The 124776-nt window shown below is 53.6% G+C and overlaps 7 protein-coding genes, 2 long non-coding RNA genes and 1 pseudogene across 9 annotated transcripts in view; 6 read left to right on the top strand and 4 right to left on the bottom strand.

Annotated features, from left to right (window-relative positions):
• The window catches only part of LOC112867228 (keratin, type II cuticular Hb5-like), a 12045-nt gene extending 11228 nt beyond the window's left edge, over positions 1–817 (bottom strand). Inside the window, exon 1 of the mRNA XM_025930136.2 lies at positions 301–817. Coding sequence (XP_025785921.1) covers positions 301–723 — 423 coding nt within the window. The 5' untranslated portion in view covers positions 724–817. The remainder of the gene's footprint in view (positions 1–300) is intronic.
• Positions 818–13689: 12872 nt separating this feature from the next.
• Positions 13690–20353, top strand: LOC112867465 (keratin, type II microfibrillar, component 7C). Its single transcript, XM_086713320.1, has 9 exons — positions 13690–14157; positions 15445–15653; positions 16718–16778; positions 16909–17004; positions 17590–17754; positions 18021–18146; positions 18400–18620; positions 19303–19334; positions 19836–20353. The coding sequence occupies exons 1-9, from the start codon at positions 13774–13776 to the stop codon at positions 20021–20023; spliced, it is 1482 nt and encodes a 493-aa protein (XP_086569446.1). The 5' UTR covers positions 13690–13773; the 3' UTR covers positions 20024–20353.
• Positions 20354–27130: 6777 nt separating this feature from the next.
• LOC147579156 (keratin, type II cuticular Hb6) lies at positions 27131–33992 on the bottom strand. The gene is made up of 9 exons (XM_086713322.1): positions 33556–33992; positions 32603–32811; positions 31751–31811; positions 30901–30996; positions 30520–30684; positions 30128–30253; positions 29654–29874; positions 28011–28042; positions 27131–27876 (listed from the first exon to the last, which is right to left on the bottom strand). The coding sequence occupies exons 1-9, from the start codon at positions 33922–33924 to the stop codon at positions 27716–27718; spliced, it is 1440 nt and encodes a 479-aa protein (XP_086569448.1). The 5' UTR covers positions 33925–33992; the 3' UTR covers positions 27131–27715.
• Positions 33993–43142: 9150 nt separating this feature from the next.
• On the top strand, positions 43143–48671 carry LOC112867225 (keratin, type II cuticular Hb1). Its single transcript, XM_086713318.1, has 9 exons — positions 43143–43575; positions 44320–44528; positions 45320–45380; positions 46135–46230; positions 46447–46611; positions 46878–47003; positions 47257–47477; positions 47742–47773; positions 48070–48671. Exons 1-9 carry the CDS (start codon positions 43207–43209, stop codon positions 48312–48314), a joined length of 1524 nt encoding a protein of 507 aa, XP_086569444.1. The 5' UTR covers positions 43143–43206; the 3' UTR covers positions 48315–48671.
• Positions 48672–53636: 4965 nt separating this feature from the next.
• Positions 53637–58827, bottom strand: LOC147579157 (keratin, type II microfibrillar, component 7C-like). Its single transcript, XM_086713324.1, has 6 exons — positions 58703–58827; positions 58172–58267; positions 57426–57551; positions 55642–55862; positions 54648–54679; positions 53637–54130 (listed from the first exon to the last, which is right to left on the bottom strand). Exons 1-6 carry the CDS (start codon positions 58703–58705, stop codon positions 53967–53969), a joined length of 642 nt encoding a protein of 213 aa, XP_086569450.1. The 5' UTR covers positions 58706–58827; the 3' UTR covers positions 53637–53966.
• Positions 58828–58868: 41 nt separating this feature from the next.
• On the top strand, positions 58869–66281 carry LOC147579158 (uncharacterized). The gene is made up of 3 exons (XR_015253619.1): positions 58869–59208; positions 62545–62718; positions 65393–66281. It is a non-coding gene; the product is annotated as an uncharacterized LOC147579158 (long non-coding RNA).
• A 4609-nt stretch (positions 66282–70890) lies between these two features.
• LOC147579159 (keratin, type II cuticular Hb1-like) lies at positions 70891–78633 on the top strand. Its single transcript, XM_086713317.1, has 9 exons — positions 70891–71579; positions 74014–74222; positions 74856–74916; positions 75883–75978; positions 76195–76359; positions 76625–76750; positions 77004–77224; positions 77375–77406; positions 77910–78633. Exons 1-9 carry the CDS (start codon positions 71019–71021, stop codon positions 78083–78085), a joined length of 1647 nt encoding a protein of 548 aa, XP_086569443.1. The 5' UTR covers positions 70891–71018; the 3' UTR covers positions 78086–78633.
• On the bottom strand, positions 77586–94066 carry KRT7 (keratin 7). The gene is made up of 9 exons (XM_086713323.1): positions 93737–94066; positions 92053–92264; positions 89885–89945; positions 88575–88670; positions 86694–86858; positions 85597–85722; positions 83521–83741; positions 80657–80691; positions 77586–80258 (listed from the first exon to the last, which is right to left on the bottom strand). Exons 1-9 carry the CDS (start codon positions 94064–94066, stop codon positions 80092–80094), a joined length of 1413 nt encoding a protein of 470 aa, XP_086569449.1. The 3' UTR covers positions 77586–80091.
• On the top strand, positions 94061–96968 carry LOC147579160 (uncharacterized). Its single transcript, XR_015253621.1, has 2 exons — positions 94061–94180; positions 96067–96968. It is a non-coding gene; the product is annotated as an uncharacterized LOC147579160 (long non-coding RNA).
• Positions 96969–100195: 3227 nt separating this feature from the next.
• LOC147579161 (thiol S-methyltransferase TMT1A pseudogene) lies at positions 100196–102174 on the top strand (annotated as a pseudogene).
• Positions 102175–124776: the final 22602 nt, after the last annotated feature.

The raw sequence follows: 124776 nt of genomic DNA on the forward strand, positions 1-124776 counted from the left end.
CCCTCACGGGGTGATGGCTGAGATCCCGAAGATGGGGCCACAGACACACACGCAGCTCTTGCTGGGCAGGGAAGCCGCCTCAATAAACTTCCCGTTCTGTCTGGTTTCACATTCATCGTTGCGTTTGACTCTCCTGGTAGCATTTGAAAACCAAGAGCCTGATTCAGTCATGCTCCCAAGGCCACGTGCTGACGGGTTGCAGGCCTGGGACTCAGAAAACGTGAAGACGGCTGGTCGTTGGGTTCCAAGCCCCTCGCCCCTTCCTGTGCCACAGCCCCAGGGAGCAGCCCACAGACCCACCTTGTCAATGAAGGCAGCAAACTTGTTGTTCAGGCACTTGATCTGCTCCTTCTCCTGGTGCTTGACGCACTGCGCATTCGGGTCAAGCTCCAGGTTGAGGGGCGTGAGGAGGCTCTCGTTGACCGACACGCTGGTGATGCAGGGCGGGCTGGGTCCACAAAGTCCCCCTACGCGGTAGCCAAAGCTGCCCCCGCTGCGCAGGGGCCATCCACAGCTCACCGCCATCCGCGGGGACCCCACTGCGCACAGGCTCCGGCTGCCAAAGCCCCCGAGGCGCCTGTAGCCGAGCCCCCCAGGACTGCCCCCGCGGTAGGCCATGGCACTGGAGCAGCTGTGGGCCGACGGCTTGGGCAGGATGGCAGAGCAGGAGCTGAAGTTCCTGACCCCATAGCCGGAGCGGATGCGGTGGGGACGGCTGGCCATGCCTCCGCGGTGCAGGGCAGTGCAGGGAAAATGGAGAGGCCCGAAGCTCACAGGTCTCACGCTGGAGACCTGTCCGTGCCCCTGCCTTTTTATCAGGCAGACGACGGGCCTCCCAACAACATAAAAGGCAGGAGAAAGTTATTAAAGCTATTTATGAGCGTGGGAATCTCCCGCTAGGCAGACCGAGAAGGAAAGCTGAAACTTGTCTCCTTTAATGAGCATCTCAGGGAGACCCTGCATCACAATAAACCTGTCCCCTGCCTTTGCAACCCCACAGGCCTAGACATATCTATTTGGCCCCTAATTCCCCTCCCACCCTGTGAGTCCACCTGGGATCATTATCCCACAGGGGCAAGTGGAGGCTTGGGCCAGCACATTCCTGAGACTCGAAGGGTCCCATGTCCCATAAGGTCCCACGGGCCCATCCTTGCAGGCAGATCACGTGTTTTCCCCCCTAAGGCTGCAAGGATGCCTGGCTCATCTTTCCAGGGTGAGCACAAGTAGAGTGAACCCTTCAAGCCTTCCCTGCGCCTGCTTTTCCTACATTCTGTCTGACAGTAGAGTGACTGGGGTCGGTACAGCCTCCTTGATTCAGAAAGCACGTCTTCTCTATTTTGATAGCCCTCGTGGTAACTGACACATAGTAGGTCCCTGGGAAGCACGGCTTGAACTGAATAGACTGGACCCAGGAAGGAATGGCCAGTATCTGGACAGCTTCCTCATCTGGTCCACAAATAGTGATTGAGCCTCCTGCACGCCAGGCCCGGGGGCTGTCCTGGAGGAGGCGCCTCCATTCACAGGCCAGTGCTGAGGCCCCACCAGAGCGAGGCCCTAATTCAGATGCCGAGGGAAATAAAGCTCGGTGGACAGAGCTCGCTCTTGAAGAACCTGGGTCTCATGGGGACCCCAGACAGAGGCAGGAAAGATCCATGGCAAGAGGGGGAAAGACAAGTGATCGTGTAAAGGGAATGCTGAGGACTGAGGAGGGCCACACATGGCAGGTGGAATGTCGCAAGGAGGCGAGACCCGAGGCAGGTCCTAGAAGATGGCGACATGTGGCAGAGAGAATAGAAGCAGAGGTGCCAGGGACAGCCACCACCGCGGGCCTGGTGACGAGACAAATACCCAGTTCCTCAGGTCCTTTGCAAAACGGAGCCGTCAGCCAAGACTGCTCACCCCCAGCCTCCCACCCCGATCGTACAGGATGCTTTCCCTGTGACACCCCAGAACAGCAGGATGGAAATGGGACCCAAAGGGGAAAACCCCCGCCTGCAGCCCCGACTATCACGATACCCAAACCCCCAGCAACCCGGTCCTTGGAGTAAAGCTCTCATTACAGAGAATCTCTGTGCACAAGGACCAGAACGAGGAGTCATCTTCCAGAACTCCCTCTTGGGGGAGCAGGCTTGGGGCGGGGACATAAGAAAAGAGCCAAACAGAGCCAGAAAGAATGGGAAGGGTCTTTCCGCGCGCGCTCTCTCTCTCTCTCTCTCTCACACACACACACACACACACACACACCTCACACCAGGAAGACACAGAGGACAGAATCGCACTTGAGGTAAGGAGTATAAGGGTGAATCCAGAGGGAGCACCGGTCTGAGATGAGGACCTGTTTCTGAATCTGGAGGACAGAGCTCCAAGGGGGAACCAAGTCTGGGGTGAGCCGGGGGAGACACCCCACAAACTGCGCCCCTGCAGAAACAACTTGCTCTAGCCTTTTGCTCTTGTGGCCCCCGAAGCACGGCTCCCACGCTAACCCTAACAGGTGGGAAGGGGAGCGGAGTGTGCCAGAAGCTGAGAGAGCTCCTCCGTGGGGGGACGGGAGGACCGAGGAAAGCAAAGCAGAAACCTGATGGTCTGGAGGGGCCTGTCTCACACTGGGCCCTCTTTGTTTCTTTTTTTCATTCAGCAAGGACTTATTGAGCACCTACTATGTGCCAGGCACCTTTCTATGAGCCGGGGATACCTCAGTGAATAAAATACACAAAGATGTACGTTTTCGTGGGTTCCCATTCCAGGCGGAGAGATCGACAATAAACTTAGCAAGTGAATGGATTGTATATGTGATGGTGGTAAGTGTCCTAAGAAGAAACAGAACAGGAAAGGGGGACTCTACAGAAGTGAGAGGAAGATGGGGTCCAATTTTAACAGGCTGCCCTGCTCCCCATTGAGCACAGAGTTTGAGAAGCTGAGGGGACGAGCCAGTGCCAAGACCAGAGGTGGGAACAGGCCTGGTGTGAGCAAGGAGGCCAGTGTGCTTTGAGCAGAGAGAGCGAGAGGGAGGCCTGGGTGTGGCAGGTTCGGGGGATACAGGGAGGGAGCTGGGGACCAGTGGGCCGTGTGGGTTCGGGCCTGCTCCTCACTCAGCCACGCGGCTTACCTGTGGGTGCCTGAGCTGCTTCCGGTCCCAGCACTGCGCGGGGAAAAATAAAAGCAAACTCACTTTGGTGTCTTTGGAATTGAAATTATGTGGCCCGCCTTCAAAGCGGGCCCCTCCAGAGTGTGCGGGAAGGCGTGGCAGAAAGCTTCCCACCAGTCAGGACCAGCAGCATCTCTGGTGACCCAACTACAAATGTCTGGCCTAATCTTGCTAATCTTGTGGCCAGGGTCACAGGGCACAAAGATAAGCACCTGGGACCTCCTTCTCCACAAGGGCCTACGTTCTGAAGCAGGCAGAACTCCCAGGATTAGTAAATGTGTTCCTGTATTCCTGTATCGTAAAGGAAGCTCACTGTGTTAAAAAAAAAAAAAAAATGCGTAATGGCTCCAGCGATGGGGGGGGGGGGGCGGGGGGGGGCGGGGGGGCGTGCACTGAGTGGGTGGGGAGGCAGTGCACTCTGATAGGGAAGAGTACTTTGTCACTGGGATGCCTGGGTGGCTCCATCGGTTAACACCGTCCGACTTTGGCTCAGGTCATGATCTCGCGGTTCGTGAGTTCAAGCCCCATGTCAGGCTCTGTGCTGAGAGCTGGGAGCCTGGAGCCTGCTTTGGATTCTGTGTCTCCCTCTCTCTCTCTGCCCCGCCCCTGCTCACGCTCTGTCTCTCTCTCTCTCTCTCTCTCTCTCAAAAATAAACAAACCTAAAAAAGAATTTTTTTTAATAAAAAAATAAAAACAAAAGAACTGCTCCTGCTGGGTGATAACAAAAGCTAACTGATTTTTAGTCCATTTTATTGTTGTTTTTAAATTCTCTACCAAAAAAAAAAAAAAAAAAAAAACGCACCCCTATGGCCTCCAGCCAGGGTGGACCGGTCTCACGGCACCCCCACTCCATCCCATATATCACTGAATGTCTCAAATGCGGTAAGAGTTTATTCCTTGTTCACGGAACACTGCTGAGGGTGTAGATTTGTGGGTAGGGTGGCTTCCCCCAACATAGTTATTCAGGGACCAAGGTTCTCATAAACGTTTGTGATTCCCCACCTCGCCCAGCACATGTAGAGCGAGCCTGTGGGTGTAGGATGCTGGGTGAATCGCCAGAGGAAAACTGGGGATCTTCTATTATGGGCCCTGAAGGTACTACATTCATGGTCTTTCCATTTTGTCTCCAGCTTAAGGACGCTTGGATTTCTTGCTGATATCACCAACATTATGAGAGTGCCCCCCCCCAAAAAAAAAATCCAGAAGGGAGGATCTCAACTTGAATCTTCTGCTATGTTCGCTCCTAAAGGAGAGTTGGTGATTCCTGGCCGGATTCTTCAGCTGGAATGCCAGCAGGGTTGGGAGTGTGGGAAGCCCCTGAAAACCGAGAACGTGGCCGTGGATTGAGCCCTGTTCACAGCCCGCCCAGGCTGCCCTGCCTGGCATCCGTCTCCAGCAACAAGCCTTTCCCTAGCATCTGAATGTGTCTGAATGTGTCTGGCAAGCGGATATTCTGTGGTTTGGGGGGTAGGGGAGCAGGGTGGCCCCTGAATACCCATCTACCCCCTCGTCTGCGAGTCCTTGGTCTTAGCACATCCACTGATCCATTCATTCAGCAGTTGCTTATCAAGTGTCTGGCGGTGATGTGTTGGGCTCGATGCTGGTGACCTCAAGCCGGGCAAAAGCCAGTCCTTGCCCAGTCCAGTGGCCCACAGCCTACCGGTCACAGTGGGAAGTCAAGCATCTATAGTACAGTGTGGTAACAGACATGGGCAAAGATACTGAGCTCCTTTTAAAGGAAACACCCCTGAACCAAGCCTTGAGTTGCCCAAAGCCAGGGGACAGTGTGTGCGAAAGTATGGAAGGACATTCAGCTGGCTGAGTGTGGCAGGAGGGCAGGGCGTCCCCTGCGGAGTGATGAGGGGGGTGGCAGGAGGGAGCTCAGGCAGGACCCAGGAGTTGACGCTCACCCTGCCAGCGGCAGAGGATTTCAACTCTCGGTGGCAGGCGGGTTGGGCTGGACAGTGAGGAACGGGTAGGTGGGTGGGAGGAAGGTGACTGCATGTACAATGGGATCAACTAAGAAGGAGGGTGAAGAGCTGCTTGTGGGGACATGATAAGAGGCAGAAAATCCAGCTAGCAAGCTATCATGTGAACAAAATGAGAAATAACACGGCCTGAAAGAAGACCGCGTTGGAGGGAGTGCAGAGGACATGGAAAGGACCACAAGGTATCAGAAGAGCGTGGCAGTTTATTGGATGTGGGAGAAGCAAAAAAAAAAAAAAAAAAAAAGACAGAATGGCAAAGAGCAAGTGACCTGCCCATCCCTCAGCCGCAGCACCCCCGTCAGCCCTGCAGAAAGACGCCCCGATCACAGCCCTGCCTGAGCGTGTGGAGAAAATCAGATGAGACGGCCGCACAGTGCACTTAGCACAGCGGTCAGTCAGTGGTCACTTGTGCTGTCCTTTCCCCCTTGGGGACCCAAGCCAGTGTGTACTAGAAAATAGCACAGACAGGGGCATCTGGGTGGCTCAGTCAGTGAAGAGTCCGACTTAGGCTCAGGTTGTGACCTCATGGTTTGTGGGTTCGAGCCCCGCGTCTGGCTCTGTGCTGACAGCCCGGAGCCTGGAGCCTGCTTCGGATTCTGTGTCTCCCTCTCTCTCTGCCCCTACCCTACTCATGCTCTGTCTCTCTCTCTCTCTCAAAAATGAATAAACATTAAAAAAATTTTTTTTTAAAGAAAATAGCACAGACAGTGGGATGTACCAGCATGAGGACAAACTAACCTGCACGTCACACTAGCTCCCGTGTGCAGGTCACATTACACGTGGGTGTGAAACGTCACACTCAGTGAAACACTACCCCAAGGAGCAGGGTCTCTGTTCAGCTGGCGGCTGTGAAAATGAAGCAGGACCTATCAAGGACACAGTGGCAGCCTCACAGCCAGGAGGCAGCCTTCCGGTTCCGTCTCCGCCTTGAGCTGGCGGTGGGGCCTGAGGACAGCCCCTTCCCCTCTCTCTGGGCCGTTTCCCAGTAAAAGGAGGGGCTGAGCCATGGCCCTATAACCCCAAACCGCTGAGTCAGCTTCACATCACGTCCGATGCACTTTACTGCAGCAGGAAAGTCAGTAACAGACTTTAGGAATATTTCCATACACACAGAAGTTTGGGGTCAAACTTCCAGTATTTGAAATTTTACTAAGAGTAACATCTCTTTCCCTCGCAATTCCAGATCAGCAGAAGGTCCTTGCCCGTGGGTCAGATCCCTGCTTCTAAGACGCTTCCAAGCTAAGTGCGAGAAGAGGACAGACAGCCCGGTGCAGAGCAAGAGTGTGGGACAGGACGAGAAGGACAGGGACGCAGTTACATCCCGGGCAGGTGGGAGATAGGAGCTGACGTCTGGGACGTGGGTCATCAGGAAAACATGTGCATCACCAAGGAAGATGGTGGGGGACCTGGGGAGAAGAGCTTTAAGTCTCCTACACCTGATGGGGGAGGGAGACACACACAGGCTCTTCTGATTTCCAGGGTGAAGCGGCCGCTAAGAAGCTACGAGGCACATGTCCAGTAAATTAAGATATTCGGAGCCTTATTCTGAGAGGGATGGAGATCCAGCGGATTTCTCCTGTGGTCCCAGAACGGCAGCCGAGTCCCAACGCTGCGCACAAAAGGGCATTAGTCCCCCACGTTCTAAGAAGCTACACACGGACCCGGCCACCACCCCTCACGGTCACCAGCTTACCCGGTGGAGAGTGGAGACGGAAGGGTCGGGCCTTGTCAGCGCCCAGTAGCATGGAAGGCAAGGTGTGGCCACAGGTCACAAGGCAGCACAGCGTCGGGGGACCTCACTGAAAGCCACCCTTGAGCAACAGGCATGTAGGGCCACCACCCACATGGCGGCCATGGAGCCTCCCACCCCCACCAGCTGTCACCGAGGCAGAGCCCTGTGTGACAGTACCTCCTGCGACACAACACATGTTTGGAAATCTCAAAAAAGAAGGAAGCCATGAAAAGACTGTGCCCCATGAACCGAGCCATTAGAGCCATAAGAGGCTGGCCGGGTGTGGGGGAGGGGCAGGTGGTTTAGGGGCGGGGAAAGAGAGGAGGTTGGAGCAGAGCTTAAAACTGAAATTGTGGGGGCGCCTGGGTGGCTCAGTCGGTTAAGCGTCCGACTTCAGCACAGGTCACGATCTCGCCGTCCGTGAGTTCGAGCCCCGCATCGGGCTCTGGGCTGATGGCTCAGAGCCTGGAGCCTGCTTCCAATTCTGTGTCTCCCTCTCTCTCTGCCCCTCCCCCGTTCATGCTCTGTCTCTCTCAGTCTCAAAAATAAATAAACGTTAAAAAAAATTTAAAAAAAACTGAAATTGTGCCATGACTTTAAAATGTCTTAAATTCTGGAATAAGATGAGTCTCATCATAGGAAGCGGTTGCAGACTATGAAATCTAGCCAAGACGTCTGTTCTGGGAACCGTAGCTGTGTACTAAACCACCCCGAAACTCAGCAGCTTTAACAACCAACATTTGTTGGGGTGCCTGGGTGGCTTGGTCGGTTAAGCATCCGAACTTTGCCTCAGGTCATGATCTCACAGTTCGTGAGTTCAAGCCTTGCATCGGGCTCTGTGCCGACAAGCTTGGAGCCTGGAGCCTGCTTTGGATTCTGTGTCTCCTTCTCTCTGTCTCTCCCCATTTCACACACACACACTCTCTCTCTCTCAAAATTTAAAAAAGTTTGTTTTACTCACGCATCTGCAGCCTGGGCAGTGCTCGGCAGGGACAGCTCACTTTTCTGTCCCAGGGAGCTCCCGCACCCTCAGGCAGCACCTACAGACGCACAGTGTCCAGGGCAGCGGCCAGCCCTGCCCTCTGCTGCTCAGACCACACAAGAGGGAGAGCGACCGGCCACAGCCCCCTCGCTGCTTCTAGGGGGCCAGTGCTGGCCAAGACACTCCCAGGGGTGTCAGGGCTCCGGGGGCCCGAGACCCAGCCCTGTGAGGAGTGTTGAGGAAGAGGAGGCTGGTTTGGAGTGGGGGGAAGAGCGGAGGGCACACATGAGGCAGCTGAACCGGCAGGCCCTGAGTGAGGGCAGGGCTGATGTCATGGGGTGCCCAAAGAGGACAATCAGTGGGCTGAAGTGACAGGGGGTTCAGCTTCGGGCCCTACTTAAAACCCACTCCCAGGGCTTTCCAACCTGCTCCATGGGACAGGGAAGCAGCTACCTGGCTTGGGGCGGGGGGGGGGGGGGGGGGGGGAGGGAGGGCACAGTGGGGCATCGCCCCCTGCAGGGTTCCCCTAGTCCAACAGCTCAGAAGCCTTGCCAAGAAGGAGGACTTTCAGGAGACAAACAGGAAGAAAACTTGGCCCAGAAACACTTATAATTAGCCCTTTCCTGTCTTCTCCCTGGAGCCCATCCAGCTGCATCACACCTGCATGACGTGCAGTCCATTTCACAAACCAAAACCCTGAGCTCTGAGGCTCAGAGAAGCCCACGGGGCTGTGTGAGTCACCCACCCCACTGCTGCAGAAGCGCCTTAGAAGAGACGCGTCTGGACTGCCAGGACTGCCACACTGTTCCACTAGAGGGCGCCCTACCCTGGCAGCAGAAGTCACCCAAAGCCCCTTTCCTCCGGGAAGCCTTCCCAGGTTAATGAGCACAAAGTGTGGGGCTTCCCCGGCTCTTCTTCCCTGCCTGGATTTTTCACGCTTCCAGCAGCTTCCCTGCAAGTACTCAGCACGCCATGGTGCACCCTCCCTGGAGGCCCGCAGCCACCACCCCCGTGTGTTAACTTCCTAACAGATCTGTGTGCCAGGCTTCCCTCCCCCAGTTTATCCTATGCCTTGACAGTCTTAACTCGCTCAAAATCTGCTTCCAAGACACACGTGCCCGGGCACCAAAGGCCGAGCAGAAAGCATCTGACGGTTCCTCAGCCCAGTCCCCAGGCTGGCACAGCAAAGTCATCTCCTAGGCCCTCCCCCACTTTCTTTATCTTATCTTCAGTTGCGCTTTTGGACCTCTTGGGCAGAGGGGTAAGGCTGTGGCATGCTCCTGCTCTCGGCACGGCGTCCTTGCCGGCCCACAGAAGCCCCTCTCGGTTTTGTTCACCTCTTCCCTTCGTTCTGTACCCACCCCACCCCCTCCGTCCCTCTCCACATCACAGGCAATGCGTGTGATGCCCTCACATACATGCTCACGACTGGAAAGGAAGCAGCAGCACATTCCGAGTGTGTCTGTTTGATCTACCGGAGCAGAATGGTTTTGACGTGTTCTAACTCAACCCTGTGTGGTCTGTAAGTACGTCCACTTCTAACTGCCTTAATCTGCCTTTACCCGCTGTCCCCTGTCACTGTCCAGTCTATCATCCAGCTTGGCCCAGCTTCCTTCTGCTGCACACAAGGCCACTGCTCCTCTCGTCTTATTATTTCTATAGTTTATCAGTTGATTTTGTTTGGTTTTCTTTTTTTTTTAATTTTTTTAATGTTTATTTATTTTTGAGAGACAGAGAGACAGAACGCAAGCAGGGGAGGGGCAGAGAGAGAGGGAGACACAGAATCCGAAGCAGGCTCCGAGCTGTCAGCACAGAGCCCGACGCGGGGCTCGAACCCACAAACCGTGAGATCATGACCTGAGCCGAAGTCAGACGCTTAACCCACTGAGCCACCCAGGCGCCCCTTGTTTTCCCTGTAGCTGTGCAAACAACGCCAATTCTCCTCTCATGCTGACACATATTTACTTTCTTGGCCAGGAACTCCAGTACGTTAAGGACGGCCTTGAGAGTAGGCATTCTTGCCCTGCCCCCAGTCTTACCGGAGTGTGCCTGAAGTTCATCCTTCAGCGTGACACCCTCCAAGCTCTCCCCGTATTCATCCGCTGCCCTGACCTTTCCCATAGCCTCCTTGGTTGCGCCAGCTCACGGAGAGCTCCTCCCTGGGCCGCTGAGACAAGACACACTCTGTCAATCGACCATCCTTCGTGCACTGACCCGAAAAACTACTCTAAGTACTGTCCACGTAACTTGTGCCTGCTTACAAACCTACCTGACCAAGCAGTCAGCTCCTTAGGACAGGGATGTATATTAAACTCCTCTTTCTACCCTCAGGTACGTAGTATGTGTTTAATAAACACCTGTGGAGCACATAAGGGTGCCACGCTTCGTCAGCTCCAGCTCACGGGCCGGTGTGTTGTGAGTTCAAGGCCAGAAGACAAAACTGGAGGCAGCGAGGATGGAGAACCAAGGCACAGGAGATCCCCCACGCCGGGTAGGAGGCGGGTGCACGCTCAGCCCCAGTGTCCCGTGTGCCGTCACACGCACCACTTCGTTGCGACTTCCCAAGGCCCGGGAGGTCCATATTCCTAAAGAAATTGGCGGCTACGTGCATGAAGATATACCTTACACGTGTTCATCACAGTGTTGTTTATCAAAACTCCATTAAGGGGAGGGGCGCCTGGGTGGCTCAGTCGGTTGAGCGCCCGACTTTGGCTCAGGTCATGATCTCACAGTCTGTGGGTTCGAGCCCTGCATCAGGCTCACTGCTGCCAGCACGGAGCCTGCTTCAGATCCTCTGTCCCCCTCGCTCTCTGCCCCTCCCCTGCTCATGTTCCCCCACTCTCTCTCTCTCAAAAATAAATAAAACATTTTTTTTTAAATCCATTAAGAAGATACAAAAATGAAAAGGCCCGCTGATATGAAGGCAACAAGAAATGCCAACAGAACCAGTGGGCCAGACAGGCAGGTGACCACCAGAAAACCCCAGTTATAAATAAGGACAAGCGGTTCTTACAATCCCAGGGAGGGAGGGAGGCCGGAATCAAAGGTCCAGAAGGACAGGGCAAGCAGTCACTCCCGGCAGCAGGGACCAGTCAGCCCCCAGGCCGACCCAGGCCAGCTGTGTGGGGAGCAGGCTCAGGGCACAGGCCTGGGTGACCCAACCAGCCTGGGGCTCGACCAGAGCCTTTATAGCCCACGGTTAGGGCCTGGAACCCAGGTGGACGGAAGCAACCTGCTGGGCTGCTGTCCCTTTGTCAGCTTCCTGTCTAAGTCTGTTTTCAAGGGCTCACCCAGTTCGCAATTCTCTTTGTTCTCAGCCATTTACAAATAGGTGCTCTGATTAAAGCTTTCTGATGTGGCCGTGACTGCCTTGTAAAGCTGTTGGGCTGTTTTCTGCTTACCAAGAATGGTACTTCACAGCCGGTATAGACTATGCCTTGCAAGGGCCTGCTTAACCAAGACCAGTCACCTTGTTAGTATGGGGTGAAGGTGCGGGTGGCGCCTCCCACCTCCAGGCACCCATTTAGTCCCTCCCAGCCGGGCATGGATCTCTGTTCATATTTTACCAGTAAGGAAACTGGGGAACCATTACTTGCCCGGGGTCACAAAGCTAGTCAGCGGTAGAGCCGGGCTTCAAACCATGCCTTTCTATCTCCAGAGTCCACACTGCCATCATCTCCAGTTAGGACAGGGGTCTGGGCTCACTCATGGCTCCCCCAGCCCAAGGAAGTGGGTGTGTCTACACAGAGACCCTCAGTGAAGCGTGCAACTCGACACCAGCCCAGTGGGTTGTAACAGATGGCATGGGTCAGAGCGCAGAGGTGCAATCACCAGCACGGCAACAGAGAGTGCTTCCTGCGAGATTCAGCGCCTTGCATCCCTCAGCGTTTTACCAAGAATTAAATCCCATGTAATCCTTGGGCATTTGAGACAAGAGGAGCGAAAGAGCTGGTCCTTCCTCGGATGTCTGGCAGATGTGTAACCCAGCCAACACTCAGCATGAAAGTACCCACCGGCCACGCCTCCCACAGAAGCGCTCCAAAATCCCACCACCGGCCACTCAGCTCCTCCCCAGGCCTTGCCTTCCTGGGTGTCTCTCACCCCAGAAGCCCCTACCCCAGAGCCCATACCCGCAGAGCTCCCACTCCACACGCAAGAGTCTACGAAAATTTTTCCATAGGGCCCAAGAGGAGGGGCTGGAAGTAGGATACATTAAGATGTTACCCTGCCCCTGACAGATTTCCTTCCATAGCACCATCACCTGCCTTCCCAGAAAAGACAGGCCTTCCTTTACCCTGGGACATAAGTGACCCACCTGCCCTGAGAGGACTAAGGAGGGCAATAGGTGAGGCCCTTTTGCATAGAGGGCTATTTTTAGCCCAGCCTGGGTCAGCATGTGCTTGTGGCTGGTCGGTAAACAGGTCCATCAAAGGAGCCATGCTCAAGTACAAAGGCAGTCAAGAATCTTGCTCTTGGAAGGGTTTATGAGCTCAGATCCACAGGTTTGAGGAACCTCCTGGCTTGGTCCCACTGTCCACCCACCAAAGCCATCAGTGGTCCTAGCCCAAAGCGTTGAGGGGGAAAATCATGAGAAATTGGCCATTGGGACAGCCACATGAGCCCCTCACTTCCTCTCATGGCGTGAGTCCTCGGAGGAGAGGAAGTGATGCCATTTCAGGACGCTGGTGACCTCCTTCCCCCCATCTCCAGCACCTTTCATCCTTCTTGGTGGGGGCTTACCCTCCAGTATTCATCATTCAGCTTCCCTGCTGACAACCTAAAGCGTCCCCAGAGCCCCGTATCAGATCCCAACTCAGTCTAAGCATCTCAGGACCTTCTCTCCACCTTTGGCTTCTCCTCCTCCCCCACTGGCCAACTGTTGCCACCCCTGTGCGCATGCCGCCCTCTCCCACCTCCAAATACCTCAGGCCTCTGCTGGATTCCCAGGACCTAGCAGGTGCACAGTTGGCACACATAAGAATTTTCTGAATGAATGAGAGAGTGCATGATTACACAGCCTAGCCTCCAAATCCGAGCCAGACTCCTTTCTCATCTCCTCCCAACCCTGCCCTCACCGCACCCCAGTCCTGCTTCAACCCACCTCCGGGTGGTCTTCCCTGATCAATCTCTATAGCTCTGGGTAATTCTACACTCCTACTCTTGCCCCCTAATCCCCCAGCAACAAGACCCAGAACTCCGAAGAACAGCCCCGGTTCTCTCGTGAACTCTCTGACTCAGTTTCTCCCATGTCCCAGCTGGTGTCCGGTGGCCCATCTTCCTGGGAATACCCAAAGTGCAGAGACCACGCTCCCTCCCAAACCTGTACCCCCACTGCCCTCCCTGACTAGGCTCTGGGTAGGAACAGGTCGGGAGAGACTGATATTGACAGTGGATAAAGGGACACGCTTTGGAGAGACAGAAGAACGCAAAGGAGCCTCCTAGAACAAGAAGTTGTTTGGGACACAGCCCATCCACCCTGAGGCCAGGTCATAGGTCCGAGGCCCATAGCCCAGCGATGACCCTTCCAGAAACAAGAGCAGGCTCCACCCCAGGTCCCTGCACCCATTCCCCATAGTCAGAGCGTCGAGTCCAACTGATGCTTCCAGGACCCCTTCCCTTTCTCTGCTTCCAGTAGCAATGGGAGGGGGAGAGGCCATGAGGAAGCTTGTTAATAGCTTTGAAGATGAAACAGGCCTGTGGCTGTGGATTGTTGACACAGCTACACTGAAGAGGCAAGCCTGGTTGGCTCTGAAGAGGCCGGGGTGATGCCAAGCCAATAAAACGCAGCTATTGTCTCTTTGCTGCCCCTTTTAATGCCAGCTGCCCCTGGCGCATAAAAGGGCCTGCCACAGCCCAGGGAGCACAAGCCTTTGGCTCTGTCCTCTGCCAGCTTCTCCACTGCTCCCACACCTTCCTGTCTCCAACATGACCTGTGGCTTCAGCTCCGTGGGCTGCGGATTCGGTCCCAGGAACTTCAGCTGCATGTCGGCCTGCGGGCCCCGGCCCGGCCGCTGCTGCATCACCGCCGCCCCCTACCGCGGCGTCTCCTGCTACCGCGGCCTCACCGGCGGCTTCGGAAGCCACAGCGTCTGCGGCGGCTTTCGCGCCGGCTCCTGCGGCCGCAGCTTCGGCTACCGCTCCGGCGGCGTGTGCGGGCCCAGCCCGCCCTGCATCACCACCGTGTCGGTCAACGAGAGCCTCCTCACGCCCCTCAACCTGGAGATCGACCCCAATGCGCAGTGCGTGAAGCATGAGGAGAAGGAGCAGATCAAGTGTCTCAACAGCAGGTTCGCTGCCTTCATCGACAAGGTGGGTGTCCTTGATCACACCGTCCCTGAACCCGAACCATGGTCAGGACTCCAGCGGGGCACTGAGGAGGGAGTCCGAGGCAGGCCTTTGCCCAGAGAAATCCCCAGCCAAGTCCAAAAGGGGAAGCAGTCACACCCCTAGGACACAGACAGAAAGACTAGATAAACCAGAGTGGTTTATCCAAGCCTTGGGGCTCAGGATCCAGGGGTGAACAACAATCCCCACTCTGTGGGCCTTATAGGGGGGCAGGCAGTATATGGTCTGGACTCAGTTGAATCCATCAGCAGATGTCAGTGTTCGGCTCAAGTCTGCAGCCATCTTCCCCATGAGGGGACGAGGGAGAACTCTCCAACTAGAAAGCAGTTCTGGGGCTGGGGAGGGCTCTCCGGAGCCAGACTGGAAAGAAGTCACTCTACAGAGATGCTCACCAGGAAGGACCCAAAAAGTCTGGAACTCCTACCAACACGAAACACCAAGGACAGTACCGGAAAGGACTTAGCAGGGTTGTAGCAGTCTCGAGACAAAGGGATCTGAATGAGGAAATGGACCGGCCGGGCCAACCTCATGGCAGGGAGATGGAGGTGAAATTTACCCGAGGCCCAATAGTCTGATTATTCTAGAGAGAGAAGAGCCCTCTGTGGGGCAGAGTTTTGAGTCTTTCCTCTGCCACTGTGAGGTCTCAGGCAGCCAGGTAACATCCCTGGGCCTTCAGTTCTGCACCTGTAAAACGGGAGGGTTGGAGTACAGAGCAGGTCTGCCCTCAAATCCCGGGTGACTATCATTCTAATGGCCTTGTTGTTGTGAGGTTTCAATGATTGGCACATACATTATTTTTCAACTTCTGCAGGCAGCCTTTCTAAAAAGGCCAGCCTGCCCATCTGCACGCCGACACCCACAGCTGCCCTGTGTAGTAGCTGTCCGGCCTGCAGGTGCCCAGGCTCACTAAGCCCTTTAGTGAAGTGAGCATAAGCCTCCCACTCCGCAAAGAGGTTAGCTGCTGGGTCTGAGGACACGTGACTAACAAGCAGCAGCAGAGTCTGGGCTCGGCATAGTTTAGCACATTCCGTGGCAGCCCGTAATGGCCCAGGAAAGACCGAAGCGGGCTCTCAGGAAGGACTTCCAGACGAGCTGATGAAGCCCTGGTGTGGTTTTGACATTACACCGGCCGGGGAGGACTCTGGGTCTGAGAGTTGGGGGCCTGCAGGTCCTGGTGCTGGGATCCCCGCCTCTTGCCCCCCACCCCCATCCTGTAAGAAGAAATTCTCAGGCTCTGCCTCTGGGCGGCAGGTGCGCTTCCTGGAGCAGCAGAACAAGCTTCTGGAGACCAAGTGGCAGTTCTACCAGAACCGCAAGTGCTGCGAGAGCAACCTGGAGCCCCTGTTCGAGGGCTACATCGAGACGCTGAGGCGGGAGGCCGAGTGCGTGGAGGCCGACAGCGGGAGGCTGGCCTCGGAGCTCAACCACGTGCAGGAGGTGCTGGAGGGCTACAAGAAGAAGTGAGTGCTGGAAGGTGCTGGCTCAGGAAAGGGCTTGAAGGAAGCTGCCAGCGCAGGCAGCAGTGTCTGGGTCTGTGGCTGGGACTCTGCCTGAGGATGGGGAAGAATCTGTACTCTCTGTCCTTCCTGGAGGCACATGGGGCCTGCGGGTGGGTCCTGGCCCGCTGGGAGATGGAGTTCACCTGGCCTTCCCATCTGCAGGTCAGGGAAGTGACATTTTCTCCCTTTCTCCATCCCCCAGACACTTCTCTTACGACCCCAGAAAAATTAACACCCCCGGTGCCTTTGAATCTAGCCTTCAAGGTCCCGGACGTTGCTTCTCAAGTTTACTCCTTGACTCAACCAGCATTTTCTGAGTGCCTACCAGGTGCCAGGCAGACACCGAGAAGGGGGCAGGCAATCCAGGGGCAAGGCATGGACACAGTGCCTGTCCTCGTGGGGCCTGCAGTCTGCTGGGAAGCAGGTCTGATCCAGTCACGGCACAGGCCATCTGTCATAAAGTGTGACACAGGATACGGAGGGTGCACACTGGGTGCTATAGGATGCTGGTTTCCAGGGGTGGCTAGTAGCACTCTCAGCCATGAACTTGCCAGACCGCCACACTCCCTGCCTCTGGCTCGGAGCTGGCCTTGCCCACAGAGCAGGAGGAAGTGGCAGGGTTGACTGGTACTGGCTGAGCCCAGGAGGGGGAATGACTGAGAGGGGTTCCCATTATCTATAGCAAAGCCAGGGGCAGAAGAAAGGAAAATGGAGCCCTGGGTGAAAAAAATACTCCCCCACCCTCTGCACACACACTCATGCACGTGTGCACACACCAAGCTTCCAGATCCTGCCCTCCCCCCCCCCATCCCCACCGAAAAGATCAGAGGTGATGTGAGCATGGGCACTTCAGTTCTCCAGTGTATCTCAGCAGGCCTGGACAGGCAGCCTGACTTCTTCTTGGTCCTGCCCCATGTCTTCTGGAGGCGGAGGGACGAGCAGGGAGAGGGTCTAGGAATCAGGCGTGCTTCATGGCCAAGTTGAGAGCTGCTCAGGCAGCGTCCTGTTCTTCCCTCCCACCTCAGGTATGAAGAAGAGGTAGCACTTCGGGCCACAGCGGAGAACGAGTTTGTGGCTCTAAAGAAGGTGAGTGTCAGAAGCCCAGCCCCACCCTGAGTCCCTGGCTGCCCCATCCTCACTGCCCCGCCACGTTGCCGCCAAGCCCTCAGAGCGCCCTGAGGACAGCTGGTCTCACAGCCCCTTGAACCCCACACAGGAGGTGGACTGCGCTTACCTCCGCAAGTCAGACCTGGAGGCCAACTCGGAGGCCCTGATCCAGGAGATCGACTTCCTGAGACGCCTGTACGAGGAGGTGAGGGAGCTCTCAGCCGTGGTGGGCATGCCCAACCCCCTGCCCAGCCCCCCAGAGGCCTGCTGACTTGGAAACCCAGGCTTGAGGCTGGAAGGTTGCAGGGGAGCAAGGAGAGGGAAGAAGGGAGGCAGAGGAATGGAGAAAAAAAGGGGACGGGATTAGTAAGGGGCAAGAGAGGGCAATCCCCAGGCCAGCCCACACAAAGCATCCCACAGCCTCAAGCTGTTTTCTCTGGCAACCAATAGCCTTCTTTTATAGACTTGGCCCAGCAGAATGTGAATGGGGCCTGACACAGGGTCTGGGCCCTGGGAAGCATCCACAGCATTCTGGCAGAGCGGGAAGCAGCCCAGGCTCACAGGGGCCTAAATGTCCCTGAAGCAAGCATTTGAAAAGTGGTTGCATCTTCCTCTAAAAGGAATTTCTTAACTGTACATAAAGTCCTACAATTTCATCAGAGGATTATCCGCTCCGCATAGGAGACTTTGGCTCCAAATAGGTCAAAGAAAGTACAGGCATCAGCATCAGCGAGTGACAAAAGGCACAGATAACTTGCTTCTGCTTCTTCCCCCACTCCTCCCCCCGCAGGAGATCCGTGTTCTCCACGCCCACATCTCAGACACCTCGGTCATCGTCAAGATGGACAACAGCCGGGACCTGAACATGGACTGCATTGTGGCCGAGATCAAGGCTCAGTACGACGACATCGCCAGCCGCAGCCGGGCTGAGGCCGAGTCCTGGTACCGCAGCAAGGTGAGGGGCACAGGACACCTGTCTCTTAGACATGACAGCACGGGGGAAGCCCGGTATACACTTAACAAGGCCTCTTCTGTATGGGGTTTCTGATCCCTAAGGATGGTGACAGAAGGGCAGAGAGCTCTTAGGTTATAGTTGTTGGGCAGGGCTGCCATGTATAGTTGCACAGGCTGAGCACTGTACAACCTCCCAACCATCTGTGGTGTCTGAATGGGTGGGAACCTCCATCCTGAGCCTCAGGAGCACCTCTGCTTTCCCCCCAGTGCGAGGAGATGAAGGCCACGGTGATCCGGCACGGGGAGACCCTGCGCCGCACCAAGGAGGAGATCAACGAGCTGAACCGCATGATCCAGAGGCTGACTGCCGAGGTCGAGAATGCCAAGTGTCAGGTACGGGTCGCCTGGGGCCTCCCCAGGGCCACACAGGCAGTGTGTGCCCCGACTGGCTCTCACCATTCATGATCCAGCCCATTTGCAGGACTCATGTCCCTGGTTGTGGTCCCTCAGGGGGACTCCGTTAATGAAGGGGAGAGGCCTGTTCTTGGGGTGTCCCCAGCTGCGGGAGGGGAGAGACTGGACACATGAGGGAAACGGACCGAGACACCCAGGACCATAACCCACTTTGTTCTCTCCTGGGCCCCAGAACACCAAGCTGGAGACCGCGGTGACCCAGTCTGAGCAGCAGGGCGAGGCGGCCCTGAGCGACGCCCGCTGCAAGCTGGCCGAGCTGGAGGCCGCCCTGCAGAAGGCCAAGCAGGACATGGCCTGCCTGGTCAAGGAGTACCAGGAGGTGATGAACTCCAAGCTGGGCCTGGACATCGAGATCGCCACCTACAGGCGGCTGCTGGAGGGCGAGGAGCAGAGGTGAGGCCCAACCCAGCTGCCCCAGGAATTACACTTGCCTAGATCTGCCCACCTTTGATTCCTCCGTATCCCAGTCTCAGTCCCAAGAACTGACCCCAAGCTAGACTCTGGGGTCTTGGAATCCCAGGTTTCAAAGGACTGGATCTTGGACATAGCATCCAGAGAGAAAAATGAAGGTCAAGTGTCACTGTGAGGTCTAGAGTCCCAGAGAACCCAGGTCCAGAACCAAGATACCCACTCTCTCAGTTTAGAACATCCTCAAATTTTTCCATCCTCAAGTCTTTCAAGATCCACTCACTGCCTGGTTTCTAGGAGGTTACCTTGCCCAAGGGTAGAGTTGCAGGCCAAAGTGTGACACTGGCCTCATGCGACTGCCCAAGAGAACCTTCCCTTTCCTAAAGCTGGACCCATCCAAGTATGCCATGTATGGTTGTACAGGCTATGCACTGCACAAAGGCAGCCATCTGAAGAGCAAATAAGAGCTGAAATCCAGCCCATGCTCTGCTTGCCAAATAGTGTGGCCTGGCATTGCTGAAACTGCCAGAAAGATACTTTTTAAAAGGTATACAAGGGCATAAATATAGACCAAAAATATACCTGAGATGATCCCTTCCAGCCTAGAGGAAATTTGAGGATCTCATCCTGACTTTTCTCTTTCCTTTCTTACCTTTTCTCCACTCAGGCTGTGTGAAGGTGTTGGAGCTGTGAATGTCTGTAAGTATCTTGAGCCCTGAAAAGGAAAATTTCCTGTTGGCAACAAGAATTGTCTGGCTGTGAGCGTATAGAAACACTGCGGGGAGTGTTTCCAATAATTCCCTCAGTAAATGGTAGTAGGTTGGTCATGCAGCAGGAGCGGCTAAGGTTAGCCTGCAGGAAGAACTGGCCAGCATACATGGGGTAGGGGAATAACAGGTCACTGCAGAACGGAACCTGAGATGTCACTCAATACAACCGCCACCTTGTATAGGTGAGGAAGCCGAGGACCAGAAAAAGGAAGGGACTTGCCCAAGGTCGCAAAGCAGAACGAGGAGTCTCAGAACCCAGGGCTTCCAGCCCAGCCAGGGCTCCTGGCTCTCCGACGAAGGTTCCTTCCATGCAGCTGAAGGCCCTTTGTGTCCTTCCCTTGAGGGTTAGGCAGATCAGAGAGGCTGAAGGAAGGTGGCCACATGGGGTGGCCACCAGCAAGACCTCCCGACTGTGCCCTTGTGTCCACAGGCGTCAGCAGCTCCCGGGGCGGGGTCGTCTGCGGGGACCTCTGCGTGTCCGGCTCCCGGCCTGTGACCGGCAGCGCGTGCAACGCCCCCTGCAGCGGGAACCTGGCGGTGAGCACCGGAATGTGCGCGCCCTGCGGCCAGCTCAACACCACCTGTGGAGGGGGTTCCTGCGGGCTGGGGAGGTGTTAGGCGGCCCCGAGAGAGCCAGAGAAGCCCCTCCTGCCTGCCAGATGTGCCCCTGCCTCCACCTCCAGCTGAGAACAGCGGTGCCTCGGTAGCTCTTCCCCTCGTGTTCTGAGAATACACCATGCGGCTCTTTCCCATCAGCCACTCCTCTGCTCGTCTTGTCCTACTGGAGGGGGCTGCTGCCTGGGAATGGACCCTTCCCTTCTGCTGTGTTGGCCTCTGGCCCCTCCCAGGGAGAAGGGCTCTCCTTCCCCGGCAGGAGCACTGCTGGAGGCCTCCCCTGCCTCTCTGGTCTCTTGTCCCCTGTTTTTCCCAATAAACTGGAGGACCTGCTTTCTGTGCTGTGGTATCTTGCTTTCTTGGCCTGAGCCCATGTCCACTGACCGGTGAGCACCCTGGCCCCACGGGCCTGTGAAGACCGGGACAGATCTGAGCTGTCTCAGGGCCTGGACACCTGCAGGGCCCGTCCCCAGACAGTGGCATCCTCCCCTGGCCAGGTAGTTTGGGACTTCTTCTTCTGACTGGTTCTGAAGGGAACCAAAGGAGGTCATGGTGTCGGCTGGAAGGCAGTTGGGGCAGTTGGTTCTAGCCTCCTTCCCCCTCACATACACCCCACTTTCTTGATACACCGCACTTTCTTGGTACACCCTCACTCTCTCCCCTCCCCCCACCACCACCCCCCACCCACACAGCACAGCAGCAACCACCTCAGGTGGCCGCCCTGTGTCAGTTTGGACCCCACCCCACCCCATTCCCACTGCTGCCCATCAAACAAGGGGAGATAAGACCCCTGACACCCACCTCTTGCCCATCCTTCCCGGCCCCCCCCCCCCCCGCCCCACCATACACACACCTCTTCAGCACCTGGGACAGCCTCCTCAAAAGCCCCGTAGCTGGTAAGAGCATACCATCTACTTGTTTCCTCGGCTCCCCTCCACACTACCCTCATCCTCAGATACCTCAGAGCTTCAGTCCTAAGGCTGAGAGGGCTCCTCTGCCCCCCGAATGGCCTGATCTCTCCTGTTCTCCGTTCGGGAAGAGTGGAGGAGTTCTCAGGAGGAAAAGCTTGAGAGGCCTCTAACCTCATTCAGGAAGAGCCAGGCCTGGAATAGCCTTCCACAGACCCCAGCCCTCCCATGCAGTCTACTTCCTTCTCACTGACCCTCTTCATTTGTCCCTTTGCCCCAGCTGTCCCCAGCCCCCATGCTGGCCACTCTTCCTCCAGGCCCTGCTCCTTCCCACCCATCTCCTCAAGCTGTCCTACGAGGACCCGCTACCTTCCCTCACTCCCTCCTGGAATCCCTGGGGCCCTCTCGGTTCCTCACCCAAGCCCCCTAGGTTCCCTGTGGCCCCCTGTCCCTCCCCATTCCTGAGCCCTGAGTCTCGGGCCTTCCACTACCTTCTTCTGCCTGTTCTGACTTGTTTCAGACCCTCAGCTGCTCCCAGGCCGAACCTCTCCCTGGCTCATGTCCCTCACCCAGACAACCTTGCCCTTGAACTTTCAGGTGCCTTGGGGCCCTTCTCTCACCTCTCGGCACACACTGCCTGGGCAATGACATCAGTCTCTGGCCTGCAGTTACCACCACAGTTAATGGCCTCCTTGATTAAAATCCCCCACCTGCACTTCTGAGTCCGGATGACTCCCCCGCCACCCGACCTCACTCCCCAGCTTCAGACCCACTTGCCCCAGTTCCTACAAGACATCTCCACTTGGCAGTTCTGGAGACTCTTCTAAGCCAACACACCTTCATGCTGAACTCACTATTCGCTCTCTGCCCGCCAGAGCCTCCTCTTGTGTCCCCGGTCAAGATCATTAACACACTTGCCCAGACCTATAATCTCCCCATGCCTGCATCCTCACCTTCAAAACCAATCAACCCCCAAGTGCTTTCATTTTCTATCTCCTAAGTACCCCTCTAAACCATCCCTTTCCTCTCTCTCTGTGCCACCACCCACATTCCGGGCCCCCACCATCCTGGCTGGAGTGCCAGTCTTCTCGCCTCCCAGCCCACACCCCACAGCAGCCAGAGGTCTTTATAAAACACAAGTCTGACCTTTCAGCGGGTCCCCATTGCCCTCAGGATGAAGTCCAGACTCCTGAACACAGCACACCCGTCCTATATATCTGGCTTTGACCGATCTCAGCGCCTCTCCCCACTCCCTGTCGCCCCTGCCTTCCTCCCCACCTCTGGCTCAGGACGCCTTGAACACATGTCAAGTGAGGGCTGGCCCAGGGGCTGTGCAAGGGCTTTTCCAGTTCTGACCTTCTTGCGCAGTGACTCTGAACTCTGCTCTGGGATCATAACACTCCCTCCCCAGGGACTTAAGGAGGATACTATAAGGACTGCCAGCCTTGAGATGTCATCCAGGTGCCCCAGAGGATCCCAGGGAGACCCCATGCCTCTGGACAGGATGTGTCTTCCTTCCACCCTGCCAGTTCAAGGCACCAGGCAGGACTGACGCTGCATACTCTCCGTCTATTAGAGCCTCCTTTCCTGGGTCCCTGAGCCCCACCTCCTCCATCACCACTGCCACCTCTCCATCAACGACAGGTGCAGCCACAAAGAGGCCTGGGCCTTGGTACTAGAGCAAAGGAGAAGCATGGTTGTAGGAATATTAACCAGGGAAAGCTGGCTACCTCCTGAAGGAATATTGAAGCCAAGACCTAAAGAAAGAGCCAGAGTTTGTTTATTCAATCAACAAATAACTATAGAGCACCTAATATGTACCAAGGACTGTTACACAAGCCAGGGTTCATGGAAGTGATGGAAATAATCACAGATGCCTGTCCTCCAGGAAGCTTACATCTTACGGCAAGAAAGTAAACATAAGTAAGGGGTTAACCAGGAGGAAGAGATGTGCTCCAGACAAGGGGAAGAGCATGGAAAAATCCAGGAACTCTAATAAGTCCTAAGGCTGGTGGGGAGGAGGGGGACCGCTCTCCAGTGCCATCAGAAAGCTTAAGATGAGCCCTTCCTGTCTATGCTTTTCCTCCACGGCCCACTCCTACCCCCACCCCCAACTCCACCCCAGAAAAGCTTTGCCCGCGATCATTCCTCATTCCTACTTCCTTCCAGGCACTTTTCACATCATCTTGCAGAGGTAGATGGCATGGGCCAATTCCAGGCTTCACAGAGAGCCCTGTGCCTCCTCTCTGGAAAGTCCGCATTGACTGCGAGGAACATGAGCTATCTGGATGTCAGGCCCCTGTGGGCTGACAAGCCTGAGGTGAGGCCAGCTGTGGTAGTGACCATACCCAGAGTCACAGTCCCTCGGCGTCTGCCTGGCCCTGCCCAGCAGCTGGAGTGAGTGCTCATTCAGTTATCACCCCAAAACATGGAGAAACTGAGGTTCCAGAAGCTGAAAAGCCTTGACCATGCACTCTTGGTGACTAAACCAGGACGAGAACCCCCAAAATTCCAGACTTTCCACACCCAGCCTTTTTCTTTTTTTTTTTTTTAATGTTTATTTTTTGAGAGAGAGAGAGAGTGTGTGTGTGTGTGTGTGTGTGTGTGAGCAGGAGAGGGGCAGAGAGAGAGGGAGACACAGAATCTGAAGCAGAATCTGAGTTGTCAGCACAGAGCCCGACACAGGGCTCGAACTCACATACTATGACATCATGACCTGAGCCCAAGTTGGACGCTTAATCAACTGAGCCACCCAGGTGCCTGCAATACCCAGGTTTTTCGACAACCCTACCCTGCCTCCTGCTGTTTACAGGCTCGAAATGCTGTGCCGTTATGATACCACAGTAACAGTAATAACAATAATGATGGCAGCTGTCAAGTATCAATTATGTGCCACACTGCACTCTAAACTTTTATTTGCGTGGTCTCACTGAATCCTTTTGTGGTGGCTGTCTTCAGAAATGTCCCCCAGCTATTCCTCCCCCCTCTGTACGTGCCACTTACTCCCCATCAATCCTCATTGCCCCTCCCCTGGATCTGGGCGGGGCCTCCGACTGCTTTGACCGATAGAATGTGGTGGAAGTGGCACTCTTGGGCTTCTGCACCCAGACCTTACGAGGACTGGCAGCATGTGGAGGAAGACAGAGGCTCCTGGCCATCAGCCCCAGCTGAGCTCTCGGCCAGTGGCCAGCGCCACATATCAACCACATGAGTGAAGCCACTTGGACCTCCCCGAGCCCCAGCCAATAATATGAAGCAGAAGAATCATCCAGGGTTCATCCCAGGGACCATCAGAAATATTGTTGTTTTAAGCCACTAAGTTTGGGGATACTTTGTGAACAGCCATAGATACGTGAAGAAGAAATCCGTACCTGGAAGGAGGGGGTGCTACCACGAGAAAACCTAAGACCTGTAACATTGTCAAACCAGGAGATAGAAACTTCACAGAAAGTCAAAAGCTTGTTTTTCAGAGAACTGTTTCTCCCTAATCAGCTACTGTGTCTTTTCTGCCCCCACTAACAAATACGCTAGCTGTCTCTGCAGAAGCCTAGACTCAAGGTCAACTCATATGGTTCCTGCCCATGAACAGGCAAAGCCCTGCATTCCTTACCAGAGACAACGAACCATCTGGTTTATACCCGCTCTCGGAGCATGCCCACAGTCCCTGCTCCTTGTCCTGAAATAACCTCTTACATTAGGGGCTGAATTTTGCCTCCTTCTGTGCTAAGAGTCCACCCCCAAGTGAACATGGGATGTATGTTACATGCATGTTTGCTCAGGGCGCACGCTCGATCTGTTTTCATGAATAGTCATAAGTTTCCCTGCCTTTCCATTTATATATATATATATATATATATATATATATATATATATATATGTATATATATAACCTCAACTCCTATGATTGTAAAAATTTGTTCTCTCCCCCTTCACTGAGGTCAGTTGGAGGCTTGCCATCATCCTGTCTCTTCATTTGGCTGCCTCTTGAATAAACTTTGTCCTTTCTGCATACTCAGCGTCTCAATGATCAGCTTTGCTGCACGTCGGACAAACAAACCTGGGTTCGGTCATGACTGATTCTGGGACCAGGCATCAGACAGAGTCTGAATGTCCTCCAGGAGACCATTAGAGAAAGCTGGACGGACAATGAAGAAGTTATTACTAGATGCTGTAAAAGGTGACCCATATTATGTAGTGGTGACAAGTTTGGCAGTACTATTTCCTGTGGTGACAAGGAAGGTACAAAGGACATCTATGGAGCTGGGGATCTGGCCAGGGTTTCCAGGTAGAATGACCAAGGTGCCACTGGCTTCTCTTAGCTGCCTACGATAAAACACAAGAGGACAGAGATGGACTGTGGAGGGAAATGTTCGGCTTTTTAACATAACTCAGAAGGACAGTCTTTCCAGTCAGCAAAAGGTTCTCAAAGTAAGAAATGGCTGCAGAACAAAGATCAAATTCAAAGCCCTGCCAGTAAACCACGCCCTCAAGCAAAAGCCAGATGAACACTGTGACTGTTAGATCATTTGCTGAGATCTCAAAAAGATTTAATTCATGGCCTCTTAGACTCACTCTGTGGACCAAAAGTTTTCTAAGCATCTGAAAGGCGCCATCGGAGATATTCTGTCTACTAAGCAACAGGGCTTCCAAGAATCTTCGGTATTGTCCTAAAGCATTGTGACTCTCAGTCTAAGGTTGAGAGGAGCCTATCTCAAAGCGATTTATGGGGATAGCTTCTGTCCAGCAAATTCTGACACACCAAAAACAACATTTTTAAGTTTTTTTTTTAATGTTTATTTATTTTTGAGACAGAGCATGAGCAGAGGAGGGGCAGAGAGAGAGAGGGAGACACAGAATCCAAAGCCAGCTCCAGGCTCCGAGCTGTCAGCACAGAGCCCGACGTGGGGCTTGGACTCACAGACTGCAGGATCATGACCTGAGCAAAAGTCAGACGCTTAACTGACTGAGCCACCCAGGCACCCCAGAAACATTTTTAAAAGAACTACAGCCATTCTCACGAAAAGAAATAGAGATAGTTCAAGATGAAAACAGGCCTCTGGTCCCCAACCTCCTATAGACAGGAAGCAGGCTAAGAAAACATGAGCCACTTGTCATGGAGAAGAAAGAGCGATCCAGAAAACGGAGCCAAGATCCCAAAGGATAGAGCCAAGAACAGAGGAGGACCACTTCCAAAGAGCAAAAGTGGGCACTAATGACACTCTACAACGGAAGGAGGTAGCAGGGCCTGGCTGACCATACTTGGAATTGCTAAGAACCAGTGACTTCTCAGTGTCCCCAATTTTTCCTCCCTCTAAATGGGAGTGCCCACTGTGGCTATCCTACCCCCATCTCACTGTTGCAGGACAGGTGTGTGGTAGACATAAAAACTCTTAATTCACAGGTCTTCAGATAGAGATAAACCATAATGGGGGGGGGGGGTGCTGCAACCAAGGAACCATGTCCCAAGAGCCTTGTGCATACCTGGATCTGATCCAAATAGTGAGATCCTGAACTTCAAGCTGATGTCATGACCTGATGAAACTTTGGGGGATCTTGGGAGGGAAAGAAAGGGAAGCTCGGACTGTGGAAGCAGTTTGCCCTAAGTCACACGTCTGGGAAATGGCAGAGGCAGGACGCTGAATTAGAAACCTAGTCTGACTCCAACCCCAGTGCCCTTTCTCTCCCCCACACTGCTTGTCTCACACTCCTTCCTTCTGTTCTCATCTTCACACCTTTCCTCATGCTCTTTCCTCTCCGGGAATGCCCCTGGGGTGGGGGGTGGGGGGCAAAATCACCCTGGTGGAGAACTCCTACGGCATACGTGGCCATTTCTAGAGACATGTTGGGTTGTCACAATGGATGGGGGTGGGGGTGTGCACCCGGCATCTAGCGGGTAGAGACCAGTGATGCTGCTAAGTACCTTGCAATGTTCAAGACAGCCCCCCAACAAAGAGCGCTCCAGCCCCAAATGTCAATATTGTTGAAGCTGAGAAATCGTGGTCTAGAGAAATCCATGACCACACGTGATTCCCTGCATCGCTGGGTCTTCTTCTGTGTCTCCAAGGCTTGCGTCGCTCCAGATCAGAGGGACGTACCCAGTGCCAGTAGTAACTAAGTGGCTGGAGGGGTCCTGAGGAAATCTCTGGCAGGGAGCTCCTATCACAGGACAGCCCTGGCACTTTGAAAACTCTGAGGCACCGGGTTTGATACGCTACAGTTAGTTTATTGGAAACACAGAGTGAAACGAAGACAAAGGGGCTGGCAGTTACGTCGCTGGGTTTTCAGAAGCTTCTGCAGGCAGCCCTGCAAGGAGATGCTCTTCCCTCCCACAGCCATGGGCCTCACAGAGTTACAGGAAAACCACCGTCAGTGTTCCCCACCTCCCTTCCACAGGATCCAGCGCACTGGCAGATTCCCAGGAAGTGGAGACAGGGAGAGTCTAGGGCCTGCCCTGTCCCGCAAGCTTAGGTGAGGGAGTCGGGCAGGACGAATGAATCCAGCAAACAACACAGAAGGCAGAAGAAAGGATGAATCCTCAAGATGATAAATCCACTACTAGGAAAGGCTACGGAAAGAGGCCAAGGTGCCGCCCCAGGTGCACAGGGCTCAGGGCGCCCGGGGGGTGGCGCGCAGAGGGAGCACCCAGGGAGGATGTGCCGAGGGTGCACACCCGGCGACTGGTTGTTGGGGGCGGGCAGCTGGCGGTCGTGGAGCAGCGGCGGGGCGATCGGGGTCGGGCCGGGCGGAGGGGGACGTGGCTGCGCGCTAGCAGGGGCGCCACGGCCTCTTAGCACTTCTTACAGCCCACACTGCAGGCCCCGCACGAGTTGGTGCCCACCACCACGTTACCGCTGCAGGGGGCGCTGCAGACGCGGCTGGTGACAGCAGGGGCAGCACCTGAGGCGCAGAGATCGCCACAGACGACGCCACCGCGGGAGCTGCTGACACCTGCATGGGAGGGGGAGGAGAACGCATCAGGCACGGCCACGGCCAGGCTGCTTGGGGGTCGCGAACACGCCCCTCCCAGAAGTCTTGGGCCCCCCCCACTGACGGGAGCAGACAGGAAGGGAAGAGCTACTTACAGACATTCACAGCGCCGACGCCCTCGCACAGCCTGTTGGGAAAGGAAAAGAGAGAGGTCGGTGTCATGGGCCAGAGGCGACAGCGAGGTCCGTGCCCTCCTTCTGGGCACTTGTTTTGGGGAAGGGGCTATAAACGCGCCAATCGGGAAGCCGGGGTAGCCCAGCCGCCACGAGGGCTCTGGAGACAGAATGCCCATTGCGCCTGGCTGGCTAGCAACCTCAGATTTGCCCTGCCCTCCAATCCACCTGCCTCCTGATCGGGAGTATCTACTCCTAGATCCCCTGTGAGGGTGGAATCCAGGGACCCGCTTAAGGGCTCCGTGCCTGCCACGTGGTGAGCAGTTCAGACCTGTCGGCTGCTATGATTGCTGTTGGTTCCGATTGACTTGTAAACGCATTCGAGGAAGTGCAGATTTAAATTCCTAAATCTGGTCTGACTGCGGTCACTAGAACGTGGGCCTCAAGAGGGCAGAACATTTTGTCTTGTCTTTTCCCCACTGAAGAATCGACAGTGCCTAACAGTGTTCGGCCAATAAACAACTGTCGCATGAATGAATGGGATTTTAGGGCCCATTTAGAACAGGCTGTCTCCATGAGTTCCTTCATTTGACGGGTGGAGAAAGCGAGGCCCAGGGAGAGGAAATAACCGGTGATAGAGGCAAGGCTATAATTTTGGCCACCTAACTCCACTCAACCCTCATTCCCTTCCCACACAACGCGACTCCTTAAGGAAAGGGAACGGGCGTCCCTCTGGTTGCACCATGGCAAACGGTTGACAAAGTCAGCTTCAGGTGTGGGGAGAATTTTTGCAGTCCACCACCTTCTCACCCCATGCCCAGGGTTCATAGAGGACCCACACCAAAGCTTCTGAGTTCCCCGCCCCCACGAGCCCTATGTGGTGGAGGGCTGGACTTCTCAGTTTCCAAAGCTAACGCTAGGCCTTCCAAACTCAATGAGATACTCTTCGCTGTGGAACTGTCCGCTAATGAAACTTCCCTGACCAACCCAGGGGCAGCATTCTGGGAGTGTTGTATACATAGGAAATGGTCAGCCGCCCTCCAGCCCTGCGACCTCCAACACTAGCAAAAAGCAAAAATGCCCAGAGCAGGACACCGCTGCCTCAAGGGACAGGCCCCTGCTATCTGTCCACCTTCTGCCCCACCTACTGCAATGGACGACCACTTAGGGCGGCCCACTGTGCTTACAATACATAACTGTGAGTTGATAAAATCCCCCACTGAGTCAGTCATTACAGGATAAATACGAACTCCCGAATGGGGCCAAGGCCAGCCTTGACACAAAAGCTAGATGCTGGATTATGTGCAACCAAGGCCAGGAGGGGAAAGACACGTTCAAGAGAGGGTGGCTGAAAGCCCAGACTAGGATTCTCGGGAAAACAATTACTAGGGCCTGACTCCTGGCTCTGAAAGGCAGATTTGCAAAAATACCAATCTCATATGAGCACCTAAGTGGGCATGACTGAATCAAAGGAAGCTAGAAACAAACTGAAAGGACTTTCTCAAATTACCTGTAAAGATGCAGGATGGGGAGATTTGAAAATGGGAGTCCAGTGATGCCAGAGGGCACATGGCACGCTGGGAACCCAGGCAGGGCTGGGAGAGAAAATAGGCTATTGTACCCACCTCTGCTCCTCGCCCTCCAGCAGCCGCCTGTAGGTGGCGATCTCGATGTCCAGGCCCAGCTTGGAGTTCATCACCTCCTGGTACTCCTTGACCAGGCAGGCCATGTCCTGCTTGGCCTTCTGCAGGGCGGCCTCCAGCTCGGCCAGCTTGCAGCGGGCGTCGCTCAGGGCCGCCTCGCCCTGCTGCTCAGACTGGGTCACCGCGGTCTCCAGCTTGGTGTTCTGGGGCCCAGGAGAGAACAAAGTGGGTTATGGTCCTGGGTGTCTCGGTCCGTTTCCCTCATGTGTCCAGTCTCTCCCCTCCCGCAGCTGGGGACACCCCAAGAACAGGCCTCTCCCCTTCATTAACGGAGTCCCCCTGAGGGACCACAACCAGGGACATGAGTCCTGCAAATGGGCTGGATCATGAATGGTGAGAGCCAGTCGGGGCACACACTGCCTGTGTGGCCCTGGGGAGGCCCCAGGCGACCCGTACCTGACACTTGGCATTCTCGACCTCGGCGGTCAGCCTCTGGATCATGCGGTTCAGCTCGTTGATCTCCTCCTTGGTGCGGCGCAGGGTCTCCCCGTGCCGGATCACCGTGGCCTTCATCTCCTCGCACTGGGGGGAAAGCAGAGGTGCTCCTGAGGCTCAGAATGGAGGTTCCCACCCATTCAGACACCACAGATGGTTGGGAGGTTGTACAGTGCTCAGCCTGTGCAACTATACATGGCAGCCCTGCCCAACAACTATAACCTAAGAGCTCTCTGCCCTTCTGTCACCATCCTTAGGGATCAGAAACCCCATACAGAAGAGGCCTTCTTAAGTGTATACCGGGTTTCCCCCGTGCTGTCATGTCTAAGAGACAGGTGTCCTGTGCCCCTCACCTTGCTGCGGTACCAGGACTCGGCCTCAGCCCGGCTGCGGCTGGCGATGTCGTCGTACTGAGCCTTGATCTCGGCCACAATGCAGTCCATGTTCAGGTCCCGGCTGTTGTCCATCTTGACGATGACCGAGGTGTCTGAGATGTGGGCGTGGAGAACGCGGATCTCCTGCAGATGGTGGGGAACGTGTTTACACCCCAGCCTCACCCACCACAATGTGGACCCAGTCATCTCAGCCCTTATCTGGTCTCTACCCCAGCTCCCACTACAGCCTCATGGACTGCAGCCCCCACCCAACCCAAATCCATGGCCAACTCAGTCCCAGGCCCCAGCCCCCTCTTCTAGGCTGGCTGCTTCTTTTCGACCTGGACCACAGCCCCTCACCTCCTCATACAGGCGCCGCAGGAAGTTGATCTCCTCGATCAGGGCTTCCGCGTTGGCCTCCAGATCTGACTTGCGGAGGTAGGCACAGTCCACATCCTGGAAAAATGGGGTGTCTGTGAGCTCAGAGGACCCCGGTGCTCACTACCCCAAACACTCCCCTCTCTTCTCTCCCATTCGTGGAGGCCAAGGGAAAGGACTCCCACTGTTCTCTTCCCATGCCGTCGCCATACTTTCTGACCCGCCTGGGGTGGGCTTTGCAACCTCCTGCCCTTCTGAGAACAAACCCCTTTGTGCCTGAGATGGGCCGCCAGCCTTTCTCTCCTCTTATGGTCCCAGCTCTGCTTCTTACCCTCCCTATCCCAACAAGCCTGCCAGACTGACTCCCTGCTCGCCACCTCGACCCCTCCCTGTCCCCTGGCAGTCCTCCAAGACCACCTGGTCACTCCGGGTTCAGCTCCATCCTCCCCAATACCCGGGGACTGGGCCCCTCCTGTTGGTCAGACTTGCCCCAGTGCTAGACAGGACGCTGTCCCTCAACAGAGAGACTGGAGCTGCCCTGCCTCCATGGGGTCCCCGCCAGAGACCACAAGTTCTAAAGCACAGTGGGACATCCGCCGGTCAGCCCAGCCATCCCTCGCCCCAGGGCAGGGTGCTAATGCACAGTCCAAGGTTCTTGCCCTTCATCGGCGACCTGAATGAGCCTTCCATGACCTGACCCCTGGGATTTCCCAGCCCGATTGGGCCAGGTCGTGTACCCCACGCGGAGGTTGAGACCCTCTGGGTCTCCCCAGGAAGAGTCTGTCATTCCGAGATCCCTGGTGTCTGTGCTTCCGGATCCCACGTCACTCACCTTCTTCAGAGCCACAAATTCATTCTCAGCTGTTGCTCTCAGAGAGACTTCCTCCTCATACCTGAGGCAGAAGAGGGCAGAGAGGGAGGTCAGGGAAGGGCAGGTCTCACCAGAGGCCGTCTCCCTTTCACATCAGTGGAGGGGGCAGTATTAGTGAGCTCCCAAGAGCTGGAACGCAGCAATTCCGCTGTCTCTGTTCTGTCCGGTTAGATCTGGAACGGGTCTAGGATCCTGTCTCGACTTTAAATTGAGGGGTCCAGAGAGCTAAGGTGTGGGACCTCCCAGCCCCGTTCCCACAGCTGCCGTGAGGTCACCTTAGGAGGCACATAAGGACTCAACCCCCGGCCCCATGCTAGGAGAGGACAGTGTCACCTCTGGGGCAAGGCAGCCCCAGCCTCCCCTCATCTGGCTGTCCAACCTGGCTCAGGTGTGGGGGCCTATGACACCCATCCCCCATCGGCACTCAGCACCCCAGGCAGTGGCACACCCGGGGCCCCGGGGCCTGTGAGCCCCGAACCACCAGACGCTCAGGTGCTACGGGTGGGAAAACTGAGAGGTCAGTCAGCAGGAGGCAGCCAGGGAGCCTGCAGAAGCCTCCTCCCCACGGGGCCTGGGGGACAGCCTCGGAGAAGGGAAGGCTGAGTAGGGGACAGAGAGGTCTCCTGGGGGCATCCCGGCCCCACCCTGAGGCAGGCATCTGGGCAAGAGTGGCGCAGCTGAGATGGCCCTGCCGCGCAAGTCCCCGGCCTGCATGGCCCCTCGTCCTTCTGGAAAATTCTTCTCAAGTCTAACCCAACGGGCTCTAAGCCAAGTCCATTTCCTGTGCCCAGCGTCACTCCGGGCCGCACTCACTTCTTCTTGTAGCCCTCCAGCACCTCCTGCACGTGGTTGAGCTCCGAGGCCAGCCTCCCGCTGTCGGCCTCCACGCACTCGGCCTCCCGCCTCAGCGTCTCGATGTAGCCCTCGAACAGGGGCTCCAGGTTGCTCTCGCAGCACTTGCGGTTCTGGTAGAACTGCCACTTGGTCTCCAGAAGCTTGTTCTGCTGCTCCAGGAAGCGCACCTGCATTCAGGGTGTGGGGGAGGGGTCAGACGGCTCTTGGTGTCCCGAAGCCAATTTGGGGTGGGGCTGGGGTGATTGCTTTAGGGGCAAACTCCCAACCCTGGAGCTCAGCAGACATTGGCAGAGATGGGCAGTGGGAGACAAGGTGACTCCTGGATTTCCCTCCTGTGATCTCTGTCTGGATTTTCTCACTCAGGGATGGGAGCAAGGGGCTGGGCAAGGTCAGCGTCTGCTCTCAGGTAAAGTGAGTTCTCCAGACCTGGTGAGTCCAGGTGGCATGTGTATTCTGGAGGCAGGTAGAGGTCTCCGGTTGGCCTCTGGCTCCCCCTGTCTCAGTGCCCAGCCTGAGTGCTGAGCATGGGTGGGCTACAGGAAGGGTGTGATCAAGGACAGCCACCCACTGGCTCACCCTGCGGGCCTCTTCCTATTTCTTGTGTCCATTTTGGTGTCTGTCTGTGTGCATGTTCTGCCCTCTTCCTCTGACAGGCCAGTTCCAAGCCTGTCCTTGTGTCTCCGTGGGGACCTGCCTGTCTGGACAGAGGTTGCATATAATGGCAACACTATCAAATCAGGAGCCTCTGCTCTGTATCCTGATGTCCTCGGTCCTCATGTGGCCTGGGTGTGTGTCCATTTCGTCCATCAGAGCGGGAGCTCACCTGGACCTCCTGTCTCCTGCCCCTGACTGTCTTCAGTGCCTAGCCCAGGACCCGAAGGCTCAGGAAGGGTGTGATCAAGGACACCCACCTTGTCGATGAAGGCAGCGAACCTGCTGTTGAGACACTTGATCTGCTCCTTCTCCTCGTGCTTCACGCACTGCGCATTGGGGTCGATCTCCAGGTTGAGGGGCGTGAGGAGGCTCTCGTTGACCGACACGCTGGTGATGCAGGGCGGGCTGGGGCCGCACACGCCGCCGGAGCGGTAGCCGAAGGTGCGGCCGCAGGAGCCGGCGCGGAAGCCGCCGCAGATGCTGTGGCTTCCGAAGCCGCCGGTGAGGCCGCGGTAGCAGGAGACGCCGCGGTAGGGGGCGGCGGTGATGCAGCAGCGGCCGGGCCGGGGCCCGCAGGCCGACATGCAGCTGAAGGCGCGGCCAGCACAGTAAGATCCACAAGTCATGGTGCTTCTTGGGGCAAGGGAGGCTCTGAGGAGGGAGACGTACTAATGGAGGGTACGGTGACTGAAGTGTTCAGGTCTTGGACATCTTTGGGCCCTTTATATATGCGGGGAGCCTAGTGCGTCCACGAGTTAGGAGCAATTAGATGTCTTTATTGGCTTGGGTTGTTTAGCTGCTTTGGCTCCTCCCTTATGTGCTTAATTGAGGGCCAGATGCGGCCAGATGTTTATGGCCTTTTACCCAAAACTGCACAATGTTTATCTTCAAAAGGCCAACTCACCTCTCTCACACCCTCCCCGTACACTACTTTTACGCATTTGGCGGAACTCTTGGATTCGATGATGGGAAGCAATGAATCAGATTAGAATGGAGGGAGGAGAAAGGCGGGGCTACAGCTCCTGTACCGCCCCATTTCACAAAGCCGCCACCGCTGTCCGTGGTGCTGATTGGACCAGCCTTGGGACACTGGGAGAATGTGAGATCTACAGAAGATGATGTGAAATTTGGGGTGCGCTTGGTGGTGTCCCTCACACCGATAGCCCATATCTGCCTGGCCAAAGCCCCAATACCCCCATGCCAGCCCCCAAAGCCCTCACCCACACCTATCAACATATTCTGTCTCTATGACTCTCTCTGTCCCTCTCTCTCACACACACACACACACACACAACCCACTCACATACTGGCCTTGCCACCCATAATCTCTCTCTCACGCGCGCGCGCGCACACACACACACACATACACATGGACACACGCTCATTTGTTCATGTGTACACTCGCCCATCTCAGTTTGCACACAGACCAGTCCCGAGGCCAAAACATGAGACCGTTCTGTCCAGCCTATGCTAAAGAGGAGGCATTCCCTTCCTCAAAATCTTCCATGGGGCCTAAGGGGACACACAGTGGCTCACTGGCTTCAGGAATGCCCAACTATTTCCAGCAAGGCTCCAAGAAAAGATAAGCATGTCTGGTTTTCATCTCAAACTTCCATTTTCCTCTAGGGCCCAGAAAGCATGGGGTAGACACTACTGTCATGAGCTGTATAGCATTTCACTCAGAATATAATAGAATCAATCTAGACAGAGCCATCAGTAGGGCATCCAGCCCCCTGCCTCCACCTCCCCCCTCCCAGATCTGTGCTGCTTCCTATGCTATACCAACCCTGTAACCCCCTTCCCTTTACAGCAGTTTGTCAGTAATCTTGGCAGATGCCAAAACAGATCCATGTTGGCGTGTGCTGCCTGTAGTGTGGATAGTGTGGGCCTTGAACCCAACAGGGCTGGATGGACATCAAGGCTCTTCCATGAACAGCTCTGTGTGATCTGGGGGCAAGGCACTTCATTCCTCTGCGAAATATATTAAGTCTTTCCTTCCAGCACTGCCTGGGAAAATTACAGAGATGTCCACATGCTCATTAAACTCCAGAACACAGTACATATGTGTTTTATTATAATCATTAAGAAGCAGGAGGCTCTGGGGCAGCATTTTTTTCAGAGTTCACATTGTGGCCCACTAATAGAAGCAAACAGAATTTTAATGAAGTAGATTAGAACAAAATCAAGCAGAGTGGAATAGAAAATAGCAGAGTGCATCATATGTAGTAAAAAAAACATTTTATTTCCTTTTTGTCTCAACTGTATGTGGTGTGTATGTATGTGTGTGCTTCATGACTACATAAAATCATTTCTTAATATGATTGAAAATAAAAAGTTTAAATACATCGCATATCAGTTAAGCACACAGACCCAGATTCCAAACTGCTTAGTTTCAAAGTCCAGCCCTGCCACTTTCTAGCTATGTAACCTCAGGTAATTACTTAACCTCTCTGTACCTCATTTCATGATTTATAAAATGGGGATAATAATATCCACCTCATAAAGCTGTTGTAAGGATTAAAAGAATTAATCCATGTAAAGCGTTTAGAACAGAGCCTGACACTCTAATTATGTAATCATATTTGTAGTTGTTATTGCTGCTAATGCTGCTGCTGTAGATATATCAGCAGGTTTGGTAGAATGTACCTACCCACATTCTTAAACCACCAATGTAAAATCCCCACTAATGGTGTCTATCTTAAAGGACTAGTAAAAGGATTAAATTGTACATGAACAATGCTTAACACAGCACCTGGCACATAGCAAGTGCTCAGTAAATGTTATCTACTATTATTATTCTACTATGATTTCAGTCCAAGGAACAGGGAGGACTTGAGACCTTTGGCCATGGTTACTTCTTTTATCCTGGAAGAGAACCCAAAATCAAACGCCCCTCCTTCAATCCCCACTCTAGACCAACTGCCCCCAGGGAAGTCCCAGGGAGGATCTCTCCTCTTCGGCAAAGGGACAATGTCAGCAATCCTTAGGCAACTATACTACTGGATGAAAAGAGGCTTGGACAGTCCCAGAAGTCTGTTATCTATTAATAATTCATAAATTTGTATTTCTAACTTGGCCTTAACAGACCACCAAAAATCCTCAGCCATAAATCAATGACATACTCACTTATCTTGCTTCTTTCCTGATCCTGAAGCCCCCTGATTGGTTAGTAGCCTGCATGAAGTTGAGGGTGGGGGGTATGCCACCCATCCAGGTACAGTGGAACTCCAAAGAGAGCAAGAGAAGTCAGATTTTCACTGCAGCTGGACAGATGGAAATTGGAGTTGAGGGAAACATCCCAGAAGGAGAGCAGATAGTCGTGATATCCTAAAAAGGTGCTTGCATTATATCTCCCATTTAGGGAAGTTTTATATAAAAGAGAAAAACCCTTTATTCTGGAGTAGCCACGGTGTTTACAGAAACAGGGTGAACAAAAAACCTTCATATCAGGAGATTAGAGGCTCTTCTTTTAGCCTAAGTGGATCTTGTTTCAAGGGATACCTGGAAAAAAAGGGGCAAATCTGGTGGTTTTAACATTAGGAAGTTCTTGTTCAAGCTTCCCTTCAGTACATCCTTCTCCTGTGAAGAATGTTGTAAGGCAGATTCCCCCACATGGATGATGGGTTAGATGAGATAACATCTTGCTGGGGAATTCAGGGTTTCTGTGATGGCTACATCTCTGCCATATGCTGAAGTCTGTCTTAATTTTGGAAAAAGGGAGGAAGGCACTAAAAGAAAAAAAGAGACATGGATTCTGAAGTTCCCAATCTGACTGGGAAGACAGACCCACATTTGTGAGAAAGGCTGGAAGTCTGAAGAGGGCTCCTTTTCAGCTGTATCATCAGATGCTCAGAAATGCAATGTCTACTGAGACTGCCTATTCTTTTTTTTTTTTTTTATGTTTTAATGTTTATTTTTGAGAGAGAGACAGAGCATGAGCATGAGTGTAGGAAGGGCAGAGAGAGAGACACAGAATCCAAAGCACCTCCAAGCTCTGAGCTGTCAGCACAGAGCCCGAAGCAGGGCTCGAACCCATGAACCATGAGATCATGACCTGGGCCAAAGTCAGATGCTTAACCAACTGAGCCACCCAGGTGCCACTGACCGTGCCCATTCTGGGGCAACGTAGAATGCAGCTAGTCTGATGCGAAAGGTAAGAAAGGCCCCCTGGAAAGGGTGACAACAGATGCCAGTAAAGAGGCAGTTGGGGCAGTATTGGTGTAAAAAGTGTGCATGGAGGTTTTCAGAGAGTGGACAGTAGGGAAACTTGGAGGACCTTGTGGGAGAGGCAGAGATAGTGAGATGCTGTGACAGAGCCCACTGAGGCCGAGCCCTCAGAAGTAGGGCTAGTCGCATCTCTGGGATTCTGCTTCAAAACTACAAGGTGGGAGGCAGCCTGTAGGTTCCACATCTGGAGGATACCAATACATCTGCATACCAGGCTTGCAGGTATCTAAGGGGCTGTGCCCTTTCTCACCTTGCAGCTCATACTTTCTGTTCACAGAAAGCAGGTGCAGGCCAAGTTTCAGTGAGGGGAGTTGAGGGGTGAAGGAATGGCTGTTTACATAACACTCAGGCTGTATACGAGGGAGTTGACCCTAGGCCAGCCAGCAGGCAGGATGACTGGATTAATGAGTTGAGAGGCCCAAGTCAGAGTCCTGCCTTCTAAGCCAAGTCAGCCTGGGACAGTGGCCAATTATCCGTTAGAATTCACCAGAGGAAGGCGGGGCCAAAGGCTCTTGTGGACTGCCTGGGGGAATGGGGAAATGAAGACTGACTCAGGAACTCTGCCCTTGATGAAATCCATCCCACTAAGCAGGCTGAACCCCTGCATCTCCTCAAGCCCTTCCCTCATCTCTCCCAGTCTCCCCTCCCTCCCATACTCTTCACGCCCCAGATGGTCTATGTCCTTCCAAGTAGCCCTAGAGAGCAATGGTCTAAGATCTTCCCTTCTCTAAGGGAGAAGGATCTTCTCCCTTCTTTTCCCTAGAAATCCACCTCCCATCCACTTCTCTTTTTCCTTCCCCAATCCTACCCTTCAGTCTCTACTTTGCCCCATGGCTTTCAAGATTCTTGCCCTTGTTGGCTGGCTTTCCCAACCACTCTCATCATTGTTCAGTTCAAGGACTTCACTTTGGTCAAGGACACATCTACTCACTTCATTCCTCCTTCAGGCCCCAGCCAGGAATGTCTCCCTACCCATCCCCCACTCCCAGGAATGGCTGCCCTCTGGTCTGCTACATCTGATCCCCACCCCACCCTACCAGAAAGCTTTGCACAATTAACGACCAAGCTTTGATGGTTCCATTACTCAGCATTTAATAGGCAGCTGGCATTCGTTGCATTCATTCCACAAATATTTATTGAGCACCTACTATGTGCCAAGCCCTTGGAATAGATCCACGAACCAAACACTTGTGCTCATTGGTGTGTTGCAAGGTTTGCATTTTTGTTCACAATCTGCATATGTGTCCAGCTTTTCTCTTAGAACTGGAAGTTCACCACAAACAAGGGTGAGCTCTTCTCTATCCTCTGGCCCTGAAGAGGGTCCTGGGGGAAGGGATCAGTGAGAGTGTGTGTTAATGTGCTATATACCAGCACCATCTATTGTGTAATACTTCTAACGATGGTAGAGGGGCAATGAGATAAGCTCATCCCTTCCACTGGGATCAAACATACCAGCAGACTCTGAGTGCCGGCTTTGCCACTAACGACACAAACTGAGCAAGACTCTTAACCTTCTAGGCCTCAGTGTCCTCACCTGACACCTGCATCAGAGGGTAATTGTAAAAATTAAATGCTTTAGTGCATGTTGGGCAATCAGCATAGCATCTAGTAGGAGGTAAGATGAACATCAAGAGATGTTATGATTTTTTAAATTTGGAAGAAGACTCATGAAATGGCTTTCGACACTAAGCATATACCTACTTGCATATTTTTTTTAAATAACCACATACCCTAGCAAAACCCTTCCACAGATATGCCAGAAGACACAGAAAGAATGTTCATGGCCACTCTGTTCATAATACAGACCCTAGAAACAACCACGAGGCCATCAGGGTGGAGAGATAAATAAATTGTGGCATATTCATACAATGAGTATGAACACAATACAGCGACAGGAAGCAACGCTGAAAAAAGGAAGCCAGACACAGAAGAATACACACAATACAATTCCATTTACATGAACTTCAAAAACTGGAAAACTATGGGGCGTCTGGGGAGCTCAGTTAGTTACGCGTCTGACTCTTGATTTTGGCTCAGGTCACGGTTTGTGAGACTGAGCCCCGCATTGGGCTCTGCACTGACGGCATGGAGCCTGCTTGGGATTCTCTCTCTTCCTCGATCTCTGCCCCTCCCCCGCTCACACTGTCTCTGATCTCTCAGAATAAATAAATATTTTTAAAAACTGGAAAACCAAATAATTTATGCTTTAGAGATGCATACATTGGTTCTAAAACTGCTAAGAAAAGCAAGGAGATGAGTGAACACAAAATCCCAGAGGGATGTTGTCCCTAGGCCAAAAAGAAATGGGGTACAACCAGAATGAGGCTTATAGGAAACACCTAAGTCACACGTATATTTCATTTCTTCCTATAGGGGGTAGGTACACTGCCTATATGTTCTTTTGTGTGGGTAACATAGTTCTCAATAAAAACAATTTTACCCTTGGGGCGCCTGGGTGGCGCAGTCGGTTAAGCGTCCGACTTCAGCCAGGTCACGATCTCGCGGTCCGGGAGTTCGAGCCCCGCGTCGGACTCTGGGCTGATGGCTCAGAGCCTGGAGCCTGTTTCCGATTCTGTGTCTCCCTCTCTCTCTGCCCCTCCCCCGTTCATGCTCTGTCTCTCTCTGTCCCAAAAATAAAAATAAAAAACGTTGAAAAAAAAAATTAAAAAAAAAAAAAAAAAAAACAATTTTACCCTTGATAAAACCCATATTGCCAGAGCCAAGACTATGGTGGTGATTCAGCCAACCCTCCCCCTCTCTTCTCTTCCCCTCCCCCACCACAAGCTTTTTTACTCCAAGAAAACATACAGAACGAATGTCCTTTCAGGTCTTCAAAAATTAGCTGCAATTAATCATGCCTGAAATTCAATGAAATGGTGAAAATTTGATTTTCTTATATCTCGTTTCTTTAAATTGCTTCTGGTGTCTTTAAAATTGCTTAGGAAGGGCCAGCTATTAGTAATTAGCTCATGTTTATGCATGTCATTTTTATAAGGAGTTACACTGGTGGAGAAGGTAAAGCATGTGTGAGATGTACCTTGACTCACAGCGCTTCTCCTCAGGACACCAGCCAACTGGTTTGCTGGGAGCACTGCCATGGCTCAACTGTGGGCAGTGTCCAGAATGGCAATGAGGGTATAAAGGGTCTCGGAAGTGCTGGCCCAGCTCCCCAAACACATAAAGTGACAGCAGGTGCCACACCCTCCTGGACAGCCAGATGGCCGACACAGTCCACGAGCCCGTGTTTGTCCTGTCACAAGGCCTCAGCCCTGAATGTTTCACACAAACACACAGAGCCCTACCCCCAGCCCTGGTCTGTTCCCCTCCTTCCTTCTCCTTTCCCGCCAGCCCCACCCCCCTTCCTCCTTCCCCGAAGCTGCCCTGCCTGCCTTTACCTCTAAGACACGGCAGCTACAGGGGGCTGCCGGCCACATCGCTTCTCTTCTCTTTCATTTAATAATGCAAATCTCTGTACTTTATGAGAGAATTCTTCTAGACCTGTTCCCCTGCAGTAGGAGGCTTTGTGGGTAAGTAGAAACAGTACCCTCTGTCAAGATACTCACAGTGCACCAGAGGTATACAAATAACTAAAACCGCTCAGTTCTCAGCCACAAGACCCTATAGATCCCAGCCCCAGCCTCACGTTGCCCCTGTGCTACATTCCCACACCACTGGCCCCTCCTGGTTCTAACCATCCCAACCCCCCATGACGCTGCCCATCTGCCCAAGACTGATTCTTCCCAGCCATAAATTCCACAGCTATCCCCTCCTAAACAACTTTTCCTACCCCTCTTGAAAATTTCCAGAGAGTAGGAAATCTGGGGGCTGTCACAGCATGTAGGTGAGAAGGCATTGCCCCTCCTGGGCTCCATGACTTAACTAGCTAGGAGATACTGGGCAAGTTATTTAACCTCCCCGAGCCTCAGTTTCTTTATCTATAAAATGGGGATAATGATACATACTTCGTATGGTTGATGGGAGAATTAGAGATTGCTTACGACATAAAATATCAGATAGTAGGTGGCCAAAAGAAAAAAAGACAAGAAAATATCCTCTTATCAAAATAGGATATATGTTTTCCTACATTGTTCTTTCTAATTACAAAGGGGAAATGTATGCAAGTGATCCGATTTAGCATCACAGATACTGGAACAGCCTGATATTTTTGTGCTTCTTGCGGTGACATAATAAGAATCATATAGCATTGCTCATGAGGTATTCTGCCCAAAAACATGCCAGTTGAACCCAGACAAGCCTCTAGACCAACACTATCCAGTGGACAAGCTGCAATGGTGGAAATGTTCTGTACCTGCGCCATCCAGTAAGGTAGTCAGTGGTCCTGTGGTCATGTGGCTCCTGCAACTGGGGAACTCCATTGTCAATTTATTTAGCTTTAACCAATTTAAATTTAAACAGCCGCATACGCCTACAGGATGCCACACTGAACAGGTCAACTCTAGAGTTAACTTCCAGTATCTTTAAAATATAAAGAAAGGATGGAGGGGCGCCAAGGTGGCTCCATCGGTTAAGCACCAACTTCGGCTCAGGTCATGATCTCAGGGTTTGTGCATTCAAGCCCTGCATTGGGCTCTGCGCTGACAGCCCAGAGCCTGGAGCCTACTTCAGATTCTGTGTCTCCCTCTCTCTGCCCCTCCCCTGCTCGTGCTCTGTCTCTCAAGAATAAATAAACATTAAAAAAATTAAATATAAGGGACAGAGCCACAAGACAAGTCACATAAAACCGATTTCTTAAAACTTTTGAGACAATTAGGAAGGCTGACAATGGAACGGCTAGTAAATGATTCTTTGCAACTGTTGTTAATTTTCTTGCACGCGCAGTGGTACGGTCCCGCTTTCTACACGTGCCATACTTTCTGTAACTGTCAAATATGCGGACAGGGCTGGCACAGTGTTAACCACTCTTGAATCTACGTAACTCAGTGAACATCTCAGGGTGTTTTTATGCTATGCTTTCAACGTTTCCAGATGTTCAGAAACTCTCATGATAAAAGTTGAAAAAGACAAAAAAAACACACACATATTTAATAAACTGCTGGCTGCTGTCTTGACAGGAAAAATGGGATGTATCTCAGCAGCCCGCTAGACAGTCTGGGGATGGGGGGAATGCACATTTGTGGTAGAGTAGCACCATGGCCACTACTGGAATGGAAACTTCTGGATGTTACTTGTTAACACCTCAGTCTTTCCTGAGTCCCCTCCTGACCACCCCACTACACACACACACACACACACACACACACACACACACACACAGGTGCCCTGAACCTCCCAGCCTCTGGCCTTGCTTCTCCTCTCCTCTCCTGGCCCCCTTCCTCCCTCTCCTGCCCTGCCCTTCTCTCCCCAATCTCCTCAGATGAGTGCATAGACTGCTGGCAGGGCACTTTGAAGATGAAACATACTGAGTCCCCCTACAGCCCAGAGGTTGGCATCCTATACACTGAGGAGGGTGCGGGCCACTCCACCATGAAAGCATGTGCTAAAGAGGGGTTGGACTCAACTAACCGCCCAAGCCCATAAAGCACAAATTGACTGAAATGCACAGCCAAGCCCTTCAGATCTGAGCATAAATAGGACTGAGGTGCCTCACGGAGCACATTGGAGTTTCCACAAGACTCCAGACCTCGGTCCTGTACTCTGCTACCCAAGACTCCAGGAGCACCATGACTTGCGGATCTGGATTCTGCGGCCGCACCTTCAGCTGCGCCTCGGCCTGCGGGCCCCGGCCCGGCCGCTGCTGCATCACCGCCGCCCCCTACCGCGGCGTCTCCTGCTACCGCGGCCTCACCGGCGGCTTCGGAAGCCACAGCGTCTGCGGCGGCTTCCGCGCCGGCTCCTGCGGCCGCACCTTCGGCTACCGCTCCGGCGGCGTGTGCGGCCCCAGCCCGCCCTGCATCACCAGCGTGTCGGTCAACGAGAGCCTCCTCACGCCCCTCAACCTGGAGATCGACCCCAATGCGCAGTGCGTGAAGCACGAGGAGAAGGAGCAGATCAAGTGTCTCAACAGCAGGTTCGCTGCCTTCATCGACAAGGTGGGTGTCCTTGATCACACCCTTCCTGAGCCTTCGGGTCCTGGGCTAGGCACTGAAGACAGTCAGGGGCAGGAGACAGGAGGTCCAGGTGAGCTCCCGCTCTGATGGACGAAATGGACACACACCCAGGCCACATGAGGACCGAGGACATCAGGATACAGAGCAGAGGCTCCTGATTTGATAGTGTTGCCATTATATGCAACCTCTGTCCAGACAGGCAGGTCCCCACGGAGACACAAGGACAGGCTTGGAACTGGCCTGTCAGAGGAAGAGGGCAGAACATGCACACAGACAGACACCAAAATGGACACAAGAAATAGGAAGAGGCCCGCAGGGTGAGCCAGTGGGTGGCTGTCCTTGATCACACCCTTCCTGTAGCCCACCCATGCTCAGCACTCAGGCTGGGCACTGAGACAGGGGGAGCCAGAGGCCAACCGGAGACCTCTACCTGCCTCCAGAATACACATGCCACCTGGACTCACCAGGTCTGGAGAACTCACTTTACCTGAGAGCAGACGCTGACCTTGCCCAGCCCCTTGCTCCCATCCCTGAGTGAGAAAATCCAGACAGAGATCACAGGAGGGAAATCCAGGAGTCACCTTGTCTCCCACTGCCCATCTCTGCCAATGTCTGCCGAGCTCCAGGGTTGGGAGTTTGCCCCTAAAGCAATCACCCCAGCCCCACCCCAAATTGGCTTCGGGACACCAAGAGCCGTCTGACCCCTCCCCCACACCCTGAATGCAGGTGCGCTTCCTGGAGCAGCAGAACAAGCTTCTGGAGACCAAGTGGCAGTTCTACCAGAACCGCAAGTGCTGCGAGAGCAACCTGGAGCCCCTGTTCGAGGGCTACATCGAGACGCTGAGGCGGGAGGCCGAGTGCGTGGAGGCCGACAGCGGGAGGCTGGCCTCGGAGCTCAACCACGTGCAGGAGGTGCTGGAGGGCTACAAGAAGAAGTGAGTGCGGCCCGGAGTGACGCTGGGCACAGGAAATGGACTTGGCTTAGAGCCCGTTGGGTTAGACTTGAGAAGAATTTTCCAGAAGGACGAGGGGCCATGCAGGCCGGGGACTTGCGCGGCAGGGCCATCTCAGCTGCGCCACTCTTGCCCAGATGCCTGCCTCAGGGTGGGGCCGGGATGCCCCCAGGAGACCTCTCTGTCCCCTACTCAGCCTTCCCTTCTCCGAGGCTGTCCCCCAGGCCCCGTGGGGAGGAGGCTTCTGCAGGCTCCCTGGCTGCCTCCTGCTGACTGACCTCTCAGTTTTCCCACCCGTAGCACCTGAGCGTCTGGTGGTTCGGGGCTCACAGGCCCCGGGGCCCCGGGTGTGCCACTGCCTGGGGTGCTGAGTGCCGATGGGGGATGGGTGTCATAGGCCCCCACACCTGAGCCAGGTTGGACAGCCAGATGAGGGGAGGCTGGGGCTGCCTTGCCCCAGAGGTGACACTGTCCTCTCCTAGCATGGGGCCGGGGGTTGAGTCCTTATGTGCCTCCTAAGGTGACCTCACGGCAGCTGTGGGAACGGGGCTGAGAGGTCCCACACCTTAGCTCTCTGGACCCCTCAATTTAAAGTCGAGACAGGATCCTAGACCCGTTCCAGATCTAACCACACAGAACAGAGACAGCGGAATTGCTGCGTTCCAGCTCTTGGGAGCTCACTAATACTGCCCCCTCCACTGATGTGAAAGGGAGACGGCCTCTGGTGAGACCTGCCCTTCCCTGACCTCCCTCTCTGCCCTCTTCTGCCTCAGGTATGAGGAGGAAGTCTCTCTGAGAGCAACAGCTGAGAATGAATTTGTGGCTCTGAAGAAGGTGAGTGACGTGGGATCCGGAAGCACAGACACCAGGGATCTCGGAATGACAGACTCTTCCTGGGGAGACCCAGAGGGTCTCAACCTCCGCGTGGGGTACACGACCTGGCCCAATCGGGCTGGGAAATCCCAGGGGTCAGGTCATGGAAGGCTCATTCAGGTCGCCGATGAAGGGCAAGAACCTTGGACTGTGCATTAGCACCCTGCCCTGGGGCGAGGGATGGCTGGGCTGACCGGCGGATGTCCCACTGTGCTTTAGACCTTGTGGTTTCTGGCGGGGACCCCATGGAGGCAGGGCAGCTCCAGTCTCTCTGTTGAGGGACAGCGTCCTGTCTAGCACTGGGGCAAGTCTGACCAACAGGAGGGGCCCAGTCCCCGGGTATTGGGGAGGATGGAGCTGAACCCGGAGTGACCAGGTGGTCTTGGAGGACTGCCAGGGGACAGGGAGGGGTCGAGGTGGCGAGCAGGGAGTCAGTCTGGCAGGCTTGTTGGGATAGGGAGGGTAAGAAGCAGAGCTGGGACCATAAGAGGAGAGAAAGGCTGGCGGCCCATCTCAGGCACAAAGGGGTTTGTTCTCAGAAGGGCAGGAGGTTGCAAAGCCCACCCCAGGCGGGTCAGAAAGTATGGCAACGGCATGGGAAGAGAACAGTGGGAGTCCTTTCCCTTGGCCTCCACGAATGGGAGAGAAGAGAGGGGAGTGTTTGGGGTAGTGAGCACCGGGGTCCTCTGAGCTCACAGACACCCCATTTTTCCAGGATGTGGACTGTGCCTACCTCCGCAAGTCAGATCTGGAGGCCAACGCGGAAGCCCTGATCGAGGAGATCAACTTCCTGCGGCGCCTGTATGAGGAGGTGAGGGGCTGTGGTCCAGGTCGAAAAGAAGCAGCCAGCCTAGAAGAGGGGGCTGGGGCCTGGGACTGAGTTGGCCATGGATTTGGGTTGGGTGGGGGCTGCAGTCCATGAGGCTGTAGTGGGAGCTGGGGTAGAGACCAGGTAAGGGCTGAGATGACTGGGTCCACACTGTGGTGGGTGAGGCTGGGGTGTAAACACGTTCCCCACCATCTGCAGGAGATCCGCGTTCTCAATGCCCACATCTCAGACACCTCGGTCATCGTCAAGATGGACAACAGCCGGGACCTGAACATGGACTGCATTGTGGCCGAGATCAAGGCTCAGTACGACGACATCGCCAGCCGCAGCCGGGCTGAGGCTGAGTCCTGGTACCGCAGCAAGGTGAGGGGCACAGGACACCTGTCTCTTAGACATGACAGCACGGGGGAAGCCCGGTATACACTTAACAAGGCCTCTTCTGTATGGGGTTTCTGATCCCTAAGGATGGTGACAGAAGGGCAGAGAGCTCTTAGGTTATAGTTGTTGGGCAGGGCTGCCATGTATAGTTGCACAGGCTGAGCACTGTACAACCTCCCAACCATCTGTGGTGTCTGAATGGGTGGGAACCTCCATCCTGAGCCTCAGGAGCACCTCTGCTTTCCCCCCAGTGCGAGGAGATGAAGGCCACGGTGATCCGGCACGGGGAGACCCTGCGCCGCACCAAGGAGGAGATCAACGAGCTGAACCGCATGATCCAGAGGCTGACCGCCGAGGTCGAGAATGCCAAGTGTCAGGTACGGGTCGCCTGGGGCCTCCCCAGGGCCACACAGGCAGTGTGTGCCCCGACTGGCTCTCACCATTCATGATCCAGCCCATTTGCAGAACTCATGTCCCTGGTTGTGGTCCCTCAGGGGGACTCCGTTAATGAAGGGGAGAGGCCTGTTCTTGGGGTGTCCCCAGCTGCGGGAGGGGAGAGACTGGACACATGAGGGAAACGGACCGAGACACCCAGGACCATAACCCACTTTGTTCTCTCCTGGGCCCCAGAACACCAAGCTGGAGACCGCGGTGACCCAGTCTGAACAGCAGGGCGAGGCGGCCCTGAGCGACGCCCGCTGCAAGCTGGCCGAGCTGGAGGCCGCCCTGCAGAAGGCCAAGCAGGACATGGCCTGCCTGGTCAAGGAGTACCAGGAGGTGATGAACTCCAAGCTGGGCCTGGACATCGAGATCGCCACCTACAGGCGGCTGCTGGAGGGCGAGGAGCAGAGGTGAGGCCCAACCCAGCCTGGCTCTGAGTTGCCCATTCCTGCCCCTTGAATAGACTCCATCCTTTCTTCTGTCTCAGCAATGGCCAGCGGTCTAGGAAAACCTCTTATTCATCACTTTGGGGACGGGGGTGGTTTGGGAGGGCTCTTCCCTCAGACCCTCTGCTTCCACGCTGACCACTTGTGGACCCTGTCCCAAGGTGTGGGGGAACTCTATCCGAAACTCTGGATGAGTCACTCATGTTGCCTTTTTCTTCTTCCCTCTAGACTATGTGAAGGCGTTGGGGCCGTGAATGTCTGTGAGTAACACAGCCCCTGTGTGGATGGATTTATTCCCTTCCTATAAGGGGTAGCAGAGTCTGGAGGGTGGGGTTCCACTGAAAGCTAAATATCATAAATTGGGCTGGCATCACAGCAGGAGGGATTGGGGGTCAGAGAGCAGGAAAGACCACAGCTTTGGGCCTAGCATTGTAAGTAAAGATTCTCCTGACTTTAATACACAGTGCTCAGGGCCCGGGGATCTGCATCATCTGGGAGGCTGATGGCTCGCCCCCCCCCCCACCCCAGAATTCTGATGAGCCTTTGGGTTTTGCAGGCGTCAGCAGCTCCCGGGGCGGGGTCGTCTGCGGGGACCTCTGCGTGTCCGGCTCGCGGCCGGTGACCGGCAGCGCGTGCAGCGCCCCCTGCAGCGGGAACCTGGCGGTGAGCACCGGAATGTGCGCGCCCTGCGGCCCCTGCAACTCCATCACGTCTTGTGGCCTGGGCACCGGCGGTGTGGGCTCCTGCGGCATCAGCTCCTGCGGCGTGGGGTCCTGCGCCAGCAGCTGCCGCAAATGTTAGGCGGCCGAACTCACGCCTCGGGCCTGGGGTCTCTCCCACCCAGCCTCCCCATGGAGCAAGCTCTCAATTACCTCTCTGGCACTTTGAAAGGTCTGTCCCACTCCAGGCCTCTCATGTCTATGTGTGATCCCCTCTTCCTCGGCTCTGCTGCCCCGTGCTGGGAGAGGCTGCCCCTAAAAAGTCCCCTTGACGCCCATACGAAGGGGGTTGAGGGGCCCAGAGGGCCAGGACAAGGTCCTACCCTAGGCTGTCATGGGGCTGATGGCCATATCCCACCCCCAACCACTCCCCTTCCACCTCTGTCATGTTCATCTCTCTTGATCTGTGTTTCCAATAAATCAATGTAGCCACCTTTGAGCCTTGTCTGCACCTCTGTTATCCTCAAGGGTCAGGGTTTGGGAGAGTCCCCAAAGTCACGTGGAACAGAAAAAGGTCTAGTCTGGGGTCAGTAACCGGGGCAGGGCCCCACAAGCTTCCATGGTCCAGCCGGTGTTTGAACCCCGCGTGCACCTTTAGTGGTCATTTCACTAACACACGGTTGCCTCCCAGAAAACATCCCTGTGCATATCTGTCAACTGATGGATAACGAGAATTAGATTCATCAGTCACTCAAAACTTAAGGAAACATCACTCACTGCTTTGCTGGGGAAGACTCATGCCCGAGCAATTTATTAGAATTCCTTAAAGGGTAACTATATGAACATGACTTAAACTTTCAAAAAACCTTTGATGTGGCTACTTTTTGCTTTTTGAATGGAGTCCTTTTGGGGTCTGGAGACCTGCCAGAGCTGATAAATTACCTCCAGGATAGAAAACAGCACGTAGCAAGACAATGAGGTGGCACAGAGGTAAGGACATAGACTCTGGAGCCAGATGACTTGGGTCCAAAATGGGGCTCTGCTCCTTCCTGGCTGAGTGACCTTGGTTAATTTCCTCACCCTCTCTGTGCCTCAGTTGCCACATCTCTAGAGTGAGAAAGATAAAAGCGCGCCTACCTCATGGGTAGATGGGAGGACTAGGCATTTCATACATAACGTGTGCAGACGGTGCCTGCTGCAAAAGAATCATGACATGCGCTTGTCATGAGCCCTATTCTCTTGCAGAATATAAAGTGGAAATCATTCCAAGGACCAGGGCTATGGCCAGCCTCCTGTGCCCATCTGTAAATGATTACAGGGGTGCCTGGGGGGCTCAGTTGATCAAGTGTCCAACTTGGGCTCGGGTCACGATCTCACACTCCGTGAGTTCAAGCCCCACGTCAGGCTCGGTGTTGACAGCTCAGACCCTGGAACCCACTTCGGATTCTGTATCTCCTTCTCTGCCCCTCCCCTGCCATGCTCAGTCTCTCTATCTCAAAAATAAACATTTAAAAAAGTTTTTTCATTAAAAAAGTGAATAAATATCTTTAAAAATTTTTAACAATAAATAAATAAATAAACAGATTACATTTCCCTCATATTACACTTAGCTGTGTGATCAGAGACAGCAAATAGAGAGAGAAATCTCCACGTATTCCAGGGCCATTGAGCTCCTACGTGCAGAGAACTGTTTCCCCCGTGACACTATGAGGATCTTACAAGTAGCAAAGAAAGTAAGGAGATGGCCCCTCCATCTTGCTATGGCGAAGGCAAGTCCCTGAATACATATATGTACAGCAGGGCAAATCTCTAAACTTCCAGGCCCGGAAAACTATAGCAGAAATCTAAACCCACCCCCATCCTTCAGGGCAATAGAAATAAATAATATTAAGAGCCCAGAAGCAAGTGGTCTGAAAAGACCAGGCTCTTTTAAGGTAGAGGATCAATCCAAGGCCCCCCCCCCACTAGTATGTCCCCTCTCCCCTCCTGATGGAATTCTGAGCAGGCCAGGACCCTGGGAGAGTTCCAGACCATGCAGTTGTTCTAACCAGCTCTCTGTGCTGTGACACCACACAGCTCAGAAGCAGGCCATCAGGAGTCCAGACCTGAGGCCCAAACCCCAGCTCCATCACTCCATCCCTCCCCAGTTCAGAAACTACCCAATGAACTTCTCATCTCTGCCAACCGACCCCTCCCTTCCCATCGCACTGGTCTCATCAGCCCAGCCGGGCCCTGATGGCCTTACTTACTCTCAGCTTCCTTCCAGTTCCCACTCCTGGAAAGGCTCAGGAAGCGGAGCAAGAGTGAATGAATCAAGTACATAAATACTCCTGATGCAGAACGGTGACAAAAACGGAACGCCTCGCTGTGTGACCTGTGGCAAGTTACCTCCCCTCTCTGGGCCTCAGTGTATTCACTAGTGACACAAAATGTTTGGACCAGATGGCTGCTGAGGCCCCTTACCGATGTAAAAGCTCCATTGGTCCTCAGGGGAGGTGGGACAGGACTAGGAGCTAGAGGCGGGGGGAGGTGGGGACCCCAGATGCCATGTAGCCGTGCGGTGTGCGTGCTGGCTATACCTTCTTTCTGCAGAGTTCACTGTCTGTAGGCAGCTCTCTGTCAGTAGAACAATATGATCGCATCCGGGTACGTGCACATCTCCGGGCATCTGTGTGGAAGCACCTGTGTGTGTGTGTGAGAGAGACTGTGAGCATTTCTACATGTGTGATTGCATGTGTGAATGTGCACATGCCTGTATGTCCATGCTGAAGGGGGGAGCTCTGTGGGTACCACAGTGTGAGTGACAGGTGGACTCATGTGCTGATGGGGGAGGAGGCGGAGAACCGGGCTAAGGCAGAAGTGGTGAGGGTAGGTGCCACTGGGTGTCATCCTGGGGAAGTGCCCTCTGGCCAGGGAGCCCCAGCTCTAACCCGTAGGGTTCCCTATTTCCCCTCCTGCCCTGTAGACACTCTAGCTCCAGCTGGGGCAGCAGGAGACCAGCTGGCCTTAGACTTGTAGAGCCTTCTGTTAAAGGTGCTCAAAGCCTTTCCCAAGACTCCAGTACCTGAGATATTCATTGCATTTATGTAACTCTTACTATGTTTTAAGGACTTTGCATATAGTAATATATTTTTCACACAATTCTGTGACAGGGACTATTCTCGTTTTACTGGTCAACTATGGTGCAGAGAGGTTCGGTAAGGAGGAAAATGAAAAGGGACAGATGAATCTTCACCAGTTAGATCTGGGAAGGGCAGGACTGAGACTCAGAAACAGGCAGTGTTTGGGCCAGGGTAACAGCAAGATTGGGAACAGAATCCAGACCCTTCCTTCCTTACTCCAGGCTGGCCTGGTTGATACATTGCAGCTGGGATTTCATCAGGAAGGATTGTGTGTAGACTCATCCAGAGACTCCTGAGGGGTTTCCATGGGGTGAGACAGGTTAATGGTGGAAGAATGACCCAATGCGTCCAAGGCCAGAGCTGACCACACAGGACCACAGAGCCTCACTCTACCCGTTCACCCGTTCATCCGTTCATATCCACTGCATGGCAGGCCCTAGAGATGGGTTGACAAGACAGTCACTGGCTCTGAGGGGCTTATATAGAGATGCCAACATCTAAGTCACATCTGTCACGTCTAAGTGCTATCAAGTATGAGGCAGGCCGGAGCAGAAGAAGGCTGACCCCCTAGTGGTCCCGTTCTGCTGAGAAGTGATGTCTTAACTGGTCGACACCCACCTCCCTTCAGAAGTCACCTTGACTAACAAAGCTTGTAAATAGGCTGGTAAGACTCTCTATAAATGCACCACACAGTTCTCTCCCACCCCAGGCTGGAATGTGGCCCGTGGCCAGGGAAGCCACTCAGAGAATCGGTCCCCAAACCACAAACATGGCTGGTGGCCCACGCAAGACACGCAAGCCTGACCCAGCAGCCCATGGGATCTGGACTGACGTCAGGCTTAGGATTCGAAACGGGAAAACGTGAACAGCCAGCCCTCCGTGGTGTGGGCCGCAGAACACTCACCATAAACCCAGCCAACGACTCCAGGTGAGAGTTCCCTTGGCGCCTCCCTCCAAGTCCTTTCCTTGACATTATCAGCACAGCAGGAGCTGGCAAAACCTGACCTTGAAGATCACAGAACGTCATTACCTTCTTAGCAAAATGCAGGGAATCTGGAGCCCAACCGCAAAATCTCGCAAAGGGGCAGCTCGGCTCTCAGCTGCTTTGCACTGAGAGTGTCGGTAAGAACGTTTGTTTATACAGTTGGTGTCAGTCAGAATTGGCCAAATGGGGCTGATGTGTGCGTCCATTGGGTCCGTGTCCCCTGCCCCCCTGCTGCGTGGCGGTCCTTATGCCAAGTTTCGGTCTCATTCCTCTTGCATGATACAGTTCTGTTTACCCAGGAAGGGGGCCTTTTCGGATACCTGTTTTCTGGGCAGGGACCCAGGAGAACACAGCAGACATAGTGTACCTTAAAAGGTAAAGCCAAGGCCTCTGGCCAATGACGCACCTTAACCCCACCCAGGGACATAGAAAGCAGGAACCATTGTTCCCCGCATGTGTTGATGATGTAACCCTTTGTGCAATAGAAAAGACTGTGAGTTCACCGAGTGGAAGCTTCTCTCGGGCCTGTGTGGCAAAGAGAGAGCCCAGAGATCCAGCCTTTCTCTGGCCACCCACCACCCCCCGCAAACTGGCCTATCTTCTGCCCCTCAAAGTCCAGTTGCCTTGTAAAAACCCACAGCAAACAACACCATAGACCTGGAAATAGAGGCAGAGCCAGAAGCTCCATCTGCTTCCAAAGACGTGCTCTCCCAGCCCACCATCGGGTCATTTGTTAAACTAGAACCCAGGCCTGGGCCACCCAGCTGTGTTCATATCCCCCCGCCAGAATCTTCGAGGGCCGTCTTCCCCGGAGCCTGTCCTCAAGTGCCCCTGCCAGGCCGGCAGAGGGTGATTTGCCCTCATCCCCACCTCCTCCATTCTCTTTGGGGCTGGTTTGGGCCTGCCTCCCCACCAGAACGTCCTGTGCAGGGCCAGAGCCAGAGTGCCTGGCTCACTCAATACTGCACCTGACCCTCAGAAGCCATTCGGTAAGTGTCTGTAGGGCGAGTGACTGGATGAATGAAGGCAGCGCTCAGCAACCAGACGTGGTGAAATGCGAGCCCCAGACTGGGGAATAAGCAGGTCTGAGGAGGAATGAACCCCTTCTTTCACTTTCCCCAAGAGTCCTCTGTCAACCCACCACCACCACCAACCTCAGGATCCTGGTTCAGTGACATCACCATAAACTGAAGTCATGTGGACCCACACTCCGCAAGGGGAGGGCTGCTTCCTGGTAGTGTTCGCTCCTTTTCTCCCCTACCCCCAAATCCAGCCAGCTTCCCTACCCCCAAATCCAGCCAGCTTCGTCTTGGCTCTGTACCTAGCTTGAGGAATCCAGGCACAAACAGCCCAGGGGCTCAGTCCACTGAAGAACTTTTATTGCAAAGGAGGAGTCCTAGGAAAATAAGAGTGAAGGGGTGGGGGCAGGTCAGAGGGACAGGGTGCTGGGTCCAGGTAAGCCACACGGCCTCCTCAGTGGCTCAGCATCCGGGCTATCTTCACCCTGGAAACCGGGCAGTCACCGTCCGGTAAACTAGATTCCAAGACTTTACGCTCCGGGGTGGGGGCAGGCAAGAGGGAAAGATGAGGTGACGGCTAGCTCCGTGGGAGGGGGCGTCTGAGACAGAGGGTCAAGTCCTTGGGGCAGAAGCTAGGGTTCTTTTTCTCCAGAGCATGGCAGGAAGGTTCAACATCTGCGGGCACCGCTGCAGCCAAAGCCCCCGAAGCGTCCGGGGGAGCCGCAGAGCGCGCAGCCGCCGCCAGGGGCGCTCGTGTCCAGGGCGCCGGAGCCCGCTCGGGGAGGCAGCAGGTTGGCCGGGCCAGAGGCTGAGCCCAGCCCGCTGCCCAGGGCTGAGCAAAGCGCGGCTGTCAGAGGAGAAGCCGTCTTCTCCCGCTCCGCCCCCAGGAGACAGACATACAGACTCCTCTCCCAGAGAGTAGCCTCAAAGACCCTCCTCCTCTCCAGGAGTCAGAGGTGCAAACTCCCCAAAGACCAAGGGGTCTTGGTGCAGACCCCTTCCTCCAAGAAACAGACTCCAGAAGGCCCCCCTCCCTGAACTCGGACACTCAGGTTCTCCCCACGTGAGAATCAAACAGTCTCTTCCACAAGGACAGACCCACAAGAACACCCTCCCTCACCCCAGGGCAAACCAACAGAACCTGCCCCCAAAGAACAGACCACAAGAGCTCCCCCTTCAACACACACAAAGAATCACCCCCGAGAGAATAAACAGCCCCCCACAAAAGGGAGACACACAGAGGAAGCAGATGCCAAATCCCAAATCCCTTCCCAAGAGAATGCACACAAAGGGGTGTGGGGGATAAGATTGAACTCCTCTAACCCAAGCTATGTCTATTATTTACTTACTGAAGCTTCCTGCCCCAAATCCCAGACCAAGCCTGCGGAGAGAAGGAGGAAGCAGGTGAGTGAACATTCCTCCTGGGTATAGTAATCCCCATTCTCCAAAACAAAACTTTCCTGGCCCTCCCCGGACGGGCAGAGAGATGTACATGCCCCTGGTTCTCTCAGATCTCCACAGCCCTTTTGCATCAGACTCCTCTGGAGCTTAAACTCGATCTTTCCTCCTTAAATTCAGATAGTCCGATTTTATCGATGACCTCTTGGAGGAGGGAGAAGGCTAACGACGCTTTCTTTGGCCTAAACTTAGCCTAAAAGGGGAGACCATGAAGGGAACATTTTAAAGGACACTATAGAGGAGATAGCTCAATCATCTGAAGACTATTGGTCAAGCCACACCCAGTCGCTTTCTACCTGTGTGTCCTTGACGTGGTCCTTTACCCTGAGACTCAGTTTCCCCATCTGTAAAACGGGGATGACAGCACCTCCCTCCCAGGGGTCTTGTGGGGTTGAAAGATAATAAATGCTGCATGCCTGTTGCATGGCGGGTTCCCTGTCCCTCCCCTCAGCCTGGGGTACCCAGCTGGAGCTAGCAGCCCTTGGGTCTCTACTGCAGTCTGAGGTTACAAGCCAGGCCCTGCCGGTTCCCATAAACCCTGCCTTCGGGGCAAGAAGGGCAGAACTGAGAAGGCACTCCAAACTGGAGACATTATTGCCCCTGGCTAGGCCTTGGTCCTTGCAGCTGCCTCACTGGACAGACTGGCCCCTGCTCTCTGCCCTTGGGGGTGTGTGACCATGTGTCGGCCCATCCCAGGTGCCCATCCCTAAAGGGCCTTAAGCTGGTGGGGAGAAATTGGCTCCAGGAGAACAAGGCCCTGGATCCCCAGGTCTTCTCTCCCCACCACCCCCCCCCCTCCCCAGCTGGTGAGGACCCAGATGGTGACCTCCCTGGGCCCCTGCACTCCTCGCCGTGGCCACACCCAAAGCACCGCCCAGCCCCCACCTGCTCTCCTCGTCCTCCAGCAGCTTGCGGTAGGTGGCGATCTCGAAGTCCAGGCCCAGCTTCACGATCATGAGCTCCTGGTACTCCCGCAGCTGCCGGGCCATGTCCTGCTTGGCTCGCTGCAGGGCGGCCTCCAGCCAGGCCAGCTTGCCCTGGGCACTATCTGAGGCACTCTCCTCCTGCAGAGCTCGTGGCTCCCTGGCTCTGTCTAGTTCACAGGGCTGGGGGCGAAGGCAAGAGCACGGACAGGACATCCTTGGCCCCCACCCCCTCCCCCATCAAAGATCCAGACCCTTCTTGGAGGCCAGAGGGCCAATGAGGGATTAGAGATCACTGTATGGAATGGGCCTTCCTGTTCCAAAAAATGTGTCTGTGTCTGCCCAGCTCCCAGTGTGGAGACTTGGGACCAGCCATCCGAGATGGCTGAGACAGAGCCTTTCACGTCGAATATGGTAACTCTTCTCAAAGGAGCTAGGATCCAGGAAGCATCCAATGCTCCTGAGCACATAATGCTAGCTTTATTATTTCATCAGGGAAACTAACAGGAAGGATATCCTTTCCTCACCAGAAACCAGCCTCCGTAGTCTCTGCAGAAATAGAACAATAATAAACGCTGGCCTTGATGAGCTTTGCTTGCTGCTTAGGAAACTGGGGGTGGGGGATTGGGGGACTGTGATCAGAACAGCAGAGGCCGGTGGCAGACTGAACCATGACAGGCCCATCCATTCACTGTGCCACCCCCTTGAACCTGAACAGCTTGTCCCTCCTCACAGTCATCAGTTCCTGAAGACGGGAGGACCCCTCAGAGCCTCAGACACTTGTATCCACAGAAAGCAGGGGAAACAGGGAGCAGAACCCCTTCCCTCTGCAGGTAAAGTATGAGCCCAGGGGGCGTGACAGGGCAGCTGGGAGGAGGGAGGGGAGACTGAGAGGCAGAGAAGTCGGAAGAAAGAAGACATCCACGTGGGAACCTCTCTTTCCTAAGCCTAGCTGCAAACCCAAATGCCTCCAGAGGCCTGGCTGGAAGCATCCCAAGGTGAAGGCCAAATGTTAACCCTCTAGCAATAGTATCCAGTTCCAGAAAGAAATCCGCACATTGTCCGTCTCCCACAATCACCAGGACCTCTTTCACGGTTTCAGCCTCTCACATCTCTAATTTAGAGACGCGGGTGTTGGTGCCTTTTGCCTTCCACAAGGATAATAACAGCACCAGCCAAGATGATGACAAAATGGCAAGAGCCCTCTGCCTCTGCATCAAAGGACGCAGCTCAGGGTGGTGGGGTCGATGCACACAAAAGGAGCACGGCCTTGTGTGAAGGCGACAGAGAAGACAGAAGCCTCCCTTCCCTAGCAGAATGTTGCCAACTCCGTGCATTATTTAAAGAGAACCCAGAAAGCCGGATTTCTACGGAACGTCTTGCGATTCCCAAAGAAGGGCTCAAGTTTAATGCTATGTAGGACAAACAAAGCATGCAGATACAAAATCGCACGTGCGCATGAAAACTGATAGGCAAACAAGCGTACAGATTTATACGTATTTTACCTACGGGTCAGTTACGTGCCCACATGAACTACTACAGAGTCCCAGGCAAAGGCAGCGTGATGTACACGTGTAAAGCCACACTTCCGTTTGTTCGGACACTCACAAAGAGAAACTCTACCCATCTACTCCAGAGGAGGGGGACGACTAGTCGAGCTGTCATAGATAATGGACACCCTCCCACCGTTCATCACTCCAGTGCGCCACCCCCACCCCCCCACCCCCCGCCACCCCCACCCCTCACCTGACTCTTAGCACTGTTCACCTCCACAGTCAGCCGCTGGATGGCCTGGTTAAGCCTGTTCAGCTCCTCCTTGCTGTGTCGCAGGCCCTGCGTGTGTTTCTGCATGGTCGCCTGTACCTCCTCGCACTGTGGGGCAGAGGCAGCACAGAACGGGGGAGGGTCAGGGCGAGGAGGACAGCCAACAAGGGCACTCAACCGAAGCCCGCAAGACAGCTCCAGGACCAACCCCTCCACCTTCCCTCATGAGCAGGTCATCTGACTACTCTGGGCCTCTGTTTCTCTGTCTGGAAAATGGGGATGATCGTCTTTCCTATTGCCGAGGGTTGACGGGCACACTGGCGGATGCTCTATCGGGTCTAGAGATGCCAAAGGTAATGTCGAAGGGATGGCACAAAGAACAACGCAGGCCGATAATCTGTCAAGTCATTGGACTGAGATCACATAGGGTTTATCCCAGGCAACAGGGGTAGTTAGACTCTAGCAAATCAGTTATGGTCATTCACATAGGATCATGGCAATTAATACAAACACCATTTTTAAAGATCCAGCAGTGATTCCTAATTTAAAAGTACTTTCGAAAATCTCTGAATATAAAGAAACTCCTTTAACTTGATGAATGCTACTAATCAGCGACAGGGATCCAGATTCCAGCTCCTTCGCTAAACCCAAGGCCACTATGCGGAGAGCTATCTAGAAGGGACAAAATCAGGGGGCCTTTTCCCTTTTCTGCACCTGTCCTCACATACCAGCCCATAAACCGCCTGGGCTCGGTAACTGACGCACAGGGCCTTATTCTCTTCAAGGTCTTCTAGCTCCACCATCTCACCTGGGCTCAAGACCACCTGTGAAGTAGGCCAGGTGGGTGTTACTGTCTCCCTTATCCTTCCTTGGGCAAGCTGAAGCTCATTACATCTACTGTCCGAGGAAGTAGGGACCCAGTGGGACATGAGTGACCCTGCCAGTCGAGCTGAGCTAGACTGCGTCTTAAGTGCATGTTCTTTGCTCTACACCCTGAGGAACATTAAAGTCGCACACACTCTTCAACCCAGACAACAGGAACTGTTCACGCCAAACCCAGTGCAAATTGCTTTCCAGGGCAGAGGGGGTATGGGAAATGGATATGAACAGACTCCCACAGGCCACCCTTTCCGGGTCCCCTTCCCAAAAGCTGTAGACACAGCAGACAAGCTTGTGCCTGGCTAGGTCCAACACATCTGGGCAGAGTCCAAGACCCCCTCATCCCATGTGACCCAATGTGCCACATAGACAAGTCTCACCATGATGAAAAGAGCTGTCGTCTCTCCAAGCCTCCGGAGCGCACCTAAGCCCAGCTCCAGCCCAGGGAGCTCCCAGAATCCTCGCCTCTGGGGACAAAGCTGCTCCTTCCCAGGGGGCTTTGTGACCTCACCTTGCAGAGTTCTGACAGGGGCCGGAAGGGGCTGTTCTGTCAGCCCAGGTGGGAGAGTGGAGGGCCCTGGCCTGGAATGGGCCTTGAAGGAAAGAGGAGGAGAGGGAAGGAAGGATCCTTCAGGTGGGGGAAATGTGCAGAGCCAAGGAGTTTGGGCTTTTGGGGTGAGAAATGGGGAGCCACAGAAGGTGCTTGAGCAGACCACCACCCTGGTGTGCGATGCAGTTTAGGAAGGCCCGTCTGGAAGCAGAGGGAAGGCAGACAGGAGGGAAAGAGACTGGGTCTGGGGTTCCAGTGCCAAGACTAGGTAGGCATCTGGGACAGGATCGAGCCTCTAAACTGCAGGAGGAACCAGGGACCAGACAGCACACGCTGGTCAGCATTTTCTTTCTGTTTTATAAACTTCTCATACGTGCAAAAGAATGTGTGCATATAACCTACATTTAATGATTTAAATGGCAACAGTAATAAAAACAGATCCTTGTGTACCTTCCATCAGTACCTTCGAAGCCCCACGTGGGACCCTTCCTGATCATAGCATCTTCGGTCCCTGACCCTATCCCATCTCCAAAGTAACCACTCTCCTGGGGTTTGTAGTGAGCGTTCCTTTGCTTTTCTTTAGCCTCCGGTGTGCATGAGTCCCTCCGCATTTGTTCAGTTTTGCCTAACATTAAGCTTTACAAAAATAGGATTACCTTGTTTTTATGACTTGCTTTTCCCTCCCCGACATTCTGTATGTGAGCTTTTGGTGCGTACAGCTTGGTTCGTTTGTCACTGCTGCGTAGTATCCCAGTGTGTGATTCTCTCTCCAGTCCCCTGCGGGTATACATCTGTGCACCTTTGTTTTTGTGCTAACAAACAATGCCGGTGTGAACCTGTAGGTACGTTTCCGCTGTCGTACTTTGGCAGGAGGATGTTTGGGCTGACAGTCAAACTCTTGTTTAACCACAGCTCAAAATAAGAAACGGATTTTATATCGTGAATCCGTACCTACCTCCATGCTCACGCACCTAAAGGGAAATAAGTTTCGTGAAGAATTGCTCACTCCTACTACGCGCGGTGCGTTCTGACTCTCGAACCACTCACCTGCACACGTTCTTTCGCTTTGTATGGCTTTATGTTTTATCTTTAGGTTTTCAACAGGACCTTATGTTGAGACTTCACTTCTTATAAATAGGGTGTTGATTTTATTGTGTATTTAATATAATGAAAATGAAATACCCATGAAGCCACTTATAGGCACAAGAACCAAACGTCCCTAATAATTTACACATGCCTACACACTACCTCCCCAGCCTGTTTCTGCTTCTTGATCTGGGGGGGGGGGGGGGGGGGAGGGCCTTCCTTGAATTTCTCATCATTCCCTTGTTTTCTTTTCTTCTAGTTTGATTACATGCATGCACGTACCTGTAAACATTATTATTATTATTATTTAGTTTTTCTTGTTTGGTTGGGTTTGGGGTTTGGGGTTTTTTCAGTATATCACTTACAAAAGGACTTGCTTTTTTTTTTTTTTCTAATATTGTAGAACTAAGGGTCCTTCACTAGGATTCATAGTATTCTATTACGTGAATACACGACACTTTATATAACCACTTTATATAACTCTACTATTGTTTTGTTCTGTTTTCTCTTACAAAGTTGGTGCTACGAACATTTTTCTAAGTGTCCCCGATGGATGTGTGTGAGGATTTTTCTGTGATACACATCTAGGACTGGTATTTCTGAATCAAATAGTGAATATTACAACACAAAAGTTATTTGCCAAAGTCATATAATAAAGACTTATACTTTGATCAGCAATACATAAAAGATTCGTATCTTCTCTGACGCATCTGATTTTCAATAATGAAATGATATAATCAGTCTTATTTTTGATCTTACTTTGCATTTTCGTGATTTCTATTGAGGCTGAGTATCTCTTTAAGTGTTTATTACCTGTATGGATTTCCTTTTGCCCATTTTTTTGTTGTTGGGTTGTTTGCTTTATTCTTACTAGATGCTAAGTGTTTTTTATATTTCTATATAAATTTATAATTCTAGATATTATACTCTGTCACTTATGTGTATCACAAATATCACCTTCAAATTTATGGCTTGTCTTTTCACTTTGTGAATATTTTGATAAATAAAAGTTCTTAATTTTAGTGTCTAATTTACCCATCTCTTCTTTCAGATTAAGCATTCATCATGCCTTGCGTAAAAATCCTTATTTATACCAACGTCAGAAAGAGAGGGACGCCTGGGTGGCTCAGTCATTTGAGCATCCAACTCTTGATTTAGGCTCAGGTCATGATCCCAGGGTCGTGGGATCAAGCTCTGCATCAGGCCCTACACTCAAGCACGGAGCCTGCTTGGGATTCTCTCTCTTTCTTCCTCCACCCCTCTCCCCTGCTAGAGCTTGCCCACACACACTCTCTGTCTCTCTAAATAAATTTAAAAAAAGAAAGACATTCACTAATGTTTTCTTCTAAAGATTTTAAAGTTTTGCATTTGACATTTATAATTATAGTTTGCTTGGAATTGATTTTGTGTATAATAGAAGGCAAGAATCCAGTTTCACTTTTTTTGCCATAGTCCCTTCTTTACTACTGATCTGCAATATCACTACTGTGGCATATCAAAGATACAGATCTAGCTATATATATAACTTTATATATTACATATAACTTCAGTTATATATTTATATATAGTTACTATATTTATATAATATTTACATACAAGAATAGACAAACTGATCAATGAAACAAACTAGAGAACCCCTAAATTGACATATATTATGTACATTACACATAACACATATATATGTTGTTAATATATTCATGCTTTATATAAAGTATATTGTATTACATATTATAATAAAAATATTATGCATAAAACACATCTAATGTGTATATAATATATATGTATAATATATATGTCATTATATATATTGTTACTATATATATATATAAAATATACGTCAATTTAGGGGCTCTCTAGTTTGTTTCATTGGTCAATTTGTCTCTTCTTAAGTGGATATTACACTGAATTAATAGCTTTATAACTACCTCTGAAAGGGCAAATACCCATTCAAATGCTCTTTTTTATCCCATGTATTCTTTTTTTTTTAATTTTTATTTATTTTTGAGAGAGAGAGAGAGACACAGCATGAGTGGAGGAGGGGCAGAGAGAGAGGGGGAGACACAGAATCTGAAGCAGGCTCCAGGCTCCGAGCTGTCAGCATAGAGCCCAATACGGGGCTCAAACCCACAAACAATGAGATCGTGACCTGAGCCAAAGTCCGAGGCTCAACCAACTGAGCCACCTACACTCCCCCCACCCCCCGCCGTGTATTCTTATATAGCACCTTGACTATTCTTGATTGTTACTCTTCACCATAAATTTTAGAATCAACTTGTTAAGACTTATGTAAACCCTTATTTGGAATTTGATCATAGTTGCATTGACTCTGTATATCAGTTTAAGGAGAATTAATATCGTTATGATAATAAAACTTCCCATCTATGAATCTGACATAGCTCTTCATTTAGTTAGAGCTGCTTTGTTATCTTGCATTTCACATAATGTTTATATTTCTGTAGGTATAGGTTTCTCCCATATGTATTAGACTGGGTTTTTAAGTCATTATTTTATTAATTTTATTAAGATAAAATATACCTACAATAAAATGCACACATGTGAAGCATGCAGTTCAACAGGTTTTGGCAGATGCATCAGATGCATGCCCCACTTAACCACCACTGAATGAAGATACGGAACATATGCATCATCTCAGAAAGTTCCCTCATGCTCCTCTGCAGTCCAATTCCCAGACCAGCACTGATCTAATTTCTGTAGATTAGTATTGCCACTTTTGGAATTTCATATGAATAGAAGCATTCGGTATGTGCTCTTTTGTGTCTGATTTTTTCACTCAGCATGGTTTTTTAAATCTTTTCAAATGTATTTATTTATTTTGAGCAAGAGAGCAATGTCAGGGGGAGGGGGCATGCAGAGAGAGAGGGGAAAGAGAGAATCCCAAGCAGGCTCTGCACTGTCAGTGCAGTGCAGAGCCTGATGCGGGGCTCGAACGTGCGGGGCAAGATCATGACCTGAGCTGAAATCAAGAGTCAGACGCTTAACCAACTGTGCTCCCCAGGGGCCCCTTCACTCAGCATGTTTTTAAGGCTCATCCATGTCATTTTATGAATCAGCAGTTCATTCCTTTGTGTTGTTAGGTGATATTTGGTTGTACAATTATATCTCAGTTTGTCCATTCACCTGTTGAAAACATTTGGGCTGTTTCCAGTTGGGGGCTTTAATAAATAAAGGTCATATGAAAGTCATGTACCAGTCTCTATTTCAACCTGCTTTTCATTTCTTTTGAATAAATATCCAAAAGTGCACTTGCTTTGTCATTTGGTAGCGTATGTTCAGCCTGATAAGAAATTGCCAAACTGTTTTCCAAGGTGACTAGACCATTTTACGCTCCATGAAAGCTCCAGCCGCCCCCCACTTGGAATCGTCAGCCTCTTGAATGTTAGCCTTCCAGTGGGTGTTGAGTTTTTCCCAGAGTAGGTTTCCCTGATGACTAATAATGATCAGTAAGTTCCCACGTGCTTCTTGGCCCTTAATACATCTTCTTTTGTAAAGGGCCGATTGAAGTCTTTCACCCATTTTAACTGAATTGTTTGTCTTCTTGTTATTGAAGGATTAGTTCTTTCCAGGAACAATGAACGTAATTATATATGATTGGATTTGAGTCAGCCATCTTGTTCTTTGTTTCTCATTTGTCTCACGTGGGGTTTTTGTTGTTGTTGTTGTTCCTCTGTTGTTCCTTTCTGCTTTCTTTGGAGTTCATCAAATAACTTTTAAATATTTGATATCATTTATCCTGTCGAAATCTTTTGGTTTACTTTATCATAATAAATGTTTGTTTTTAGTGATTGTTCTAGAGCTAATGCTATACATACTCCCTTAGTTATCAAAGTCTATTTGGAGTTAATACTGTGTTGCTCCCCACTTGGCAACCGACAAGTGCACACACGACAAACAGTGCAATTCGGTGACCCGCCTCCCCATCGTCTGTGTCACTTGCCAGATCTTTTACTTCTACAGACGTTACAAGCAATATCACTATTTTTGCTTTAAGCAGCCAGTATTCTTGGGCACCACAAGCATTCTTGGCTCGGTAAACTGATGTTTTTCACGAAATATGGGAGGGTACTCCTTCAAACACTTTTCCACATCACTCTCACTCTTCACCTTCTGGAACCCCAAGCGTACATATGCTAGATGATTCTAGGTCTCTGAGGCTCTGTTACTTTTTCTTCAATATTTTCTCACTGTTGTTTGGATTAGAAAACTTCTTCTCCTGTCTTCAAGACACCAACCCTACCCTCTGACATCGTCAGTCTTTGGCCAAGCCCCTTCGTTGAATTTTTCACGTCCATTCCCACACTTTTAGATCCAAGAATTTCTCGTTTTGTTCTTCTTGACAATTTTCCATACCGTCTTGCTAGCTCAATGATGCATTAAAATGTAGTTTTAAGTATATTTTCCACAATTTTAGGTGACTAATGGCAGAAGGATGTTTCAGAGTTCCTAGTCTGACATTTTGCCAGAAAAGAAGGTCCTGGTAGCATTTTTCAATGGAAAAAAATAGGCAGGATTCTGTGACTCGTTGGGTGGGGAAAGTAGGTATGAAAGAGTTTTAAGCTAGAGATATTAGGAGGAGCTGGCAGAAAGAGGGAAAGCTGATGGAGGGGCATCAGTTCAGGGGGAACTGACAAACTGATTTTAAGGCATTTTGAATTCCAAATATCAGGGCAATATTCAAGTGAAGATGCCCTGTGGGAAACTGGAAACCTTAGAGATGAATTCATTTATCCTCTTGACATGGCTGAGTGTCTGCTACGAGCCAACACTGGGCCAAAAGCTTCCTGGCACTGAAGCACTCCCTCAGGGAGCCCAGAACCATCAGAACACCCCTCCTCAATGTCCCCAGCCTTGACACTCAATCAAATAAATAGCTGGCCTGGCCTTGGCAGCCCCCACCACATTGAATGCCTTCCCCCCACCCGGAGATCCCACCCACCCTTCCTAGGACTGAAATAATGGACAGAAAGATCGAAAGCATGACAGGAACTATGTGACTTTATCTTAAGCACCGACAGCAAGGAGGGAAGGAAGATTCAGGAAAGGAAGGGAAGAGCAAGAGTTCAGGGAAGGGCAAGGTTAAGGGGTGGGGGCTGAGAGACGGTCCCCTTCATGGGTCAGACAGCCCAGAATCGTCCAACAGAATATATCCCTGTGCCTCTCCTCCCGATACCCTTTCTCAGCCTCAGGGAGGCAGGAGACAAGGAGGGAGAGTCCCACACAACAAGAAATGAGAAGTGGACAGCAGGGAAGATGGGCCAGGGTGAGATCAAGGGTTTACACCCCACCACCAGGGCCAGGCTGGAGAGAGAGCCAGCTGGGAACCTCGGGAGGACGAGAGCGCCAGAGGCTCGGTGTTTCATCAAACCCTGCCAGCTTCACACTTCTTAACCTGCTGCCACAAACTTCCATCCTACAGGATCTGATGCCACAGAAATGGGTGACTGAGACATCCCCCACCTACAACTCCGCCTGAGAGCGGCTGACACCTGCACAGGGACGATAACAAGTCAGAACCTACAGCAGCGTGGGGACCAGAACTCCCGCCCTACCAGCCAAGAGCACCCAGATGGCTGAGATGGTTCTTGCTTATTCACATCTCCAAGGATAAAGCCTACCTGAGCCTCCCTGTGGCCTGTCCCAGCCTTTACTGGAAGGGAGTCCATCTGGTGGTTTAATCTCAATCCCTTCTTAATCTAGTCTTCCGTCACTGACTTCAGGAAGACCTCCCTGGGGACAACCAAGCTGATGAAACACCTGTTTTGGTCCAGAGAAGTATTTGACATCTTGAACGTGGACACATGCGCTTGGACAAGGAGAAAATGCGAGCCTCCCAACAATGGGAAAGTAAGACTTCCACTCCGATGGGTATGGCATGAGGAGTTATCCCCCTCGTGACCCAAGGTCAGTGTTAGGACTGGGCACTAGCTCCCGACAGTGGTCCCAGAAGTAACGTGGTCACCAGCTCTGAACCCAGTCACCAAAGGAATCATTCAAGTTTTCCCAGGTCAGAAAAGAAGATCTGGGGTGCAGACCCCCCAAAGGCTCAGCGTCTCCCCAACCCGGTTCCAAAAGAACATATGGGTCAGGCTCTCCCAGACTCCTCTGGGAAGTGGGACCCGCCAAATGCAGCAGGACACAGAGATCCCTCCACCTGCCCAGGAGTCCAGCTCCAGGCTGCCTCCCCACCCACACTGACGGGCTACACGATCACGAACAATCCAGTCTCCCCGAATCTTTCTATTTGCCCTTTCAGTGTGAGGCCTCCTTTTACCCTGCCTTCTAACCAACAGTGTTCTGGAACCAGTTCACAGAGCCTGTTTGACACATTTCTAGCCGACCCTAAATGCAGTCACAGCCAGCCATGCCGGAAGATTTTACACCACCGAAACTGGCAAACCCTGTAAATGGGACTTTTGTTTCCTTCCGAGAGCTGGTTGTTAAACATTTACCCGCAAGCAATTGCCCCTAACTAAATTATACAAGAGGCGTATTGGAAATGAGGCAGTAGACCTCAGCTAAAAGTATTCTCCTTGGCCTCCCCTCAGGGCAGGGAGGGTCCCTCCAGCTTGGTGTTCTGGGGGCCAGGAGAGAACAAAGTGGGTTATGGTCCTGGGTGTCTCGGTCTATTTCCTGGATGTACCAGTCTCTCCCCTCCCCCAGCTGGGAACACCCCAAGAACAGGCCTCTCCCTTTCATTAACAGAGTCCCCCTGAGGGACCACAACCAGGGACATTTGTCATGCAAACGAGCTGGATCCTGAATGGTGAGATCCATTTGGGGCACTCACTGCCCCAAATGTGATGGGGGGCGGGAAGTGGGGGGCAGATGACCCACACCTGAAACTTGGCATTTCAACCTCATTAGTCCGCCTCTGGATCACGCGGTCTGCGCAGTAATCTCCTCCATGGCAGGGTCTCCCCACGCCACATCACCATGACTTTCATCTCCCCATATTAAAGAGAAGCAGAGATTCTCCCGAGGCTCAGGACGGGGTGTCCCAGCAATTCAGACACCACAAATGGTTGAAGGTTGTACAGGGCTCAGCCTGCACAACCATACATGTTAGTCCTGCCCAGCCACTAAAACCTCAGAGCTGTGTGCCCTTCTGTTACCATCTCTAGGGATCAGAATCCCCAGACAAAAGAGGCTTTGTTAATATATGCCTGGCATCCTTCCCACTGCCATGTCTAGGAGGCAGGTGTCCTATGCCCCTCACCTTGCTGCAGCACCAGGACTCAGCCCCAGCCCGGCTGTGTCTAGCAATGTCATCAGAGTTAGCCTAGATCTCAGTCACAGTGCAGCCCATGTTCAGGTCCCGGCTGTTATCCAGTTTGGTGATGACTGAGGTGTCTGAGACGCGGGCTTCGGTGACTCTCATTTCCTGTGGGGCCGACAGCCATTCATATCACCTGTACCATCGAGAGCCAGGTAGAACAGAGCTCACATTCCCCCTTCACACACACACACACACACACACACACACACACACACACAGAGCCACCATTTCAAAGACTTCATGCCTGCAGACCCCTCTGTCCGCTTCCTCTGTTCAAAGTCTGGCCTGGGACAGAGTGAAGATGGATGACTAATGTCCTCCCTGCCAGTGCTCACCTCCCCCCCTACGGTGTTCTGGAAGCTGATCTCCTCCACCAGGCCATCAGCATCGGCCTCCTGGTCTCCCTTGCGCACGTAGGCACAATTAAGCTCCTGGAAACAACGCACAGGCAGTGGCTAGTTGTTGCAGAGATTTTCCAGGGGACTCTGCCTCCCCCAGGCCAACCCTGGGAAATTTCCAATCCCATTTTCAACCCTACAGAGCCAGTCATGGGCATAGATCCAGAAGTCAAGGGTTGGGGAACTAAGCTCTCCCTCTCACTCTAGCAAAACGTAGTATGTGACTTTGGGGAATTCTTTTATCTCGCTGGGCCTCTCTGTAAAGGAAGATCCAGAGAATCTCTGCCCTGTGGGTCTCCCAGGGTATAAGGAAGAAAATGCCTTTCCATGGGTAGAAATAAAATATGAGCTTATTAACTGACAGATGGAGTACTGGATGCCCCTGAGGGCTGCTGCACGCAAACCCACTCACCGGCTTGATTCTGACAAGCTCATTCTCCGCAGTGGTCCCCAAAGTGACCTCCTCTTCCTACCTCCACAGGGAAAGGGGTTTGGATCAAGAGAAATTATCAGAGATTTGGCTAGTAGTGGAAGGAAGCAGAGAGGACCCCAACATGACCTATCACCTCCCCGCCCCCAGGATGTCTGAAACATCCCTTTGACCCACATCTCTGATAGTACTTAACTTAAATGAGCATTACTCATTCTAAAGAGCTTGGTTTTGTTATTACTCTAATAGAATAAACTGACTGCCCAAGCTTCGATCCAGGACGGTGGGTGGAATTAGCGACATGCACCAATGCGTGTGAACGGTGGAGAAGAGGTGACGTCATTTCTTTGCACCCCTAGTAGCTAGCATAATTTTGGAATAGAGTTAAGCGCTCAGAACAGGTCCACAGGGTGGGTGGACGAAGTAAGGATAGGGCCCCTATCTTACGTTCATAAGGCAATGGGGAGAGGCTCTTAGCTGATATTTCAGCTTCTCTCCCCTTCCTGTGTCTGCCTGTCACTGCCTCTAATGCTGATAAAAGCACAAAGTGGGTTCACGAAGGAAGAAGTTCCCAAGGCCAGACCTTCCCCCCCACCGACTCGATTCTTGTAGCCCCAGCACCTCCTGCACGTGGTTAGGGCAGGGGACAGCTGTGATGCAGCAGGGTCACAGGCCAAGGTGCAGGTGAAGGTGTAGCCAGAACTGTCTCTTCAAGTGATCAGGCAGGAGCTGGATTTGAGGACCTCATTAGGGGAGCTAAAGCAAGATGATCCACAGGTTATGGTGAGCTAGGCTAGAAGAGTTAAGGCCAGAGGGAGAGGAGAAGGATTCTGACCCCTCCTTCACTGCCCCTCCCTTTTATAAACGCGGCCCGGCCACGTGGAGTGGCCATTTTGTCACCTGATCGGGCTTGGGAGACTTTGCAGCCATTTCTCCTCTTTCCCGGGGTCATGATATCGAGCTCCACACTGGGCTCCGCGCTGAGCATGGAAGCGGCTAAAAATTCTATCACCCCCTCTGCCCTTTCACTTTCTCCCCCCTCCCCCGCCGTCTCCCTCCCTCTCTCAAAATAAATAAGGGGCACCTGGGGGGCTCAGTTAGTCAAGGTCCAACTTCAGCTCAGGTCCCGATCTCCTGGTTCGTGGGTTGGAGCCCCTCATCGGGCTCTGTGCTGACAGCTCAGAGCCTGGAGCCCGCTTCGGATTCTGTGGTCTCCCTCTGTCTCTCTGCCCCTCCCCCGCTCGCACTCTGTGTCTCTCTCTCTCTCTCTCTCTAAAATAAATAAGCATTGAAAAAAACTTTTTTAATAAATAAATTAAATAAATCCTCCATGCTTCAGGGTAACTCCGTTTCTTCTTGTGAGGGAGACACCAAGGGAAGACGTGTCCAATACTACCATTCCCTGGAGAAAATTGGAGTAGAACTACCTGTACCGAAGCCGTCAGTAACACTACTGGCAACCCTAGCTAAAGCTGGGAGTGGAAGCATAAGACACTGGAGTGGGACCCCCACCCCCACCCCACCCCACCCCCCACCCAGAGGACAGCTCTAAGGTTAGGCAGAAGCCCTGCAAAGTCAAGGCTAGACCAAAGGGATTCAGACCCACAAGAGTGTTGGGAAAGACAGCAGAGGGGGCAGAGGGGCACTCTCTAAAAATGGGTTGCCAGACAGCCCAACACCAGTCAGAGCTGGCCAGGAACACCTCTTGGGTTCCAGGATTTAATTACCCTTTGCATAATAACAACTTATATTTAAAAGCAAAGGAAGCTAAGGATGATTTGCATGCTTTTCTTTAATGCTGCCTGCTGAGTTCACATTCTAGTTTCCCCTGCCCATAATTGGACGTATAATTAACTTCCATTATAATGGGCTATGGCTTTCTAGAATTGGTGGCCATGACCAAGCCCCAGTTGAGGGGAAGGCTTTGGATTGGGCCTATTTTTCTAAGAGCCCAAAGCCTAGAAGCCTGGGCTCTCTCCTAGGAGAAGAACTCAACCCTCACTGAGCCCCCAAAGACTCAGACCTCCAAGGGGCTGGCATGGAGGAGGGCTGGAAGCCTCCTTTCAGATTCTGAATCCCCTCCTCCATAGAGCTTTCTGCGCTTGACCTTAAGCCACTGGACCACTCTGAGCTCACCTTCCCAATCAGGTAAATGGGCACAATAATACTGACCTTGGAAGGATGCCCGAGGGTAAAGATAAGAAAATGCATCATAAAGCCCTCACACACTGGAGGCACTCCTTTAATGCAACTGCCTGAACAGACCCCCAGGAGAGTGGAGAGGGGTACAGGAAGCAATGTGGGGGGGACTAGGGAGTGGGGGCCCCACACTTACTAGGAAAGGAGCCATGAGCTGAGTTCTGAGCAACAGAGAAGGGAAAGTTTTTGCCCAAAGGGACATAGGATGAATGGCACAATAACAATGGTAGAATAAACAGAACAAGCAAATAAACAAACGTTTATGGAGCTCTTATTAAGTGCTAGGTAGGGCCCTAAACGCTTTCCTGTCCATTACCTCCTTAGGTCCTCCCAAGAGCTTGCAGATGGGTACTATTTATTACTCCTAACTCGCACAAGAGGAAACTGAGGCTCCGAAAGGTTATTCACTTGTCCAAAGTCATGACAAGAATCTGTAAGACCGGCTTCAGAGACCCCTCCCCTTCGACGCACACACTCGCTCCCCCACTCCGTGGTGCACACGAGACCAAGGCTAAGCCGGCCCCCGCAGGGCGGTGGCGCCCGGCTGGGACCCCAGCCGCGCGGGGTGTGCCCAGCTGACCAGCCCCGGAATGGAGCCGGTGACGATCCAGCGCCTCCGGGGCCCAGTCCCGGCCGAGGGGCGCAGAGGGGGGCGCCCCGAGGCCGCGGCGCACGGCCCGCAAAGGTGACCAGGCGTTTCCCTGCCCCATAAAGCTCGGGCGGGAGGTGAAGCCGTTTTATGGAGGCGGACGGCGGCCCGGCCCGCTTTGATTCCCGCCTCGACGAGGCGCGCGGGCCAACCTCCAAGCTCGTAAACGCGTTGGCCGCGCGCTCCCGCCGGCCCGGTGGGCCGCAATATAAGGCGCAGCGCGGGCCCCGGGCTCCAGCCACCCGCCGCCGCCGCCACCGCCGCACCATGTCCTGCCTCTCCAACGGCCTCGCCGCCCCCTGCGGGGTCCGCGCCTTCAGCTGCGCCTCGGCCTGCGGGCCCCGGCCCGGCCGCTGCTGCATCACCGCCGCCCCCTACCGCGGCGTCTCCTGCTACCGCGGCCTCACCGGCGGCTTCGGAAGCCACAGCGTCTGCGGCGGCTTCCGCGCCGGCTCCTGCGGCCGCACCTTCGGCTACCGCTCCGGCGGCGTGTGCGGCCCCAGCCCGCCCTGCATCACCAGCGTGTCGGTCAACGAGAGCCTCCTCACGCCCCTCAACCTGGAGATCGACCCCAATGCGCAGTGTGTGAAGCACGAGGAGAAGGAGCAGATCAAGTGTCTCAACAGCAGGTTCGCAGCCTTCATCGACAAGGTGAGTGTCCTTGATCACACCGTTCCTGAACCCCATCCATGCTCAAACTCAGGCTGGGCGCTGAGGGTGGAGTCAGAAGCAGGAGGGATGTGACCCAGGTGAGTTCCCAATCTGATAGAGGAGATGAACAAACGTCCCGGGCACAGGCAGACACAGAGAAATGAGTACAGAGCAGCAGCCCCTCATCTGATAACACCATTATTATATACAATCCCTATCCAGACAGGCAGAGTCTCCACAGACAAGGGGGGATGTCCTTGATCACACTCTTCCTGAGCTTGGAAGTCCTGGGAGAACCTTGGAATTCCCAGGCCAGTCTCTGGAAATGGGGAATGGGGGGGGCTGGTGATATTTTATGTGATCATATTAGGTGGTGCATTAAAGCACTAAATAACATCGAAACATCTGATGGGAAAATTCATCTTTTCTCATGTGTGTTTCAGTCCTTAAGATTAAATCTCATTAGGCGCTAACATGTCTTCAGTATCCCTCGAATACTTACTGTTCCCTTACCCTTTTTCTTTAATTTTTAATGTTTATTTATTTTTGAGACAGAGAGAGACAGAGCATGAACGGGGGAGGGGCAAAGAGAGAGGGAGACACAGCATCCGAAGCAGCTCCAGGCTCTGAGCTGTCAGCACAGAGCCCGACGCGGGGCTCGAACTCACAGACTGTGAGATCATGACCTGAGCTGAAGTCGGACGCCCAACCGACCGAGCCACCCAGGCGCCCCTCTCTTACGTGTAATAAAGAGAGCAAGCCTCAGGTTCAGGGTTGTCTGGGACCACGGTTTCAGCTAGAATTTAATGTTTTATGATGTGCTTTTATGTATGCCTACTGATTTTGGATTTACGATACGGTGGTAATATCCAGTTACCCCTGAAGCCCCACTGGAGTGTAAATGCTAAGCAAATCCACTTAGAGATAAATCATGAGTCACACAGTACGAGGGGATGGCAAATCCCGAAGTCGGCCTGTGAAGGCTGCACATTTGAGAAATCACTGCCACCAGTCCAGCCCTTTGAACGTACACAGAAGACAAGAGACACAGGGACATAAGGCAGGGGGGCCTGCCCAAGGCCCACGGGGAGTGGGTGGCAGCCCAGGACTCCAAACCTAGCCTCTCTCCGGCTCTCCAGGCGCCTGGGGCCTAGAGGATCCAACCCATGGAGGCCGCTACCGCACTCCCCTTCCAGTGGGAGCCGGCCCACCACAGCAAGCACTGCCAACATCCACACCCAGGAAAGGCAGCAGGGGAGTGGAACACGGAAAATGTCCTGGCCCGCCAACAGGCAGCCTGGGCTCCACCTCCAGTTTCTCCCACCCCCCCCCCACCCCGATCTGCCGGGCGACACTGGGCAGCGGCTCCCCGTCTTGGCCCCAGAGCTGTCCACACCAGAGCTATGTGTGGTGCAGGGCGTGACCTTGAAAGGAAAGACGGGGGCCAAGGCAGCCATCAGCCTCCCTACCGCAGCTGGTGCCCTGTCAGCTAAGACCCCCTGAAGTGAGCCCATATAACATCAGCAGTTTCCACTCCCCTTTTCTGGAAGTTCCAAGTAGGGAAATTCCCAGCTGCTCTGGTTAAGTTGGGTGGGAGGACACCAGGGCTAAAAAGCGAGGTAATGTCTCAACTGCAGCTCAAATGTACGAGCTATGGAACCCTGGAGGCCGGGGGGCCTCGCCTTGTTTGCTGACCGCCTCTCCTGCACAGTGTGTCGTCGCCATCACAGGTCTTCAGTGCGAATGACCTCCAGGAAAGGCTTGCGTGCTTCCCTTCCCCGCAAGTCTTCACCCTCCCCATTTGCCAGAATCTCCCCCCATTCACACCATCTGCCTGGCCTCCAGGGACCCAAAAGTGTCCAACACAGGAATTCAGGCCGCCTAAGACCACACACATCCCCCTTCCTCCAGCCGCAACCATCCTGTTGGCTGCCCGAGAGCCAGCCCTCTCTAACCTCCCCAGTCGGGTAGCCCTTCCCACCTTGACCATCCTTTCAGACAACTGCTGGGCAACCTCCTGCTGAGCATTGAGGACACAGACGGATGAACCCTGGTCCCTGCCCTGAGTGGAGCTCCTCATGAAAGGCTTTCATCTTGCGCTACATTCCTTTCCTCCAGGAAGCCTTCCTTGATTATCATTACCCGCCCCCTCCCCCGCCTCACCGTAACCCCAGCTCAACCCCAATGCCCCTCAGTTTCTCACTCACCCCATCCAAGCCCACCCTAACAGACCCTCGCTCAAGCCTGAACAAGCAATCGTGAAACAAGAATGCTCCCGGGGCCTCCTCGGGCCAGGAGGGCCCAGAGAGGCCATGCTGTCCGTCCCTTACCGCCGCACACTTCCCGTTAGTTCTGTGTTGACTCTACCTGCTCTCCGAGGAGGCCTGGGGAGACTGGCTTCCCCCACTGACTTTTCCCCCCACTTGCTCACCAGGTGCGCTTCCTGGAGCAGCAGAACAAGCTTCTGGAGACCAAGTGGCAGTTCTACCAGAACCGCAAGTGCTGCGAGAGCAACCTGGAGCCCCTGTTCGAGGGCTACATCGAGACGCTGAGGCGGGAGGCCGAGTGCGTGGAGGCCGACAGCGGGAGGCTGGCCTCGGAGCTCAACCACGTGCAGGAGGTGCTGGAGGGCTACAAGAAGAAGTGAGTGCGGCCCGAGGATAGTCTCAAGAAACGAAATGGGATGAAGTCAGAGCAGGATAGATTTGGGCTACAGCACCAGAGGAACTTTCCAGGAGGAAGAAGACAGTGACCGGGAGCCTGATGAGGGAGACTTTTCTTTTCTGGGTTGGGAGTTTAAACCCCGGAGAGACTGGGAGGGGCTCCAGCTGCCTCATCAGCGTGGGTGTATTTCCTTAATTCAGCAAACGTTTATTGACATCTACTCGATGTTGCAGGTGCTGTGTTAGGCCCTGAGCGGGGAGGCAAGAGGGGGGGAACCAGAACTAGTGTGGGGTTCCTGCCCCCACCCCCGCCGGGAGTTACAGCCCAGAAACAGAGAGAAAGCCTACAAAACTGCGCGCGCGCGCCCACTTCAGGAATGAGAGTCCCTAAAACAGGAAGAGCATTGGGTGACCTAGTGGATTGAGAGCCCCAAAGAATGGGATGGACAGATCCCTTCTAGTCCAACACTCTGTGATTCTGTGACTACCTCCAAAAGATCCAGATCCTGGAATATGTTTGTCTGGGCCTTCATTCTCTCTTTTTTTTTCCCCCCTCTTCAAAGCCCAGACTATTAAAGTTCTGGCCACTGAAACTTGTGCCCTTTGTCTCCAGGTATGAAGAGGAGGTGGCACTAAGGGCCACCGCCGAGAATGAATTTGTGGCCCTGAAGAAGGCGAGTGACCCCAGAATACTTGTCCCACAACTCAGAAAGCAGGGCAGAGGCAGGAGGGAGCACTCAGGAATTCAGAGAGGCTGAGCGACTCCCCCAGAATCGCCTAGCGCTACCCCTCCCCTATTTCCTTCCCCCCCCCCCCCAGCACCCCAGCACTCCCCGGGTGGCCCCGGGCATTGGAGTACATACACTGCCTGCTTCAAGCAGGGCACCCTATTCCTCCATCGGAGGTAACCCCCATCTGGCCGATGGCTTCCCGCGTCTTTCTGCCCTGTGCCTGCCAGAGAGCGGGCATTCCTAAATACTGTGGATGAAAGAGCACACCAATGCTAGGGGATGGCCACATCCTGAGGCCGCCAACAGCTGTGAAGTGCTGGCGTGAACGCTGTATCGTCCCTCACCTCTTAGACTTGATTCGCCACAAATGCCATCATGTGGACTCCCACCAGGTCCTTGCAACCACCTCCATAGGAGGAAGGCAAGGGTTGCTGTGAGGAAAGTGAGGCACAGAGGTCAAGGGTCTTACCCTGAGTTGCCCTGGCTTGGAAGAGGCAGAATTGATCCCTAAGACCTCTTCTTCTGACCACAGATCTAGATTTCTTTCCATGAGGTGTCAGGGCAGAAAGGGCTGGGGCATCATTAGAGCCGACCCATTTTGCTGCAGAGCCTAAGTTTCAGTGATAATGCAAGGTGTGGATTCTGGAGTTTTCTTTCGGGTAGGTAGTGGAGAAAGTGCCTGGAAACCTCATAATCCCACTCCCTTCCCCAAACCTGCTTCTGAGCCCTCTGACGGTAGAAAGGACTTCAACAAGGCCATAATACGAGGCACTAGGACGAGCAGCTAAGGAAGATCTCCGGGGAGTTTGTCCAGCCTGATGGGGTGCCCTCCTGGGAGTGGGGGGCAGCGGGGGGGAAGCCCTGTGTTGCCTTTCCAGTAAGACTCCTTTGACACCCTCTCCCCTTTAGGACGTGGACTGTGCCTACCTCCGCAAGTCAGACCTAGAGGCCAACGCGGAGGCCCTGACTGAGGAGATCAACTTCCTGCGGCGCCTGTATGAGGAGGTGAGGGGCCGTGGTCCAGATGGAAAAGAAGCAGCCAGCCTAGAAGAGGGGGCTGGGGCCTGGGACTGAGTTGGCCATGGATTTGGGTTGGGTGGGGGCTGCAGTCCATGAGGCTGTAGTGGGAGCTGGGGTAGAGACCAGGTAAGGGCTGAGATGACTGGGTCCACACTGTGGTGGGTGAGGCTGGGGTGTAAACACATTCCCCACCATCTGCAGGAGATCCGCGTTCTCCACGCCCACATCTCAGACACCTCGGTCATCGTCAAGATGGACAACAGCCGGGACCTGAACATGGACTGCATTGTGGCCGAGATCAAGGCTCAGTACGACGACATCGCCAGCCGCAGCCGGGCTGAGGCCGAGTCCTGGTACCGCAGCAAGGTGAGGGGCACAGGACACCTGTCTCTTAGACATGACAGCACGGGGGAAGCCCGGTATACACTTAACAAGGCCTCTTCTGTATGGGGTTTCTGATCCCTAGGGATGGTGACAGAAGGGCAGAGAGCTCTTAGGTTATAGTTGTTGGGCAGGGCTGCCCTGTATAGTTGCACAGGCTGAGCACTGTACAACCTCCCAACCATCTGTGGTGTCTGAATGGGTGGGAACCTCCATCCTGAGCCTCAGGAGCACCTCTGCTTCCCCCCAGTGCGAGGAGATGAAGGCCACGGTGATCCGGCACGGGGAGACCCTGCGCCGCACCAAGGAGGAGATCAACGAGCTGAACCGCATGATCCAGAGGCTGACCGCCGAGGTCGAGAATGCCAAGTGTCAGGTACGGGTCGCCTGGGTCCTCCCCAGGGCCACACAGGCAGTGTGTGCCCCGACTGGCTCTCACCATTCATGATCCAGCCCATTTGCAGGACTCATGTCCCTGGTTGTGGTCCCTCAGGGGGACTCCGTTAATGAAGGGGAGAGGCCTGTTCTTGGGGTGTCCCCAGCTGCGGGAGGGGAGAGACTGGACACATGAGGGAAACGGACCGAGACACCCAGGACCATAACCCACTTTGTTCTCTCCTGGGCCCCAGAACACCAAGCTGGAGACCGCGGTGACCCAGTCTGAACAGCAGGGCGAGGCGGCCCTGAGCGACGCCCGCTGCAAGCTGGCCGAGCTGGAGGCCGCCCTGCAGAAGGCCAAGCAGGACATGGCCTGCCTGGTCAAGGAGTACCAGGAGGTGATGAACTCCAAGCTGGGCCTGGACATCGAGATCGCCACCTACAGGCGGCTGCTGGAAGGCGAGGAGCAGAGGTGAGAGCCACACCCGTGGGGAGAATATGTCTTCAGTCTCCCCCACACTATGCTTTGAGCCAGGAACATGTTTGCATATCATTTGCATCTAATTTGCATCCAGATTATGTGGGGGTCAGAACTAATTTTTGTCTCTGCTCTCCCCACAAGGTTGTGTGAAGGCGTTGGTGCTATAAATGTCTGTAAGTAACCTATGCTGTGGGTTCTGAACTGAGGGCTTGGGGTTCCTCTGGGCAAACTTTTTCTTCAAGGGCCAGATATTAAGGCTTGTGAGCCATCCAGACTCTGTCTCAACTCCTGGACTCTGTCACTGCAATGTGAAAGCGGCTACAGCCATAAGCAATACCTGAGTACATATGGCTTGCTTCCGATAAAACTTTATTTACAAATATAGGAGGCCAACACAGGCCATAGTTTGAAACCCTGAAAGGAAGGAGGGAGTGTGGCAGTGAATGATTATGAGTTAAAAAGCTATTTCTGCCCACAGGGAGGGCCTGGGAGCACGGTTTATCAAGGACACTTGCGGCCTGAGTGCAGGAAAGAGTGCCCAGGAGTGAAGGTGTTGGGGGGAAGGGGGGAAGAGAGGAATAGAAATGAAGGGGGAGGCGCTCTGAGCAAGAGCCAGTAGTCAGGGACCGCCAGCCACGACCTCGCACGGGGACTAAGCCCTGCTCTCCTCCCGCAGGCGTCAGCAGCTCCCGGGGCGGGGTCGTCTGCGGGGACCTCTGCGTGTCTGGCTCGCGGCCAGTGACCGGCAGCGCGTGCAGCGCCCCCTGCAGCGGGAACCTGGCGGTGAGCACCGGAATGTGCGCGCCCTGCGGCCAGAAGTGCAGCGGCAGCTCCTTGGTGCGGTTCGCGTAGCGCCTCCCGCCCTGTAAATACTCGGCTCGGCTCTCGGAGTCCGCAACCCCTGCCTCCAGCGGCGGGTCCGGGAGCAGCCGTAGCCCTGGGGCTTGAAGCAGAAGGGCTTGGAGAACCTGCGGGCCTGACCCGTCCACACTGCAGCCTTATCTTCTTGCAACTTCTCCGCCTTCTCCCCCTCCTTCGCTCTTGCTCTTGGGGAGGGGGGCAGATTCCTTCCGGAGAGGGCCGGCCTCCCTGCCCAGCTCGCCCCAGGAGTCTAAATGCCTGCCTTCCAAGCAGCCTTGGGCAGGGAGCCAATCCTGACCTGCTCCGGCTGCTCTGGGAGCTGGCCTGGCCCAAAAACCTGTGGCTTCTAAGGCACACATTGGCCCCAGGTCCCCTGGGCTGTGGACGTGCCTCTATTCCACTGGGCCTCCCCTGCCTTCCAAACCCTGGCGGTGACTGAGGCCTCGGCTTCACGAGGACATCTCTTGGCGGCCGCCTGGGCTCCCTCCCCCTCGTGCTTAGTGTCCACGTTGCCAATAAAGCTCATGGATCATACATAATGCACTCAGAAAAGCTCCCGTCTGTGCCTACACATGGGGACGTCCAGCCCGGTTTGGGCCCCTCAGAGGCTGACAGAGAAGCTGTTCACAGCCAAAGGGGAAAGAGGACTATCTCGGAGGCACCCTGCCCGAGTGCCACATTCACACTTCCTGAAGGCTGCAGGGGGCTGGCCGGCAGCCCCAAATACCCAGACAGCGTGAGAAAGAGCTGGAAGCAGAGGGAGAGAAAGGCAACCAGGAGACTTAGCCAGGAGGGGCAGGGCCTGGCTCTCCTGACACCTGTAGGGGGGCACCTTATCACTCACGGCTGGCGGGACACCGACGGCCCACTTCCCCCACTCCCCATTCCACCCCCACCTCAATATATGAAAATTCCTGACCGTAGGATCGAATATAGATTCCTCCTCCCCCAGAAACCAACACCCTCTTGATAGCCCCCCCTATATACACCGCCATCACCCCCCCAGGTGTCCTAGACACAAGAGACCTCCCCACTACCCCCTCCCCACCATCCATCATATGTGCTGTTGCAGGAACAGATATCCCCATAGACCCTAAAAACACCCCCACACGCGTACAGACACACAGACCCCCGACCCCAGACACAGAGATGCTCTTATCGAGCAGCCGACACACAAATGCCCCTCCCCCCACCAGGGAGCCGGATACACACACAAGCCACCGCCCAGGCACAGAGCCTCCTGCCAGGGGGTCCAGATTCTGGGACTCCTCACCCCTCCCCCTCCCAAACACACACAGGCCTCCTCCCACTGCCATCATCACCCGCACAGAATCCCAGACCCAGAGAGCCCCGTCCAGGACCTGAGGGCCGGGCAGACCCAGCACCAGCAAGGGCCGAGGGCGCGAGCTGGCTGGTGCATCCGAAACCCAGGCCTGCGGCAGCTGAATGTCTGGGCCTTCTCACAGCAAGGAATGAACTCTGGCAGCACAGGGCATGGGGGTGGGGGTGTGCAAACAGCCCTCCACTCCCTCAGCAGGAGAAGGCTTCAACGCCCACTTCCTGGCAGAGCCAGACTTCCTGGGATGTTTCTGGGCTTCAGGAGAGGAGCTGGACTCAGTCCCAGCCCTGGGAGGAGGCCAAGGCCTCACACCGGCTAAGAGCCACACCCCTCAGAGCACCACCACCAGGTCACCAGTGTGCTTTCCCAGTCACCTGCACAAGTGGCTTCTCCGTGTTCACAGCAGACGCCATCCTCTCTGGGGCCCCTTCCTCCCCATGGCTCCCCAACCAGCTGATGAAGCCAGGATCCCAGGGGCCAGGATGGGCTTCAGAAAGGCTGCTTTATTGGAAGCTATTCTGACATCACTTTTCAGACTGCCTGGCCCTCTTGGGACCCGTGATGGGAGTCCTCCTGTGACGGGGGGGGGGGGGGGGGGGGGGGCGGGGGGGGCGGGGGGACGGGGGGGGCAGGGCTGTGGGTCTCCACACAGCAGAGCTCATTTTCGGACGCTCCTGTGGGTGGTGGCTGAGGTCCTGGTGGAATAGGACTTGATGGCTCCGGGCCCTCCGCCGCTTGAAAAGCTCAGGGCATTGCTGCCCATGGTTCCCCTGAAGGCCAGCCCGGCCAGCCCACTGCCACCTCCACCGGTGGAGTTCACCACGGCTTCGAGAAACGGGAGGAGGGCTCATCAGCATGGGCCCACCACCTGAGGCCCCACCCCTCACTCCACCCTCCCCTCCTGCAGTACCTGCCCCTCCCCCTCCCCACTGCCTGACCCCACCCCCCACCACCCTCTTCGAGCAGGCCCAGAAGGAGCCTGGGACAATGCAAGGGATAATGCACCACAGGTTTCCCCCCACCCCCGCCCCACTCTGCCCTCTAGCACGGCTTCCCTGGGCCATTGAGCCCGACTGGCTGGGAGCCTCAGGGCACCTGCTAAAAGCTGGTGAGGGAAAGAAGCTCCTGTCCCAGACAAGGGCAGGTCCTCAAGCCGATGTGCCATCCTGTAAGACCCAGTCTAGCCCGGACAGCGCAGGAAATGGCCACAGCCAAGGACTTACAGATGTTCACAGCTCCTACTCCATCTCCGGCCAACCTGGGGGCAGAGGAGAGAGACCTGTGAGAGCGACTCTTTCCTCAGAGCTGGAGGAAGCAGTCCCAGGCCCCTCCATCCAGGCACCAGGCAAGACCAGTATTCCTTCCTCTGTCGCCACTAAGGGAAGGCTACGTGACCTTGGGCAATGTCTCAGAGCCTCCATTTTCTCACTTCTAAACTGGGGCCAACCTAGTCCCAACCTCAGACTTGTTTGTGAGGGCTGAATAATATCATTTACCTAGAGCCCTGGGCACACAGGACTCGGTGGATGGGAACTGTTATTATTTATGAAGACAGCGGCCTCCCCTAACCAAATCATAAAATCCTCAAAGCAGGTTGTGGCTTATTGATTCTTGGATCTCTGGCCCCTTGCGTGAAGTCTGGCGTGTAGTAATTGCTCAGTCTGTATTGAAATAATTAGTGAATTGGAGATTTCACGAGGGTCGCTGCGGCAGGGACGGAGGACGGAGCAGAAGGTGGTCGGGATGGCTTTAAGCAGACTATACTGGAAATAGAAAAGCCAAGGGAGACAGCTGGACATGTTTGTTTTGTGACTCACTCCATTGTCACCAAGCCCTTGGCCTTAGGGTTGAGTTTACTCTGCAGTGGGGAGGGGAGACCTCACTTTGGTAGAAGGAGTGAGGAGAGCCCAGCTGGCCTCATCACCCCCAAATCCAGGAAGGGGGAGGAGCAAAGGCCAAGTTCAAGAAAAGGATATGCCAGGAAGCTTCCAGGCCCCTTGCTCAACTGGGCCCTTCAAGCGCTGGGAGTTGCTAACAGTTGTGGGTGGGGAGGGAAGCCAGGTTGCAATTAGGCAGTGATTTCATGAAACAGTTTCTGGTGCCATGCTTGAAGAACTCAGAAGGAAGAGACCTGAATGTCTAAGACTCTAGTGATTCGTGTGATTTTTCTTTTCTCATCCTAACTAAATATTTGTTTTTGTGCAATTGTGTATTTGTAACTCTGTATTCTTTTAATTTTTTTTTTTTTTCAACGTTTATTTATTTTTGGGACAGGGAGAGACAGAGCACGAACGGGCGAGGGGCAGAGAGAGAGGGAGACACAGACTCGGAAACAGGCTCCAGGCTCTGAGCCATCAGCCCAGAGCCCGACGCGGGGCTCGAACCCACGGACCGCGAGATCGTGACCTGGTTGAAGTCGGACGCTTAACCGACTGCGCCACCCAGGCGCCCCTGTAACTCTGTATTCTTAAAAGAAGGCACCCCAAAGTGCATGAGTTCCTAAGACCACAAATCCTAGACCTGCCCCTGGGAAGAGTCGAGGGGTTAAGGGATAAACAAAAACAAAAAAAAAACAAGGAGTCCCTCTCCATGTCTCCTAAGAGTGGAGAGAGGACCGTTTCCTCTCAGAGAACCAGGATCTAAGCCCCGATGGTAGCAACCGATGCTGAGATTAGGTTTTCAAGGGGAAATGTTTCCACTCTCCATGTAACCTTGGCCATGCCACTCACCATCCCTGACCTTCAGCCTGCTTGTCTGCCCACGAGAGGAAAAGGATCAGGCCCCATTCTAAGGGTCCCCACCTCTGGTTCTATGAGGAAAAGAGACCCACGGTATGTGTTCCCAAGAGAGTGCTGTCCCTGCTCCTGTGGTGGAGAAGGGTGCAGAGACAGGCATCATAGCTGGGACAGTTGGGCTCTGGAGGTGCCCTGTGCCCCAGATCAGCTGCTCTCTCTTCCCAGAGGCCTTTGGTGTTCAATTCCTCTTCCCACAAAGGCTGGATGCCAACCCAGGTAGGTTACGGGTCAACTGTAATGGCAAAGACCCTTCCTCCTCTCCTTCCCCAACTCATATTCTTAACCATGCTTCTTCTCTTCCTCTTCCCTGCCTCCAGGCACTCTACCCTAGCACTCTCTCATTCCCCAATTCCTTCCTCTCCACTCCATTCATCCTCCAGCCTCTCTCTCCAGCCCCTCCGGAATAATGCTCCCAAAAGAAAAAGTTTGTGTAAATTCAGCATTTTACCAATGCAACTAAGTGGTCTCTAGGTACTTCCTCTGCAAATGTTTGGTCTTCTCGGCCCATGTACAAGCTCCCCAAGGGCAGAAGCGCGTCTTACATATTACTTATCTCCGTGCTGGCTTCCAATAAGGCAAGCCCTGATGAGTCCTACTTCCAAGCCTTGGCCCACGCTGTTCCCTCTCACCCTCTCCAAACCCTAGCCTTCGCCCAAGGCACAACTCTAAAGCCTTGCAAATTGACTGAATGAATCGACCAACCCATCAAGGTGAGAACGAAGGCCCAACTTCACGGACATAGGTTCCAAGTCTTTCACGAAGAATTCCTGCAACACTAACCCAGCCCGGCCTGCTCTCTGGCAGCAGGTATGCAAATATCTCGGGGACCCCACGACATTCAGTCAATACCCTGTGACTTGGCACTCAATTATGCAGTGAGAAGCAGCCTGGCATCATGGACGAGGCTTGGACCAGGAATCAGCAGAGCGTGACTGCACACCTGACTCGCCCCCTCAAGTCATAAAACCGAACCGCAGTTTCCCCTCCGTAAACTAGAAACAGTACCTGCCCTGCTTACCTGAATGTGTTATGAGGGTCAAATAAGATGACCCTGGCCACCCATATGAAGTGGCTGTTATTATTCCAACTTTCTCATTGAGCGTTACACCACGTGGTCTTTCCTACTGCCAGGTCATCTCATCAGGGGCAAAGAAGCAAGCACCAGCTATACCCTCCCTGCACTTCCCGCCCCCCCGCCCCGTGCCTTGCAGAAAAGAGTACACAGGAAATGTCTGTGGACGAATGAATGGCAAGCCCCAGAAGGATCCCCTTCCTGGCCTCTGTGACCTCACCGGCTCTCCTCGCCCTCCAGCAGCTTGCGGTAGGTGGCGATCTCGATGTCCAGAGCTATCTTGACGTTCATGAGCTCCTGGTACTCCCGCAGCTGCCGGGCCATGTCCTGCTTGGCTCGGTGCAGGGCGGCCTCCAGCTCCTCCTTCTTGGCACGCGCATCCTTGAGGGCCAGCTCCCCATGTTCTTCGGCTTCTGCAATGGCAGCCTCCAGCTTGGCACACTTTAAGCGATAGTGCAGCTGTGAGCTGGGGGGCAGGCCTCGCCAGTCACTGCCTCCCTGCCTCCCCGGCCAGCACCAGGGCAACTCACTCACAGTGGCTTTCCTGGCACCAGCCTACTCCCCCAGCACCCGGGAATCCCAAGGATTAAATACATGGGCTCTGTCAGGGCGCCTGGGTGACTCAGTCTTGTTGGGCGTCCGACTTCGGCTCAGGTCACGATCTCACAGTTCGTGAGTTCGAGCCCCACATCGGGCTCTCTGCGGACAGCTCAGGGCCTGGAGCCTGCTTCGGATTCTGTGTCTCCCTCTCTCGCTCTGCCCCACCCCTGCTCATGCTCTGTCTCTCTGTCTCTCTCTCTGAAATAAGTAAACGTTAAAAATTTTTTAGAAAATAATAAATGCTATTAGGATGTACACGTGCCCATCCCCCCAGTCCCCAGCTGGAGGAGATCCAAAGCCACAGACAGGATCTTCGTTGAGTCCCCAAATTTCAGGCAGCTGGCAAGAACAAAAACCATCTTCAAAACAGGCCCAGAAACAGGGGGACTTGGAGCAGAGAGACACTGCTTGGAACCCCCAGACCCAAAATGTCTGATCAACAGCCCCCCTGGTCTGGGCCAGGTTGGTCAGGTTCACGATGGATCCAAGCGACAGATGCCACTTCCTGCCCAGCATGAATGAGCATTCCTTCTGTTTGCAGCTAGTCCTTGCCCCAGGAGGCTATCTAGTCCTGGGCCTCCTCTCGTGCAGCTCAGAGAGCTGCCACTCCCTCCCCTGCCCAGCAGCCCAGCACTCCCCCTGCCTCTTACCGGCCACTCCCTGCCTCAGACCCTCCCTTGTCTCCAGCGAGCTCTGCCTCCCTGCCAGCCTTCCCCATCCTCCGATCCTCCGGGAGACCCTCTCGTGTCCACCTGTCGGTGCCCTTCCCTATCACACCGGTGCCCCTTGGCCAGGGACTGGACCCCACCCCCCTCCACCGGCTCCTCAACACCCGCCCCCTGCTGGCTACACATCCTCCCTTTAGCCTGTCTTCATGGGAAGCCTCTGCCCCAGCCCGTGCTGAGAAGGAGCAGTGAGTCAGACAAATAGGGTCCTGCTCCAGGCATTATTTATATTTCAGTGAGGGTAGGGGACAGCCAACTACTTCATTAATAAGACAGAAAACTTCAGATAGTCATAGATGCTTCAGGAAGCTTCAGACACACTGCTGACAGAGTGGCTGGTGGTTGAGGAAGCCACCTCTGAAAAGGGGACTTGTGTCCAAAACCCCAGGGATGACGAAGGGGTGGCCATGTGCTGAGCTAGGAGAGCCACGTTCCACGCGGAGGGAACACCGAGTGCAAAGGCCCTGAAGCCTGAACGTGTCTGGCAAACGCAAGATACAAGAAGCAGGCTAGTGTGGCTGGAGCACAGTGAGAGGCAGTGGTAGGAAGTGAGGGACAGGACCTTGTGAGCCACACTAAGGGTATCTGCTGGCCTGGGTCCCACGAATCCCTGCAGATTGCAAGCTCCCAGGTACAGCACGTTGCACCCGGAGAGAGGTACAAGGAGAGTACCAATTTGGTAACGAATTTGGTAACGAATGATGGTTTTTCTCGGGCTGGGAAGTCTGAGGCTCCCTCCACAGGCTCTGTGCCCAGCTAGGACTCTTCTCCTCCCTTTGGCCTGAGCCAGGACCTGGCCACGAACATTCTCTCCTGGAGATCTCACAAGGGCCCTCGAGATCTCACGGGCTCGTGAGACTTGAGCTGCACCAGCCTCGGGCCGGGAGAGCCTCCTGCTCCCCGTTCTCGGATGGCTGCCCTTCACGCGCCCCAAGAAACAGGGGGGAGCAGGGAGGAGGGCTTGTTCCCACCTGGTTCTTAATGCTGTCGATCTCAGCCTGCAGCCTCTGGATGGCACGGCTCATCTCTGCAATCTCATTCCGGGTATTCCGGAGGTCGTCCCTGTGCTTCCCAGCCTGGGCCTGGAGGGTCTCAAACTGGAGGGCCACACAGAGATGTACGGTGAGGGGATGGTCAGCGATTACAGGGAACTCATCCTTGGTCCCATCCACCGAAGGCCCAAGGTTCTGAGTGATGAGACCTCCCAGCTTATCTTCCCAGGAAGCCACGGTCTGACCCCCAGCAATCTTCACGCCCTGCCAGCAAGCAGGGGGGTATAGCAGAGGTTTGCTTTCTTCCCAGTCAGGACAGGAAGGGCGAGGATGGCTCCCTGGGGCCCACCGCCATTGGTCCTGGGCCTCCGCCCATCCCATCATGTCCCAAGTGCCGGAGAATCACTAGAAGTCTGAGATCCTCACCCGTTAAACAAACCCCTATTAAAAACACACTTATTAAAAACATCAGCACCACCCATTTTACAGATGGGAAGAATGAGTCCTGGAGAGTGGGAGCCACTGCCCAAGGATCACACGGCAAGTCTGAACCCAGGTCGCCTTGTTGGCATGCCTGTGCTCTCACCTATGTCCCACGGATGATTCCCTATCTCAGCAGAGACATCCCTCTGCTGCTCTTACATGCTGCCTCAGGCTCCCTCTTCTAGAACACTGGTTTACCCCAGCACACTCCCTCAGCACCTGCACAGTCAGCCGCCCTGCCTCCACACGGCGTGTGCAATGATTAAACCTCCCCGGCCTGGAGGCCTAGGGCCCAGGATCTAGTCCCTACTCTTCCATCTACTAGCTGTGGAGTTAGGCAAATTGCTTAACCTCTCTGTGCTTCAGGTTCCTCTGCCCTGTCCCCCCATCAGGCTGGGATCTCTTCCCGGGGAGGGACTTGGCCTTCACATCTTCTTCTTCCCAGGGCGCTGGAGAGTACCTTAGACTTAACGCTGGTGCCTGCCCGGACAGTGGGACCCAGGCCCTAGAGGCTTGGAGACAGGTGAGGAGTAAGGGAAGCTGACACCGAGGACCCTGCCAAGAAGGAAAGAGTGCCCTCAGCAGCCTCACACCTTGGTCTGGTACCAGGCCTCGGCCTCAGCCCGGCTGCGGCTGGTGATTTCCTCGTACTGGGCCTTGACCTCGGCGATGATGCCATCCAGGTCCAGGGAGCGGCTGTTGTCCATGGACAGGACCACGGACGTGTCCGAGATCTGGGACTGCAACTCTGCCAACTCCTGCCGGGACCAGACGGAATGTCAGGACTCGGGGCATGACCCCACCCTGTTCCCACAACCCATCCTGGGACCCCCCCCCCCCACTGCCACACTAGAGGAAGGCAAAGGGAGAAGAGGGAGAGGAAGGCAAAGTGGGTGTGGGTCACCAGGCGGCGAGGGGACACAGACCCAGCACCTGCTAAATAGTCCGCCCACCCCCAGCAACCCAGAGAGCCCATTAGTAACTTCTCAACAAAAGAGTCTGGTGGGATCACAGCCGATAGAGATGTGACAGAATGTGATGAACGGTAACGTCTCCTTCTGGGAGCTCTGCTGTGGCAGGAGCTCGGTCGAGAAGTGGATCACTAGGGGGTGTGGGTAAAATAAAATATCCCACCCGATAACGGAACTCTCTCCAGCCTTCAAAACGGATGATGTGGCTGTACTTATAGCTATGGTACACCATTACATGAAAAAAAAATACACTCCTGTTTTTATTTAAAATACATATGTCTAGGGGCGCCTGGGTGGCTCAGTCGGTTGGGCATCTGACTTCGGCTCAGGTCATGATCTCCCAGTTCGTGAGTTTGAGCCCCGCGTCGGGCTCCATGCTGACCGCTCAGAGCCTGGAGCCTGCTTTGGATTCTGTGTCTCCCTGTCTTTCTGCCCCTCCCCTGCTCGTGCTCTGTCTCTCTGTCTCAAAAATAAATAAAAACATTAAAAAATAAAAATAAAATAAAATATATATTTCTGTATCTGTCTGTGTGTATAGGCACAGTTCGCAAAGTCTGAGAAGGTAGGCACCAAGATGATAAGAGCACAGATAAATGACCTGTTTTCAGTTTTGCGCTTTACTCAATTTTCTGGATTTTTGGCCATGAGCGTGTACTTCTTTCATGATGCGAGGAAAATAATTAAATACACATATACGTATACGTAGGCACGCATACGTACATAGACGTGCATATATATAACATGCAACAGACGTATGAAGGGCTGCACAGAGATCAGAATGCCCGAAGGAAACCCCAAGGAGCCAGCCCCTGCATTAACACACGTGGAAATTCACTGAGGGGCTAATGGGGGCTGGACGTTCACAAAAGCTAGACTGAAAGCAGTTGAGAAGTGGTCTATAATTAACCTCATATGTAATAAAGTCGCAGACCAGCCCTGCCAGATGACTGGCCATCCTATCTTCCGCTGAAGGCCAGAGATTCCCACTGATAGGAGTGGAGAGTTTCTAAACCCCCAAGTGGAAAAAGAATTGAAAGCCCAAGGCAGGGGAAGAAGGAGAGAATGAGACCACAGGGGTAGACAGTGGCCTGTACTTGGGGGCCACCCATCCAGTCCCTCCGGGCGTAAACTCCTAGGCACCACAGTCTCTCCTGACTCAGAACCCCCTGCCCACCCCACCCAGCCCACCTCTGAACTCCATCACAGCCCAGGATTCCCTAGACATTCTCCTGGTCCCTTCCAGCCCCTCCCAACACCCCTCCTAACAAATGGTCATCCCATGTTTCTAGAAGGCCAATCCTAACTGACCCCACCCTGCTCTGCTACCCTCAGCCCCTCCTAAGCTCCCTGCCCACCATGGATTCCTGAATCCAGAAAAGTTAAAGAAGAGGATAAGGCCTACACACACACTCAACACACACCAAGACGGCCCAGAGGCAGGGGGTAAACCCCTTGATTAAGACACAGAAGACATGACACGTCTCCCATATCCAAGGTCCTTACCGTCTCATAGAGGGTCTTGAAGAAGTTGATCTCGTCATTCAGGGCATCCAACTTGGCCTCCAACTCCACCTTATTCATGTAGGCAGTGTCCACATCCTGGGGGCGGGGTGGGGGGGTGGCAAGAAGGGGTAGAGAGACACCATGGCTTCATACACGGACCATTTAGCCGGGATGGGAGCAACCCAGCTCTGTCCAACCCACAGGGTCAAACACCAGGGCCCTACCAAGAAACATAGCAGTTCTCCAGGCCGTGTGACCTGGCCACAGGACGTCTCCTCTCCTGGGCCCTCCCAGGCTGCATGAGGAACATCATTTCCATGCATCATTCCAGGAACCATACCGGTGTCTGCCTTCCCAGCACCGGAAGCCCAAAGCAGCCCGCAGCCCCAAACCTAGCACTCTCCCAGCTCCTGACTGGTGGTTTGGACACAGCCCTGGCTCTACCACCTACTAGCCATGTGACCTTGCACAAATCACTTCAACTCCGTGAGCCTCAACTTCTTATGAAATAGAAGAGCACAAAATCATCCAGACTCCAAGATAAGGCTCATAGATGTGGAGGACCTCCAGCCTAAATGCAGCTTAGGTAACTGTGATACAGGTAAGCCACAGATAACAGTGCAAGCCCAGGTGTCACTGGGGAGCCACACATTCCTGTGCCCAAACTCCCGTGGGTAAGGCTCACTTTTATTCATCCCCAAAGCTCCTAAATCTTGAAAGGCCCAGCACCCTGGGGTAGGTTGTCTTCACGTGGGTGGGCCATGAACACAGTTGCCCAGAGAGTGGACTGAATTGGGATCTGAAATCAAGCCCTTGTAAGATATTCCTAAGGCCTTCTAACCTTGGCTTGCACTTCTCCAGGGACAGGAAGATCGCTCTGCCTCAGGCAGCCCATCGCATTCCTTCAGCAAATATTTCAGCCATGCCATTTGCCAACCTTTGTCTGTCATGCAAAGTTCTGACTGTGATAGAGCACTTCCCTATTTGGGCTTGAAATCTCCCCTTCTAACCTCCATCTTTTGGTCTTAGCTCTAACCCCTCGAGGCCAAAAACAAGTCTAGTGACTCACCCGACGTGCACACAAACACACACACACACACACACACACACGTACACAGGACGGGCCGTGCTATGAGGGCCTGGCTTCCAGATCTGTCCTTTTCCAGGCTCATCACTCCCTTCTTCTAGTACTCGGGCCAGACTTTGGCCACAGGTCCCTACTGGCTGGCTGCTCAGGTGAGAGGGCCACGTGGTCCCCTGGCCCATGTGTTTTCGGACAATGCCCCCACCCGGTCTGTCTTCCCCCTCACCTTTTTCAGCACCACGAACTCATTCTCAGCAGCTGTGCGACGGTTAATTTCATCTTCGTACCTGCAGGAGAAGGAGGGTGCGTGGTATGGGTGCAGCTTTGCCTCTGTCCCCCCTCCTCTCCATGTGTGGAACTCTGCCCTGCATTGGCTTCACCCCTCCTTAATGACACGCCTGGGAAATTGGGTGTCAGCTGTGAAACCAAATGTCCCTGACTTTCCCTTATAGCTATTCCTAAGGCTAGGAATCTCGGCGCAGGATGAAAGGGGGGAGAGGAGGAAATGTATATAAAGTAAAAGACAAAAACTGCACAATCTAGGAGCAAAAAAGCAATAGTCATAGCCATGCTTAGGGATCCTTTAAATGGGGCCTGCAGTGTTAGGTGCTTCCCACGGATTAGCTCACTTAACCCTCACGACAACCCTGTAACAATGGTACCACGATCAGCAGGAGGCACAGAGCAGAACATAATCTGTCCAGTCACTAAGCTGCTAAGTGGCAAAGCCCAGACTTAAACCCAGGCAGTCTGACTCCAGGCCCATGCCCTAACCACTGCCTAATCCCACCCTCAGGAGGCAAAGAAGGAGCCTGAAGCGGAGGCAATTTATGAAATCAGGAAGAGGGTGCAGCCAAGTTCTGGGGAAGAACCAGGCCCCAGCTAGGTGGTCTGGCGCCAACCCTACTCCCACAGGGCAACCCCCCCATCCCTCCTTGTTCCAAGAGGCCAGCCCCACCCATAGGAGGACACTGGCAATTCAGGACACAGAGCAAGAGAGCACTGGAGCCTGACCCAGCATTTATTTGGAAACTTTTTTTAAAAAGGGTGTCAGAAACAGGAACTCAGCAGTGCCCGAGGGCTACAGGAGGGCAGCAGGGCAGCTGTGATGGGGAGCAAGCAGGCCCCTCCAGGAGCCCAGACCCCCAGCTCCCCGCTCCCTGAGGTTCTATAGAATAGTTGTGGAAATATCCTGAAGGCCATCTGTTCACTCTTGACTCAGCACCATGCCACTGAGAGCAGAGGGCACACAAATCGGAGCTCACTGGGCCCTCCCATGTGCCCTTTCCAGGCCTCCCTGGGCCCCAGTCCTGAGCTCAGCCTGGCATGTAGGCTCTGGAGTGAGGGTATATGTGAGCGCGTGCGCACACACACACACACACACACACACACACACACACACACGACAACAGAGGCTCGCTGGTTGCCCTGCACCTGTCTGCCTCCACCTGCTGTGGGATTATTGCTGTTGACTGTCGCTCTAGGCTGTCGCTCTAGGGAAGTAGGGGAGTGGGCACCCTCCACAGAGGCCTTTTTGTTTGTTCTACCTCCGGTCACAGCCAGTGTCCCTGCTCGGCTTAGTCATGCACCTCCAGGGCAGAGCACAGAACTCACTCACTACTCCCAGCACCACTGGGCAAGTATGCTAGGGTGGGGCCCAGCCCAAGCCTCTGGCTTCGGTTTCTGTTCGGTGACAAAAGAGAATTCAGTGGGCACCTCAAAGGCTTGTCCTTAAACCCCCAGTCTTCCAGGCCCCTGCAAGCCCTGCCCACCACCGACCCCCCCCCCACCCCACCACAGCCTCCTCTCTGGTTCCTGCGTTGACCAGAGCCACCCCTCAGCCTCTGCAACCCTCCCATGGCTCACAACGATCCTTCCCTCTCCTTGCTTCTTTCAGCCCCAAGTCGGCTCTGTGTCTCCTCCTGGGAGTCAGGGGCCCGACATTCAAGTCCCAGCTCTCCCAGTGACCTGCCACATGATCTCCATCAGGACCCTGAATCTCTCTGGTGTCTAACTCCTCACCGAAACAGAGGGGCTCTTCTAGAACATTCTGTGAGGGTCGCGCACGTTCTGAAGCACACCGGTCACAGGACACCTCTGTCCTACCCTCTCCTGGGGCCTTGGTCAGGCACCCAGAGAGAACAGCGTGGGTCAGGCTGAGCGGGGATATTTCCCTGGGAGTAAGTCGGAAACAGCCCCCCCGGGAACAAAGAGAGGAACGGAGAGACAGGGAATGTGTCGGTCAAGGCCTTCCCTTCAGGGGTTGCTGTACTGAGCGGCTACACACTTGACCCCTAAGCCCAGAGAAGAGAAGGCCTGCTGAGGATCAGTCGATGACAGGTGCACACCCCCGCCCCCCACCCCCGCCAGGGCACACCACACTGGGGTCAGTACTTGTTCTTGAAGTCTTCTACCGCGTCCTGCACGTTCCGCAGCTCCACCTCCAGGCGGCCTCCTTCGAGCTGCAGCCCCTCCAGCTGCCTCCGCAGGCCAGCAATGTGCGCCTCAAAGATGCTGGGGAGGCCGCTGCTCTTGGCCGACCTCTGCTCCTGCAGCAGGGTCCACTTGGTCTCTAGCAGCTTATTCTGCTGCTCCAGAAACCGCACCTGAGAGTAAAAGAGAGGAGGAAACTCATGAGGGGCAGGCCGTGCTGCCCACACTGGGCTTGGGAGGGTCTCCGCCCACCCCGCACAGCCCAGGCTCCCGCGGGCCATTCCACCAACCGGGGACCGCAGCCCTCGGTCCCCTCCTCCAGGGCTCTCTGTCTTACGTGTCTTAAAGCCTGACCCAGGGGTCAGGGCTACGCGGTCACCAATGTGTCCCCTCCCACCTATGTTCCCTGCCATACTGCAGATGATCTTTCCCGCCACCGTCCCTGAAGGGCTGCCCCCTCCCTGTCTGTCCTGGGCCACCTCCCTCTGTATCCTCTCTCTGCCTCCCCTTTCCTCCAAGATCTCAGGACAGGGTGCTACAAAATGAGCACCTACTAGATGCTCAGCTTGGGGTCCAAAAGTCCCCTTGGATGCTTCCAGTGTGCCTGGGAGTGGGAAGCAACCTCCCCAAAACTAGCAACTCGGAGCAGCAGGACCTGGGGGGCTACAGACAGTAAGGTAGAACCGCGCAACAGCAGGGGAGGACCCTGGGCCTGGGGAGGCTTCAGGAGAAACTTAAAGATGTATACGGTGTGAATGATGAAGGAGAGGGCATGGGGGCGGGGGAAGGAGAGAACTACAGCCAAACAGGGGAGGGAAAGTCTGGTCTATACCCAGGAGGCAGGAGGCCCTGGCCAGAGGGGTCCAGCTAGGCTAGCCCTTAGTTCCTGATCCAGCCCTACAGCGCTCCCTTCCTAGACCCTCCAGTCAAGTCTGCTCCTCTCCTTGCCAACTCCCACTCTCTCCCCCCCACTCCCTCCCCCAACCCTGTGGGACCCAAACAGCCAGGAAAAAAACGCTTCCAAATGACCCTTCCCCAGGGCCTCTCAGTGTGTTCCCCACCCCCACGGGGGGCGGGGGGGGGGGGCAAATGGGCTCTCTCCAAGGGCCTCCCTTCCACCACCAAAGGGAGTCTGGAGGACCAGGTAAGTGGGCAGGTACGTCAGGGAGCCTCCCTCCCTCCCTCCAGCCCTTGATTTTCAGCATCTGCCCCAGCAGAAGCAGTAGGAGGAGGGAGGACCTTCTCAGCTGGGAACAATGTATCACCCCTACCCCATCTCTGACGCCACACAGCCCCCTCTCAGCGAAACTCCTGGCCCTGGCCTCTGGAGCTCCCCACCTGAATCAGCCCAAGAAGCCAGCAGCCCACTCACAGACGCGCCAGCCGCCGCCAGCCGCGGCTGCCTGACAGACTCAAGCACACATCCTGGGAAGAAAAAGCAGGGCGATTTGGGCAGCTCTCTGGAAGAGGAGGCTTGGAGACTGAAGGGGAAAAACAGCCACAGGCTTCACGAGAAAGAGAAAGGTTTCTGATAGTGGCGGAAAGAGAACACGCCAGGCCTCCGGGCGCCTGGCCCGCGCACGGGCTGGGCTGGGGTGGCTGCTGTGGCCCGGAGCGTGGCTTGGGGCCGGGTACGGCGGCTCACCTTGTCGATGAAGGAGGCGAACTTGTTGTTGAGGGTCTTGATCTGTTCGCGCTCCTCCTGGCGCACCTGCTGGATGGTGGGGTCGATGTCCATCCGCAGCGGGACCAGCAGGCTCTGATTGATGGTGACTTCGCGGATGCCGGCGCCCACCGGGCCCCCGTGGGTGGAGCGCACGGGCACACGCGCCCGCGTGGCGCCCAGGCCGTAGAGGCTGCTGCTGCTGAAGGCACCGCCGCCGGGGCGCACGGAGCTCAGGCGCACCTGGGCGCCGCGACCCGGGAAGGCGGCGGAGCGCGAGCTGAAGACCTGGGAGCTTAAGTGGATGGACATGTTGGCTGGACCGGGCTGGACCTAGCGGCGGGCGCGAGGGAGCCGAACTCGCTGACCTCCCGCGGCCGGGTCGCTTTTATCCGCTAGGCTCCGGCGGCGGATCGGCTTACACAGGTAGGGGCGGGGCTGGCCGCCGGCCACCCTTCGCTGCCCGCCGGGCCCCTCCCCGGGCCACGCTTCCGCTCTCTGCCCTGGCCGGGCTTTGGGGCCCAAGCCGGAAGCTCCCAAGTGGGGCGCAGGGCCATAAACCCCCAGAGCCCCGGATGCGGGCTGACCTACAGAGTGGCGGGAGGGAGACCGCCATCTGAGCAGATCTGAAACAAGTTCAGTGTTCCGGGAGGAGGCTTGGTCAAGATTCCTGAGGCCAGAGCAGAGAGATCAAGCCGTAAAAGACTGGGGGAAGGGGTGGGCAAAAAGTTCTAGTCCGGGAGTCAGCCCCCAGCTCCCTTCCCCAGGCATTCCAGAAAGGCATTCCCTGACAGCCTCCAGCCCCCAAGTTCAGTTCCTCCTTGAGGGATCAGCTCAGTTCTTGAGTAATCTGACCCCAAGGTGCCCTGGCCTGGCTGGTTTCCCCGGCAAGTCCACCATATAGATAGTAGGCCAAGTGGGGCACGACCCCTCTTCTGGTCCCTCTCCTCACTCCAGTGGGCACCTGAAGCCCAGAGACACTGTGGGAATGGTCGCCTTGGGGCCAGGCTTCCCCCTACCCCTAAGTCACATTCCTATCCACTTATTTTATTTGTCCCTGGAGAGAAAGGGGACACCTGCGTGTAGTTGGGACACTTTGTGGATGTCTACACTTCTGTGTGTACAGACCTGCAGGCCACTGGGCTTCTCTGTGTGCTCACCTGAGACGTGTGTGTGTGTGTGTGTGTGTGTGTGTGTGTGTGTGTGTCTGAATGTTCCTGTACAGGTGGAAGTCTGTCTTCAGCGTGTGGCAGGGTGTCTGTGGACACACAATTGCACACTTCTGTAGGCAGGCAGGTCTGTGAGCGTGCTTGTTTGTGTTTGCACGCAAACACTCCTCCCCATCTTCCACTGCTGCCATTTTCCTGTTTAAAGGTCCCCCGCTCTCATCGTGTCACCCACCAAACAAGTCCCAGCAGTGTCAGACCCAGCCCAAGATGGGGAGAAACACGGCGCTGGAACAGGGAGCACTGGACAGAGACGGCTCCAGAGGCTTCGTTTCTCGGAGCCTCCAGCCACGCTTGCCACGCACCCTCTGTACGGCCCCGCCCTCATTCTCCCCAGACCCGGTTCAGCTAGAGGGGCCACCTAAGGAGCCTTTGGAAGAGACAGCTGACAGGTCTCCAGCCCCTCCCCAGTGAGCCCACCAGTTTGTCACCTCAGACCAAGCCCTCGGGGCCATCCTGGGTGGAGGAGGGTGGGAATGGAATGTCCTTCCTGGTTTTCACTTCAGTTAGATAAGGATTTCCAGTGAAGCTGACCTTGCAGCAGCCCCTACTCAGGGTTCTCAGTAGAGGCTCACGCCCCCAGCCCTCCCTCTCCTCCGTGTTGGTGTTGGGACAGCTCAGGCCAGAGGCAGAGGGATGCCCAGGGAGACCGCCGTTGGACTCTGCTATGGGGTGTGTGTGTGTGTATGTCTGGGAGAGAGAGTCATAACCTGGAAGCTGTAGTTTGAAGAACACACAGAATTCCTGGCCTTGTGATATTTGCCGTCGTGGGGAGCCCACTCGCCCCCAGCCCCCACCCCCAAGCAGGCTAAAGAGACCAACTGTTTCCTTTCCACACGCTCACGCACATACCCTGTCATTCATACACACACAGATACACACACACACACACACACACACACACACACACACACACTCCCGCTTCCTTACCCCTCAAGGTTCATTCTCAACTCTTTTTCCCCCACTACCTCCCACCCCGGGCTCCTACCCCTCGGCCCCCACCTATGGTCTGCAACCCTTCCTGCCCCCTCCCACCTGCAGCCCCCACAGGATCTGCTCCCAGCCACCCTTGCACTTCTCCCGTAGAGCCTGGCCTGAGAGATCTTTGCAAACCAGAACACTGCCGGTGACCTCCCTTGTGACCCTGGATAAGTCACTGCCCCTCCCTGAGCATGGTTTCTACACCAGAGAAGAAACCCCAGCGTTCCATGGCAAGAGGGAGCTGGGAGGACATTCAAAGAAGGCTTGGCGGATCCACCCCTCAGCCTCCCCATCCCCTCCCTGAAGTATTCCCGGCAGCTCCAGCCCTGCCCACCTGTCTCCCCCCACCTCTGCATCTCCAGGCCGGCACCGCAAGCGCACTCCGTGCCAGGCCGCACACATAAGCACCCTCTGGACGGCTTCCTGAGGAGCCGTCCACACCGAGAGGCTGCCGAGCGCATTCCGGCCTGCACGAGTGCGCAGCACGGCGGGCCATCTGAACGGCGTCTCCCACTGCAGCCCATGGCTCTGCCGGCTTCACAGACCTTCCTTAGGACATTTGGGGCAGAATCTTAAGACAAGATAATCCCCGAAGCCTTTCCTAGTCGGCCCTTCCCTGCGCAGCACACCAAGCACACCCACCAAGCACACGCTCAGTGGCCCCCTCCCTCCCGGCCTGGCTTCCCACCAAGCCTCTGGAGAGCTAGGAACCAGCAAGTGGTTTGGCTGCACTAAACCCGTGGAGGGTGGGGGACACTGTGGTGCTGCAGCTCCCCCCCTCTGCCCCGCAGGAGGAATGAGCTGCTCTTCTCCACGGAGGCTGAGGCGGAGGCAGGGCTCCTGGCTGCACTTTCAGAGCCATTGCTCACCGTCCATCCCCTGGAAACACAGCCTCTGATTCCTAAAGAAGAAAAAAAGGCATGATCGGTTTTCATTAGCTTGGAATGCAAATGTTTGCGATCGTAACAACAACAACAACAAAAAACATTTATCATGCCTGCACGGAATGTAATACTTTTTTTTTTTTTTAATCAAATACCAAAAGGCAAGAAAGCAACATAAATGACAGCCAACAGGCTACTTTCCTGACTATGTGAACCTGTAAAAAAAAAAAAAGCCAACACAGCAGGAAAGTAGGTAACAGACGCACATAATATGAGCTGGCAGTGTGCACAGGGTACTTAATCTACAGGTGCCTGGCTCTGTCCTAAGCACACAGCATCTGTTCACCCTTGAAGTTCTCACAACAGCTCCTCAGCCCAATGTCATCGTCCCCATTTTAAGAGAGGGGACAGAAGCACAACAAGTTTAAGAAAATGGGTCAAGGTCACACAGCTAAGATGTCGAAAATCCGGATCTGAACTCTGGCAGTTGAACCACTAGATTACTTACAAAGGAAAGAAAGAAAGAAAGGGAGAAAGGGAGAGAGAGAGAGAGAGAGAGAAAGAAAGAAAGAAAGAAAGAGAAAGAAAGAAAGAAAGAAAGAAAGAAAGAAAGAAAGAAAGAAAGAAAGAGGGAGAAGGGAGGAAGGAAGGAAGGAAGGAAAGAAGGAAGGAAGGAAGGGGAAGGGAAGGGAAGGGAAGGGAGGAAGAAAATAGCAAATATGAAAAACAAAATGCTCCACCTCACTCAGATTAAAGAAATACAGTAAGAATAACATACGGAAAGTCACATGCCCCCGTCACATTGTCAGGCTGCAAAGCTTGGTAACGGTGATGGCGAGCATGTGGCCTTGTCCCTCGTTCATGGGATCACCCACTGGCGCATCCTCTTTGGAGGGCAAGTCGGCATAGCTCTCAAAGTTAAAGCCATTTGCGCTTACCTCAGTCAACAAAACAAATAAAATGAGTACGCTTGTCCTTGACCAAGTACACCCACCGCCAAGAATTTATCCTACAGATGCTCTCACCAAAAGTGCACACACGTGGTCTCTGCTGCCCTGGGCTTCCATCAGCGAAAAACAGGCAACAACACAAATGCCCATTAGTGGGAAGAGATTCGGTGGGTTAAGCTGTGTACATTCAAAGGGTGCTATTTACTGGGGAAAAAATCCTTTCTATGCTGATTGAGCTTTTGCCTTTCTATATTGGTGGCACAGATCACTGCAGTTTTTTAAAACCCAAGAGGCTCATGCTGTCCAGCTACACCATGTCTACCCCCTCCCCTGTGGCTGGCCCCTGCTGTCCCCACAGTCACCTCCTGATCTCCTGGCCACTCTCTCACACTCACCAGGGACTCTGACACCTGGCTCCTGGGGCTCCTCTCCAGCCTGGCACCCCCACTCTCCAAGTAATAACCTGCCCAGCATCTCACCCTGACCGTTCCTTAAATCCTCAATTCCAGTGATGTTCCCATCCAAACTTTTCCTCTTGTCTCTGCCCGTGGCCACGCTCTAGACCCTAAACTGCTCCATCTCTTGGAGAGTCTGCCCTCACGCTACGGGACTGATCATAATTATCTCACTCAGCAGCTGGGTTCTTCAGCCTCTCCAGCATCCCCAGGCCTGAACCCCATTATTGTTTTCTCCCCACCCACTACCCTCCTTGAGACTTTCTGTCCAGGTTGGACCTCTCAGACCCCTCAGTCTCTGAGGCCTGACTCTGTTCAGCCTCCTCCACCTGAACCCCCAGCCCGGCTCAGCCCCGCTCACCCTAAACGCTGAATCCTGCTTGAGTTCCAAACTGTAGAGCATCTGTGAAGACCATACCATCAAGATGTGGTGTCACCACCAACTCACAGTCCCCAGGCTCAGCCACATCCTCTCTACTACTGGGCCCCTCTCTCTGCTTTGGGTCAACAAGCTTTTCCAGTCCTCCTAGTTGCTATGGCAAAGCTTCTCCACTCTCTTCGTGTCCTCCCCCCTCCCCCCTTATCTTCAACAAAGTAACGTAGCATTCTTCTTCACTGAGAAAATCAGGCCACCTGGTAAAAACCTCTTACCTTCACTCCTCTGCCCAAACTTACCTCCCCACCCACCTTTTTCTTCCTCCCTCCAGGCTCTGAGGACAGACAGTCTCTCCACCAGGACACCAGCCTCTCTCACCTCCTCAGATAGAGCATTCTATTCTTTGGTCACCACTTCTTAATACTGTCACCCTCTCATTCTCCTCTCCCTCTGCCTGCCTTTCCATCTGTCTGCATGCACTTCAGTGGGGTTGTGGGGGCAGAAGACAGGTGTCAGCAGGCTGCAGTTTGAATGGGGCGAGGGAGTGGGAACAGTAAGTACCCACTACAATGTCTCACGCAGTTTGACAGTAAGAGAAAGTAAGGGGGGGGGGGTGGTTGGCTTGCATGGAAAGCGAGGTAAAGGAAAGGATTCCCATGGGATGGAAAGACTTGATGACGCAGGTTGGTGGGGGGAAAGGAGAGAGACCATAAGGAGAGATGTTAAAGATGGGGAGGGGAGGGGCGCCTGGGTGGCGCAGTCGATTAAGCGTCCGACTTCAGCCAGGTCACGATCTCGCGGTCCGTGAGTTCGAGCCCCGCGTCGGGCTCTGGGCTGATGGCTCAGAGCCTGGAGCCTGTTTCCGATTCTGTGTCTCCCTCTCTCTCTGCCCCTCCCCCGTTCATGCTCTGTCTCTCTCTGTCCCAAAAAAATAAATAAACGTTAAAAAAAAATTAAAAAAAAAAAAAAGATGGGGGGGGCGGTAGCTAATTAATTAGGGTTTTGGCTTTAATGGATGGGGCCAGCCTGGCTCAGAGGAGAAACACCTCTGTATGGCAGGAAGGAGCTAAGGATGGGCAAGGATATGGATAGATACTCAGAGGTGGGCAGAGGAGGCTAGTCCAGAGAAGTTTCTACAGACGATGAGAATGGCTATTTCTGCCTCCAGGGGTGACAAAAACAACATTTTGTGAGGTCGTTCTGTCCCAATCCTCTCCACATGATCACCCTATGCATGTACTCTCTCTGGTCTCCGTCAGAAGTTACTCCCCTAAAAGAGATCAGCGGTCTTAGTGGAAACCACACAACACCAGTGTGGCCCTCTGGTTTCGCTTGGACTGTCATTTCCCAGCTGCACAACCTTGTAGTTCACCTCTGTGGGGCTCAGCTGCTTCTTCTATAAGATGGGAAGTGAATAGTGCCTGTCTCATGGGTTCTTTTAAGCAGTGAAGAAGAGAGTGTTAGAAATCGTACTTAAAGACTCGGTGTATGCGAGTTGTTGCCGATGTTGAAGTTATTGTGACAGATGGCCGTTGCCATGCTCTTGGAGATTCCTATCCTCTCTTTTCTGGTAGGAGCCCCAGAACATTAGGACTTGAGACACCCCCTCTCTGGGTTTATCCCTCATTTGCTAACTCTGTGCTACTGGGGGTGTCTGCAGGGTCTTACGTTACCCATGGTGGTGCCACTGCCCCCACCCTGCGCTCCTCCTCCATCCCCGGGGTTTGTGCTCTCTTTCCTGCACACCAGGAGTCCTCAGCCACCTTCTCTCTCAGGCTGTTGCATCCTGGTACATCTATTTCCCATGTTCCTGCTCAACCTTCTGGGCTTGTGGAACCAGATATGCAAAAAAAAATGGTTCCCCTACTTCTCGCGGAGGTTCACCGTGATGTACAATGAACAGATGGCAAGCAAGAAGCGCGAGCTCTTCAGCAACCTGCCGGAGTTTGCGGGCCCCTCCGTGAAGCTCTCTCTGCTGGAAGTGGGCCAACTTCAAGTTCTACCCGGCTGGATGCAGGGTGACTTGTATCGACCCCAACCCCAACTTTGAGAAGTTCTTGATCAAGAGCGTCGCCGAGAACCGACACCTGCAGTTCGAGCACTTCGTGGTGGCTGCGGGGGAGAACATGCAGCAGGTGGCCGATGGCTCCGTGGATGTGGTGGTCTGCACCCTGGTCCTGTGCCCCGTGCAGAACCAGGAGCAGATCCTCCAGGAGGTGTGCCGAGTGCTGAGGCCGGTGAGTGAGGAGGAGGTGGAGGAGAGCCATCTTCACTGTGAGCAAGGCTGGATACCTATGGGCTTCAGGCACAGCTCCCACTGAGGGTGACCTTAGGCAAGTCCCTTCACTCATTCATTTATTCACCTACTTTTTTTTTAACGTTTATTTATTTTTGAGACACAGAGACAGACACAGAGAGAGCAGCAGAAGGGCAGAGAGAAAGGGAGACAAGAATCTGAAGCAGACTCCAGGCTCTGAGCCATCAGCACAGAGCCCTATGCAGGGCTGGAACCCACGAACCGCAAGCTCATGACCTGAGCCGAAGTAGGATGCTTAACCAACTGAGCCACGCGTTTATTCACTTATTTATTCAACAAACATTTGGAGAATGTTGACTATGTGCAGCAACCCAGTATTTCTGGAGTGATCGATTCATCTCAGAGAGGTCAAACGACTTGCACAAAGGCACATAGCTCACAGAAATGGCAGAGACACAACTAAACTTCAGGCACGTTAACCTCTAGGTTAAGAACTAGGCCAGAGAGCTTCTCCCCGTGCCACTGCTCTGGTGTCTTCCAAGTCCTATCACAGAGTTCGGTCTTCTAAAGATGAGAACAGTGAACCCCCCACAGGGCATGCCAGAACATAGCCCTTCTCCAACAAAGGAGAACTTGCAAGGACGCAGATAGCTATCTTTATTTATGGAGCATGTTCGGTTTCTACTTTGGGGCCTCGGGAGTTATCTGCATACCATGGCCTAGCCTTTTTTCTGGTCAGTCATTTTTTGTTTGTGAAAAAACTACCCTGGGAAAGAAAGGAGGAATTGGGGAAAGCAGTTTCTCTAGAGACATGGCCTCACCTTACACCTTTGAACACTGTTAACTTTTCAGTGTTTCTTACTCCATGGTCTTTAATTATGAAGGCAATTAATCAGTGCATCCCAACTGTTCAAGAGAATTCAAAAAATCAAAGAAGAACATGGGGAGGGGGGAGGAACGCAAGTTCTCCTTTATTTGCCTGAATCCCTCTCCCTGATCCCGGACCCCTAACTCTTTAATTCCCTACTCTCCTCCCCTCTTTGCTCTTGACCCCATCAGTGTCTCCATCCCATAGCTGAGGCTTGGTTGAAATAATCTGTAACTTTACATTCTGGGGCACCTGGGTGGCTCAGTCGGTTGAGCATCTGATTTGGCTCAGGTCAGGATCTCATGGTTTGTGAGTTCGAGCCCCAGCGTCGGGCTCTGTACTGACAGCTCAGAGCCTGGAACCTGCTTCGGATTCTGTGTCTCCCTCAGTCTCTGCCCCTCCCCTGCTCATTCTCTCTCTCTCTCTCTCTCTCTCTCTCTCTCTCTCTCTCCCTCCCTCTCTCCCCCTCTCTCTCTCAAAAATAAATAAACATTTAAAAATTTTGAAATAATCTGCAACTTCAGGTTCAACCTATTACTAAAAGTTTTCCCCCTTGTGTCCTGTTTCAAAGATCTTTGCTAATATAGAACATAGCTTAGAATCCGTTTATCTCGTCTATTTATTTGCTACAGATTTTAGTCGATTTACTGCTCTCCACTGTTTCCCATTTTCTTTGCCTTTCTCTACCTTGAGGTTATTTTGTGTTTTTTCTAATTTAATTTTCATTTGTCTTAACTACCTTCTTGAGTCGTTTCTTGAGAAACGGTTCACGGAGACATCCTTGCAAGGTCTGAAAAATGTCTCCTCCCTCATGCTTACATAATATTTTGGCCAAGATTTGTGAATCTGAGTCCTTTCCCCCAGAAGTGGTGAGGGAGCATTGTCCCATGAGCCTGGGGCTTTTCAAGTTGCAGGCGACAGTCTGATTCTCTTTCTCTTTCCATTTCAGGTCACCTGTGTTTATTGTTTGTTGTTTTTATGCAGGGAGGCTTTTAGGATTCTCATTTTGTTTTTCTTTTCCTCTTTTTCTTTCTTTCTTTTTTTTTTAAGTCCTGAAAATTCACCAGGAAATGATTAGGTATACATCTTGTTTGTATTAATTTTGCTAGGCATTCAAAGAACAGTTTTTACGTTAGTACTCAAGTCTTTCTTTTAGCTCAGAGAAGTTTTTCTTCTCCTGTTTCTGTCTTTATTAGTTCTTTTCTATTTGTTCTTTTCTCTTCTTCTGGAACAGCTGTCATTCAGATAGAAGATCCCCCTAGCTTTGGCATCCTCGCGTTTATCTTTACACTCACAATTTCCATTTCTTCATGCTTGTATTCCATATTGTAAGATAGCTCCCCCATTTGATCTCCCAGAAGACTTCGCCTGTCACTCAGCAATATTTGTTCTACTTTTCATTTTCTCTATTGAATTTTAAACTCAAGATTTTTTCTTAATTGCCAAAACCTCTTTCTTAGTCCCAGACCATTCTTAGCAATATGCGGTTGAATCCTCATAAAAGTATTTCTGTTGAGGGGCGCCTGTGTGACTCAGTCGGTTAAGCGCCTGACTCTTGGTTTACGCTCAGGTCATGATCTCACGGTTGATGAGTTTGAGCCCCACGCTGTCAGTGCGGAGCCTGCTTGGGATTTTCTCTCTCCTTCTCTCTCTGCTTCTCCCCTGCTTGTGTTTTCTCCCTTGCTCTCTCAAAACTAAATAAATAAATTTTTTTAATTTTTTTAAAAAGAAGTATTTCTAGAGTGCCTGAGTGGCTCAGTCAGTTAAGCATCCTACTTCGGCTCAGGTCATGATCTTGTGATCTGTGAGTTCGAGCCCCACGATGGGCTCTGTACTGACAGCTCAGAGCCTGGACCCTGCTTCAGATTGTGTCTCCCTCTCCCTCTACCCTTCCCCCACTCACATTCTGCCTCTCTCTCCCAAAAATAAACATTAAAAAAAAGAAGAAGAAGCATTTCCGTTGGGGGTGGGCACCTGGCTGGCTCAGTCAGAGGAAAATGCAACTCCTTTTTTTTTTTAATTTTTAAGAAAAATTTGTCAACGTTTATTTATTTTTGAGAGACAGAGAGAGACAGAGAATGAACAGGGGAGGGACAGAGAGAGAAGGAGACACAGAATCTGAAGCAGGCTCCAAGCTCTAAGATGTCAGCACAGAGCCGGACGCAGGGCTCGAACTCACGAACCATGAGATCACGACCTGAGCCGAAGTCAGTTGCGTAACTGACTGAGCCACCCAGGCGCCCCAGAGGAGAGTGCAACTCTTGATTTTGGGGTCGTGAGTTCAAGCCCCACATGTAGAGATTACTCTAATAAATAAATAAATAAACTTAAAAAAAAAAAAAAGGAAGTATTTCTGTGGGGGCACATGGTTTTCAAGTTCTATTTGTTCCCTTCCCATTTTCCCCAGTAGGAGGCACTGACTCTGATTGTGCACATCGGCGTTGTCTCTTCAGGCTGGCAGCGAGGGGGCAGGTAGACATTTCTCCTTGCCTGAAAACTGGAAAGAGCTTCTAGGTTCTTCGGGGGCTCCGGGTATGAACAGATAAGGGCAGTTTTGCCCCAGCTCAGGCAGAGTGGGTCCTCGCTAGGGCGACCACTGTCAGTAGGTTTAGGGGGCTTCTCCCCAGATCTTTTGCACAGTGGCCAGGGCTGAGTCCTTTCCTTGCCCTGAAGGAGTGGATCTACTCACTGAGATGCCTCGGGGGTGGAGGGGGTCTTGGCCCTGCTGGGCAAATAAGCTTCTACCCGGCCTCTGGTTCCTCCTTTGCTTCCTGTGTAGCCCTCTTCTTTCCCACCACTGGCTTAACATTCAACTTGTTTGCCTTAATTAGTGTGTTTAAAAAAACCTACAGTTCTCCTCCTGCGTGTCCCCTTTACTACTCACACAGAGCACTTCACTTCTGACACTTCCAGTCACAGGGAGTGGGAGTCTTTCCCATACAATGCAATTCTGTGACACCAGCTAGGTGTCCTGTGACCTAACTCCATTCTGACCCTATCTAGACTTGAGATGGTGTCAGCTCCCACAGGCTAAGGGCTCGGTCCTACCAGGCTGTCCCTCTTCAGAGATCTGAGGCTTCCACGGCCCCCTCCCTGGATTCAATTTGCCAGAATGGCTCACAGAACTAAAGGAAACACTTATGTTTACCAGGTTATTAAAGGATGTGATAGGGGCGCCTGGGTGGCTCAGTCAGTTAAACGTCCGACTTCGGCTCAGGTCATGATCTCACGGTTCGTGGGTTCAAGCCCCGCATCGGGCTCTGTGCTGACAGCTCGGAGCCTGGAGCCTGCTTCGGATTCTGTGTCTCCCTCTCTCTCTGCCCCTCCCCCACTCGCGCTCTGTCTCCCTCTGTCTCAAAAATAAATAAAAACATTAAAAGAAAAAAAGGATGTGATAAAAGATACGTATGAACAACCAGATAGGGCAAAGGGCAAAGTCTGGGAGGGTCCTGAGTCCAGGAGCTTCTGTCCCTATAGGCTTGGGGTACGTCACTCTCCCAGTACGTGAATATGTCCACCAACCTGGGAGTCCCCCCAAAACCCCGACTATTAGGATTTTATGGAGGCTTCCTCACATAAACATGATCAATTATTAACTCCGTTTCCAGCCCCTCTCCCCTCTCTGGAGGACAGGGGTGAGGCTGAAAATTGCAAGTTTCTAATCATGCTCGGTTTTGTGGTCGGCCCCCATCCAGCAGCCATCCGGGAGCCCATCCAGAGTCGCCTCAGTAGAATAAAAGATGCTCCCTAGTGCTCTTATCACTTAAGAATTTGGGGCGCCTGGGTGGCTCAGTCAGTTGAGTGTCCAACTTCGGCTCAGGTCATGATCTCATGGTTCATGGGTTCAAGCCCTGCTTCGGGCTCTGTGCTGACAGCTTGGAGCCTGGAGCCTGCTTTGGGTTCTGTGTCTCCCTCTCTCTCTGTCCCTCCCCCACTCGTGCTCTGTCTCTCTCTCTTTCTCTCTAAAAAATAAATAAACATTTAAAAAAATTTAAAAAAAAGAATTTACAAGGGCTTAGGAGCTGTCCTAATGTTCTTGTCCCTTAGGAATTTACAAGGGTTTAAGGAGTTCTGTGCTGGAAACTGGGATCAGAGAGCAATACACGTTTTTTTTGTGTTATCTCACAGTTAATTACGATTTGTTCTACTTTCTAGCTTCCAGAAGCATTCTACAATCATCTCCTTTGCTGTTTTCTCGGTCTTATGTGTAATCGGTTCTGCTATATAACACAACATGAGCATTCCTAAAAAACACCCCACCATGCAAAACCCTGCAACACGACCACAGGGCTTATGAGGGAAAAAATAGGGTTCGGAGCACAATACTTAAAAACTTCATTAGTGACACGTTAAAAAAAGATAAGAACCTAATGAAAATGGTAGCACGGTTTTACACATATGAAATGGTTAAGAAACACATAAAGACTACAATAAATTAGGCATTTTACCTGGAAAGAGACTCAGTTGGCTTGTGGATGTGGGCGTGGGAAGGGTTGCAGCCTTGTTAGCTATGGTAAGGTTGCTGCAAGTTACCTGCGAGAGGAAGGTTATCTGAAGTCCAGTGAAGGGTGGTCCCGCCTGGTGTGGGTGGGCGGCACTGGATAGATGTTAGAGTTGTACGCATTTTGTTATTCCTACACGACCCAGTTAGACTGGGTGCAGTTTTCTGTGTTCATCCACGTTCCTCACAGACAAAATTGTGCATGAGGAAACCTGAAATGCATACTACGCACGAATTGATCCATAATATATCGTGTCAAAACCAATTCTCATTTTCAAAACAACAACATCTAAATTTTTATTTGTTTTAATTATTTATGTTTATTTATTTACTTTGAGAGAGAGAGAGTGAGCACAAGTGGGGGAGGGGCAGAGAAGAGAGACAGAATCCCAAGCAGGCTCCACGCCATCAGTGCAGAGCTCAATGCGGGGCTCGAACTCACGAACTGTGAGATCATGACCTGAGCTAAGATGAAAAGTCAAATGCTTACCAACGGAGCCACCCAGGTGCCCCTCAGTTTTTAAAATAAACAAACCTCACCTCAGTGTCGTGGGTTTCAGAAGGGAGCAGAGTTAAATATGTGTGTTCAATCTGCCAGATTTAACTGGAAGCTGTCATTTTTTTTACCCGAATGTCACCCACAAGTAGACAGCGGGATCTTAGGGCCTAAGGACTGGTGACTCTATCTGCACGTCCCCATTGTCTGGCACAGCATCTGACCTTCATTTGGTGCTCACTAATGTTCATTAAAAACAATTGACAGGAGGAGAGCCTGGGTGGCTCAATTGGTTAAGTGTCCAGCTCTTGGTTTCAGCTCAGGTCATGATCTCATGGTTCATGGATGGAGTCCTACTCGGGATTCTCGCCCTCTCCCTCTCTCTGCCTCTCCCCCACTCGTGTTCTCCCTCTCTCCCTCTCTATCTCTGTCAAACATAAACGTTTTATTTAAAATCTGTAAAAAAAAAAGTTGACATGAAAGTTGTTGTGTAACCATTGAATGCATCAAACACAAAATATTTGTGTAAATTTATGAGGACAGACGCTTTTCAATAGATTCCTGTCTCCAGGAGATGCCCTTGACTTGAAGGAACATACAGCCGCCAAACGTTCCAGCTGGAATTTCTCCAGTCAACAGTCCTTCAGCCCAGCTAGACACTTCCTGTTTGAAACCTAACAAGAGAGACCCAGAATGCTCTGGAAGGGGCTGCCTTCTCTCGGCCAACATTGCAGCTCCCACAGGCCCACTGGCAGGGAGCTATCTCTTCCTGGTATCTCCACATACACTGACATGGGGAGAAAGTACGTAGGCACCCCATGAGCCTCTGCGCATCAGGGCTCAAGCCCCACCTCTGTCAGTCAGGCTCTGATAAAGAGACAGCAGTCACACTATTTGAACAGAGAGAACTCAATGTAAGGAATTGTTAACCCGGTGTAGAGTGTTGAGCGGGCACTTGAAAGGGTAAAAAGAGATATGATGGGATGGGCCCAAGGGGAAGCAGCTCCCATAACTAGGTCTGAGGGAACAAAGAAAAGAGATTAGGGTTGTGTTCCCAGCAGGAGCAGGCAGGGGCCCTGCTGGTGCAGTAGCCAGGGGAACCAGGAGAGGGCTTCCTTTCTTCCTGCCTAATCCAATTCCAAAGCTACTAGGTGGGAAAGCAGGCATCCAGGCCAAGGTTCCTTGGGGGAGTTTCTTGTCCCAACACAGAAGACATCTGTGCTGAGGACAGTGGCTGCAAGGGGAGATTGGTTGTACACAAAGGAATGCTGGAAGAGGGAAACTAGAATGAACCATGTGGTACTGAGATTCAGATTGAAGGTATAAGCGTGCTCATGACCTTCAAGATAGACAAATACATGAAAATACATAGATTTTGGGGTGCCTAGGTGGCTCAGTTGGTTACGCGTCCGACATCGGCTCAGGTCAGGATCTCACAATTGGTGGGTTCGAGCCCCACATTGGGATCTGCACTGACAGTGCAGAGCCTGCTTGGGATTCTCTCTCTCTGTCTTACTCTCTCTCTCTCTCTCTCTGCCCCTCCCCTGCTCTTCTCCTCTCTCAAAATAAATAAATACACTTAAAAAATTTTTTTAAATCACAATAGACTTAAAAAAAAGAAACCACATAGATTTAAACTGTATATGTGTATATACATACACACATATGCATATATATACATATAGTCCCTTACTTTCTCCATTGATGATGTCTTAGATTTTATAAAATATTATGTTTACTCTATATATCATATATTTCCATTAAGTCTCTTTATCAGTTGATGGGGGTGGGGGGGAGGGGAAAGCGGGTGATGGGCAACGAGGAGAGCACCTGTTGGGATGAGCACTGGGTGTTGTATGGAAACCAAGTTGACAATAAATTTCATTTTTTAAAAAAGTCTCTTTGGGGGCGCCTGGGTGGCGCCGTCGGTTAAGAGTCCGACTTCAGCCAGGTCACAATCTCGCGGTCTGTGAGTTCGAGCCCCGCGTCGGGCTCTGGGCTGATGGCTCGGAGCCTGGAGCCTGTTTCCGATTCTGTGTCTCCCTCTCTCTCTGCCCCTCCCCCGTTCATGCTCTGTCTCTCTCTGTCCCAAAAAATAAATAAACGTTGAAAAAAAAAAATTAAAAAAAAAAAAAAAGTCTCTTTGTCTCCACATTGTCCACTACCTGAACAAGTTTAGAATCACTGATCTAGAATGTTGGTCTAGAATGTTGGAGCTTGAAGGCATACTCATTCCTGTCTTAAGGGTCAAAAACTCATGGACAAGATTTCAAAAGCCATCAGCCCAGATCATGATTTCTAAATACCATTCCCCCCGTAAAAGAAACCAAAGTTCCTTGGAGAAATGGCTAATTCCAGTGCCGGCAGCAAAGATGTCACAAAATGTTTCAAGATTATCTTCATCCAGAAAGTTAGGAAGTGTTTCAAGAATGGAGGGGATTAAAAAAAATTTTTTTTTTAGGGGCACCTGGGTGGTTCAGTCAGTTGAGCGTCTGACTTCAGCTCCAGTCATGATCTCATGGTCAGTGAGTTTGAGCCCCGCATCAGGCTCTGTGCTGACAGCTCAGAGCCTAGAGCCTGCTTTGGATTCTCTCTCTCTCTCTCTCTCTGCCCCTCCTCCACTCACACTCTGTCTCTCTCTCTCTCTCTCAAAAATAAAATAAAAACATAAAAAAATTTTATATTTATTTTTGAGACAGAGACAGAGTGCGAGCAGGGAAAGGGCAGAGAGAGAGGGAGACACAGAAGGAGGGAGACACAGAATCTGAAACAGACTCCAGGCTCTGAACTGTCAGCACAGAGCCTGACGCAGAGCTCAAACTCTGGAACAGTGAGATCATGACCTAGGCCGAAGTCAGACGCTTAACCAACTGAACCACCCAGGTGCCCCTTCACAAAGTGCATTTTAAATACAAAGAGGAAAAAAGTAACTTACAGTGGTGGAACCTGGAAGACAGTCATCAAAGTTAACATCACCAGGGAGGCCTCGGGTGGCTCAGTCAGTTAAGCGTCCAAATTCGGCTCGGGTCATAATCTTGGAGTTTGTGGGTTTGAGCCCCGCATCGGGCTCTATGCTGACAGCTCCGAGCCTGGAGCCTGCTTCGGATTCTGTGTCTCCTTCGCTCTCTGCCCCTCCCCTGCTCATGCTCTGTCTCTGTCTCTCAAAAATAAAAAAAACATTTAAAAGGTTTTTTAATATTAAAAAAAAAAAGTCAACATCACCAGAAATGGAATAAATTGAAATCGTGCACTGCGTGATAGAATTCAGCACCTGTCACTTCTGCGATACTCCTGCCAAAAAGGCATAACACAAGTCTAATCACGACAAGACATCAGACAAACCCAAACCAAGGGACCTTCTACAAAATAGCTGGCTTGTCATCCTCAGAAGTGTCAAGGTCATGAAAATCAAGACTCAGGAACTATTCCAGACTGAAGGGGACCAAGAAGACTGACAACCAAATACACTAAGGCCTGATTTTGAATGGCATCCTTTTGCTAAAAAGGACGTTATTGGGACAACTGGTAAAACTCGAATAGGGTCTCAGGATCAGATGGCAGTAATGTATCCATGTTAATCTCCTGATTTTGATGGCTGTAATGTGGCTAAGTGAGAGAGAGAGAATGTCCTTGTTTGTAGAAGATACACATTAAAGTAGTTGGGAATAAGGAGACATCAGGTCAGCAACTAACTCTCAAATGACCAAAAAATGTTTTTCTTTGTACTATTCTTGCCACTTTTCCATACATTAAAAATGATTCCAAAGAAAATAAATGCAAAAGTTTATTTCCGCTGTGGCTAAAACTCTGACGCTTTATCTCGCGAAAAACAAAGACTGTAGCCAGTTTGATCGGCCAAACCTGTTCATCTTGACGGTCTGGGTCAGGCTGCCAGGCGTGGGCTGGGCAAACAGTTCTCTGTCCAGAGGATCAGACTGGAGGTAGGGCCGGGGAGGGCTGGAATGGCAGCTTGAGCCATGGCTTATGCAAGGAAACTCAGTACTGAGCATTCAGGAGGACGTTAGCAGCTATGGCCTCTAGGGTTTGGGATAGGAGAGGAAGCAAGCCAGGATTCTTTCCACACCCCACTAGGACTAAGCTCATCCTATCAAGCCCCAAAGGCTCAGAGAATGAGGAGCCCAAGGAAGAAAGGGGGAGATAGGGAGAGTGGAGAGAGAATATAACCTTTGATTTCTGGTATCGTCACACTGTTGACACATCAGTATGTATTTAATCCATAAAGTCATCAAATTCTGTTGTCCTTGGACCTCTGTGCCATTTCCCTGGGTTGTGTCCCCAGCAGGAGCAGGCAGGGGCCCTGCTGGTGCAGCAGCCAGGGGAACCAGGAGAAGGCTTCCCTGAAAGCAGGCATTCCAGACGCTAGTCACGCAGGGTTTAAGAGGGTTTTTTTCTTTCCTCCAAGCAAAGCTGACACTTCATTTTTGCATGTCTTTAACAGGTTTGATAATTTCCCAGAAATAGTTCTGCAAATTTCATAAATGGGAAAGAAATACGTGTTTGTTGATGCGTACCTCTTCGGTGCAACTGAGAGCCACCGTAAGGCCAGAAGAATGCAAGGACAACCTCATGTTGCCCTCTTCCCACTCCCTCCCAGTCCCTAACAAGGGTTGGTCCACAGCAGGTGCTCAAGGAATGATTTTTTTTTCCTGCCCGTATGTGTTTTAACTGACTTTCTTCATGTTGGGGTGGCAGAGATCAGTCAAATCACTACACCACTTCCCACCATTTTTCTGCCTGCGAAGGCTCTCTAGGGCACCTCATGCTAATCCCACCGTGTATGTGAATGGCTAGAATGGTGTGTTTAATTACTGAGAGACGCAGCCGCAGCAGTTTCTTACTTGACACATCCCCAAAGGCAAGGGAATTAAAAGCAAAGATGAACTATTGGAACCTCATGAAGATAAAAAGCTTCTGCACAGCAAAGGAAACAATCAACAAAACTGAAAGGCAACCAATGGAATGGGAAAAGGTATTTGCAAATGACATATCAGACAAAGGGCCAGTATCCAAAATCTATAAAGAGCCCACCAAACTCCACACCCGAAAAACAAATAATCCAGTGAAGAAATGGGCAGAAAACACGAATAGACACTTCTCTAAAGAAGACATCCGGATGGCCAACAGGCACATGAAAAGATGCTCAACGTCGCTCCTCATCAGGGAAATACAAATCAAAACCACACTCAGATATCACCTCACACCAGTCAGAGTGGCCAAAATGAACAAATCAGGAGACTATAGATGCTGGAGAGGATGTGGAGAAACGGGAACCCTCTTGCACTCTTGGTGGGAATGCAAACTGGTGCAGCTGCTCTGGAAAACAGTGTGGAGGTTCCTCAAAAAATTAAAAATAGACCTACCCTATGACCCAGCAGTAGCACTGCTAGGAATTTACCCAAGGGATATAGGAGTACTGATGCATAGGGGCACTTGTACCCCAATGTTTATAGCAGCACTCTCAACAACAGCCAAATTATGGGAAGAGCCTAAATGTCCATCAACTAATGAATGGATAAAGAAATTGTGGTTTATATACACAATGGAATACTACGTGGCAATGAGAAAATGAAATATGGCCCTTTGTAGCAACGTGGACGGAACTGGAGAGTGTGATGCTAAGTGAAATAAGCCATACAGAGAAAGACAGAAACCATATGTTTTCATTCTTATGTGGATCCTGAGAAACTTAACAGAAACCCATGGGGGAGGGGAAGGAAAAAAAAAAAGAGGTTAGAGTGGGAGACAGCCAAAGCATAAGAGACTGTTAAAAACTGAGAACAAACTGAGGGTTGATGGGGGGTGGGAGGGAGGGGAGGGTGGGTGATGGGTACTGAAGAGGGCACCTTTTGGGATGAGCACTGGGTGTTGTATGGAAACCAATTTGACAATAAATTTCATATATTAACAAAATAATAATAATAATAATAATAATTACTGAGAGATGGATAGTTAGCTGCCCTAAGAAACCAGTACGTTCTGGCTCTTGGAGATAAGAAGCTGACACTGGGGATAGAATAGTATGGCTAAAATATTGACTACTGCTAGGCTCACAGACCCTCCTCCCCACCATGGCCCACCCACGTGGGTCGCTGTCCGTTGTGCTGAATGGTCAGTTTGCTGCAACAAGGAAGGACAGATCCCCTGCCCAGAATCAGGAGTATAGGAGGGAGTTGAAAGTAGGCTTTCCCCATCATAGATATTCCCGAAAGCCTGAAGAAAGCTCAATGGGCCCTGACTGGAAACTGCTGGAATCTAGATAAAGGAGAGAGGTTCTCAGGGAACCAAGATGGAGCTTCAGATCTGGCGAGCTGGATTTGGGAGCTCTGAGGGCAGTGAGGGAGTCCTCAGGCTGGGCCCATCCCCAGGGCTAGGGGTTCTGCCCCCAGGAGCAGCAACAGCAACAATGAACACAATGCCTTCTAGGACTTGGCTGGGCCCTTTTCAGGTGGTTCTATCAGAAAAGCATCTGCATATCACAGAGCCCGAGTCAACAACACCATCAGCCCACAGAGGTAGGGGTGCTCAGTTCAGCCCCAGGACCTTACCCTCCCAGCCCTTGGGACCCAGTTACTGGCAACGGACATCACATATATCCCATCCCATCATGATAAGGTGGCAGCCAGGCGCGTGTCTGCTCCTGCCTGGGTCCAGCATCTGACCCCAGTGTGACCTTTCTCCTCCCCAACCTGGGCCTGACTCATGCCTCCTGAATGGGAACCTGGGGATTCCTGCTGCCCAGCAGTAGCTGACTCATAGCTAGTCCAGGGGTAGCTGTGGAAGGGACTCGGGGCAGCTGTCGGCAATCAGGGAGGAGATCCCTGTCATGTCCTGATGTACCGTGTACCATGTACTGCCACATTTCATTGGTATCCTGGAGGGGGGGGGATGGATTTCTGCCCGTTTTCTGCATGAATGAATGACATGTTATGCCCTGTGGTCTGCACACGATTCCCACACTCATGTGCACCCTGGACACACACGTGTGGACTTTGGGATGCCTGGGTTGCGAACAGGAGGAGGGAAGGAGCTGAAGCTGGCAGGAAGCCGCGATCCCCAACCTCGCCTGCAGAGGCCGCTGCCGCAGACGGGAGCTCCAAAGGGGGAGAGCTGGCCTAGGGCACAGTCCTCCCGCTGGCCTGAGGCAGCAGGTGGCACCGTGGGGCTGCAGGCGGCCTGCTAGTCTTCAGGAGAAGGGGGACATTCTGGAGAGAAGACAGCCTGATTCCCTGCGTTATCTGGGATGACCTCCTGCCAAGATGGGCAGGGGGCTCCAAGAGAAAGGAATAGACAGCTTGAACTCGGGAAGGGGGGGGGGGGGCAAGTGAGTGGAATTGAGCCCGGGGGAACAAGGAGGAGATGAGAAAGGGAAGAGGAGGAGGTGTGGAGGGGACGGAGGAGCCAGGGGAAGGATAAGGGGAAGAAGAGCGAAATAGAGGGAGCTAGAAAGGAAACCAGAGAGAGGAGTAAGGAGGGCTGTGGGAGAGAAGAGGAAGAAGAAAAGTGGAAAGAGGATTCGCAGAGATGGCACGAGGAGCCTGAGAGAGTGCCTTTTCCAGAACCAGGAGCCATCCTGGCAGGCCTCCCTTTCCCCTCTCCTGGGCTAGTCAGACAAGACCACCGTCCACCTCGCCCCGCCAGCAGCATCCCCCAGGGGCTGCACTCCGCCCCAGGCCCATGTGAGGACAACCTCCAAGGAAACACGGGTGGCCGGTGCCCCAGGAGGGCAGAGGCGGGGGCACTGGGTCAGGGCATCTCTCGACCTCACTCACTCAACGGCTCCCCCGGGGTGGGGAGAAAGCAGGGACCCCTGAGATGGAGCTGGAAGTTCTTCTTATCGTCCGAACACCATTGGTCTGCTCTGGGTGGGTCCCTTCCCTCCGGTTTCTGCTTCTGCGGAGTCAGAAGACGAGCAGTAAATTGCAAAGATTTGGAGACTTTCAGAGCTAGGCGAGTCCAGGTTTCTCACCCCTTTGTGCCTAAACTGTCACCCCATCTTCCCCATCCTCCCAGCCCTGGGGGCCTGGGTAATGAGAGAGCAGTTGAGGCCGCAGAGGAGAGAAGGAGGTCTCAGCCAGGACCGCGTCCACTGCTTTTCACTTTGGACGTGCCCCCGGCCCCTCCCAGGGCACTCCGAGAGCTTAGTGAGCATGCCCAGAGCCCACCCCCAGCCATTGTGTGGCTAGCGGAGGCCTGTATGTCCATGGGCTCTTCCCCTTCCGGTTTCTGTGCCCTGGAACCAGGCCCAGGTAGAGAAAGCGTGTTCTTAATCGGCTACTCCAAGTGGCAGGGAGAAAGTTGCCCCACTCTCCATGTCTCAGATGAGAACACTGAGGTTTTGAGAAGCGACCTGTCTTATCTAAGGGCCTGTGGAACAAACCAGCCTTTGAGGCTTACAGGGGAGAGGTGATAGAGCCAAGGCCATGGTGGGGACCCTGGCCTGCTCTTCCTCCAGCTCTGGCTCCCTGCCTCAGGGTCAGAGCCTGGCTCAGCCCCGCCCCCAGATCCATACCCGCTCCTCAATCCTCCCTCCCTGAAACCAGAAGTCGGATCACCCCATCCTTCCCCATTCCCGTAGCACTGCAGACCCTGCATCTGACCACAGCTCTCCCCGGCCTAAAAAGCCTTCAGTGGCTCCCACCTACCCTTGAGACACAGTACACACTCCTCAGTGTGGTCGCCAAGACTGCTGGGTCACTTTCTGGCCTCATCTCTACCCACTCCCGGCCCAACTCCCCCCAGGGCCCTCCAGCCACACAAATACTTTCAGGTCCCCCAGCTCAGTCTGCAGGGCTCCGCTAAGCCTTACTCCACACAGCCTCACATCACCATTCTGGGGGGTTCGAGGGCAGCCTTCACAGGTCCTGTAGCCCGCCGTGCTCCCCCTCTGAATGCCTTTCTGAGTCCCGCTCTATGCAGGCAGGACCCACCCAATCTTTGCCAAACGATTGTCCTCAGCCCCTGGCACACTGCTCAGCACTTAGTAGGTGTTTTATAAGTTTTGTGTAATAATGGTTAGACTCTGTTTCAATGATGGTGTGTGTGGCGCCCCTCTCCACCAGCGCAGGCCAAGGAGATGCTCAGGGGGGTGGGGTAACCGGCAGCCACTTTCCTCTTGCCCTCCCCCCTCCCATGCTTCCTCTCTGGGCACTAAGCCTGCCCCTCCTCACAGGCCCACTGCAGTGCCGGAGGCCCTGAGGTCTATGCCCGGGACAGTTGGCTGGACAATGAGAAAGTTGGGTGCACACCTCATCAACGCAAAGCTCCCTGCACGCCTCGATCCTCTGGGACACTATGGTGGGTGGCCGAGACCGCCTGAGACTCCCCTCCCACCACCTGCCGGCAGGTCTCTGGGCCTCTGCAGAGCCCCCCCAGGGGCTCCAAAGGGCAACATCACCTTGTTCTCAAGAGCTCTCCCCCACTTCACTCCCTGGAGCCGCCAGAGCAGGGAGATGATGCACGCAGGCCCCACCCTTGGGAAGCTTCCTGGCTGGCAAATGAGGAATGAGCCCGTCACCCTGCGCCCAGACAGACCCAGCGACAAAGCCAGGCCAAGATGCGGGCAGACGGGTGCTGTTGGATGACGACAGCCCACAGTTCTAATGGCTACTTCTCATTAAGCACTTACTAAGTACAAGACTCCACGCTAAGCGATTTATAGATGTTTTTGCACCTACTCTTTCCCACAAGTCTATGGTGTAGGCATCCTCCTTATTTTTGCAGATTGGAAAAGGAAGCTGAGAGAGCTCTAGCAATCACCCTGGTTAGGCATCACACAGCTAACCAGTGGGAGGGCCGAAATTCAAATCTACGTCTGCCAACTCCAAAGCCTCTGTGCTTCCATCCACCCCAATTCATGGCCACCCCAAACTCTAGGTGATGGGGAGGGGGTCCAGAAAAGCCTCAAGGACTCCTCACTGCCAATAGCATAACCTATCCCAGCCGAGGTGCCCCACAACCTGGCCCCTGCCTGCCTTTCCGCCGTCACCCCGCCCACACCCACCACACCTCCGATTTATATCTGGACTTTTTCCAAGTCGAGCCCCCCAAGCTTGCTTCCGCTATTCACGCAAGCTCAAATGCCTGCCCCATTTTACAGATGAGAAAACAGAGGATTAAGAAGGCTAAGTAACTAGCCCAAGGTCACACGGTTGCTTAGAACCCAGGTCATTACAGCATCAAGTAATAAAGCATTAATTTGTGTTACAGACAATTAAGGAATGGGAATTAGCAGGACGTGCTGCTAATGGGGCAGAAGAAAGTAGAGGAGAGAGATCAGGTGACTTCCAGAGTGGAGGGGACCAGGCCAGGCCTTGAGGAATGGCAGGAGACAGATGGGCTAACTTTAGAGAGAACAGTGTAAGAAAAGTATAAGGGCAAGAGAAAAAAGAGAGGGAGAGAGAGCGTCTGGGAGGCCCAGTCCGTTAAACATCTGACTCTTGATTTCTGCTCAGGTCATGATCTCACGGTTCATGAGATCGAGCCCCACATGGGGCTCCGTGCTGACAGTGCAGAGCCTGCTGGGGATTCTTCTCTCTCTCTCTCTCTCTCTCTCTCTCTCTCTCTCTCTCTGCCTCTCCCCTCCTGGCATGCACATACACATGCACTCATGCTCTCTCTCTCTCTTCCTCTTTTTCAAAATAAATAAATAGACTTTTTAAAAAAGCTTTAAAAGAGAGAGAGAGGTAGAGTAAGGTGTGTCAAAATTAAGAAGGCAATGTGACATGGTGGCAAGAGTAGTGGCATGGGGGCCAGGACACCCAATGTGTCTCACAAACGACTCTGTGATGTTGGACAAGGCCCTTCCCTCTCTGGGAGATGCCTTCTCTGTAAATGAAAGACTGATGAGCCTTGGTGGTCTCCAGAGTCCCACCAGGCCCAGTCATCCTAGGATTCGGACTGTGCGTGTTGCCACTGGGCCTCAAAACACAGGATCTAACCCCAGACTCACTGACGTGGGGCACAGATTTGGACACCAAGCTCAGGCAGGAGCCAGCAGCCAACATGGCACCTGAAAGGACACACCGGAGGGCTGGTCCCAGCTACACACCGGGAGCTGTCCCTGTATCCCCCTTCTCCATGAATGAATCCGTGCTCTAAGCATGTCTGGGCTCCCCACAGTGAGTCCAGTCCTGGAACAGAGGGGTGAATGAGTCAAGGCGGAATTGGGTGCTCTGCCCACCAGTAGCTAAAAGCCTGGACCCCAGTTTATCCTTAGGAGAGGGGAAGAAAATGGGGATCGTTGACGAAGGGACAGAGAAAACTTCCTGGGAGTAAGGGAGGGGGTATCAGGACTAGAATAAGCTGGAGGACATTTGGGGAACAAGAATGGTCCCCAGTCAAGACAGCGCTGCACCCAAGTACAGACTACGTTCCAGAACGCTCTTCCTTGAGTGTCTGCGGTAGAAGAGATGCCACTGGAGGGCTCCGAGTCAGCAGGGACAGCAGGCGCATCACTAGAGACTGCGGACATGCGCATGCATGTACACACACACACACACACACACACACACACACAAGCATCTGCACTAAGACCCCCATGTCAGGTCGCCCATCTCCCCACCTCCAAACTGAGCCCTTCCGACTTCTTCCACTGTCCAGAGAACATGTCCCCCGTGTGCCGATGACAGGGAGCTCTGGAAGCCAAAGATCTCGCTGCCTCGCCCTGCTCCCTAGAGCTGCAATTCTGATGCATTTGCTTCCTTTCTGACTCAAGAGGCGCCAAACAGAAACAGGCCCACCCACCTCTGCGTGGCTGACTTCCACCCTCTGGAATGTGCACTCACCTCTTACCTTTCCTGCCTGTCTGACCTCCCAGTCTTGCCCTCGAGAACCCCGTCTCACTCACCCCTGAACGCTCAGTGAAGAATGAATGAGCCCTCGGGAGCCCCGCTCCCTGGATGCTTGTGATTTATCAGAAGGTCGGAGACTTGAGTGCAAGTACCAGCTCCTTCACTGACTGGTGGTGAAAGCTGTGGCCTGAGTTTCCAGGTCCTACGGTGTCATGGTGAAGGCCACAGTGCTGCCCACAAAGCACATAGCACAAGAGCCCCCAAACAAGCGCAGAATGAGCCCCGAATGAAGAGTGCTACACTTATTGCTGACACGCGTCCTGAATTTGAACTCCTTCCCTTGTCCCACTTGCCCGGCTCTTGAATGGGAAGTCCTTCTTGGAGTCTAACCTCAAGCCTTCATGACAAGGCACAAGCCAGTGTTCCGCCTCTGTTGGAGTCTGAGGACAGAGGCGGACGAGACTACCCTGGCTGTTGGGAGAAGCCGCCTCCCTGCAAGGGGATGAGGCCAGGAGGGAGATTACGGAGGCGCCGGGCCCAGGGCTCCAACATGCACCTGCCACGGCTCCAGTGAAGATCAGGAACCTGCCAGCTTACCCCACCCCATGATCTCATGGCTGTGCCTGCCAGGCGCTGGCTCAGGGAGCAGGTGCTGATGGCAGGGCCTGGGCACAGAGCCCAAGGACAAGAAGGCGGGAAGGCTGCGAGGGCCCACAACAGGGCTGTCCCTGAAGGGCTCCAACGCCAGGTCCCTCCGACCTCCGTGTGCTGCAGTTGGCTAGTGACCCACCGTCCAGGCTCCTCCTCCCAGGCCCCCTCCCACTGGGCAATCCCCTAGACCGACGGATACGGGGAGGAGAGGCTCCCTCTTCTTCCCCAAGCGTCAGTGTCTCCCTTAGCATCTCTTTCAGCATCTCCCTGCCCCCAACTGCTGGCCCCCGGGCGGGATGCCACTGTTTTAAAGCATGGAGTTTGTTGGGCGGGAGATGAATGGCCAAATCCTATCATTCCTGAGGCTAAGTGCCAGTTTATAAAGTGACTATGAAGCCCCAAGTAGATGCCTCTGTCCCAGTTTCGGGGCGTCCTTAGAGGTGAGGACTGGGCAGGAGTCAACCTCGGTCCCGTGTTCTCCCGTGTCTTGATCCTCAGTCACTCCTTCCCCAAAGCTCCCCTCCACCCACCGCAAAATCCACAAAATCCATGACTGAGGTCGAGACGCCCTCCGCCCAGCCTCAGCTGGATAGGCGGCAGCCCGTGGAAGGCAGCAGGGGGACACCTGGTGGTAAGCCCAGGCCTTGACCTTCCTGATTCCATCCCAGGGGTGAAGGGTCACCAGGGGCTCTGGACCACCAGAGGCTCCATTTGCCTCTTGATTCCAAGGTGAAGCCCTCAACCTGGGCCCAGAGCTCTGTCCCTCAGGGTACGCGTTCTGCTCCCCACCTCACTGTCATCTCAGCCCGGCCCCCTGCCCATGCCTCCCCACCCCCACCAGGGAGCTCCTACCCAGCCCCCCACCTTCCAGCAGCTCGGCCCGTCTTCTCTGCCCCATCTCCTCCAGGGCTTGCCCCTCCCCCTCCTCAAACACCACACCAGCACCAGTGCCCAGCTGTACCGCGGCCCCCACTTTGGACTGTGGGCTGAGATGTGCCAGCCACCTTCCAGGGAATCCCCGAAAACCATGACAGCGCCCTCCCTCCAATCCTGGCTGTGTCCTCATCCCCCCTCCCCCCCAACACACACACCAGTCCATCCTCCCCTCCCCACCCCTGCCCTCCAGTCCCTCTCTGTAAAGGAAGGGGCTGGACTGAGGGCCTCTCCTGCTCAGGAGCTCTGTGAACTTGGTACTTCTCTACACTGCCCCAGGCCCAGGCCCAGCCCCAAAGCAGCCGAGCATGGAGACAGGTTGACTGTGGGCCTGCTATCTCCCCATTAGCACCCTGGCCCCCCTGAGAAGGAGGCAGCAGGCCTGATTAAGCACCCCCTGCACTTCTCAGAATCCCCCTCCGCCTCCCCAGGGGCTCCATGCTTCCCCCTCATCTCTCTCCCCAGACATCCCAAGGGAAGACAGCCAGGCAGACCTGGGCCACACTCCCGGAGAGAGAACCTGGCTCAAGGCCGCACCATATTTCCATGTCATTTCCAAGTGGCCCCAGGTGGGCTGGGCAGGCGTGAGGCCGGACAATCCCCACCCAGGAGGCAGGGCAAATTCTCAGGGTAGCAGGTCACGGAGCCAAGGCTCTGGGGCACGGCTCCTAGGGACTGGCAGGTTCCAGAATAATGATGCTGCTGGGACGCGAGGCGCTTGCTGCTCCCCCTGCCTGCCCGCACCCCAAGGAAAGCCTTGTCCCTCCCCAGCCTGGTCCACACACACCCCTCACTCCACTCTGGGAAGCTTTCCCCAGCCGACCCCACCCAGCTCTTACCACCGCTTATTCCGCGTCCCCTTGGCAATTAGACCAGAGTTTTCCCTGTGTTCAGTTGTCCTCGGTGTATGTGTTGCTTTGCAAACGTTCTCAGAAAGCTTCATATTCCACAGTCATCACTAGCTGTGAGTCCCTCTCTCTGTTAATGAAGCCCGTTTTGCCGGGATATGAGTCCCTGCCCTACAGAAGTACCAAGAAAAGCTCTGGAATCGAAGTCACATCTCTCTTCCTGCAACTTGTTTCTCTTGAGAAGCAACCCATCTCAGCAATGAAATTCTCAAAACTCAGCAGCTTCTCCCCAAGTCCAAGTTCCTGCCTTGATCGCCAGAGAGACCCCAGATAAGGTTGCATCAGAGCAGGAGTCTCCGGGGAGAACCTGGCAGGGGTCCGCTCTTCCTCAGGGGAAGCTTCTCCCTCCGGAGCACTGCAAACCTTCAGAGACCAGGTTCCCCCTTCCTGGCTGCTGGAGCCAAGCTGAGTGCTCATGCTGTGTCCCCACCACCACCACCCCTAGGTCTGCAGTAAGATGTAAGGACAGCCTGGCCTGGTATTGAATCTGCACCCTAGCACTTGCTAGTTGTGTGGACATGAGTGCTCTGGACCTCGGCTCCCTCCTCTATAAAATGGGCACAATAATAAGAACACTTGGAGAAGGTGGTCAAGACCGGAGTTGACATGCGTAAACCAGCCCGAAGCAGGCACCGTCGCGTCCCCATTTTGCAGAGGAGGATGCTGCGGGTCACTTCAAGGTGACACGGCCGGTTCAGGGGGGTGCATTCATTAACCCGGAAAACCGTCAGTGGGGCCCCACTGACCCCGGCAGAGTGCGAAGCTCATCTGCTTCTGCACAGAAACTTACGGCGGGAGGAGGCAGACGCGTAAGTTAGAACCCTCCGTAGGACGGAGCAGGTGCAAAGCTGGAGGAGAGTATGAACGAATTGTGGCGGGTTCGCAGAAAGCCACCAGCGGCCCCTCCCCGGCTCCCTCATCCAGTCCAAAAGGCTATTTGAATTTCATTTCAACCATAGCAGTTGGATCTGTGGGGTCAGCAAAGGAGGCTTCAGCCACCAGGGTGGCTTGCCCTGGACCCTGTGAACTCCTGGGCCGCCCGGCTCCCCTCACCCTCCAGGGGCGGCCCCGGACCGGAGCGTCTTGGGCACAGCCGAGCCCGCTCACAGACACCATTCGCATTGGGAGAAGCGCGGAGGGCGTGGGGGTTGTGTGTGGGGAGGCAGACTCCCGTCTGTGGGAGCTGATGCAGGTCAGGCTGCCAGAGTTCCAGGGCACCTGGTGGGTGGGAGAGGGGCCGCGGGGAGCCGCCCAGCCCCGCCAGCGACAGAGGGCGGGGCCCAGACCTGGAGCTTCCCGCCCGCCCGGGAATGCCATCCGCCAGCCACAGGTCCCAGCCCACACTGGGCACCCAGAGGGCTGCGGGGAAGGGTGGGATGTGAGCTCCTCCCCACCCCCCGTGGACTCCCGGTGGGGAATGTGTTGAGCTCGTCAACATCTCTCTGGCCACAGGCTGAGGGCTCCTGTGGCTCCTAAATGGTGGGGCAGAAGCCAGGTCATTAGACAGGGGAGACTGTCATTAGTGCGGGCGATGCCACCACCACACAGACAATGGCAAACAGTCATTAGTGGCTGTGTCACAGGGGTGAGGCAACGTTGGCGGGGTGCAGGGAGCTGGGCTGGGGGAGCACACACTCGCACACTCACACGCTCACGCACACCCACGTGCGCGCACCCACACACCCACGTTCACTCACAAACGGAAGTGGGAGTAGATCCACTCACGCCCTCACGTGGGCGTGTGAGTAGACACACGTCCACACTCTTGCGTGGCCACACACTCACACGGAGGCATAGAGAGACACACTTGCATGATTGCACACTCACCCATTTACAAGGGACGTGAGCGGGTATGCGCTCGCACACGTACACGTCCACACGGGGACAGCTGGGTGCCGTCGCACACTTACGCGTTCACTTGTTCGTGCGCGGGTGCGAGCAGACGCGCTCACACTCTCACAAGTCCACGCTCACGTGCGGAACGCGAGTAGGCACGCTCACACACTTGCACACTTACATGCTCACACCTGTTCCCACGCCTCACATCAGTGTGAGAGATACACTCATACGTTCACACCCTCCCACGGGGGCGCCAGAGACACATGTTCACACACTTGCACAGTCACACAATCGCTCACACACATGAGGTGTGAGGAGACACGCCCTCCCACCAGGGGCACGAGTACTTGCCCATTCCCACATTCACACACTCAGGGGCTGAACAGACATACTGCCCAGAAGGGCCCACAGGATCCAAGAGATGCCCCACACGCACCAGAGGGGAGGGCCATAGATCCTCCTACAGCCGGGTACCCAGACACACAGATATCTCCCCACTGCCTTGAGATAGATTCACAGACACCCCCTCTCACACACCCCCTCCCATGCCACCCACCCCTCGCTTCAAAGGACCAGCACCCAGGATGGAGAAGGCACAGGAAGCAGAAGCAGAGACGCTGGCTGTGCCCTAAGGGCAGAGACCAGGTCTGTTTTGACACCATAGCCCCTGCACACCCCCATCCTCACGGCTAGCCGTGCCCTGCCTTACTCGACTCCCCCGCCCCACACACAAAATGGGCCACCGTAGGCATGTTTCTAAGAACTCCTGAGCCCCGCAGTCGGGGAGAGACAGGAAGAGGAGGCTGGGATCCAAGGAGGAGGAGAGCTCCTGAAATCCAGCCTCGGTCCCAGTTTTGACACTTCCCTCCCACCCACCCACCCCCCATCAGTGGTTTTCACGTGGCAAGTCGTGGGCCCAGCTTCCCGTTCAGAGCATGAGGGCGGGGGCGGGAGGGAAGAGAGGCGGCCTGGAGCTTACTCATCAGACGCGGAAGGTGGAAGGCAGTGGAGGCTGAGTCCTGGGTGCAGATCCTAGCTCGGCCACGAGTTGGGCGTGTTGGTTTCCTGTTGCTGCTGTAACAAATAAATCACCATGAATTTGATGGCTTCAAACAACAGAATTTCATTAGCTCACGGTTTGAAGGTCAGGGTTCCAAAATGGAACGAAATGGGCTAAAATCAAGGCGCCAAGAGGGCCGTGCCCCTGCAGAAAGTGCTAGAGGAAGAACATTTCCTCGTTCTTTTCTAGCCTCCACAGGCCACCCACTTCCTTGGCCCTTCCTCTCGAAGGCAATGGCCAGACGAGGTGGTCTCACTGCCCCATCCTTCTGCCCCCGCTCTTCGCATTAGAAAGACCCTTGTGATGACCCTGAGCCCACCCAGATAGTTCAGGATAATCTCCCCATCTCAAGCCCCTTGACTTAATCATAACAGCAAAGTCCGGAGGTTAGCACAGACGTATTTGGGGCGGAGCATCTTGCTGCCTGCCACATCAGGTGATCTTGGGCAAGTCACTTCACCTCCCAGAGCCTCAGCGTCGTCAACGCAATCTGGAAATCACTCCTACCACACGGGTGGTCATGGGGATTTAGAAAAGCCACGTGGATGAAGCACTGTGCCTCCCCGGTGTGGGGGGGGGGGGGCGCGGGGAGGGAGGGCAGGGGGACTGGGTCCACGGTACCTGCCTCTCCCTTTGCAGCTTCCTGAGCATAAAGGATTCAGCATGTTGCAGGAGAAGGGTGGCTGAGGGGCCGCAGAGACTAGCAAGGGGGTCTCTGTGGGCTTGGGCAGGGACAAGAACTGGGAGGGGCTGTGGGTATCTGTGAGGGTCCCTGGATCTGGGCGGCCGCGAGCCCCTGACGTGAGGGGAGCCACCCCGCGAGGCTA

The sequence above is a fragment of the Puma concolor genome, chromosome B4, assembly GCF_028749965.1.
Source record: "Puma concolor isolate L17-30 chromosome B4, mPumCon1.1.hap2, whole genome shotgun sequence".
In the NCBI taxonomy this organism is placed as follows: Eukaryota; Metazoa; Chordata; class Mammalia; order Carnivora; family Felidae; genus Puma; species Puma concolor.

What these genes read in the sequence shown, in the direction of transcription:
- LOC112867465 (XM_086713320.1), top strand. Translation starts at nt 13,774, where the DNA reads ATGACCTGTGGCTTCAGCTCCGTGGGCTGCGGATTCGGTCCCAGGAAC. An exon ending in TCGAGAATGCCAAGTGTCAG is followed by an intron (nt 18,147 to 18,399) that starts GTACGGGTCGCC and finishes CCTGGGCCCCAG; the next exon opens with AACACCAAGCTGGAGACCGC. An exon ending in TGTTGGAGCTGTGAATGTCT is followed by an intron (nt 19,335 to 19,835) that starts GTAAGTATCTTG and finishes TTGTGTCCACAG; the next exon opens with GCGTCAGCAGCTCCCGGGGC.
- LOC147579156 (XM_086713322.1), bottom strand. Translation starts at nt 33,924, where the DNA reads ATGACTTGTGGATCTTACTGTGCTGGCCGCGCCTTCAGCTGCATGTCG. An exon ending in TGCGGCGCCTGTATGAGGAG is followed by an intron (nt 30,685 to 30,900) that starts GTGAGGGGCTGT and finishes CACCATCTGCAG; the next exon opens with GAGATCCGCGTTCTCCACGC. An exon ending in CGTCGGCGCTGTGAATGTCT is followed by an intron (nt 27,877 to 28,010) that starts GTAAGTAGCTCT and finishes CCTCCCATGCAG; the next exon opens with GTGTCAGCAGCTCCCGCGGT.
- LOC112867225 (XM_086713318.1), top strand. Translation starts at nt 43,207, where the DNA reads ATGACTTGCGGATCTGGATTCTGCGGCCGCACCTTCAGCTGCGCCTCG. An exon ending in AGTCCTGGTACCGCAGCAAG is followed by an intron (nt 46,612 to 46,877) that starts GTGAGGGGCACA and finishes CTTTCCCCCCAG; the next exon opens with TGCGAGGAGATGAAGGCCAC. An exon ending in CGTTGGGGCCGTGAATGTCT is followed by an intron (nt 47,774 to 48,069) that starts GTGAGTAACACA and finishes TGGGTTTTGCAG; the next exon opens with GCGTCAGCAGCTCCCGGGGC.
- LOC147579157 (XM_086713324.1), bottom strand. An exon ending in CTGGAGGACGAGGAGAGCAG is followed by an intron (nt 54,680 to 55,641) that starts GTGGGGGCTGGG and finishes TTCTCTCCGCAG; the next exon opens with GCTTGGTCTGGGATTTGGGG. An exon ending in ATTTGGGGCAGGAAGCTTCA is followed by an intron (nt 54,131 to 54,647) that starts GTAAGTAAATAA and finishes CGCTTTGCTCAG; the next exon opens with CCCTGGGCAGCGGGCTGGGC.
- LOC147579159 (XM_086713317.1), top strand. Translation starts at nt 71,019, where the DNA reads ATGGAGGCGGACGGCGGCCCGGCCCGCTTTGATTCCCGCCTCGACGAG. An exon ending in AGTCCTGGTACCGCAGCAAG is followed by an intron (nt 76,360 to 76,624) that starts GTGAGGGGCACA and finishes GCTTCCCCCCAG; the next exon opens with TGCGAGGAGATGAAGGCCAC. An exon ending in CGTTGGTGCTATAAATGTCT is followed by an intron (nt 77,407 to 77,909) that starts GTAAGTAACCTA and finishes CTCCTCCCGCAG; the next exon opens with GCGTCAGCAGCTCCCGGGGC.
- KRT7 (XM_086713323.1), bottom strand. Translation starts at nt 94,066, where the DNA reads ATGTCCATCCACTTAAGCTCCCAGGTCTTCAGCTCGCGCTCCGCCGCC. An exon ending in TCGCCTCCTTCATCGACAAG is followed by an intron (nt 92,265 to 93,736) that starts GTGAGCCGCCGT and finishes TTTTACTCTCAG; the next exon opens with GTGCGGTTTCTGGAGCAGCA. An exon ending in GTAGAAGACTTCAAGAACAA is followed by an intron (nt 89,946 to 92,052) that starts GTACTGACCCCA and finishes CTTCTCCTGCAG; the next exon opens with GTACGAAGATGAAATTAACC.